This window comes from Thermobia domestica, unplaced genomic scaffold, assembly GCF_964235325.1.
Source record: "Thermobia domestica unplaced genomic scaffold, izTheDome1.hap1.1 HAP1_SCAFFOLD_550, whole genome shotgun sequence".
Taxonomy (NCBI): domain Eukaryota; kingdom Metazoa; phylum Arthropoda; class Insecta; order Zygentoma; family Lepismatidae; genus Thermobia; species Thermobia domestica.
The window spans coordinates 1-120,000 of record NW_027656260.1 but is presented as its reverse complement, the minus strand read 5'-3'; the positions used below and the strand labels follow the sequence as shown (position 1 = coordinate 120,000).

Genomic DNA, 120,000 nt, shown 5'->3' with positions numbered 1-120,000 from the left:
GTGATACTTTTTCTGAAACAGCGTCTTTTATACCGTCATTCTTATCATCTGTTGGAACATTTACATTTTGGTCAGGCGAGATTTTGGGTATGGCGATATTTTGGGGCGCGAGGTTTTGGCCCGGCGAGATTTTGGCCCGCGAGGTTTTGGCCAGGCGAGGTTTTCGCCCCGCGAGATTTTGGCCCGCGACGTTTTGGGCGGCGAGGTTTTGGCCAGGCGGGGTTTTGGCCCGGCGAGATTTTGTCCCGCGAGGTTTTGGCCAGGCGAGGTTTCGGCCTGGCGAGATTTTGGGCCGCGAGGTTTTGGGAGGCGAGGTTTTGGCCAGGCGAGGTTTTGGTCCGCGAGGTTGTCGCCGCGAGGTTCTGGCCGCGAGGTTTTGTACCCAAACCCTCGCAACCATTATGGTTTTGAAGCCCTGTTCTAATGTTTATGGCTTTGTCTACCTCCAAGTATTGTATTAGCGTTTTTCTTTTTAGAAGGGGAGGGAAGATAAAGAATACGAATTAAGACAAAATTGTGTTTCTTTATAGAATCAGAAGCAACATCGCATGTTCTTCATGTATGATGATTAAATGTATGTGTACGGGCAACATCGAATCCAAGGTATTTTGATTTGTAGAGTTTAAGTATTCTGCAAATTGGCAGATCCTGGACTAATAGGAGACTCCCCCCTCCCCCCTTAGATTAGGGTCTGAAAATGTTTCTTCCACTTTTTTCAATCTTCAGCTTTTCCTGTAACTCCCAATCACGCCCGGTAGAGTTTATAGTATCTGTTAATTACGTAAATAATAAATTATAATTCACTGTGTACATCGCTTTCTTGCATCTTACTTTAAAGCAAGAAAAAAAGATTTTCTAAACATGCTTACTTCATCTTTGAAAGTTTTTTTTTTCTTCTTTTTTTCTGCTAATACAGTACCGACCAGTTTGTAAGTGTACATTCATACATACCAATCACAGCTATCACGGAAATACCATATCTCTTCATTGTGTCAATTGATCAGGACGCTCACAGTTGGAATGCTTCGTGATTTGTTGATACGTGCATCCAATACGAGATTAAGTTGATATAACAGTAAACAAAATCTTTTTGCCATTACATATGCTTGTTGAAGTTTTTTCATACTTCGCGTGATGTTTCAGCGTCTCTTCATCAGTATGCTGTTTCAATACCCCAGACAGGTGTACGCCACAGAATCACGCATATGCATGGTGGATCTTAAAAATACATCTTTCTCTCTCCTCTCTGCCGCTATACGTATCTTTCATTACCTGTGCAAACGCCGCCATGGCGTGCCCTCTGCTTCATTTACCTGCTCTGTCAATTGTTTGTGAACAATAGAGATGGAGATTAAAGCATTCGTAAATCGACAATTGTCTGGAGACATTCTGACGTTCGTTGCGGAGTTCTTTTGTTATTATTAGTGTTATTGTTGTTGTGTTGATAACCTTTACACCTTTGTATACATATGGAGAAAAAGAAAATGGACTCTTCGTATTCAAACTAATTTCATAGAACTGTATTTGTTTACAGAATAATGAAAATTACTGTGTTCGATTAGGATTATTATAATTTACGGAGATATATCTAACGGAAGTTTCGCGGAGACATACTCGTGGCTTCTCCGCCTGTAGTTTTGCCGTTTACTTGGCCACCTACGTAACTTGGGTATATTTATGACCATCATACAAATAACTCTGTATTCCGTTGCAGTATCGTATACACATTGTCGTTACTGTACAAAACGAAGGCTTTTCGTACCTAGGATTTTAAAATCCAAAAGTACAAAGTACTAGCAATCCAGTGGATCAAATTATTATTGGGGTAGACAGTTGAAGGTTCAGAAGGCAAGACTGTGAAATCTTGAAATGTCCCAAAGACACAACGTTGAAAATTCCGAAAGTTCACGAGGACATAGAACTAAATCCCGAAAGAAAATATATTAGAGATGTCGTTTTAAGAAATCGTCTTTCTACTTTCAGTTCGCTCGCTACGAAATTTGTTGTTCCGTTAGTAGAAGGAGCAACAATCCTCCATAGTTGACGTTAATGGGAGAGATATCTAAACTCATAAGCGTATGTGTCTTATAAGTGGAAACGAGGGCGAGCATGAATGAATGCGAGCCTCATTTGATAAAAGAAATCCTGAGTCTTTATTGAGTGCGAAATCGAGATAGAATGAGCTTCATTAAGGGTAGCAGGCCCTTAGTGAGTGCGGGCTCAGTGAGGTTAATGAATACGAAATTCAAGTGAGGTGAATGTCAGGGAGGCATTGAGGATATATATATATAGCCCTTGGTGAGTGCAAGCCTAATGTGGTTATTGAGCACGAGATCGAGATACTGTGAGTGTCAGTTATGATAGCGAACCTTTATTCCGAGTGCGAACTCAAGATCGAGGTAGCGTGAGTTTCATTTAGATAACGAGCTGGAGCTCGAGTGTGAGATGGCGTCTCAGTGAAGTTCAACTGAATGCGAGTGTGAGATGGCGTCTCAGTGAAGTTCAACTGAATGCGAGTGTGAGATGGCCTGAGTCTCACAGAGATTAGTGAGCACGAGTCCCACTGAGGATAGTGACCCTGAGGCCGAATGAACCTCGCTGCAAAATGACCATCACTACTCAGTGGTGTTGTGCTCTCCTTTTTCTCCGATTGACTTTCGGTATATAATATGGAAAATCTTAAAAAAAAAAAAAAAAAAAGTACGGAATATAGAGATGAAAATTAAAATTAAAACAGCACTGTCACGTGTACACCACGCGGAGGAAGATCTTGAAAGAATGAAATGAAATCTTAAAGTTTTACGTCCCACAGTTATGCCGGCTAGGTTAAAGGAGACGGTGATGATGAGGAATGAAATGGTGGAATGAAGAAAGTAGGAGGAAACAGGGAAACCCCGAGAAAACCCACGCACACAGTGTTTGTCCACCACAAAGCTCACTTGACTGGAGCTGGGATCGAACCAAGGACCCAATGCACCAGAGGTGAACGCTCATTGGTAGAGCGCTTACCTTTGGTGCTCGGGATCCTTGGTTCGATCCCCGGCTAAGCAAGCTTATGGTACACATCGTGTCTGTTTTTTCGGGGTACTTCCGCTTCTTCCAATTTTCTCATTCCATCACTTCTTCCATCATCATTCATTGTCTCCCTTAGCCTGAAGGGCATAATCTTGAGACGTTAAACTGAAATCATTTAGAAACGAAGGGGAAGGCATACTACTAGACAATATAGTGAAGTTAAGGAGTATACAAAAACAGAATTGAAGCAGGGGTAAAAGTGCGGGGAACGTGGGTGGACGACGTTCTCTCACCTCCAAAAATTATGTACGGCGTTTCGCCAGTTCCTAAATAATACAACGGACAAAGATAGGCAGGGGGACGGCGTGACGTCATTCCTCTACCTACCGTCCCCTTACCTTTTCATATCCACTTTTACCTCTGGATTGAAGATGTGTTGAAGAATTTCGCATTGATTTATTTGTTTATTCTGAGTATGTTGTACTATCCTTTGAAATTTTCTTCTCCACACTTTCGTCTGTAACGAACAATCCGTTATTCATTTTTTTTTTTTTTGTTCATTCCTCGTTCTTATTATTTCTTTCCTTTTTGTTACCTTGAAGTTCCTCTTCGTAGTAAAATTTCGTTTTTCAAATATTAGATTCTCGTTATTACCTTCTTAAAGTTTTAAAATTGCTAGCTGCAACTTCGTCATTACCTGTTTCTTAACTGATCGCTATCGAATATCTGCTTCTGGGAAAAGTCATGAAGTATTTGACCCAATTTTTAGAATCCTTGTTGTACAACTCTTGCTGTAATCGATCTTTTGCATCTCCATTATGGCTTCTAGCGCTTTCCACGTGTGCAGTCTTTCTCTCTACTTGAGGTTCTTGAACTATATGAAACATATTAATTTAATTAATTCATGGATTGCGTACATAATTCGATCACTTCTTTTTCGTTCTTCTTTCTCTCCACTTTCGCTTTTCTGTCATAAAATTGCTCTGCTACTTATAGATATACGGTATGCGATACTACGTTATATCATCATTTTATAGCAAATATTAACAGATTATGTGTTATACATGTATTTATTCACATATTGTGTGTCGTGACTTGAAAAGCGATGATTGATCGATATGTGCGCATTTCGAAATATAAGTCTTCAAATGTATTCATCATATGGAATCCTAAATATGAATGTTTGTATGTAAAGATATATAGCTTGCAGTATGCATTATTTCTGAAGAATAATACTTTACAAATAATAATAATAATAATAATAATAATAATAATAATAATAATAATAATAATAATAATAATAATAATAATAATAATAATAATAATAATAATAATTATAATTATTATTATTATTATTATTATTATTATTATTATTATTATTATTATTATTATTATTATTATAGTTTGAATTAACAGTTTGAACAAGATGTAAAAAGTCTTTTCCTGTAAAGGAAGGGGTGAAGTGACATACTATTGCAAACACGGACAATTATTGACCTGGGGCACCATAGTTCAGTGCTAGCCCTCACCTCTAGTGTAAGGCATCCCTGGTTTGATCCCATACCACGTGAGTTTATGGTGAGTAAAGTTGTGTTTGTTGGTTTTCCTGAGGTTCTTCCGTTTTATCTCACATTCTCACTTCATCACTATCATTAATTATCCATTTCCTTTAGAACATGAAGGACATCACATAACCTTGGGATTAAAAGTAAAGATTTTATTTATTGTTATTTTTATAATTGAAAACGCTCATACTTATTTGTTAGCCGAGAATAATTCCGACTATCTTTCATCCAGAAGTACGCAAAAGTTTGTTCACAGTAACAGTTGGAAAACGAAGAAAAATGTGAAATATATTTATGACTTTGAGTTTAGTCCCTTTCAGCAGCGAGACTATGTGAGACGTAGACCTACTGCTTAACTTGTGACCCGAACTGCATGAACCCCGCAGGGAATCGAACCCAGGTCTCTCACGCTAAAGTTGCGTACGCTAGCCGCTTAACTACGAGAGAGCTCGTGGAAGATATTTTCCAAACTATTGGAAAATAGGTGATAGTTATGAACATAGTTTAGCGTGGAACAGGTTCTACTGTATCTTCATCATGAATCGATCGTTCACTTGAACTAAACCAAACTGCTAGCTTACACAAGACCAATGGCCGGCCGGCAGACTGTATGTTGAATATGTGGTCAGCACATTGGCTTATATTACCATTATTTCTGGTTTCTGGAGTTCGCTGCTTCGATGCTCTGGATCAGCATAGAAAATTCTGGCCCTAATCAGGAGTTGGAGCCAAGATCACACATATAAAAAAACATGCGCGCTCTTAATCATACGGTTACACGGGATCGATGTTCAATCACTTTCTGTTAATAGGCTGAGAACATTCCGTGCGATAATTCGCACCCAGATTCTTTTATTTTTCAGTAACACATAGCCACTTCCTTAACGGACCAGTTTGCTCAGGTACCGTTTCTCCTTAGTGCAATGTAATAATCGTCGTAAGAAAGCCTATGAACATAGTGTATTTTGCGGAAGCACATATGCGTACGTGTTGGAACGCATCATTAACTAGCTGCACTATTAAAAAGACGATGCCTTGTCTTGTTCGTTCTATTCCCAACAGTAAAAAAGAAAGTAAACGGTTGAACTTGAGAGATGCAGCATCTTTATTTATGTCCAAGTGTAGCGAGAGGTGATAGGTGGGATGGAGGAAGTGTAGTCACAGGACTTCTATTCCTTCAATACTTTTTTTTCGTTTTCTTTTCGTTTATTTCTGAACTGTATTCGTATGACGTACTTTTCAAAAGTTGTTTGTACATTGTAAACGTAGTGAGAATCGTATAGAAGCAGTGGCGTATTTAGGGGGAGGGCTTCCGGGCTTAAGCCCCCCCCCCGAAATCTTACTTACTATAGTAAAGTATATGAAATATCTTGCAGAATGTTCACATTTTCACGCAACTCCCCCCCCCGAAAGTTAGTAAAGCCCCTCCCGAAACAAAATCGTAAATACGCCACTGTATAGAAGTATCAATCTCCGAATATCAGCACGATAATTGTGCAAGGCGAATCAACAGTAACAAATCTGAGTGTTATAAATAACATAGCAAAATTCATTATATTGAGTAGCATAAATCTATATAACTTCCACATATTTTGAAAGCCCATTCTATAAAATGAATTCTAAAGTGTCGCTTTAAATTATTTTCAGTCGTATTTGAGAGACCGAAGTCAATGCGTTGTATATAAAGAATCTCTGGTGTATGCAAGTGGAGTTTTCGAGTTTTAACCCCTCTTGAACAGTATATTATGGAAAATATACATTTATCTTACTAAGATATGTAAAACACGAATATCCTGAAATATTGTGAGCTTGTGTGCTTGACCTCACAACAGAATAGTAATTGACTGATTTTTTAATTTTTTTTTTAAACTTTTACAGTTAATTCCTGTGTATCTGCAAAAATCTTCTTTTACCAATTGCGTTGTCACAGAAGGGCGACTGCTCTCTATTTCTTGTTTTAATTACCACTTTTATATGCTCTTAGGCTAAATGAGACGGGTGATTAATGATTGTGCATGATCATGAAATAATTGGTGGAATGAGAAAATGTGGAAGGAAACGGGAGAACTTTGAGAAAACTCACAGACACGATCAGGGCCGGATCCAGGATTGTCTGAGAGGGGTGCACCAATGCATCAGTAACTACCAAAATAACCAATCATACGGAAACTCTTTAAAGTGACATGTGACAATATTCTTTACCCCTGACAACACTGATGCATAGAACAAAGGGTCGCAAGTGTTATGCAGGAGGAAAAATGTTGTTTCCTCCTGACTTCCGTTTTCTTCAGTACTTGACAAATTTTATATTGTTTTTCTTGGTGAGTCCTTTTCCTTCAATTTTTTGAAAATCGACTTAAACTTTTGCTTTTGCAAAGCTCTTCTTTCTTTTAAGCCCCAAAAAGGAAGCGTGATGGCAGAAAGTTTTGAAAAGTGTTGCTATTTTCACTGCTAGCATCTAATTTTAGATAGTCTATATTTACAACGAAGGAGGGGTGCACGTGCACCTTTGCACCCCCCTCCCTAAACCCGGCCCTGGACACGACACACGATATTGTCTACCATAAACTAACTTTCTGTCCTTTACATAGACACTCCTATCTCTTGAAACTGAGTACACCACCTATGAATGAAATTGTTGGATGGAGGATACTTCCTGAACTGAGTCTAGAAGAGCCTTTTTAGACAATGGTAATTCAGAGACTTTCATGAAGTTTGAGTACATGAATTATCTTCTCTGTGTTGTGTGCTGCCATCTTGCAAAAACTTCCCTCCAGCGACCAAATTCGGAACCATTGGACACCAACTGAAACAAAAGAAAACTTCATGAATATCTTCATCAATCTACCTAGTTAAGCATCTGGTTAAAAGTTATACTCAACTTGTATAATTGCATTGTAAGAACAACAAAAATATTAAGTACCATGTTACAATTCATTTAATGTAAAAGATACTTTTACTCGTACCACAACTCTGTTTAATTAAATTTTTCTGTTAATGAATTCGTATCTATGCCACGGCCGTTAACAACATATGATTCACGTGCTTATAAAACCTACATTTCCAAATAGCATATTTAAATTGTCGAATGATTGATGTAACTTTTTTTTTTTAATTTACACCTAAAATTGACTAATTCTTGCGCTTAGTTTGCAACAGAAAAAGCCTAAGTTTCTCTTCTGATTTTAATAACCTTTGCAAGCAAGAAAAAGAAACAAAAGAACTATTCACAAATTCAGAAATTAAGTGTCAAAAAAAGAAGAAAAAAAGAAACGAAACCTAAACTGCGGAATTTGTTCATGTACGTATATGTATGAGTAAAACATTAAGTGAGAAACTGTGTTCTTGTGTTTTTGTCTTCTTCTTTTGTTAATTTCTGTATGATCATTGTAAAGTGAAGTTGTTAATTTGGAGCGGTATTTTTCAAAAAAGACTAATCAAGCAAGAAAATTTACAGGAAATTATCTTAATTGACTGCTGTTTTTTCTTTAAAAAAAGCGATTTAATTTAAGAAAAGAGGGGGAAAAAACTATTTTTCAGTTAATCATCTACTGCCGTTCCGCACAATTGACTTCACAACAGAAAGTATTTTGTTGCATATTATCAAATTATTCATTTCCCTAGTTCTTTTTAAATGTTTATTATGAAATATGGAAATAATAATAATAAAGAAAAGTCTAACTGTTTTTAAAAGCGCGTGCCAAATTGTTTTTGTTAGATTGTTTAAAATAATACTTACTCAAAAAAAAGAAAAGGAGCTTTTTCGAAACTCTGCTTAATATTATATTATGAAATACTTGAATATAATAAGTAAGCAGAAAGTTAATTATTGAATGGAATTTTTAGGACATTTAATTCTAGGGTATTACCTAATTTTTGGGACCCTGTTTTTCTTCCCCATTTAATTATCACTAAATTGTAAGATCACCCATTTTTCTAATTACAAGAAGCTTCTTTCCCTCGCCCCCTTCCCCCCCCCCCAAAAAAAAGCCTGATGTATACAGTACATTTTAACTCTTTTGGATTTTTGTTTCTCCTCTTCCCTTCCAGATGTTGCTGAATATAGGATCAGTGCATTATAAGGACTTACCCGGCTTACTTAGCTTAATGTTGGAGATAAATGTTTACATTACGTGAGCAGCTTATCTTTTGACAATTATGTTGAATTGTAAATGGGGTAATAATATTCCTTTGTCGACTAACATCTTATCGCATTGGAATACTACTACTTGTGAGATCAGCGAAGTTAAGTAGTACTGAGTCTGGTCAGTGAAAGGATGTTTTACCGTTCCTACTCATCAGGTAGCGCTCGTATTGCGGCGTGTACCTAGCGTCGTGAGGACAACTTGGAGCTGCACCAGTAGTAGTTTTAGTATTTCTTTTTCATACCTGCATACAGTGCAGTTGTTCAAAGAGTATTTTCTACGTTAAATGTTCAGCCGACAGATGAGAGAAGCAACTAGATGGTTTTTATACTGTAAAATTCATATCAAATATTTGTATTGAAACACATAACATGTACAGATTGCTATGATACAATAGTCTCGATCTAAGACAGATTTCCTGAAGTTTAAAGTGGTAAAAAATACCTGAAAACCATTTCATGAAAATATTGTGTTCTCGTTTTTTAAAATTCGTATTGTATTTTTAGATTTTTACTGAAAGCTAAAGAGGATGTTGAACTTGGTTATGAGTAAGTGGTTACCTTTTTGTCTTTAGTGGAGGATAACCGAATTCGACTTCGGTAGGAATACTATTAAAACGAAATATCTTTTCAGAAGAAGGGAGAGGGGCGTTACCCACTTGTAAGTTATCGTAAACTATTTCGGTACTTTCATGAGTTTTGATCCAACACGGAAGTTTGACTACAATAACATGACACTCTGAATGGCATAGGCCTATTTTTATTAAAATGTGACTATTAAAACACTAAATTCATCAAATTTTGACCTGCATTTAAAAAATTAACCGAATTCACCCGGTCTGGGTCAAACTCGGCATGGTGGTAGAGGTTGAGAAGGTGTACAAGCATGTGTAATGTTATGGTATGTAGGCTTTTGATTCTCGAATTGGGTTATCAAATTTTGGGTTACTTTCAGTTAACTTACAAGGAACGGACATGAACCTGTCATCCGGATATCCGAACCAAACCTAGTCCATTCGATAAACATTACAAAGATATGTTCATGCACAAAAAATTAGGTGCCATGGACAACGGAGTAAGTCCCTGGGGCTCATTAACCCTGTTAGTATAAAGAAAATCGTAGACTCGCAGTGAAGTAGCTATTGCATCAACACTTTATTAAAAAGTCATGGTTTATAGTTCATTCTATTCAGCATGAAACAAGCATTCCAGAGATTCTACGTATTGGAGCCCATAACGTACTTGAACAGAGAAGACTGGGAGAATGTTGGAAAAAATCCCTCCCATCAACTTTAGACCCCTCTGGAGTAGCCCCGGATAAAACCACACAATTCAAATGTACCTCGACAAATAATATAGGGGATAAGAAATGTGTGTACCAAGTTTTGTATTGATAGACAGTATAGGTATGAGGGGAATGCGTTTATTGGTATACAAGTTTTTCGTCCGTCTATCAACACAAATCTTGGTACACACATTTCTTATCCCCTATTGTATTTGTCGAGATACATTTGGATTGTTTGGTTTAACCAGAGCTACTTTAGAGGGGTCCAAAGTTGATGGGAGGGATTTTTGGAAGGAACTTTCCCGACATTCTCCCAATTTTGCCTGTTCAAGTCCGTTATGGGTCACAATACGTAGCACCTCTGGAAAGCTTGTTTCATGCTGAAGTGAATGAACCATGACTTTTCAATGAACACTATTGATGCAATAGCTATTTCACTGCGAGTTTACGATTTTCTTTATACTAACAGGATTAATGGGCCCCAGGGACTTTCTCCGTTGTCCATAGCACTTTTTTTTTTTTTTTTTTTTTTTTGCATGAACATATTTTGTAATGTTTATCGAATGGACTAGGTTTGATTCGAATGTCCGGATGACAGGTTCATGTCCGTTCCTTGTTAGTATGTCTATAAAACATGCACTTAGAAATTCTTAAAATGTTGAACATCATTATCTTAAAATATTGATGCTAGATGGCCGTACAAACACAAGTGAAGCTATAAAGACTGATATTCCCCCTTCCTTTGAGGTCCAAATTTATACTGAATATAACTTTATTGTACTTTACAATTATTATTTTTTTTTAATATTTATTTATAGATACTTCTGAGCATTACCGGCATGTTACTTCAAGCCCGTTACGTATAAGGGATGACATCCCTGGGGAAGCACACTATCCTGGTTAGGGAGGAAGGAAGAAAAGAATGGGAAAGAAGGAAGTGGTCTGGGACCTGTAGTAGTAATCGCGTCACTTTGCCTAACTTTTTGGCCCCTGGGTCCCTGCCTCAGGACCCATGGTCCCTGGCCGGGGTCAATGACCTAGGGGTACCTAGGACCACCCCCTCTAAATTTTGGCAGGGGTACCATGGCCCACCCCCTAAATTTTGGCAGGGGTACATAGGACCACCCCCCTTAAATTTTGGAAATTGCCAAATCTAAAAATTTGGTATAGTAGCCTAGGACCATAGTATGTACCTCTATTAGTATTGGGTGTCTATGTCGTTCCCTTTCATGAGTAAAAAATTGCCAAAAATTCAAATTTCGGAGGTTTTTGACCTAATTTATCCCCTTGGATGAGGTATTATTACCCTATATCGTTATATGGGCGTATACAGGGGTCCATTACCTTTCATAAGACATGGGTATATTAATGCACCCCTTGAAAAATTTGGGAGGGGTACCTTGGCCCACCCCTTCAATTTTGGAAATTGCCCAATTTCAACATTGGGTATTATAGTACAGGACCCTAATATGTATTATGATAAATTTGGGTGGTCCACCTCATTCTCTTTTAGGGGTACATAGGACCACCCCCCTTAAATTTTGGAAATTGCCAAATCTAAAAATTTGGTGTGGTAGCCTAGGACCATAGTATGTACGTCTATTAGTATTGGGTGTCTATCTCGTTCCCTTTCATGGGTAAAAAATTGCCAAAAATTTAAATTTCGGGGTTTTTTGACCTAATTTATCCCTTTGATGAGGTATTATTACCCTATATAGTTATATGGACGTATACAGGGGTCCATTACTTTTCATAACATATGGGTATATTAATGCACCCCTTGAAAAATTTGGGAGGGGTACCTTGGCCCACCCCTTAAATTTTGGAAATTGACCAATTTAAACATTGGGTATTATAGTACAGGACCCTAATATGTATCATGATAAATTTGGGCGGTCCACCTCGTTTCCTTCCAGGGGCACAAAATTGCCAAAATATAAACGTAAGCAATACGTTATACCACGTGTTTGATTTTTGGTCGATTTTATCCCCTTTGATGAGATGTTATTACCTTATATGGTTATATGGTCATGTATAGGGGTCCATTACCTTTCATAAGATATCGGTATATTTGTACACTCCTTTAAAAATTTGGGAGGGGTACATTGGCCCACCCCATAAATTTTGGAAATTGTCCAATTTAAACATTTGGTATTATAGTACCGGACCTTAACGTGTATTATTATGATAAATTTGGGTGTTCCACCTCGTTCCCTTTTAGGGGTACAAAATTGTCAAAATATAAACGTAAGCAATACGTTGTACCACGTGTTTGGTCTTTTGGCCCAATTTATCCTCTTGGATGAGGTTCTATTACCTTATATGGTTATATGGTTATGTATAGGGGTCTATTCCCTATCATAAGACATAGGTACATTTGTGCACTCCTTTAAAATTTTTGGGAGGGGTACTTTGGCCCACCCCTTAAATTTTGGAAATTGCTCATTTTATATATTTGGTATTATAGTACCGGACCTTAACATGTATTATTATGATAAATTTGGGTGTTCCACCTCGTTCCCTTTTAGGGGTACGAAATTGCCAAATTTTAGCACAACCACGTGTTTGGTCTTTTGGCCCAATTTATCCTCTTGGATGAGGTCCTATTACCTTATATGGTTATATGGTCATGTATAGGGGTCCATTACCTATCATAAGACATAGGTACATTTGTGCACTCTTTAAATTTTTTTTGGGAGGGGTACTTTGGCCCACCCCTTAAATTTTGGAAATTGCTCATTTTATATATTTGGTATTATAGTACTGGACCCTAACATGTATTATGATAAATTTGGGTAGTTCACCTTGTTCCCTTTCATGCGTAAAAAAAATTGCCAAATTTTACTACAACCACGTGTTTGGTATTTTGGTTCACCCCTTGGATGAGGTCCTATTACCTTATATGATTATATGGTTATGTATATTGGTCTATTCCCTATTATAAGACATGGGTATATTGATGCACCCTTTAAAAAATTTGGGAGGGGTATCTTGACTCATCCACTCAGTTTTAGAAATTGATTAATATAAGCATTTGGTATCTTCGTACAGGTCTTCAATATGTACCACTATAAATTTGGATGGTCCACATCGTTCCCTTTCATGGGTAAAGAACTACCAAAAATCAAATTTCGGATGTTATTGACCCCTATTTAATACGTTATATGGTTTATTAACTCTATATGTTTATGTTCTCTTTTAAATTTGGGAATTATCAAATAACAAAATTCGGTAAACGTTTTCTAGGACCCATTGGTATTCCTCTTATGGCCAAATATTCAAAATTTAAAGGTTATTGACCGGCTTTATTATTGAATAAGTACAGGATTTATTACTTTTTCATAAGACACAGGTGTATTTGTGTACCAATCTTAAAGTTGGGGAGGGGTACATTTCTTATTGTCATATCAATAATTGGTAATTGTTCTTTGGGTAAATCATTGTGAAATATGAGTATGATCACGTGATCAGTTATTGACCTATGATGGGATTAGGAGTCCAGGACATTGGTACATTTAAACTTTGTAGGATAATTTGAGAATGCGTCATTGGTATTGATTATTCCCCGCCAAATATAAACGTAAGCAATACGATGTACCACGTGATTGACCTTGATGAGGTAGTGTACAGGGATACATAGCTATCCTTATTGAATCTTATGACTCATAGTCTTAAGGGAATACATGCTACAACACTGGCAAAGTTATTGTTAATGCAGTTTCATTGGTTGATCACTATCTTTCGTGCAATCTGATTGGTTGATCACTGTCTTTCGTGCAATCTGATTGGTTGCTGATTTTCAAATCTTTGCTGTATTCAGTTTTAAGTTTTGTTGTTTGAAATTTTTTTGTTTCGAAATTTTTTGTTTGAAACTTTGGTTTGAAAACTCTTGTTTCAAATTTGTGTTTGAATTTTTTTGTTTCAGAATTTTGTTTGAAAATTTGTTTCAAAATTTTTTTGAAAATATTTTTGTTTGAAATTTTTGTTTCAAATTTTTTTTTGTTTAAAGATTTTTTGTTTTGAAATTTTTCGTTTCCAGATTTTTTTTGTTTAAAATTTTTTTTCAACATTTTGTTTGAAAATTTTTTTCGTTTCAAAATTTTGTTTCCAAATTTTTTCGTTTCAAAAATTTTGTTTCAAAGTTCGGTTTGACATTTTTAAAAGTTTGTGCACTCATTAGTAAAGAACCGGAACTGTTTAGAACAAAAACCTCTGGCAACATTGTGGTGCAATAGTACACGTCAGAACATGATAATGCAACGTCATCAGTTTTGCATCATATATAAGTATCGTTGGAGTTAGTATTCATAATAACGTCATCATGGCTACTTGTCTGCAGTTTCTAAACACACGTGATGTGATGAAATCATTTACCAAGATTACTGATTTACAACAGAATGTACCTCATAGAATCTTAGCTAGCCAAATGATACCTACAAAGTTTGGATTAAGAATCGTAGTGAAGCTTGAAAATGATAAGAATATAATTTTACCAGCAAGATATTTTCCCATGGAAACATCAAAACAAGAAGAAGTGCTGCGTTTCTTAAATACTGGATCTGTATCTTTATGTTACAAAGGATTCTTGGGTCGAAGTCATCAATTTGAATTTAGTACATAGCCGGATTCGTCAGCAATTGTGATAAAATCATGAATTCAAACGTCAGCACATCAGACATAGTTGTATGAATTTGGTTGGGCAGCATGACGTCAGCAACTGTGATGAAACCATGAATTCAAATGTCAGCACATTCCTTTCCAATGACGTCAGCCGTAGTTCTATAAATCAACCAATACCCTGTCATCCCACGAAATCATTTGTGCAAGTGCTTTTCAGGAGGAAAGATGTGTACTTCTAACGATAAAGAGTTCATCTTCGCAAGCTATTATCCAATAAATATATTTCAAACAAAACATGTGATGATTGGTATCAGTGCTAGAACATTTGAACCAGTGATTCGATTGGGCAAAGCAGAACAATTTGGTGTACAACTGACCTGTGAAGAATGGCAAATATTATGTTCACGAATCGACCAAATGAACGATTATTTTCATGATGAGCTAAATGTGACCATAGTCAAATCATTAGGCTCAAATCATGAAGTGGTGATGCGTACAGTCCTCGAAGAGAAGATGGTGCTGTTACGTAAAAAGAGTACATTCCATGTCCATCGCAACATGGTGTATCTAACGCAAACAGAATGGAACAAATTCATCAGCGTATTTCAGTGTGTGAAACATGCAGTGGAAGTGTGTAACAAAACAAGTATATTCCTGAAAAAGTACTATTTTGAAAAATGTGTTATGCATATTGTACAACATGTATCTAGATATTGTGATGGTTGTCAACATCGTTCGTGGGTGCATACCTGTATTGATAAACAGTTTATTTGTGATCAAATGGACATTGAGTTTCCACCAATTGATATTGCATTAGACCTTAAAAGACTTCAATTGGAATTAAAATTATATGCTAAAGACAGACTAGTGCAAGAAGTTCAAAATACATTGCATCGACAATATCCAGAACCACTATCTGGTATGGATGTATGTGGAGTGTAATAAAACGATCCATTTCAATGAATTGTGTTTTTTCATTTCAAGTACAGCCCCATGTTCTGACGTGTACTATTTCACCACAATGTTGCCAGAGGTTTTTGTTCTAAACAGTTCCGGTTCTTTACTAATGAGTGCACAAACTTTTAAAAATGTCAAACCAAACTTTGAAACAAAATTTTTGAAATAAAAAAATTTGGAAACGAAAAATTTCGAAACAAATTTTCAAAGAAAAAAATTCAAACCAAATTTTCTTCTAAGCAGTTCCGGTTCTTCACTAATGAGTGCATAAACTTAAAAATTTGAAACAAAAATTTCGAAACAAAAATGTTCAAACAAAAAATTTTAAACAGAAAAAAATTCGAACATTTTTTAAACTAAAATTTCAAACAAATATTTTTTTAGTTTTGAAACGAAAAAAAATTTCAAACAAAATTTTGAAACAAAAAATTTCAAAACAAAAAATCTTTAAACAAAAAAAAATTTGAAACAAAAATTTCAAACAAAAATTTTTTAAAACAAAACTAGAAACAAAATTTTCAAACAAAATTCTGAAACAAAAAAAATTCAAACACAAATTTGAAACAAGAGTTTTCAAACCAAAGTTTCAAACAAAAAATTTCGAAACAAAAAAATTTCAAACAACAAAACTTAAAACTGAATACAGCAAAGATTTGAAAATCAGCAACCAATCAGATTGCACGAAAGATAGTGATCAACCAATCAGATTGCACGAAAGATAGTGATCAACCAATGAAATTGCATTAACAATAACTTTGCCAGTGTTGTAGCATGTATTCCCTTAAGACTATGAGTCATAAGATTCAATAAGGATAGCTATGTATCCCTGTACACTACCTCATCAAGGTCAATCACGTGGTACATCGTATTGCTTACGTTTATATTTGGCGGGGAATAATCAATACCAATGACGCATTCTCAAATTATCCTACAAAGTTTAAATGTACCAATGTCCTGGACTCCTAATCCCATCATAGGTCAATAACTGATCACGTGATCATACTCATATTTCACAATGATTTACCCAAAGAACAATTACCAATTATTGATATGACAATAAGAAATGTACCCCTCCCCAAATTTAAGATTGGTACACAAATACACCTGTGTCTTATGAAAAAGTAATAAATCCTGTACTTATTCAATAATAAAGCCGGTCAATAACCTTTAAATTTTGAATATTTGGCCATAAGAGGAATACCAATGGGTCCTAGAAAACGTTTACCGAATTTTGTTATTTGATAATTCCCAAATTTAAAAGAGAACATAAACATATAGAGGTAATAAACCATATAACGTATTAAATAGGGGTCAATAAATCCGAAATTTGATTTTTGGTAGTTCTTTACCCATGAAAGGGAACGATGTGGACCATCCAAATTTATAGTGGTACATATTGAAGACCTGTACGAAGATACCAAATTCTTATATTAATCAATTTCTAAAACTGAGTGGATGAGTCAAGATACCCCTCCCAAATTTTTTAAAGGGTGCATCAATATACCCATGTCTTATAATAGGGAATAGACCAATATACATAACCATATAATCATATAAGGTAATAGGACCTCATCCAAGGGGTGGAACCAAAATACCAAACACGTGGTTGTAGTAAAATTTGGCAATTTTTTTTACGCATGAAAGGGAACAAGGTGAACTACCCAAATTTATCATAATACATGTTAGGGTCCAGTACTATAATACCAAATATATAAAATGAGCAATTTCCAAAATTTAAGGGGTGGGCCAAAGTACCCCTCCCAAATTTTTAAAGGAGTGCACAAATGTACCTATGTCTTATGATAGGGAATAGACCCCTATACATAACCATATAACCATATAAGGTAATAGAACCTCATCCAAGAGGATAAATTGGGCCAAAAGACCAAACACGTGGTACAACGTATTGCTTACGTTTATATTTTGACAATTTTGTACCCCTAAAAGGGAACGAGGTGGAACACCCAAATTTATCATAATAATACACGTTAAGGTCCGGTACTATAATACCAAATGTTTAAATTGGGCAATTTCCAAAATTTAAGGGGTGGGCCAAAGTACCCCTCCCAAATTTTTAAAGGAGTGTACAAATATACCGATATCTTATGAAAGGTAATGGACCCCTATACATGACCATATAACCATATAAGGTAATAACATCTCATCAAAGGGGATAAAATCGACCAAAAATCAAACACGTGGTATAACGTATTGCTTACGTTTATATTTTGGCAATTTTGTGCCCCTGGAAGGAAACGAGGTGGACCGCCCAAATTTATCATGATACATATTAGGGTCCTGTACTATAATACCCAATGTTTAAATTGGTCAATTTCCAAAATTTAAGGGGTGGGCCAAGGTACCCCTCCCAAATTTTTCAAGGGGTGCATTAATATACCCATATGTTATGAAAAGTAATGGACCCCTGTATACGTCCATATAACTATATAGGGTAATAATACCTCATCAAAGGGGATAAATTAGGTCAAAAAACCCCGAAATTTAAATTTTTGGCAATTTTTTTACCCATGAAAGGGAACGAGATAGACACCCAATACTAATAGACGTACATACTATGGTCCTAGGCTACCACACCAAATTTTTAGATTTGGCAATTTCCAAAATTTAAGGGGGGTGGTCCTATGTACCCCTAAAAGGGAATGAGGTGGACCACCCAAATTTATCATAATACATATTAGGGTCCTGTACTATAATACCCAATGTTGAAATTGGGCAATTTCCAAAATTGAAGGGGTGGGCCAAGGTACCCCTCCCAAATTTTTCAAGGGGTGCATTAATATACCCATGTCTTATGAAAGGTAATGGACCCCTGTATACGCCCATATAACGATATAGGGTAATAATACCTCATCCAAGGGGATAAATTAGGTCAAAAACCTCCGAAATTTGAATTTTTGGCAATTTTTTACTCATGAAAGGGAACGACATAGACACCCAATACTAATAGAGGTACATACTATGGTCCTAGGCTACTATACCAAATTTTTAGATTTGGCAATTTCCAAAATTTAAGGGGGGTGGTCCTATGTACCCCTGCCAAAATTTAGGGGGTGGGCCATGGTACCCCTGCCAAAATTTAGAGGGGGTGGTCCTAGGTACCCCTAGGTCATTGACCCCGGCCAGGGACCATGGGTCCTGAGGCAGGGACCCAGGGGCCAAAAAGTTAGGCAAAGTGACGCGATTACTACTCCTGTATGTTAGGTATTATCCCGACATTTGTCTGATGTGAATGAGGAAGAAAAAAACTCACTCAGAATGGCTAGCCTGAAAAAGCTATTGCACTATTCATCAAAGGCTAGGGCGTTGGCGACTACACTACACGTGGCCATCCTTTACAATTTATTATCAAAATGACACATGGGTGACTTTATCTTCTTCTCTTCCTTTAACTAAATCCAGAATCAGCGTTGTTTTGAATTCTTTCGTACCGGATATGGGTCATATTACTAGATCATAAACAAGTTCCTTATCTGAAATGCTTCATTCTTGCCACATTTTGCCTTTATTTATACCCTTCTTTTTAGTTACTAATTTGTTAAGTGTATTATGATCACATTTCTTGTATCTGACTAGCGTACTATGCAGTGCTTCTACCCTGTTCTTGGTATTGCTATGATGTAATTAACCCACGATAATTCTTTTACTTCGCAGGCGCAGCGACTAGCGCAGTATGAGCACTATCTACAGTCAATCGTTGACAATACTCGACATGACCACCCAGATGTGGAAGACCTCAACACGGCTAAAGCCAAGGCGAAGCAGGTCAGTATTTTGCTAAATGCTTTTTATAATGTGCGTGTGATGTATGATAATGTATGATAATTGTCAAGTATTGCTGTATGTTTTGGGATTTAGTTGTTCAACTTACGGGGTAAGATTAGGTTCCTCTTGAGCCATGCTTAACCTAATCCTTGGACAAATTATTTTAGGTCTTGAAGGCTAAATGGAAAGTCAGGTAAGGTTTATCTAATCCAAATTCAAGGTCAAGTGTTCATCTATCATATCATTGTGACCTACAACTTCGTTCATCTCAAAGTTATGTATTTATAAGTTCAGGAAAGGGTGATAATTTGTTCTACAGCTACGTATTCATTGGACTTCATACAAACATGTCCTCCTTGTTAATATAGTTGCTACAACCAGTGGCGGATCCAGAAATTGTTTTTGAGGGGGGCTGGAACAAAATAATTTAGAAAAACAGTAGAACTCATTTTTGCTGCTCAAATTTTTAATAGTAATATATAATACACTTGCGTATAGTTAAAAATAGGTTAGTTCATGGAGCCAAAGAAGTGTCGTTACCTGATATACTACTTATCTATTTAAAAGGTTTATTTTATTAATATTCTTACATTGTTCAATGTATCTCATTGTAATATTTTTTTCTTATTTTTTAAAAAAATCCGGGAGATACATAAAAATACATGAAATATTTTGTAACAAAGAATACATATCATAAACTTCACGATAAAACATAACTAAATCAGTTGAGAAAGCTCCAAGAGCACTGCTAGAACGAACTTTCAAAGAAATAATCTTTTCGAAATTTATATGAAACTGTATATTATATTTATTTGATTAAATCCAGTAGATAATACACTTACATAGGTGGAACCTGTGTATTAGGGGATTTATTGAATTAGCTATATTGAACTGTCATTTTTTTTAAATCACCGTATATACACTGAAAATGCAAATATAACCAGTGGCCACTGGTTACTATTTGCTACCAAAATGTTCACCATCCTCTTAGGTATTGATCAACATCGATATCATCTCTCTATGACTTACCGTTCCCGAGATATTGGCCCAAAAACTTCCGATTTCGGGAGATTTAAGGAGCCATATCTCGGGAACCGTAAGTCATAGAGAGATGATATTGTTGTTGATCAATACCTAAGAAGATACCTAAGAAGATGATGGATATTTTTGGCACCAAATAGTAACCGGTGGCCACTGGCCAAACCATTTTTTTTTTTCATGGGAGTTTCGGATATTAGGACATAGTCATTCCTAGTACAGAACGAAAGGTCACAGAATCACCGATGTACTTCGAGACAGTACAGAACTTCTTCAGTTAGCACCACGAAACAAAAGTTCTCCACTTATAGTCTGTGGGTGTCTGTTTACAACTTAGTTCGCGATTTGGCTGTTAAGGCCATCGGCACTCGTAATTGAAAAGACCAGCAGTTAGTGTCCAAAATCAAACACAACAGGAAGTCTCGATCATCCATTTCCGTAATTCAGATGAAAACTTATTTATCGCTTCAGCACAATGCTCAGCATTTTTAGTTGAATGACTTCAAATTCCTCTTGCCCTGATATTTGGGGGTGGAGTGGGAGTCAGCCCCAAAAGCTCCCTTTAAATCCGCTACTGGCTACAACGCGAGCGTATAATGCACGAGATCTCGAGTTCAGTGTTTTTCTTTTTCTAGTGATCAACTCAAAGGTTTGTACTATCCGTAATTGCTGCTGCATTTTAAAATTAGTTTTATAGTTCGATACCACGGAATATTTATTGACCAGTACTGTACATTTCTCAACAATTTAGTTGAATGATTACTACTGATAAAGGGGCAACTGGAAGGGGTTAAGTCGTCGATTTGGGACCATGCCCCCAGGCACCCTTATAGCTCCATCCCTGAGCATGAGATACATACTGATGTGTTTTTCTTTTAAAATTAGTATTTGCCCTATGTTACTTTATATTTTATTTCTCAATCTGTTCTCTTTTATTTCTTTTTTCTTTGCTTTTTTTCTCACTTTGATATTAACCAGTGGCGTCATTTCAGATTTTGCTAGGGGGTGGGGGAAGAGATTGCCCACCGACATAAGCGTTTCACGTTTTTTTAGTAGTATATTGGCATATAATTTATTAAAAAGCATGTGTTTCTCAAACTCAGGGTGACAGGCCTAGTTGTCCCCTGCCCTTCCCAAATGACGTCCCTGATATTAATACACACAGTTTCAGCACCACTGTTTAATCATTCCCTCTATCAAATGATTCTCCTTTTTATCGTTCTGTACATTTTAAAAGCAGGTAGCTCATTTAAATAAAAGCATTCATTTCCTTCAAATTGAGTAACTCGAGTGAAATTTGTACGTGTATTTAAATTACACTCTTTAAACAATGCTTAATGTGTCATTTTACACATATAATACATACCTGATTTTTTTTTTTTAAAAAAAAAGAAAATTTTAATTAACAGAAAATAACATATGTAAATTTGATGTTAGAAACTGTCTTTTGAACTTAACACGTTATTAATACCCGTAACGATTTTCTTCTCAGTTAAAAAAAAAAAAAAAAAAAAAAAAAACGATAAAAGTGTTATTGACTCGAACGTGAAGTCTCATGTGTATAAACGTACTGTATATAATAGCATGACCTTGACAGCATATCTGGAAGAAGAAGTCACGCGATTCTATTTTGTTTCGAGCAAAATTATTTATAGCTGGGTTGAGGAAAACATTGTTGCTATATAACAGCTATGGTCACTGTAAATATGCAGGTAAACTTAAAATAGAAATATTATGAGTGGCAGCGTTGCCAAATTTATGATTAGATAGTGTTTGCTACAATCACGAATATACTCTGATAACAAAGTATACAGTAATAAATAGACATTTTAAAAAAATTTTGTTTGTACTAGTAATAAATGGATTTTAACTTTTCTCCTTCTTCAATTTTTTTTTTTTTTTTTTTTTTTTTTTGTGAATTGAAATTATATTTACATCCCACGATTATCCTCTTTATGCTAAAGAGGACGGATGAATTAATGAAAGTGAATGATTATGAATGGAATGGAAATGTGGGAGGAAACTGGATAAGCCGCGTGGCCGGGGATCGGACCAGGGACTCATCAGACCAGAGATGAGGGCTGTACCACGGAACACCTTGTCCCTTGTTTCGTGAACTGATTGCACTTGTACTTCTCAAAGACAAAATTATGATTAGCGCCTTGACTTTATAATCGGTATATCTGTTGTTTGATTCCTGCCCAGGACTGGCCCTAGGCAATTTGCCGCCCCGTGCAATGACATAATTTGCCGTCCCCCTTTTTCCAGAGCTCCTGAGCTCAAGCTAGTGTTATTTGATGTGTCATACGCCCCCTTTCCATTTAAAAAAATGACTTGAATCCAAAATGGTGGATTTCAAGATGGCGGCCATGAATGACATACATTCCAAAAGTTGCGGTCCCTCATCAAACCTCTGTTCCCATCATCACTTTTTACTTTTCCCGTCGATTTTCAAACTTATGCAGGTGTCCAAGGACTTTTGACTCACCCTGTATTTTAAAAAAAAATCTGTATCAAAATGTGACATAATCAACTGAAGGAAATGACATTTCCTTTTTGTAAAAATTCACTAATTTGCACGCTGCACGAATATAATTATCACATCTAACCAATACTTTGCAAATAAAACAAACTTTTGTTAATTGTTACTTGAATATAAATGGAGTTAATTCTTTAAAAGAAATCAGGGCGATTCACCGCAATATGTCTCGAAAATATCTTTGTTATAACGGAACAACAATGAATTGCCCTCATCCCTTTATAGTTGTATCTATTTTAATCACGGATATACTTGTAGTCAATGTTGTTGAACTCAGAAATGTAGACAAATCTATCGAAATCTATGTCAAATCCGGGTTTTTTGACCCCGGATGAAAGGCGATTCCAGAGAGGAAGACTTCATAACATAAATCTTTAGTTATCTAATGGTAATATTTGTGAAACGCAAAAACATTAGTTCCGAAATCGTTCTACAAACATTGGTTGGACCGGTGCTTTAGTTATTTCCTGTTAAAAAAAATAAGTTTCAGTGTTTGTTTTTGTTAACGTCTAACGAAAGAAGAAAGACACATATGGTTCCGGCTGTTTTGTATTATTAACGCCTTTTTTCAATTAGTTTTTTTTTTTTTTTTTTTGTATTTCTTCATTTAGTGGTTAACAGGAAATTGGATTGCATAACCCTGTGCAGAATGTGTACTTTGGTGTTATTTTTACAAAATTTTTGAACAGTTTGTGGATTTTGGAACGTCTTTTTTTTTTTTTTGTTTGTTTGTTTTAATTATAGGTCGCTGAGGTTAAAATCAAAATACTGACTCAAATATACTGTAAAAACAGGGTGTTAAGTACAGTAATATTATTGCATAAACATAGAGTTGGGGAACACAAGTTCAAGAATCTTACATTTGGGAAACGAGGATAGGAAGATTGCTGGAATTGCCTAAAATTTCATTTCCGAAAATCCATTTAAACTAGTGTCAAACTCAGTGATATATCTCAAGGGACCAAATAGCCACCAGTGTATAATAGTAAGCCACAAGAAAGAAAGAAAAAAAGGATCATACTTTATAATGTATTTAACAAGAGCAAATACATGAAATCTTACTTAATATTGTCATTCTTTCAAAAGTACGCGGTGGCTCAGTGGTAGAGCGTTCACCTCTGGTGCATCCCAGATCGCGCCAAGTGAACTTTATGATGGACAAATACAGTGCGCGTGGGAGGCCCGGGTTCGATTCCCGTCGGGAGCTCATGTGGTTCGGATTCCACGTTAATCAGTAGGTTCACGTCTCATATAGCCTCGCTACTGAACGGAACGTAAAACTCAGTCAACTCAACTCAACAGTGCGTGTGGGCTTTCTCGGGGTTCTTCCGTTTCCTCCCACTTTCTTCAATCTACCATTTCATTCATTTCTCATCACCGTCTCCTTTAGTATAACTGTGGGACAAAGATTTCATTTCATTTTCTTAAAAAAAAAAAAGAAAGAAAAGAAAAGAAAGAACATAAGGAAACCCGGGTAGTAGATGGACACCTGTTGTTTCTTTCCTGACACTTGCATTTTCACTTTTACAACATTTAGGATTGAGATTTATTTATAAATGGATATAAACATTTAGAATTAGAAACAACGTGTTTAAATTTCTAGATGACACTTTATTGCTAATTCACACGTCGACTTTTGCTACTGATAAGTTTTTGACTTCCTTGAGTATTAGACAATGAATAGCAATCAATTAACTAAATTGGTTCTAGTGAGTCAGTAGGAAATGATATATAACTGACACCTGACATAAACACATACAGTATTTAGGTTAAAGATTGACAAATAGAAACAAGAACTTTGTCCAATTCATCATTATTTGATAGTTTTCCTTTTTTGTTTGTTTGTTTTGTCAAAAAAAAAAAAAAGCGTAAACTTATTGTTTTGTTGTACACGTATCATGTGCCAAATTGTTTACGGATATGTCGTCCTGTTGCGAAAAACAGAAACGTTTCCGTTCATTCATGAAAATATTATCTATGACGTAACTGATTTTTACTGATAGAATTACGTACGTTCGATATCAGTGTACTATATACCATGCGTATATGAGTGAATTCTTGTATGTGATTCATTCAGTGTTCAATGTGTTATGCGATGGGTAGATTTGGACATAGGAAAAGACGTAAATTCAAGGTACGCATGTTTTTTTGTTATTATTTCCATAGGTTATTCTTGTTTAGAATTAAATATTTCTAAAGTTTAATTAAGTTGTTCTTAGTCTAGGAAAATTTGAACTTGATAAAGAGAAATCCTGCATTAAAGCTCTTGATGCGAGGAAAATGAATTCCTTACTTAAATTAGTTCATGCAAAAGGGGTTTCTGTCACCAAAATGGCGAAATTGAATTAACTTGGGTACACCTTTATTTCTATGGATAAAGAGCTTCAGTTTCATTGGTCTAAGATTTTATAAACAGATGTCAACTTCGATTATCCTAGGCAACATGGGCTTGAGTCAATGACTGAAGCCCTTTCTGCACGGAGAATTATATTTGTTTTATATGTTAGTGGCAATAGCTATTGATTTCGTCCCATTCGGTTGGTAGACCTGCAACGTCTGGAACCTGGCAAAAGAATGTCATAACACAGTTTTGTGTGTGTGTTTTTTTTTTTTTTAAAAAAAAGAGCAAAAAATAATAACTAAATAAAATTACATGCATACAGGGCTTCATCTATAATTTTCCTGCAAGAAGGGCTTCAGTCGACAGCGAAAACCGCGTTTTTTTTTTTTTTTTTTTTTTTGGGCAATGAGCATAAACATGGTTTTTCTATACAGCATTGAAATAATGTCATTTTTATCTACATGAAAAAATAAATGGTTCATTTTGATTTTAAAATTTCAAAACTGCAATGGTTTACTTATTTTCCTCAAAACTCAGTTTGTTTGACTAAAACCCTTTTTGCATTAACTGATTCACTTGTCTGTCATAGCTGAACGTGTGATTCGAACCATATGAGCTCCCTTCGGTAAAACTTTCATTTGTAGACAGTTGCAGAGTGAGAAGTTTGATATGGTAAAGGTAGGTATGATGTGGTAAAGGTAGGTAATTAAGTCTTGTGTAATTTCTTCACCTAAACCGGTTAACTTCTTACCGACAGAGAGGAGCAATCATGTTCAAAAAAAAAAAAAAAAAAAAAAAAGTTGATGCGATGAAACTTCGCTCTGACACACCTATTCATACATTTTAAATTCGTACTTGAATATTGTTCTTTCCTTTACTGTATTTCTTCCTTCTTTTTAAGTATGTGTGCTAACTTATATACTGCATGTATCTATCTGGTTATTCTGTGCAGACCCCAAAACATGAAGATCAAAGAAGCATGACAATGGAACGGTAAATTTCTAGCGTCCTTGGCCAAGATCGTTTTCGGAGAGCGAAGCTCATCCATCATAATGTGAACAGCTGCTAAGTTAAGTTGAGTGTACCAACAAATTTATTAAGTCGAGGATTCGGCAATTTTCTCCTCCATCCGTACCCCCTCCACTCTGTGATTCTTGCTTTCCTATTAAGAGGGTCATATTTGGTTACAATGTATGTTTGTTGAGTGGTATATGATTTGATGTTAGTAGCTTTTACATATGTTTGCAAACAAGCTTCTCGAGTTGTAGACGAGGACCTTCTGTTTGTTAAGTTATTTAAGATTAGTCAACATCTGGCATTTTTGTTTGTTCGCATGATATACTCATTATATTTTGTTCCGTTGTGTACACATTACATATTACATTTACAGGATGATCCATTTACTTATTTATTTAATTTTGCAGCTGTACATGTATGAAAGTAATGCCTTTTCTTAATTGTTATTGTCTTCTTGTATGGTAACAAGGCTTTTTTTTTCTTGCTAATTGCTATTATTATTATTTCTTGCTGACTTGTACATTGCATTAGAACAGATGTGCAACATTTCCAGTTACTTGTTTGCGAATGATATTTGTGTCATGTAAGAAACGAATGTTAGTTTCGCTAAGAAAACCACACTTTGGGTTTGAATAATACGGGACACTTTTCCATCAGTTACATGTCATAATAAAAGAGTATTCAGTCCAGAGCTTCTCTGTGATAACATATACTTTCTCTTAGGCATTGTGAAGGCACATGTAACGGCATAATAATAATAATAATAATAATAATAATAATAATAATAATAATAATAATAATAATAATAATAATAATAATAATAATAATACGTTATTACTATTACTAGTACTGAACATTTCAAAATTCAGTACTGTGTCTAAAATCGCAGAAAGCGTTAGACAAAAACCATGTCGTATGACCAGTGAGTGGGAAGAAGAGGGGGCAGAAAGAGAGGGGGTATAAGTTCATGAAGGGCGGCAGAAAAACAAGGTTGGAAATCACTGTTCTAGCGGAATGTATTCGAATAGTTAAAGTATGCATGGTCCCGGACTCGCATCACGGTGAAGACAGACTTTCAGGTTGTCCCACCATCTGATGGAGGCAATTGGGAAAAAACAATCTGAATTAGCGACCCCTAGCCAGAAGTCTGTAAACAGTGGAAATGTGCTATTCACATATTGACTTTACCCAACTAAAAAAGCATCTGTCTTCCATGAACCTACATGAACTGTAACGCCAGATAGTTTTAAAAGTGATGAACGATGCAATTTCTCAAAATTTGAAAGATAATTGTGATATATCTGAAATCCAATAGTTTTTTTTTTTTTTTTGTCAATATTAAATACTGTCAAAATATCATCCAATAGAACAAACTATGATTTGCGGGAGTACTATTTATTTTTGGATTAGATGAGCGTGTCTTGGATTCGGCACGTAAGAGAAATCGCCGGTAAAAAGAAAAAAAAAACTATGGCTACATACTTATAATGTATACAAGTATTAGTACATGAATTAAGTTTCTTTTTCAAAAATAAAATTTGGAGCGATAACATTTTAATTTTTATCGATGTATCTTTCCTTAAGAGCCGCCACTGCTTTCAGTATGTACGAATGTGGACAGTTTCAGTATCACTGGTCTGCTGGTGTGCAAGTGACCTGAAATGCTACGTATTTATCTCTGAATAGAATGCAACTACTATAAAGACTTGGGACATGTATAAATAGACCTATGGATGCAAAAGAATTATGATTATATATAGCCTATATCGTGGCAGTTGCTATTGTTATTATATATATTTCACCACTGTTTTCTTTCTTACTTTCTCACGTGACATTGATACCGACAAAGAAGAATTAATTCAAGATAATTCAAGTTCGAGACCATCATCAGGTGAACTATAGGCGGTATAGATGTCATATATTTATATTTTCTGTTTTAAAATTAAGGAGAATGTGGTACTTGAGAAGGGAAGGGGGAAGAAGAGCTGACATACCAGATATGTGAATGACCTCACGTACTCAGTACACATATATACATACAAGGGGCGTACAGAGAAGAAAAGAATTTGTCTTGGGCGTGTATAATCTTTGGGTGAGCCAAGTATTGTTTTAGCATAAGGGAGGTGCCCCATTAGGCCATGGTGAACAATACTTTCTGGACAGCGGAGAGGGGCATACAAATTACTCGAGATTTTTTTTTTTTTTTTTATGTTGATGGAAGGGACAAAGTAATGCAACACATTTTTATTCATAGTATAACATTAAAAATGCTTTCGTATACTTTTGTATTAGAAGTATGCGCCAATGATTCCCCCCCCCCCCTTTAAAATACATATCCATAATCATTTCATTTCTTGTGTTGGCATTGTATCATATCCTAAGGAAAGATACAATGCAGCGTATACTTACCTAATATTTTTATAGTCCAGCATATATTCAACTAAAATTTACGAAACAGCAAGTATACACGGGAAGTACACACGGAATATTTTTGAAAACTGTTAAGTGGAAATGAGAAAAATATAAGAACATGCTACAAGTGTCAGAAGCGTGCGATCTTGCTATTCTGATTATCTTCCATAAGAAGAAAGAACACCTTTTTACATATAAAAGTGGCATTTCAAAGTCTCAGATCGACTTTATATTGGAGAAGACAAAACTAACGTGCAAAGTGTTACAGGTGAGAATCTAACGGACGAACACCGTCTCGTAATAGCCGACATCTGCGTTAAGGAAGAAGTAGGGAGAAGGTGGCAAAATGTTCATGTTAGAGCGAAGTAGTGGAAACTAGATGGGATGAGTGCTGAAAAGATTCGAGAGGAAATGACCACATCACAAGTATACTGGAAATGAAGGAAGAAGAGATGCACGTGGAAGAGGAGTGGACTAGAATATCAGCAGCGCTAAGGAAAACAGCAATGAAAGTTGTGGGCGAAAGCAAAACGAAGAGGTCACATTGATTTTTTTTTTTTTAAAAAAGTGGTGTGGAATAAAGAAGTTCAAGCATTGTGAAGGACGAAAAGGAACGACACAAGAAATGCCAGAACTCTGGGAATTAACAAAACCTGAAGGATTACAGGGAAGTGAAGAAGAACGTTAAAAGGGCAGTTAGTGTAGTAAAAGGCAAGGCTTAAGATGAGTTGTACAATTACCTGAAAACAAATGAGAGAAAATATATTATTTGCAAGCTTTCGAGGGCAAGAGAGAAGTAAAGGAAATATATTTTGAATGTGTGTTGCATCAAGGATGAAGATAACGAGATTCTGACAAGTGATTAAAAAAGCGGTAGAAGGAGTATTTCCAACAATTTCTCAATGAAGAAAATCCGAGGCAATTTTTTAGAAAATCTGCTCATAAATCTGAGACTTGTGCGGCCTGTGACTATGGTAGAGATGGAAAATGCCATGAAAAAAAATGAAAAGTGATAAAATCCCAGGACCAGGTAATTCCCTATCGAGACATGGAAAAGTTTAGATAAGGAAGAAGTGCAGTGGTTTACTCGACTTTTTAATAGGATGTTGAAAACAGGAAAAATAATATGCCCCCCAAATGGAGAAGCAGCTACGTTGTGCCGGCTTTTAAAAGCAAAAGAAATGTGCAAGAATGTGGCAACTACAGGCGAATAAAACTATTGAGTCATGCAATAGAGTTCTAGGAGAGAGTGATAGAAGCAAAATTGAGAGAAGAGACCAAAATAACAGAGAACCCATTTGGTTTCATGCCAGGAAGATGGACAACTGATGAAATATTTGCACTTAGGATGCTAATGGAAAAGAATAGAACATATCAGAAAGATCTCTATATAGTTTTCATAAAGTGTATTAGGAAATAGTGAGTGTCACGGGATCTTTTTTTAGTGGGCACTGAAGAAAAGTGTGTTCCGAACACATACATACGTATAATTCAATATATGTATGGTGAATGTTGAACAGGAGTGAAGAAGAGTGCGTGTGGAATAACAGAATAGTTCAGAGTTAAAGTGAGACTTCATCAGGGATCTAATCTTACCCATGCCTTTCTACAGTTGTGTTGGACGAGCTTAGAAAGGATATCCAAGACTTAGCACCTTGGAATATGCTATTTACAAACGACATCGTGCTGATGAGTGAGACCAAGATATCCTGCAAGAGAAATTAGGTATCTGGAGAGCAAAGAGTTTAGAATTAGTAAAACCAAGACAGAATATTTTACATTGACCATTCAGTAAAACTATAATCGAAAGTACAAACGAATATGACTAGACGAAAAAGAGGTGATAATGACAAAGAAATTTAAGTACTTGGGATCAATACTACAGAAAAATACAGTAGATGAAAATGTAAACAGAAGAATTAGCATCGGTTGGACAAAATGGAGAGAAGTGAAGAGGACTATTGTGTGACCGTAGGGTACTAATGTATCTTAAAGAAAAGTTTACAAAACAGTGGTGAGACCTGCCATATTATACAAAGTTGATTGTTAGACGACGAAGAAGAGCGAGGAACAGAAATTGCATGTTACTGAGATCAAGATGCCGCGGTTGATGTGTGGAATGATGTGGAAGGACAAAATTAAGAATGAAATGGTTGGAGGAAAAGTAAAGTTGAGACCAGTATCAGAAAATATTGCAGGAAGGTAGACTGCGATGGTTTGGACGTGTAACACAAAGGTCTTCGGAATACGTAGCTCACCGAGTGGGTGCTGTAGAAATGGATGGGAAACGAACACGAGGCCGACCAAAGAAGAAAGGAAGATTGTAGTTAGAAGGATATGGTGCAGCGCAGTGTCACAGAGGATATGCAACAAGATAGAAACAGGTGGAGGACAGGAGCAAAGTCGACCTCAGCTAATTGGGAAAAAAGGTTTTGAAGAAGAATACCTACCAAAAATCCTAGCATTATATCATCGTTGATTATAAGTGTAACTTGGGGTATTGCCCTCTCAATATTTCATACATTTTACTCAGTAGCAGGTTTAAGGTAAATCACGTCGTTAAAAACTCAAATTTTATTGCTACAAGGTAAGGGAAGAAAGCCTCATATAGCTCCAGAAAAGTGTATGTACGCAAAAATTAGTATATTAGGTATCCTTTCTTCCGATGTAATTTTCCAAGAGCCACCCACCACTGTTCTTACCGTATTTTATGGAACTTATTTTCTCCGTATGTCCGTATATGTTTAAATAAGATTTCGCAATCTACATTTCACTCTTTTACTCACAGTACAATCTTCCCAAAATTTTGAGAGTGTGTACCTTGAATGGTAATACAGTATTTCATTCATTTCCATCAGACTGCAAGCGTTAGGTATGCAAAATTAAGCTTTTGTATGAAAATACTGTTAACTTGTCTCTAGTTAGAAGTATGAAGCGTGAACATGAAATAAAAGCAAGGATAGGAATGGCGAAAGAAGCCTTTAGGAGAAAGAAAATACTATTTTGTGGGACCTTGAATAAAGAGTTGAAAAAAGACTCATAAAATGCTTCGTGTGGAGAGTATTGTGCTGTATGGGTCAGAAACATGAACATTAAGCTAAAAATTATGAAAATCGACTGGAAGCTTTCTAAATGTGGTTGTGGAGAAGAATGGAAAGAATTAGCTGGGTTCAGCAGAAAACGAATGAAAAGATGTTAGAAATGGTGGGGGAGCAAAGAACAATTTTAGATATTATTAAAAACACCAAGAGAAACTGGTTAGGACATTGGGTAAGGAGGAGGAAAGTGCTAATAGGTATGGTGGCAGGAAGAGAGGTAGAGGGCGAAGGAGACTACAATTAATGGATGATATCAAAACAGAAAAAGAAAAATTACGTGAAAACGAAGAGATTAGCTGAAGACCGTGAAGCATGGGAGCTTCTCAGTTGCAGCAAGTGACCTGCCAATAATGGCAGAATACCTATAATGATGATGATTATGTCTAATTTACTAACATTAGAGAATATACAGTTAATTATGAAAATAATAAAAAACACTCATGTAATGCAACAATAATGTTATTGTGAGTTAGTAACACTGAACATTCGTGCACTGCGACTGCAATGTTGGGTGATAGTGAGTAGTACGCGAAGCTGTGTAGTTCTATTTCGTGTGTGCAATATTGCAAGTGCAAAATGGGATAGTTCTTCGGTTTCCAGAGTCTAAATTGTATGTACGCGGTTAGTTACAAGTGTAACCAATGCTGCCAGTGTGTTAAATACATTGAAAATAACAGTGTTCAAGGTGTACAGAATTTGTGGCAAAGTATCACCAGTGAAGAGGACCTGGTTCTATCCCAAATCATGTGAATCTATTGTCTGTGAGATCTGTCATTTTCTCTAACATTCTCATTCGACCAATTCTTTCAAGAGCCTAAACTTCCATTTATCACCCGTTTCCTTTACCCTCCTGCGAATAATCGTGCGATGCTAAACCAAATATTTAATTTCATTTTATTCGCCTGCCTTCATTCGCTGATTCTTACTCACGCCCATTCTTTCTAGTAGATTATGAAAGAAATCCTGTCGTCCAAGAATATCTACTAAAATAGAAAATCCTTGATGACATAAGTGATTTTAAGGCATTAGGAGACAATTTTATGCAGTATATAGCAACTCCATTACTCGATGGTTTAAAAATTCTTTATCTGAACACTAAGGTGCATCGAAAAAAACTTTTTTTCGAAATTCGGTTACGGCTAGTGCGGATTTTTGGCCAAATGGCATCAATAAAACGTATAAAAAATTTCAACTCGATCAGACAACTCCTTCTGCTGCCGAGTAGAGCCCAAATATTAGAAAAATCAACAAAAGATTCACTTTTCAACTGATTTTCCAAAAAATATTTTTTAAATATTTCCTATATTTTTCGGTCTTTTAAATTATTGAAATAGCATTGAAAAGGAGAAATAAATACATAAAACAAATTTATTACGGTTATTTCTGTACACCATAAGCATAAAAACCTAGTTAATTATTTGTAAAAATGCACTGATTTTCTGCGTATCGTACAATTAAATTTTAATATAAAATTATTGAAGTCTCTTGAATAACGAAGAAAACACTTTAGTGATAAATTCTAAGAGCAGTAATAGTATAAATAATTTGCTCTTAATGCCGTATGCATCTGCTTATCACACTAGATCACCTGCCGCCCACCTCTTCCCGAACGCCTCTTCTCTTGTACTTGCCCAGCTGAAAGGATCGGTCTTATCAGTCGCCAGTAGTCAACCAGCTGTGTCGAACGTGATTGTCGCTGCTTGAGTTATTTATTAGTGCTGTAGGAAATTTTAACTAAACAATTTGTTTTCGTGTGAAGTGCAGTATGTAGAAGTGAGAACAGTGTTTCAGTTGTGTTAAGTACTTTTTATTAGGAAGAGAGTGACAGATACGCTGACGTTATGGCATCGACAAGTTTGTTACGGTCTGACGTTAGAAATAGTATTATTGGGACACCCAAGGAATTGGGTAGAACACAGCTACCAACCGTTGAAATGTATTGAGACAATATTTATGGGAGCGAGAAGAAAAAATGAGAATTTCGGGATCCCGGAAAGAGCCTTCAACAAAGGGTTTATCTTCTATCGTCGCCAGGAAGATTGTAGAAAATTGAGATTACGCCTCAATCTTGTGGTTCTTTGATCTAGAAGAAAAGGCGCCTCTAGCACTGGTACTTTTCTTCCTTTTTCGCAGTTGCAGGCAAGAGGATCGGAACACTTACAAAAGGCTATATCAAATGAAATATTTTTGGCAGGCTGTTGAAAATCAGCAATTCGTTTCGGAGAAGTTTGGAAACCGGACTTTGCTGAGTTTTGCAAGTCACGGACAATATTATGATACTTCAATACCATTGCAACAATCCTTCTGACACTGAAAATTGCTTCGCCGCTGATTGAGGCGTAATCTCAATTTTCTACAATCTTCCTGGCGACGATAGAAGATAAACCCTTTGTTGAAGGCTCTTTCCGGGATCCCGAAATTCTCATTTTTTCTTCTCGCTCCCATAGGTATTGTCTCAATACATTTCAACGGTTGGTAGCTGTGTTCTACCCAATTCCTTGGCTGTCCCAATAATACTATTTCTAACGTCAGACCGTAACAAACTTGTCGATGTCATAACGTCAGCGTATCTGTCACTCTCTTCCTAATAAAAAGTACTTAACACAACTGAAACACTGTTCTCACTTCTACATACTGCACTTCACACGAAAACAAATTGTTTAGTTAAAATTTCCTACAGCACTAATAAATAATTCAAGCAGCGACAATCACGTTCGACACAGCTGGTTGACTACTGGCGACTGATAAGACCGATCCTTTCAGCTGGGCAAGTACAAGAGAAGAGGCGTTCGGGAAGAGGTGGGCGGCAGGTGATCTAGTGTGATAAGCAGATGCATACGGCATTGGGAGCAAATTATTACTATTACTGCTCTTAGAATTTATCACTAAAGTGTTTTCTTCGTTATTCAAGAGACTTCAATAATTTTATATTAAAATTTAATTGTACGATACGCCAGAAAATCAGTGCATTTTTACAAATAATTAACTAGGTTTTTATGCTTATGGTGTACAGAAATAACCGTAATAAATTTGTTTTATGTATTTATTTCTCCTTTTCAATGCTATTTCAATAATTTAAAAGACCGAAAAATATAGGAAATATTTAAAAAATATTTTTTGGAAAATCAGTTGAAAAGTGAATCTTTTGTTGATTTTTCTAATATTTGGGCTCTACTCGGCAGCAGAAGGAGTTGTCTGATCGAGTTGAAATTTTTTATACGTTTTATTGATGCCATTTGGCCAAAAATCCGCACTAGCCGTAACCGGATTTCGATAAAAGGTTTTTTCGATACACCCTACTGAACACCCAATACAATGTATAACAGTAATAGCGTTGCAATAAACAATCAATGTTGCAAGCGACAGGAAAAAAAATACCTCAAGTTTAGAAATAAATTATCTGAAAACTTGTAAACTAAAATACATAAACTAAAAGACATAAACTAAAAGAACATCGAATAATATTTGGTTATTAGATTTGCTTTGTGAATAAAGTTGAATGACGATTCTCTTACATTAAACAAAGACTATTTGTACTTGTGTCCATATTACAAATTTTATGTAAGCACAGAGAATAAAAGAAAAAGAGAGACTTGAAAACAAAAGACTGCAGTACTGCGAATATTCATATGGATATGATTTGTGTGGATTGGATCGTAATGCAAGGTCTATTTAGAAAAGAATAGTTCTTGTTGACCAATAAACGTTTGTTGAAGTACACTAAAAGTTAACATAATTGTGATGTCATACTATTGTTTGAGGCTATGCAGAACGTATGAAGACTGATAAAGAAAGAAGGAAAGAAAAAAAACATAGTTTGTATGCTTCTTACTTTTGTCCCCGTGATAGATAATAAAAAAAGATTTTTTTTCCAAAGGAAACGTTTCGCGTTTACTGGTTTGCGTTCGCTAGTGAGATACGACGAAACGAAACGCCTTGGATAGTGTGATTTGTGTGAGTGTGTGTGTCGTTTGTGTTATCTCTATGAGGTAGCAATGAAGTGTAGTGTAGTTTGTTGATAAAAAAAATTCTGTTTAGTTCTCTAGTGAAGTTCTCTTTAGTGAGTTTCTTTAAAATATATAGAGTATAGTGATTTTGTAAAAATAAATTCAAATTCGGGAGTAATATGAAGCACAAAATAGTTATACAGCCCACTCCGAAGCGAAGAAATTCTCATTCTACCATTAAAAGACGAAATACAGCAACGGAAAAGATGTTGAAAGATGTGTATCCATCAGATTTGTGGGTTCCAGTTATTAATGCCGTGTGTGTAATTCAACAACCTCTCCTAGATCAAGAATCTTTAATAGACGTAAGTTATTATTATTATTATTATTATTATTATTATTATTATTTAAACTATACTGGCCATTTAATCAAGTAATTTGCGTCAAACTGTCTGTGTATATACTGCACCTAGTACGTATCACAGTTTCTCTGGTGGGCAAACTCTTGTAGATGTGTGTAAGATTATTATTTTTTTTTTACTAGTGTCCTCTCCCTTATTTCACACTATGTTATTTTATCAATCATCATTACGTTTATAGCAGACGCAGTAACTCACTGGTAGAAAAGCTACACGTGAGAAGGGTTCTTGGTTCAATTTCAAGTTATGCGAGTTGTGGTGTCTATAGGTTTTTTTTTGGGGGGGGGGGCAATGCTTCAATTTTTCCACCCGTTTCATTGTACCAATTCTTTCCTAAGCGTCGTTTTATCAAACAGGGTTTTAAAAATCAAATCTTTGAGTTTTACGTTCCACGATTATGTCGGGTAGGCTAAAGGAGACGGTGATGAGAAATGAATGAAATGGTGGAATAAAGAAAGTGGGAGGAAACGGGAGAAACCCGAGGAAACCCATGCACATGGTGTTTGTCCACCACAGTTTTCACTTGGCGCGAGCTGGGATCAACCAGGGACCACATGCATCAGAGGCGAATGCCCTACCAACTGAGCCACCGCGGCCCAAAACAGGGTTTTAAGATCAAGATTTAAGTTAACTGCTTTATCCATTTATTGGACACGTTGTACTGATAAATTTGTGAGTTTCTCGTTTCTGTTTTTATCAACACTGCGACGGCTGTGAACGAAGTGATAACGTGTTCGACTCAAGAGTCCTTGTTCGATTCTAGTTGTTGATTATCCTTATTATTATTGTTTGTTTCCTTTGTCACGCCTATTAAAGTTTATACTGGAGATCCTGCCTATAAGTAGCTAAAGATTATGAGTAACATTTTCGAATCAATACTTGAATCTGTAGCATTTACCGTTAGATTAACAAACACCACACAAACACATGCAACACTTACACGGTGTTATTTATTCTATCGTCTTCCTCCTGTTGCTCTTCTGGCGAATTTCGATTGACAATTCTGTAACTTAAAGTAGATTCTGACTTCGTAAACGGTTAAGTGAGTTACTTTCTCGAATCGCGGCCCATTGTTGTAAACACTTTCATCCATGTCTTGTAATTACTATTTTCATACCACAGATACAGACTCCTTTAACTTTTTGCCGTTGTTTCTTTCTTTTTTCTCTCTCTTCTTTTTTTAAGTTTACATACGTACATTGCTTATATACTCTATAGTACACTGTAGCCTGGAGCTACATGAGGTAATCAAAACCAAGATTAAACGTATTAAAAATAAGAGCGATTCAGCTAAAAATGTTTATTTGGAATCCCACAATATGTGTGTGAACTTGGGCAGGGATTTCTTTGAATTCGCCATTTGTTGTTGTTGCCTTTATTATAGGTATTCTCCCAACATGACAGGCCACTTGCTACAATTGAGAAGCTTTCATAGTCCACGGTTTTCCACTAACCTCTTCGTTTTTACGTATGATTTTTCTGTTTTGATATCGTCCAATAAACTGTTCCTTTTTAGCCAATGTCCCAACCAATTTCTCTTCCTTTTATTAATAATATCGAAAATTGTTCTTTTCTCCCCCACCATTTCTAATATCCTCTCATTCGTTTTCCGTTAGACCCAGCTAATTTCCTCCTTTCTTCTCCACACCTACATTTCGAAAGCTTCTAGTCGTTTTTCATCATTTTTGCGTAATGTTCATGTGTCTGCCCCATACAGTACAATACTCCACACGAAGCATTTTATGAGTCTTTCTCAACTCCTTATTCCAAGTCCCACAAGATAGACTTATCTTCCTCCTAAAGGCTTCGTTCACCATTCCTATCCTTGCTTTCATTTTATGTTCGTACTTCACATTATCACTAATAATACTATCCAGAAATCGAAAACTAGTCATATGTTCTATTTTCTTCCCTCTTACTTCTATATTATTTCGCATTAGTTACGCTTCGTTCCAGTCACCATGCTATTGCTTTTATCTTTCTAACATGCTATTGAGTTTCTTTTCAGATTTCTCAACAAGCACCATATCATCTATAAATCGTATATAGAATTACGATATAGCAAGGTAAAAAAGGATATACAACAAAATTTGACTTTTGTTGCCAATAGGGAAAAATATTAAAAAAAAAAAAAAAAAACTTGCGTAGGAGCCTGTTTTACCGTATACTAAATAACTAAAGGCACGACAATATGTTAAATAATTACTTTACGCGAGCAGAAAATAACTTTTAAAAAATCACTGAATTATCGTACATTTTTGAAGAAAGAAAATCTTGACTGTCAGTTTTTTGTACTGTCTTTGTTTGTCTTCCTTTCAGTGAAAAACATTATTTTAATAATTTTGCATTTGTTATTATTCATTGACTCTTCAAAACTGAGCAAAATGCGTTGTCCGGACAGCAGTATATTGTACAAATATGCGTAATCATTTTGCTTACTACAGAAATCAGTACGGAGCATACGTTATCGTATGCTACATAGACACTGCCCTTAGATGTTACATCATGCCGTTGGAGGATGTCTGATATCTAACAGACTTCCTTATATTACATAGATATATGCATGTTACCTTCGTCAGCTATGTGTTGTATATGTTCATTTGTATGTGAGATCCTGATCGCCTATATTGTTTCATACCTGAAGTACGTATAGATGTAATACTTATACAAAAAGTATTATACAATATGCGTTTTCAGTTATACGTTTGCTGTACGTTAAGTTAAAAAAACTACAGGAATTACAAATGTAACATGCGGTTTTACGTTAGCCACATACATTTTTTCTCGGTTTATATTATTAAATAAAGGTTTACTCAAGAATCCAAACAGAATTCAGATTCCCAATTAATAACAGTTTCCGTCCTTAATGACTTCGTTATTACACACTGGTATGAATGTAATAGTTACCATTAGAAATAATAATAACTTTCGGTATTGATAATATGTTAAAAGTAAATAAAGGGAAAATAGATCTTACGTCATTCCCTTTGCTCTGAATCAACTGTGCTTCCGCGTCACGCATTGTCATTTAAAGATGTTTACATTGAAACATAGATAATTTTTTAACATTATTTTCATGCTATATCAAATTTACAAATTCAATACATCAGGAAGTGATAATACGTGTAATCTGCAAAAGATAAAATCGACTAATAACTCGTTTAAATTTATACTTAATTAAACATATTAATAACTGGTGATACATCAGAGAAGAAGAAAAAGAAAAGTTTCATAAGACAAATCATGCTGCAAAAAGATTTATTTTCCTTTACTTCAAAAAGAGTTAAGGGTTAACTTCTTATATAGATATATAAAAATAAAGGAAATGTACTAAGATATAAAAAGAAAATGTGATTTTAAGAAAATTACTTTAAAAAAAATATATATTTATCAATTATATAAAGGAAAGGACGGTGAGCTCTCTCATATGCAATTAATTTATAACTTAAGCATATGAGAGCGCTTCGCCGTGCTTTTCTTTTTAGTAATGCATAAACAGATTTTTTTAAAAAAATAATTTTCCTAGAAACAGAACCATTACTTTACTTTTTAATATGATTTTTTAAGGATACACTTTTTTTAAAAAAAATGTTTACTTTCTGTTATCCTATAGTCCCGTTTAAGTGAATCCCAATGAATCGAATTTCTGAGTTAACCGAACTGATAAAAAAAAGTCTTTACTAAAGAAGTGCCAAAAGAAATTTAATTTTTTAACAAACTGAATTAAACTTCATTGTTTTAGTTGTAGCCTTTAGTTTTCAAGTAGCAATGCTCAGTTCTAATGTTCTAATACATATAATTCGTTTGTTCCGGTTTTCGTTTAACCGAAGCACCATCAATCCCATCAAATTCGGTTAAACGGAACTCCATCATCTCCCTTACAGCCTCGACCTTGCCCTCAGCATTTTCTTTGTTTTTCTTCATCTGTTCATGTTTTATTGAGTTATTTTCTTTTAAAATGTATCAGTAATATTATTATTGAACTTCGGCAATGATAATTAATAGTGTTCAGAAAAACGATCGTAATTGAAAACAAAAAATGAAAACGGTAATGATTTTTCAGTCCCTCAAAATATATGTATTATTTAATTCTGTATTGGAATTCATTTGAATTTAGATCTATTCCTCTAATTGAAAATTCTTCGTAAATTTGAATGGTTCACGTTGGTCCCAAGAAGATCGAGAGGCTATTCTTTCCCCCCTCAAAACAGTCTGTATACCTGGAAGGAACATTTAATATTTAAGGTGTTATGTACCTTAATAGAGACAGAGCCTTAGAACGCTCTAGACTGATCAGTTTCGATTACAAATTGGGAATGAGAGTTTCTCCATAAAGTATGTAAATTGTAGTAAATGACTCTGTACTATGAAGCATGAGTTTGGCAGGAATCGAAACTTACATCCCATATTCGAGGTACAAGTTTGCTAAGATAACCACAATGAAACATTCTGTTACATCAAATTATGTTACATCACCTCGTGTTCTCGCAAGTTTTATATATATATATATATATAAGAAAACTATTACTCTTCAGCGTTTGCAGTTACATTTGTGCTTGTTAGGAACTGAAAATTGTTAGCAAAAATTGTGTCAAAATAACATGATAAAGCCATGTTCGTATTGTAGCTTATGAGGTTGTTCTTTTATCTGGTAAATTACTTAATCTCTGGTTTTGCGATACTTTTTTTTTCCTTCTTTCTTTTCTTCATTTCGTAAATCTTTTCCGCGTTCAGCCGTTCTCAATCTGAAGAATGTCTCACGCTCCTTTTGTTTCGTTCGTAAAAGTGATCTAACAATTTGTGGTATGCTTTTACGTCTATAACAAGGGTTCACAGGACGTTGCATAACAGCCGCTGGCAAAGCGGTCACTTATACTGTGTCAGGTAATTGGATAAACAAGGTGTGAATATCTTCATTGGGCTTTTGGTTTCATGCCGTCTTTCGGTCTTTCTTCTTTTCTGTTTTCTGCGTTAGAATTTTTATACACTTCTAACTTCTCATTAGTAAATTTGTATTCTCTCTCTCTCTCTTTCAATAATGTTTATAATCTTGTTTACTGCAAGCAGGGACGGATCCAGGACCGACTTCTGGGGGAGGGGGGAGGTTGGTTGTCATACTGCTACTTTTAAGGGCTCCAGAGTTTGGAAGGTTTATATATATTGCTGACTGAATGTTTATATAATACTTGCTGACTGCAAGTGTTCAGCCGTGCCCCACCTACTTTTAAAAAATACTATCAGAAGTATTAATAAAAATTCTGCTTGTGGAGGCAGATTACATACTGCAAACGGAGAACCTTGCATTATACGCAACCAACGAGACAGGATTTTCTCGACGATGACTATACGAGTTGTCTCGTCTCGAATTTAACAATTTAGTTCTCGTCTCGTGAGCAACACTAAAAACCAGACAACTCTTCTGATTGCGAAGATACACTTTCCGAGACGAGACATCATTTTCACGACACCTTTACCAGATGAGACGGACTCGGATCTTGTGTCGTGGATAACCCTTTCCATTTACCTAAGTTCTCTGCTAATCTTTTAGTTTTAGCATAGGAATAGCTTTTAACATACGAATATAATAATTTTAACATAGGAATGAGTTAAGAAGTCAAATTGATTGAGAAACGCTGTAACGACGGATTGCTGAGTAATTTTAGAGAGCTATCTTAATTTACAAGTAAAAAAGAAAAAAAAAAGTTTTTTCCATCACTTTATTCCGATCGGAACTACAAGGATAACGATATCTCAGTGGTAGGGGGCTTACCTCTGGTGCAAGGAGTTTTGGTTCCGCCCCAGGTCATGGCAGTTTGTGGTCGATAAGATCATGTATGTGGTTTCCTCGGGGCTCTCCCGTTTCCTTCCACATTCTTATCCCACCAACTATTTCCTAATCATTCACTTCCATTAGTCGTCCCTGTACTTTAGCCGGAATGGCATAATCGTGGTACGTTAAACTAAAATTTCATTTCAAAAGTAGAAACATAAATTAATAGTGAAATACATATTAATAGTGGTTTTGTATTTTGCTTTGAAAAGTCTAAATTAAATGTCGCCTGAGAGCTACAATTAACCAAGGCCATTCCGCCACTTAACTTTTTAAATGTTTAACGAATATCAAATGAATAAATGAATACAAATTAATACGAATAATTATGTACAATTATCAATATGTAATAAATTCGTATGTATGAATACAACGAAAGTGTTCACAACCTGGACAATTTGGTATTGATATTAGCATAGAAAACCCGGTATTAGTATCATTAATGCAAATGACTGCTAATAAAGTACAGGTAATGACTTTTTGATTACTGTATACGAGTATAACTGTCACAGAACAGGAAATGAGTCGACGTCAGATTTAATTTCTGATTTCTGTAACAATATAAGTCAACAATTAGGTTGCTCCGAAAGAACAGATGTAAGATATAATTCTAAATTTCTGGTGCCGTAGACTTGTTTCTTCTACAATGACTGTGACATTAAGAAGGATTATGATTGTCGTCTTTTGCGAAAAAATACATTCTGAAATTAATGTAGGTTGTAGACATCTAATTAACGGAACTCTCAATTAATTTTTCACTCATCGTGTTTATTCGAACTCGAGTTTGAGGTTGAGCTCTGATCACAAGAGTTACGACATTTCTAAAAGAGAGCGACAGTTTGACATTCCAAACTAGTGTTTTGACAATTATGATGGCTAAGCTTATTTTATTACTTCATCTTGTATCCAAACCGTAAATTACGTATTTATGCTGGTACAAGTAAAACAATATATAAAACAAAGTGTATACAGCAAAAATGTATTATACAGCATGAAAACTGTTATACATTAAATATACATACAGTTAAATGCATCAATTGCCATCTCGTAACACAACGAATATACTATTGTGTTAACTAGATAACCTATATTAAAGTTTATAGTTCATTAATACTAGTATGTCTTAAGGCCGAATTTGTTTCCTTTGCAATGCTAAAATCTCGGCATCTTTCATATTTATCTTTATTTGTAGAATTCGTCCATTCTTTAAAATTAACTTATCTCTATACCGTGAATGAGCAATTGTTGTATTGCGCAATATTCTGAACATTTTATTCTGTTATTACACTAGCATATGGCCCCACGTGTTACTGTGGGCAAGATTAGGCGTGCTTTCTTCTGCACCTTTTATATAGAATTAATCAGAATACGAAATATCTCACGAAATTCGAACACCTTGTATGGAATATCTTAATGAAAAACTTTATCCCTTGTCCTTCCTTTTTCTAGTAATTTCAACCAACATCTCTTTTACTTTCCACCTATTTCCTTCCTTTTTAGGGCAAACATCAAAAACCGCTGAGACACGCACTTAATTATTTTAAATGAAAAGTCCAAGTATCATATTTCATGTCTCGAACTTAAAAACATCTTATTGTGATAATTGTAACCCCCGCCCTTTTTTCTTCACACCCCCCATTTCTCCCTTCTAGGTAAAATATATTTAAAAAGCACACACTGGAGCACGTGTCTAATTGAATCAGTAGTTGTGAAAAGGTCATGAATCAGAAAAGTAAAGCTATGAGAAAATTAGAAATAATTAATAATAATAATAATAATAATAATAATAATAATAATAATAATAATAATAATAATAATAATAATAATAATAATAATAATAATAATAATAATTGAAAATCCTCTTATGAAATGATCGATCTCTGTTTCAAAAAGTAGAGTTTGCTTGTCATTTGACGAAATAAACAACTTGTTGTGAGCAATTAGTGTTCCAATGTAAATAAATAAAAATGTAACTTTTCTTTCTCATGTCCTTTTCGAAAGTACTGATTCAATTAATTTAAATGAGAACATCATATACCAAATTTCATGTGTCTAACTTTTAGAGATTCATAGATAAGAACGTTTTAATTGGTAACCCTATCCCCCCTTCCTTGTCGAATTTCCGAAAATCCTTCCTTCGTGGTACTTTACGTCGCAAATCATATGTACTGTCCAAATTTAACATTTCTTGCTTAAGCGGTTTGACCTGGTCACTGATCAGCCAGTCAGTCACTCATCCAGTCACTCGTTCAGGATAAATAATTTTATCGTTAATACTGCAGTTCGGTTTATTGGTTAATTGAAGCATTTCGTAATTTTAGCAGAATAAATAATAATTTGCTGCAAATTTCAGAGTAATAGTGATATTGGCTAAATATACTGAAATAGTAAACATTTTTGTTTTGATTTTGCAGGTGTTGAAACGAGGGGAACAGGAGAGCGATTTGGAGAGGATTCAGGATCTCTTTCCAAACGATTGCCTCCGACTGCACGATAAAGATGTGCTCACCATGGTAAGTGCGAGTGCATAGCATTTAAAGAAACTTTTATTTTCAAGTACGGGACAAAAATAAACGACCAAAAACGCGATTAAAGCTAATGACGATTTTGGTCGTTTATGTTTGTCCCGTACCGGTACTTTAAATGATTTTACTTAATGCAAATGCAAAATGCATATTATTGCTGACTACTATTGTGACATTGTATTCTTATATATAAGGTAAATTGATCTTTTTTTATTTGTGATCGCATCACGGGAAAACAGTTGAACTATTTGAAATTAATTTTTGAACATAGGATTAGAGATGGCGTGGGTCAATGGAAACTTGATCCATGACCCACTCTGACCCACCACCCACCAAAACCCATTGTCATCAACTCTGACCCATGATCTACGCCCTCCTCTCCACTGACTAAAGAGTTTACACTTGTAATAAAACAAGGCTGTGAAATTATCACTAATCGAAGTTTGAATTTCTACAGTCAATCGCTCATGCACCGCCCTGTTACAATATCGGTGGATCTGACCTTTATGTTATAAAATGATAAAGTGATTGTCATGGGCCATATCGCGATGAATTTCAATTTAATTATCATATATAATTATTTCCTTGTTGAATTACAGATACTTTTCAGTAAAAAATAGGATGACATTTGAATGTCTCAGATCTAGGTAAATTAGGCCAACGTTAAGGGGGAAAAAATGTAAAATTCGACTGTTTCGAAAGCCTAGTAGTAAGTCCTATTGTTATTATTACAATTACAAATATCTCAGGTAAGTAAATAGAAACAAATGGAAAAGAATAAAAATGGAGGTCTTGAAAGTAAAACGTAGACAAATTCACCAGGGTTCAGAAGATGCTGTCTACAATGCACTGAGCAGAGTGAATCACTGGATCAGAGTTGGTCAGTGGGTTAGAGTGGGTCGCAGTGTGGGTCAAGTCCTGTTCCACTCCATTTTTGGTTATTGTCTACCTCGAACTGGGATTTTATTATGTTATTTTGATTAAAGTGTGTCTCCAGAGGGAGGATTCAAAAGTTATACCAAATTAAAGTGTCTCATGTTAGGAAGATGAAACTAGTTATATAAACTTTCTCATTAAAAAAAAAAAGGAGAAGCATGCGATTTCGAAAAAAATAAGGCGATTTCGAAAATTCTACTTTTAAGGGTCGAAGGAAGGGAACGATTTACATATTTTTCTCATTCAAATCGACGTTGGCTCTCATCATAACGCGAAAACGACTGCGAGCCGGGTTTATTTCATGTTACTTTCATTAAAATGTGTATGATCAAATTTTCTATATAAGCTTCTTTGCCTTTAGAAAATTACGGTTCTAAAAGGGGATGGATCCAATTTTTATATTATTTTTCTCAATATATAAAAGCAATCCATACGTACCATTCATTTTCCCCCCATAAACCTATTCTTTCCATGCGAAGAATTGACATATGAGTAGTTTCCCATATTAGTTTTTGCAATTGCATATGGACAACTTTAGACTAGCAAAATACTGCCTATCAAATAGTTAAGAAGAAACAAGAAATAGTACAAATTAATATTACCAAGGAGTGTCTTTGATGAGAGGAGGGGACTCCCTCAATTGGTCAGTGGGGCGCTTCGCAGTTGCTATTTTCTTAATAACAGGATAATAGTGAACAATAGGATAATTTTGGAAAGTAGATAGTTTAGTTCTTACACGTAAAATGCTACTTGATAAGTTAGTCGATAATTCGAGATGTTTTCGAGTTTTTTTTTGTTTGTTAATTTCGTATAGCACAGAAATTTTCGGTGTAATTATGACGTCATATTGAATTGAATTCGATGCTCTAGCATCATGCCAAGAATATTTTCAAGATCTTTACTCAGTCTCGTCAAAAGAATGCCGAGAAGGTAATTTACTCGACTCACTCCTTTTTTTTTTAAAAAAAACTTTCTTATTGTTTTCTGTATAAAACTGTATTATACTGGCTTTCAGGATATTTTTTGTAAAATAATAAACTAGCTGAAATCCTATTATACTGGAAGCTATATTTGAATTATCTTCTTTCGTTAATATACGTATCTTAAAGAATATAAGTGATAAAATCTCGAATCGAAATAAGTACTAACTATGTTACGAAATCCATTTCAAACAATTTACCCATTTTTCGGTAATAATGAAACAAGACATCGTAGAAAATATAGAAATTGCTCTCTTTCCTCCCTCCTTAAAAGCCATCTTTTCTAAGATTGGACCACTTAACCATTTACTTTTAATGAGTTTATATACCGAATTCAATTTTCCTAACTTGAAGGGATCATGGGAACAAATGGTCTCGCTGCTGACGTCCCCATGCTATTTTACTCACTTGAGGGCTCACGAGATCCTCAATTAAAAAAAAAAAAAAAAAATGAACCTTCCAGTTCCCCCTTAGGATACGCATTTTGATCAAAGAGAGAGTACCTACTAAGTTCGAGATAGATTATTATCTACATTCAAAAATTCATTTCAAAAACGGTTCAGCCATTTTTCTGTGATGTGATCACAAAATAAGACACTTTCATTTTTATTTATAGAGATAAATACGAGTAACTTTTTGTATGAATTTATTGAGGTTTGAAAAAACATATACAATTAGTAACAGAAGAAAGAATAGTTTTTTTTCCTTTCCTGTAACCTTGGATTAAGCAGTAAAGCAGGAAAACAACAAAAAGAAACAACAAAATTGAACTTGGACTTAGTTTTTGTCTATACAAGAAGCAAAATGATTGCATCACAAAACAAGGACACTTTTAAAAATCGTTTTGTTCCCGTTCTTCAAGTACGATATAAAAAAAAATGTTGTCCACAGTCTGATTTTTTTCTTTAATGAGAAAGAAGTGAGAAGAAATTACATAGCATATATAGTTATTATATGAACATTAATAATGCGGAACTGAAAAATCAAAAAAGCGTCAAGGTGTTTTCTATCAAAAGTAAACTACTGCGTCGAAATGTAAATCATAATGTAAGCAATATAAAAATTTAATTACATCGTTATATGTTTTTATTAAAATAAATTTACGATTATTTTTCTTGCCTAATGTCTGTTCTAATGCCCATGGGAAATTAACGCTTTTGCAATTAATTAAATCGCTTGTTTTCCCATGCATTTTTTTTTTTTTTTGAAGGAAACAAATGTATATAGATTGTTCCCGTTATATAGTGCCATTATTCAAATTCATATCTCAGGGAATTTTTCAAAATCAATTGTGTCAAAAGATTTTGCTCAAATTTCACTTCTGTTATGGGAGGGCGTGTTGGAAAATTTTAGGTTAGTCAGGCGTCTTTATCCGCACGGGCCAAATATTTACATTGCGTTTCGCCTTGTAAATTAAAAGTCAGAAATCAAGTCTAGATTCGAATAATTTTGTTTCCGTGGCCCGAGACTCGTTTAAATACTCAAATGGGATCTTTGAGTCTGAATTTTAAAAATGTAGTAATATCAGAAAATCGAATTTGGGCAACTCGTTCTTTCGTACATTCAAAGTTTGATTTATGTAACGCATTTGTAATGAATGTAAATTAAAGTGAAATATTACGTTTTCAGCAAAAGTAGTTAAAATTTCACAAACGCTATCTTAAGTATTGAAACGTTTGAACACTTCTTACTATTGTTCACTAAATGTGATTGAAAATGTACCTTTCGATAGTTTTAAAGCAAGCTACGTAGTTAGGGACTCCAAACCTTTAAGAAACAAAATAGATGGCTGAGGTTCCCTATGGTGTGCACAACAAAAATAAACGGTTAAGGTTCAACTTGGTGTACATAACAAACGTCTAGGGTCCAACATGGTATGGAAGACAAAAATAAATGGTTAAGGTCTACCATGGTATGCTGAACAAAAATAAACGGTTAAGGTCTACCATGGCATGTAGACCAAAAATAAACAGTGTATTTGCATGATGGTTTGCAGAACAAAATAAATATTGAAGGTTATAGTCGTCTACAATAGCAAACGTCTTAAGGAAAATATGACATGCTTTGCTAGGCTATGACAAACATTCAGTAATATATATGTTTAAAACAAATATATATCGTATAGTAATATATATATCGTATTTTTTTTTTGTTTGTTTTAAATTGTCTCTATTCAGAGTTGTCTCTATTCAGAGTTGTTTTAAATTTTATAAATGGCCTCATAAGCATGCAAGAAAATGTGAGAACAGGTTTAATCTACTTTGGCATCATATTTCTTTTGAGACATAAAAGGAGTTAAGACACCAATGTCATTGCCTACTTTGTAAAAAGCCTCTTCTTCTAAATTCGCTATGGGATATTGAAAAAGATATGGTCGAAAAACTGCTATACTCTTTGTTTAGAAATGATCCACATGATTTAGCAGTAAAATAGAATATATATAATTTAAAGCAAAAGTTGGTATCGGATCAAAGATGAATTTCATGGGCCGCGGTGGCTCAGTGGTAGAGCGTTCACCTCTGGTGCTAGGGGTCTCGGTTTCAAACCCTGCGCCTGCCAAGTGAACTTTGTGGTGGACAAACACCGTGTGCGTGGGTTTTCTCGGGGTTCTCCCGTTTCCTCCCACTTTCTTCATTCCACCATTTCATTCATTACTCATCATCACCGTCTCCTTTAGCCTAACCGGCATAACCGTGGGACGTAAAACTCAAGAATTTCATTTCATTTCATTTCAAAGATGAATTTCAAATTTTGTAATCCTGACTGCTTTTGTTTGTTTAGCAGTTTGCAGATAGAGCTGTAAAGCCTTTTTATATTGAAAACAAAGATGAAACATGGGAATGAATTTTGAAAGGAAATCAGCCAGAACCTACATTATAAGATCCCATACCAGCAGTCACCTGGAGGAACTGGGGAAAACTGGAAAAATCTAAGACTCGAATCTTGTACCTCTAGGTGGCAAAACGAGAACTCGAACCAATTATCTATAACAAGCGGCAGAAAAACCGGCTCTGCTAATCCTCCCTCGCCGCAGAACTAAGAAACAAATCTTATACTATTGTAGTTTCATAAGTTGAGTGATTCCTGTTATCGCCAATAACTGCTGCCTGGTCTTTATCGCTTTCCTTTTAGTAGTTTGAGCAAAGACACATTAAGAGCTGAAGAAAGTTAATCCAAAACAAATGGTGACTAACGGAGCTGATCTATGACAAATGCCGAAGTAGTTTAGGCTTACACATCATGACGGACGTTCTGTTTCGTAATCAAATGTACACAGATTAAGCGTATAATAATAATTAGATGATAGTAGCTCTCCATGTGGATATAATGACACCTTCCACAGAATAATGGGACATTCTTAGAATGACATACCATAGAGAATTAAATTCTTTTATGGGTGTGATTTCAAAAATTAGTATTTCTACTCTTGTTATCGACAGAACTTTCTTATTATTTTTTTCTGTTTTTTCTTAACTAAATACATAACTTTCTTTTTTTCTTTCTGTATAATTTCCTTTTCTTCAGGTGTTAAGAAAAGTGTTGTAATAGCGCGGAAGGTCCAAAGCGGAAAATAAGCATGTCCTACATGGAAGGAAGAGTGTAAAAGTGCTAAAAAGTCACGGCGTGTAATCAGCTTATGAAATGTCTCCATTATGCCCTACTATAATACACGTGTTGTGTTCATACAGATAGTTCTTCTGTCGGTACAACATCACGTATATGGTCGTGATTCGTGTGTGTCATAGGAGAATGATGATTAATAAAATATTGAGTGTCCTTGATATGAGATGAGAAGAACGAAGATGTTCAATCCAACAAATGCAGATTCACCCGTACGTGAAGTGCGTACAAACAACAGGGACAGAATCGGATTTATCTCTTTGTCGCTCCTAGTTTCAAAAAGGTTCGCCAGCATATTGATCTTTAAAAAAAAAAAAAAATGTTTCACATCAGCTCAGATTAGAAGGCTTTTTAGTATATAGCGGAATGCAGCATTACTAAATTTTAAATTTTCAATAACTTCTAGATTTTCCAATGTCCTGCTGGACGATGCGGATGTTTCTTTTTAACTGTTCTTAATGTTTCTGTGTTTGCGTTCCTGTTTGATTGGATTAGATGAAATGTAGAGTAAAGATGGATCGAAAAAGATAATTATAAGTAACTTGGAAAAATGCAGTTTCTTGTTTTACGCTTATGGGTGGCCTTTAACTAAAGGAGATGGAAGGTAAATTAAAGCGAATGATTATGAAAATATTGGTGTAATAAAAATGTAGGTAGAAATGGACAAATCGTGAGGAAACTTGTTGTCCACCTCAAAGTCGCATGGCCAGGGATCGAGCTAGGGACCTCTTATACCAGAGGTAAGCGCTCTACCATTGAGTCACCGCGCTCCAGAGAATAATATGAAAAAAAAAACATAAGGTAACGGAAAGAAAAAAAAGGACAAACTTCGTACCTCAATATCTTTATTTTGTATAAAAGTTGCTTACATATTGCTTCGCAGTCATGAAGTTCTGAGCAGGCCCGTATCCAGGGGGGTCTAGGGGGGGCCTGGCCGCCCTAAATTTTTACTGGCCCCCTCTAAAATTTTCACGGTAGGTTTGCAAATGAACTATAATATGGAATGAACTAATATTTTTGGATCGCCCCCCCTAACTTCCACCGGCCCCCCCTAAATTTTCGAGCTGGCTACGGGCTTGGTTCTGAGCTCAGATCTGATGGCCGACCATCGTGATAGTTTTTTTCCTCAGCTCTACTAGCTTCATGCTTTAAAAATATATTCTATGTACCACTTCCGTTCTCTTTACTAATGGTTGTAGTATAAATAGCAGACTGTATCAAAAAGCTAGTTAAATAAATACATAGTTTTTTTGATTTTACGTAGATTACGTATCATTTTCTGAAACTTCAAATAATAATAATAATAATAATAATAATAATAATAATAATAATAATAATAATAATAATAATAATAATAATAATAATAATAATTTTTCTTTTTTTTTTAATGTTCTATGCACAGTGTATAGGAACACATGATTTCTTCAATTGCTTGTTTCCATGAAGACTGGAGTTTCAAATTAAAATATAATAGTTACATGAATGACACAATTGTCTAAGGGTAGTGTGTCCTGTAAACTTTGGCCGGAGTAGAACCTGAGATTATGCACATCAAATAAACTCTGTTAAAAAGACAGTTTCCCGTGAAGATGTTAGCGGAGTTACTTCATTAACGAAATTGACAGAGAGAATCTCATTAGCTATCTAATGAAAAAAAAAAAATGTAATTCAAAAATTCGCTTTCCTTCAAGTGTTATCGCATGGAGTAGCGGACGTACTAACATTATAATGTCATAGGACCCAATATGACTTCAACAACGCCCAAATATGTTAATGAACATACTTAGCCTATTTATCACTTTTTAAGTACATGTTGTTTATAAACGATTTTTTAAATTAAGTCTTTCGTTGGGCCTTACATTAAAGAAAAAATGCTTAATAATAATAAACTCATATAAAAGATTAAGGCATAAAATTATCGTAGAAAGATTATTGTATGTTCTTATGGAAAGGTACTGTAAAGTTAATGTAATTAGTGTATTTCTGGGTTTGATTCCCAAGGGTAAGTAATTTTTAGTGTTCAGTAAGAAATAATAATAATAATAATAATAATAATAATAATAATAATAATAATAATAATAATAATAATAATAATAATAATAATAATAATATGTGCGCTGCCCGCTGCTCTAGTGTCTAGCGCGCGCAGGCCTTTTCTGTACATGGTTCCAGATTCGATTCCCAGTGGGTAAGGTTTGAAATTTTAATGTTTTACGGTGGTTCGGATTGAGAAGTGCCAATTCGGATTCAACCATGAACTATAGATCTAAGGGACACCAGCTAAACGTTTACAAACAAACAATTTTTTACTTCTATTATTATTATTATTATTATTATTATTATTATTATTATTATTATTATTATTATTAAAAAATAAATGTCTATCGTAAGAGAGGCATGCATACCAAAATGAAAGTGAAGTCTATGATCAGTCGGCAGTAGTGAGTTCAAGTCCTTCGATGGTATTGACGGATACAAATCGACGTTGGTGTAATCGAATTCAACTAAAACTTAGAAACACTTTTGACAAGGTAAAGATTCTATCAAAATTAAAAGTACTTTTTCTGTAGTATGCACAAAGGAGAAGAAAAAAAAGTTCTACAATTAATCACAAAGCTTTCAGGAGACATTGTATACTGTTGTATCTATCGTAGTACATCAAGATGACTTACATGTGTAATGTATCTTCCCTTTGTAGAAAGATATCTATATTTACTTGAAGGTTTTCAACATGGAGCATCAGTTGTGTTTAGAAATTTGTATAAATGGGTTAAAGTTGTCAGTCGGCGCCCGTAGTGGAAATTGTCTGTCTATATTTTAGTGGATATTGTCTAGACGTGGTGTCGGCCCCCCTAAGTAGACTGTGAAAGACTAAACGAGTCCCATCGAGGTTAGTTTCCGATTTCACTACCTTTCATTTTCAACTAGTGAGTGGTATCACCGTGAGTGGTATCTGTTTTCATTAAGATACTGAAATATAAAATAGTAGATAATTTCTCCTACTTGACAGAAGTAAAACTTCTGTGTACCATTTTTAAGAGAACTAGACGTCAGTTTATTACGCCTGTCAACAAAATAACAAACCTCATTCTCTTTCTTCTTTTGTTTCTGCCATGAAATCACTGTGGCCCAATGGTAGATCTCTCACCTTTTTTGCAAGAAATCCCTGGTTCAATCCCAGCCCATGTGAGTTTATAGTGGACAATATCGTATCCGTAGGTTTTCTCGATTTTCGTTTCCTCCCACATTATCACTCCACTAATTATTTCATGCAGTTTCATTAATCAACCGCCTCCTTTAGCCTAAAGGGCATTATGTGGACGTGAAACTAGACATTTAATTTCGTTTCTGCCACATAACTATAGGTCAGTTGTCAATTTCCACTTCTATGGTATCAATGTTAATTAAATCAACACTCTATTTCATAAAAAATGTAAGTAGATCTCATACACTCCTCCAAACAGTGGCGTAGCAGCTGCCCCCGCAACCCCCGCAGTGCGGAGGGGCCCGACGTATAGGGGACCCCGAAGTCTTGCGATGAATAAAGATTTAAAGAAGTAGAACTTCAATCTTACTTCTATCGGCTTTACAACTAGAGCCCCTTCTCTATACTTTGCGGGGGGCCCGCAAAAGTGTGCTACGCCACTTCCTCCAAATAAGATATATTTCCGACGTTTGTTGTGGTTCGTTGTTTCATCATCAGTTCTACATTAAATTTAATCGGTCTACAGGGCCGTTCATACATGCTGCGTCTTCCTAAACCAGATCTCTAAGAAAGTTAAACTTACTAGCCCTGTAGCTGCCCGGAGGGATATGGCTGATCAGATGTTGAACGTCCAATTGGCTGAAGCTCTCGTGGCTATACTCGTATGTTAGCGTACGGTGCGGAAGAGCCGGGTTCGATTCCCTTTGGGACCTCATGTGGTTCGGATTGTACGTTAAACTCTATGCCCACATCTCATATAGCCTTAGTACTGAAAGGGAAGCTAAACTTCAAATAAAATTGTTTATCAGCTGTCAGAGCCATAATTTCTGATTTTCTAAACTGAAGTCTGCATCATTTTAATTTTAAGTAGCTCTCCGTGAGTCGATTCTGTGGAGAAAAATATCATACACTGGAGAAAAAATATCATATTATAAGAAATTAAGATATTATAAAATATAATAGACAACAATTACCCGTTTCCTAGTGTTCCGTTAGTCAATCACTTTTTAGTACTGAATGGACCTATTACTGAAGCACTCTCTGATATCGGTCATTTTCGACAATTATATATATATATATATATATATATATATATATATATAATATAATCTCCCCCTCTGCTTCCCCCAAGTTGCGAGGCTGAATTTGGATTTAAATAGCGTCGGAAGTACACACTGTTCATTTCAGTCACCCGAATACTATGGATTCGATACTAATATCGGTCATTTTTAATCACTAATATCATTCATTCAATCGTATATATATCCCCTCCCTCTCCCATAAGTTGCACTGTTAAAGTGAAACGATAAAAAAACATCCCAGGCTCGAACCTCATCTATGTTGAAAATTTGATCAAGATCAGTCAAGTGGTTGAAGAGTTATTAACTCACAAAGATAGTCATTTTCATTTTTATTCATATAGATATCAGTTAAAAATAGATCGTTAATAGATATGTGTTCGTCGTAGGTCCTTATTGTAGTAGTCACTGAACACGAAAATGATAATACAGTATAATCTATTTTACATAGTTTTAACCTAGGCTTTTTTTATATTAGTACATGTGTATTTCCCTAGCCTAGGTTCATCACATACTTTCGTCCTGTGATGCAATTGTACATGCATGCACTTTTTGAAAAGAGATCCTCGCTCAGAATGAAACATATCAATTTCATCTACTTGTTATGAAGCATATTGCACTGAGATTCGCAGAAGCCTTCGGTAATAATGCCCTAATATATACATTTCTAACTTATCCATCAATAAAATAAACACAGCATTTCTACTTCCTATTTCTAAATTTGGAGCGTTTCCTGCCAATTTTTATTCTTCCTCATAAAAAAAAGTCCCTCGTCCTTTCTATCAATGATAGTCAATGTCTGTTTCATTTTTTTCTTTTTTACCTGAAAGAAATAATAATATGCTTTTGCGAGGGTAGGCGTGAATTGCGTGCAAGATCAAACAAATAGAAGCAACACTCCATAGTTCCTGTTGCTACTTAGCCCACGACAATTCCCACACAAAATGGCTTCCCAACTACATGCAAACAGATAAACAACGATAACACCTTTGATCCGATTATGTAAAAACGACCTTCTGAAAACCCATCTCTGCTAAAACTGTTTCTGCCTTCTTTCGAAATACTGCATATTATAAAGAATTATTTTGGGGGAAAAGTATCCAGCGTTAGGAATGCAAACTTTGGTACTTATTTGCTCTATGATAGGCCTAATTTATCCAGTGGCGTTGCAAATTTAGATTGTTTCAAACTAAGCTAAGCTTGTTTCGATTACCAATAGTGGTAGAAAGTTCACAATTGCTTATGACTCGAAATTGTACTTATTTGCCTGCTGTAGTACCGAATGACACGTTATTACTTCTTACTGCGTTTTATATGCAAGTAGTTGGTTATAATTCTTCTTTTCACATGTAACGATCAGTAAATGATGGATATTCTATAGATGTCTTACCTATTGGACAATTATTTCTCTCCTTAACAGGGTTTAGTGCAATGATGGGCAAACTTTTTTAGGAGGTAGGTAAAGAAAAAAAGCAGATAGGCAAATATTATTTATTAAAAACAACAACAGTGCCTCATTTTGAAATGCTAACAGTTTAATATCGTGATAAGGAAATACATGAATTTGTAATCACTTAGGTGAATATAAAAGTGACGAAAGGAGAAAACAATCCAAAATGATTTGTTTTCCTTGATTCTTATTTTCATTCGCCAGATTAAGGATTGAAATGATGTCGCGGGCCGAATAGAACCTTTCCGAGGGCCATAGTTTGTGTCCATCGCTGATGTAGCGGATAAAATAGAGAATAAGGCGCATATATATATATATATATATATATATATATATATATATATATATATATATATATATATATATCACGGTGTCATTTTTCAATGCTTACCATACAAATGTTAACGAAACATATTTCTTTCTTTTCTTTTTCTTTTTTTTTCAAAACAGACAATACATGGATTTTAAAATGAAATATGATTGATCGATTTCAGGGAAGGAGTTTAAAAGAAGCTCATTTTAACTTCCAATCTATTGGATTGGTCAGGCTAGCAATTCTTCTAATTAGTATGACAATATTAGGTCTTAATTTTCACATAGCTATATTTATTGATCCCGGTGGCTTAGCCGTTAAGATGTATACCTATCAACCGGATGACCTATGTTTCTGTGCGGTTGATACCAAAAGGGTTAATACCAGCATGGTGAGCACGGGACCTTTTCTTCCAGAAAAAAAAAGTGCTAGTTGCACTAAAGGTTAAGGAACTCGAGTCACTGATTTTATACAAATTACCATCAGAAATTAAAAGAAAGGGTAAAATCAGACACGGTTTTGGATAGAAATTACTTGTTCCAATTATGTAGTAAAATGTCACTTTTGCCGTCGTACAAGTATTCTTTTACATCTTTCACAAAACAATATCCAATAATTTTGTACATTTTTCCCCTTTCACATCGTTAAAATAATAATCAGTGTGTATTTTAGACTGCACTAGTTAATCTTAAAAGCTATGTTGAAATCAAAACTGACATCTTTTGCGCTGAATTGATAAGCTGAGAATTATATAACAACTTTTCCCAAAAGACGAAACTGAAGCCCAAAGCGTGGAGGAAAGTGCTCATTTGTGGTCAGACCATGATTAAAGGTGTTATCCACCGCATTGGATGGGAATTCCTGTTTAATTTGCTTCGAGGGATTTTTTATGTCGGCAGAAGAATACTCAAACGACTAGAATCTTATTTAACGTTTCATCTTGTTTAAGAAAGGTCAAATTTTGCTGTCAACAACCTCTGATACTGCTGCGGCGCCATAGTCGTCCTAGACAAAATGGCTCCGACAATATCCACAAGTTCTTGATTTGTTATTTTCAAGTGGGTAGCATTGTACCCGTAGCATGTTATTACACCAAGGCTTAATAGTTTAGAATGATATGGTTTATTCTATAAACACACAAATTAATCGGGGAAAAATATGAAGTAAATATAACATTCTGTGCATCTAAAATTAAGGCATAATATTTCGAGTCAGTTTTTGCATTTTTATACGTTTACCATATTTTCACTTTAGACAACCATTTTAAAAAAGAGAAGTATCTTGATGATAGCGTAACTAACGTAACATTCGGAATGGATTACGAGTAATGTTCTCTGTAAATAAGAAGGGGAGGGAGACAATGACGATCTTCGATTAGAATGTCTACTTGGGATATTAACAAGAAACAGTGTCATAGTGTACACCACATAAAGGAGCTTGGTTTTGGTTTTTGGTAAAACTACACCTTAACAAGCTAAATAACTACACCTTAATAAACTACACCTTAAACTACACCTTTTACCAAGCCTAGGTTTTGGTAATTGGAACACAGTGATTGGTATCAAATATAGAAGTAGGAGGGGAGACTGGTTTTCGATACATGGGTAGTATTCTTAGTGATAATATGAAGTATGAAGGTGAAATAGAAGCATAAAGCACTTCGTGTGGAGTATTGTACTGTAAGGATCAGAAACATGGACATTGCGCAAAAATGATAAAAAAACAAAAAAGACTGGAAGCTTTCGAAAGTGGGTGTAGAGAAGAATGGAGAGAATTAGTTGGGTCGAGCGGAAAACGAATGAGAGAAGAGGGTCTTAGAAATCGTAGGGGAGAAAAGAACAATTTTAGATATTATTAAGAAGAGCAAGAGAAACTGGTTTGGACATTGGTTAAGAAGGAACTGTATCACGAATGGTGTGCTAGAGAGTATGGTGTCAGGAAAGAGAGGGAGGGAGCGTAGGAGACTACAATTATTGGACGATATCAAAACAGAGAAATTGTACGCGAAGACAAAGAAGTTAGTAGAAGATCGTGGAGCAAGAAAGCTACTCAGTTGCGGTATGTGACCTGCCGATCATGACAGAATGCCTATGATGATGATGATGTTTCTTAAATACGGCATTTTTGCTCAAATTAAATAACGTGTACTTTAAGATGAATGAATATTTTAAAAAATAGAAAACATTTAGGTCTTTAGACAGTACCGTGCCATGAGGGGAACGAGCGTTGCGGCGGCCCCGGGCTCCGATGTAAGGGTCGCAAAATTCGGGAGAGAAAAAAAGAAAAAAAGGAAAAAAAATACCTGGAATATATGTATGGGACTTCGTCGTATACTCTCGCCCCGGGCGCTGATTTTCCACGGCACGTCACTTTCTTTAGATTTGTTGAGTAGAAAGTCATTTAGTTTCATTTTAGTGTTTTATTCCATGAACAAATTAGTGTTTTGTATCCTAAGCATTATACTAACCCGCTAATCTCAAGAGTACTACAGGTTGACTACCAAGCAAGGGTAATACCCATAAATCTTTCCATAAGAATACACGGGGAACCAATTTTTGATTGTTCATATCCTGAGATCAATTAAATGGATCATCTCCATCAACGAATTAGATTCTCAACATTGCATCCTCTACGTTCTGGCCAAAATTGATGGTATTCCATTAAGTAGTTCTTGATACACGGACGGACAGGGTAAATATATAAAGGAGGTTTTGATAAACCAAACACTTTGGGGTGTTTAAAGATGATTACCATTGTTGCACCCACTACATTCCACAGGATTCCACTACTATCTGGCGTTGCCCACATTAGTTCAGGTGTTCTTAGGTTCAGACTTTGCTGGAAGCACAAGGGTTTGAATAAAAAGCCGAGTAGTGGCTAAGGTCTTATTAAGATCCTGTACTTTGTAACCTCAGTCTTCTATAAAGGTTGTAAAGCGAAAACTACTAATCGAACCCTTCTCTCTCTCTCTCTCTCTCTCTCTCTCTCTCTCTCTCTCTATATATATATATATATATATATATATATATATATATATATATATATATATATATATATATATATATATATATATATATATATATATATATATATACAGTACTTGGATTGTGTAAATAATGAAATCCTCAAGTATCTATTCTGTGACATATTTAAAACATAAAAGAAACTATTTTTTTTTGTACAGTAGTATATTATTGTGACCTAATACCAACTTACTTTCATCGAGAGAAATTGTTCTAATTAAACAAGTTTCGTCAATATTTCTAGATCTAATTACTGGAATAACAATCCTAGATATTTGATCTGATGTTAAAACAATCATTCAAACTAAAAAGAAGAAGAAGAAGAAGTAAAATACGAAGTTTTTCCTGTTATCTTCCAGATGCAACCTAATTAACCTAAAAAATATTACTCCGAATAACAGAAATTGCACTGACAAAAATTGCAGTTCTCCTGCCGTGGCAGAAGCAGCATCAGGAAAGCCGCCTATAGCCAAAATATACGGAGTTTCCTAAATATGGTTGATATTTCTCTCCATGCGAAACTACACAAAAGTAGTTTTAAAGAAAAAGGGAAAGAAAAAAGAAAAAGAAAGGAGAAAACGAATTCAACGTCAATAAATCGTGAGGATGGAGGAAAGTAAAGATGATTTTTTAAAAATACTATTGCAGATTGTTTCTGACGTAAGTTGTTTAAACACATCGTATTATGACTTCAAAATAAATATTTGCTATAATTCCACAATGGCTACTTAAATTGAATAAATCAAATCAATATTGAATCAATGAAAGTCAAGTGATAAATACAGAATGTAGAATGCAAGTTGTAGCTCTAAACCGAAATAATTTTCATAACTATGTAAAATGATTCAAAGCGTGTTAGAAGGCAAAATGCAATCAGACTTTCATGTTTAGGTCAAGGTAGCTAGGTATATGCAATGCAAGACAAACATATTACAAGGTCTTAGATAAATTACTGAGAAAATTACTGTTCCTGTTTGTTTTCCTTTTTCCCTGGTGTGAAATATATACCTTCAAAGTGAATGCTATTATTATTACAGCAAAATAGATGTGAAATTATGAAGTTGCGTAGTGCTATTGTCCAAAGCAATTTTAATTTATTTTACAACAGTAAAAGTATTTCTATTATGTTATCATAAATACCACTAAATAAGAATTACAATACCTCTTAAACGTGTTTACTTTGTAGGTTATGATGCTATACCTTAGCACTTCTCTGGAAATGAATATGAGGAAAATTTAGTATGACGATTCAGCCTTGCAATTTGAAAACTCATTTCCAATGTTCTACGTTACCTATAATAACGTAAGCTTTATCCATAGCTCAATAAATTCAAAGACTTATCGCCGCAGAAACAAAAGGCCGCCATTAGATCTTAGGCTTTCTCTTAGAATTTCGTTCTCCACGTTTCCTTCATCTATACCAAGTAAATTGTGTAGCTGCATTTTAATAAAATACCATATTTGTAGAACATACACGACATCATTCGATATCCCTCGTGACAAAAAATTGATTCGCATTTACGCCTTTAGTATGGGTGCTTTATTATCCGGAGGGAGTGTATATAGTTTGGACTCTACTTTAGGTTTACGTCCCAAATGTTCATGTTGCTCAAAAGGGACGCACAATTCTAACCATTCAACCAAGTGCAAACACACACATACACAATTAAGTGCATTCTATGAAACACTTTTACTGCATGTTTTGGTTTTACACATATTAATGTGTTATATGAGTTTTAAGTATTTAGTATGTTAGTTGTCATCGTGTCGTGTGGTTTCCTTATCGCACTATAATGAAGAAATTAGAGTCAAGATGGGTAGGGTCGGATTTAGGGGGTGCACTCCTTCCCCCTTCGTTGTAAATATACACTATCTAAAATGAGAAGCTAGCAGTGAAAATATCAGCACTTTCCGAACCTTTCTGCCATCATGTTTCCGTTTGGGGCTGAAAAGAAAGAGGTTGATTTGCAAAAGCAATAGTTTAAGTCGATTTTCTGCAGGTTGAAGGAAAAGGATTCACCAAGCAAAACAATGTAACACTTGTCAAGTAAAAAAAAAAAAAAAAAAAAAAAAAAGTGTAACTTAAAATGAGTCGAAGAGAGAGTGTAACTTAAAATAAGTCGGTGATTTGTAGTTTTCAAAGTTATTAATCGACGAAAGAACATGTATAATCTATTCACTTTCGTTTGTACTTTTTTATTTATTTATTGGGATTGTGCTAGTGGACTTTAGTAAGATTGTAATGTTATTTCGTCCATCCGTCTGATACTCCGGATGATAATTCTTGAATAAAATCGATTTTTTTTTTTGCAGTAGATACCTAGAATGATCATCTCGACTGAGTTCGTTAATGGAGTCAATCTGTTAACATCTTTACAAATAACGGTGATTTTAGCGGTACCTATCCATATATTATTAAATTAAATAGCTTTAAGAATATGCAACACACTTTACACTTTTGGCATTTTGGGTTGTCTAACACTGCAGGATAAAAATAGTTCGCATCCCTTACATGTATGTTTCGTGTGATCCAGCTCGCTGCATTGGTCCTTGGTTTGAAAGCTCGCACCAAGTGAACTTTGTGGTAGACAAACATCGTGTGCGTGGATTTCCTCAGGGTCTCCCGTTTTTTTTTTTCTTTTCATTGTCTTCATTCCACCATTTCATTCATTCTCATCATCACTGTCCCCTTTAGCCTAGCCGGCATAACCATGGGGCGTAAAACTTAAAGATTTCATAAGATCTTTGCATGATCCACTAGACTGTTTTAGCAGAGTTTATTGTTATCTGCTTTAGCATAACATATCTTTTAAGTACCAAGTTCTATGATACCCTTCCGTGTGCACCTAGTAGTTTCATGTAGGATCCAGGCCACCTGAGCTTTTATCGGGAATCGAACATGGTTGCTCTTTGTTGTTGTGCACAAACACTGTGTGTGTGGGATTTCATGGTGTTCTCTCGTTTCTTCCTACTTTCTTCATTCCACCATTTCTTTCATTCTCATCATCACCGTCTCCTTTAGTCTACACAATATATCCCATGGGACGTAAAACTGAAAGATTTAATTTCGAACGCGGGTTCCGGTAATTATTCAATATTTTATAAGGATAAGTTTTAAATATCGATAGTTACTTAAGAACTTTGATCTATTTTCCTTTCTTGTAACCATTTAGTTTTTATTTACATGTTCCACAGTTATATCGTAGGCCAATAAAATTTACCATTATTGTCATCGGCCAAATCTGTCTTCAGCATTGGGGGGGGGGGAGTGAAGACTGTTCCCATAATCTTTTTTTTTTTTTTTTTTTTTTTTTTAAGCGATGTTTAAAATATTTATGAAGTTGAAAACAGTGCTGTGGAGGATCAGGGAGCAGTTGTCTTCAACATTGGGAGGCGAGCAGATTAGAGGCTCATTCTGGGGGGGAAGAGATGAGACTCACATTAAGCAGATGAATTTAATTTCTGAGATGAACGCGTTGTATATTGTATATCAGGCAATGTAAATAAAGTAGTGAAAATGAAACAATCTAAGGAACATCAATTTCATCTCATTTTCCTTTATGGCAGTCGGACACAAATCATTACCTCCCCCCCAAAAAAAACGCATTTCAAATCGTATTATTGGGAAGACATGTCCCCCTCATTCCCCCCGGGATTTGCGCCAGTGATTATTGGAATTGGGCTCGGAACTATTGTATGCGAATAAAAAGCGAGCGTAGTAACCGCATGATTGGTTACAACTTAATACAAATTGGGAACTGATATTGAGCCTGTTTCCAATAATTCTGTATGAGAGCAATATATATATCTCAGTAATTTAAATGCTAAATTCGCATTGTTAATTTAAATTTGCTGATTTGTTTGTGGCCAACACTGTTGTAAAATATAAGACAATCCCCTGCTCACTGTTTCTCTTTCTATAAAATAAATATTAATTAAATTACAAGATATAACAAACAATATTAATAAAAATTCTCTCATTTGTCGTATATTCAACTGTGAACACACATTGTTAGGTAACCTTAACATGCATATTCATTGCATGACATGGTCTGTAATTATCTGGTAATAATTTTTTTGTATGCAAATCGAGTTCGTGCCACATTTTCATAATGTTTCAGTCTGCTGTTGAGTATAATTAATTGTGAGAATTACGTTTTTCCTTATTCTACTGGGTACACAGTAGTGAGTGATTTCGTAACACTTTTCAAGTTGAAAGAAATGTAACAAGAATATGCGCGCCATTACTAAAGTGATAGTATGTGCTTCCATCTTCTGGTCGTACTGTGAATTCCATACCTCATATCTGAAGAACATGCCCCCCTCTCTCCAGAAAAAGGGATGGTAAATTGAAAATTGGACTACAAAGAGAAAAAGTGTGTGGAAGAAATTTTTGAGGAAAGTAATGCGAAAGATGGGAAAGGCAGTGTAGATTTGTACGAAACAAGTGGCAAATAAATTTCATGTGTCGATGGAAAAAGAGCGATTTTTTCTAACAAGATATCGTTCGCTCATGCAATCCTTGCCGTCCTCGGTGGTCTGGTTGTGCACGGTATCCCGATGAGAAAACCTTGAAATTAGAACAGATTACGGTGCTTCGGATTCACCTTAAAATTTAGGTCCACGTCTCGGATGAGCCTCAGTGCTGAAGATGATACACTCCAATCAAACAAACCAAATCCATCGAGTATGGGCCTGATCTAATCGAGTATTAGCAAAACATTATATTTTTAAATGTCAGAACAAATTTCATTGCCATTTTACTATACAATTTTCTAGCGTTCAGCTCCAAAAAAGGATATGAATGGCCAGACGGCTTCTGGGTGATGTGTCTCCCGTCGCCATTATTTTGATTGCCTAGGTCGCTTCATTGCTTTTTAAGTCTATTAGTCGTTCTCCAATTGACACAGATGCTGAATCAATATCAAAAATAATTTGTTCCAACAGAAAATCGAGCTTGAGTCCACACACACTGGAACTATTTGGAGTCATTTAAGTTAATATAAAAATATTTTTGTGTGCTAACCGCATTTGTTAAAAAATATCAGTGTAAAAGTACGAATTGTCTCCTTTTCCTCGTTGATTAACTTGCAGCAGTGGCATACGCAGAAGAGAGGTTCCGGGTTTAACCTCCCCTTTTCAACAAGATATTATATATATATATATATATATATATATATATATATATATATATATATATATATATATATATATATATATATATATATACATTTTACCATATGAACATATGTACACAAAAATCTTAAAAAAATATGAACTTTGGAGCTTGAACCCCCATGATGAAATTGTGTGTACGCCACTTAATTGTAATATTTTGTTGCTACAGTTTCTTTCCTGAAAATCTACCAACAAGTATTCCCATCTTCTAGATCATTTTAGTTCTTATCTGCTTCTAATATGCTTGAAATTCAACAATTCTAGGAATTCTTTATGTTAACAATGGTCACCTTACTTGCATGTTACCTGTCAACAAGGAAATGCGTACATAATGCCTACTACCGTAGATTAAGATCTCTCCGGAATTTCCTGAATGTCACAGAAGATTACGGTTCTGGCAGAAAGCTGTTAAAATAGACTAGTTTTGTGCTGTGTTTGCTCTCCCTCTTCACAAGAAGAAGAAACCATGCAATCAGATGCTAAAGCATTTTACATTATATATTGTTCCCTTTACATATAGATGGTATTGCATTGCCTCACGGAGAATCAAGAAATACATTTTTATGATCTCAGATACATATAAGTATTCAGAGCACAGAAAATATTAATATATTTGGCTCAGAAGAATATGGAAACGGAGGTCAAACTCGTTGTTACAACTACTAACTACTATAAGTTGTTCTGTTTATTCAAATTTCAGATAATACACATGCGTAGTTTATTTGGCGCAAGATTGACAAACACATTGAAAGTGAGGGAATATTGTATAAGTTGGTTAGGGCTTCACCTTACTAATATTGTCAGTCAACTGTAAGTTTTCATTTGGGGTTCATCAGATTATTTTTTTGAGAGAGGAAGGGGACAAATCAATAATTTTATCTTGTAAGATCATTATTAACATTAATTTGTAATGTGAATGGATTCGCCAGAGTTCTTTGCGAAAAAAAAAAAGCAATTTTTAAAATTTTAGTTAACAATAAACTACCGATTCGTTGGAAGAAACTGGATAATCACTTAAGTCTTTAGTTTAAAAATTTGAATCAATCTCAATGATTAGATTGTTTTGTTCATTTATTTGAACGGGCGTAGCGCAATGTTTAGTATTCTTTCATTGTACTCGAAAGGTCCCGACTTCCAATCCCGCAGACAAACATCCTCACTGAGATTCTTTTCAAGGGTTTCAGTATATAACTATTAATATGGTTTCCTTTAATAATGGTTGGTTTCTTTTAAAAACTTTTCTTTTCATGTACCATTGTAAGATATTTAGAGAGTAAACTAGCTTCACAGTATGTCCGTAGGGTCTAACTATGTAATAAATTAGTAAAACAAGTAATGATGTCACGTGTACACCACGTGAAAGAGTTTGGTGACGTGATATTTTCTCAATTAAATGAAAACCAGAAGTGATAGTAGATTTATACCATTTCCGGTTTTAGTAAAGAGATTGGATATATTTTTGAGATGCTTAATTGATAGCAGAAAACATGTTCTTGTTATCTATTGCCTGTTTTTCTCTATAACGATCAACGGTAATACTGGAAGTGGTTGATCTTTGTCACTTCCGGTTTGAATAGAAGGCTAAGAGAGTAGATGGTACCTATTTTCAGAACACTAAATTGATTTTTTTTTAAAAAAAAGACGTTTCTCACTATCTTCTTCTTCTTCTCTCTCTCTTTTTTTTCTTTTTTCGTCCATGTAGATCAATATTGAAATCGGAAGTTCTGGTGGATTTCTATCACTTTCAGTGTTAGTAGAGTTAAAGATGGACTTGAAATGTATTCCAGGGACGCTTATTGAATTGCAGGAAACGACTTCTCGCTATCTCTTAACCGTTTTTGCTCAATAGTAATCAACATTAACACTAAAAATGATTTACTTCCACCACTTTCGGTGCAAATATTACTTCCATCAACAAACTTGATGTCTAAGTTTCGACCCTTTATATCCTGGTCAAAATTGATGGTGATCCATCAAATAGTGCCCGGACGAACGGACACACGGACAGATAGGTTTAAGTTATTTTGAGTGTAATGTCCATTTTCTTTAACGTTAATGTTTCATAGTTCAGCGGCAGACTAACGATTCGCAGGTTCTCATCCTGTATGAGTAGTCACTTTTCAATTCATTGTCATAATTTAATTTCTCATTGCCTCTTTTGTGCTAATGAGTACTATCGTGGGATGTAAAACTAAAAACATTTAATAGAACTTTAAGCCTATATGAGACGAATGCCATGGTTTAATATAGAACCCGTGTCGTACCCTACCATAAACCAATCCTGAAGTCACTCCTCGCGAACTTTACGTATTCAAGTGAATTAACTACTCGCGAGCTCGTTCCTCACCAAAAATAAAGATTATTTATTATTATTATTATTATTATTATTATTATTATTATTATTATTATTATTATTATTATTATTATTATTATTATTATTATTATTATTAAGTATTCTGCCTTTTGGCAAGTCCTGGAACTAATGAGGGCTTTTTTCTTTACATCATCTTAATTTTTAGTTTGGACCTGGAAATATTTATTCCATGTTTCTCGACTTTCAGCTTCCTCTTTTAACTCCCAATAGTTTCTTCTATTTTTCAAATCATTGGTCAGTTGTGTTCTTCTTCTTTCTATTCCTTGCTTTCCTTCCATCTTTCGTTCTATGGCGGGATGAAGAAGACAATTTCTTCGCAAGATGTATCCAATCCAATTGGCCTTTCTATGAAGGATGCTGGCTAAAAGCATCCTCTTCTTTCCTTCCATTTTAAACTATCTTCGTTTGTTACTATGTGTGTCCATTTTATCTTCTCAATCTTCCTCTAACACCACATTTCAAAGCTCTCTAAATATGTCTTCTCCAGTTCCGTAATGTCCAAGTCTTTGAACTATAAAGTCCAATACTCTATATATAGCACTTGACCAATTTCTTCCTTAGCGCAATACAGCTCTTATTTATCTGCTTTAACTTAATTAATTTTAGCTTTGTTATCCAGTATTTAAAGTACAGTCTAGTAGTGGCGTACGCAAAGGAGGTGTCCGGATTTTAACACCATTCGTCAAAAGATATTGTAAAATAAATAAATAAATAAATAAATAAATAAATAAACATTTACTATATTAAGATACGTATACAAGCAATATGAAGTGGAACCACCTTCCGTCTTAATGAAGTTATGTGTACTTCACTGCAGTTTAACCCCGTGCTTACAGAAGTGCCAAAGTAAAGGATTTAGACTATCAGTTTCACAGTCTTTGGTTCCAGAGCAAAAAAGTGTGCAAGGTAGACATCCAACATGAATGGTTGTACAGCTTCAGAGGTTTTATTGGATTTCAAGTCTGAATATGATACACATATCACAATATGTAATTTGATGTTAACCTTGTGTACCTATCAATGACTTTGAGCTAAGATTTTTTCATGCATTAAATTATTTTTTCTTTTTCTTTTCGTAACAGCGCTTTACACATTCTACTCTAAAAGACCGAAATATAATAATAATAACACTGTGGAATGCAATTTTTGCGTCACCGTATTAGCTTGAAGTTATGTGCCGGTATCATTTTCCACCTTCTGGGAAAGAAATTGATAATTAGAGCTTTTGTCTGAACAGTGTTATCATATATTTTACATATGAGTGACTCATTGTGACGTGTGGCTGCTGCAACCAGAAAATGCCGTAATAATAGTCACTTAATGTAATGGCTTCCTTTTGCACTCCCAACCTTTAAGCATGATCGCATTTCAAAAGAATTTTATATAAATGTTGCTGGAAGTTTTTTTTTTTTTTTTTCATTGAAGTGGTATGAAGGAAAGTCATGACAAAATGATGTTTCTAAGAACTTGACTTCAATTAGGGCCCTTTGATGATTTTACTGCAACGTAATGTAAGGTGGTATCGGTGGTTATGCATTTCTGAAATACTATGTTTAAGTAAAAGCAATGTAAGGAGTAAGAATGAACTCCCTTTTCAATGTAATGTATTCTGATCTGACTTATTATATATTATTAGAAAAAGACGTCCGTTCTTTTCTTTGATGAAAACCACTGTTGCTAGGTTCAAAACCACATTACGTAAGTTACATTCATTGAGAACATAGATGTGTGCCTATAGAGATGCTTGGGGGAGTACAATCCTGCAGAGGTATTAATTTTATATGCTTGCAAAAGAAATTTATTCTGTTTCTTGGTCCTGTTTCAGTATTCTCTTTCTCTAAACTTCGCTTAGTTGCCTCGGCCCATCACCCTGTTCTTTTGTTCAAATATCCACCCCCCAGACTTTACCACACTGTTCAAAATGTTTAACCAGTTCCTTAAAAAAAAAAAAAAAAAAAAAAATCTTGGGAAACATTTAATTAGTTAAAGATTTTGTGAAACAGAATTTTACTGAAGTTTCCTAGGAAATGTTTAGAGCTTTCTACATTAAATTAAGAAACATTTTGTTTATAAACTTAAAAGGTTTCGGTTTTAGTAAACATTTTTGTAAGATCGTTTTCTCTTAAACATTTAATCATTTTTTTTTCTTACAAAAGTTACGTTTTTCATTACCTTTAATGAACCAGTTGTTTTCATAGTAAACATTTTAAGGTTTGTATGTTACTAAAACATTTTGCAAAATGTTTACTAGCATGAAAACTTTTAACCGTCGATTAAAAATACGTATTGTGAAGTGTGGTGAGCCATAGTAGAGCGCTTACTTGTGGTGCGAGGGGTCCCTGATTTGCGAATTTGGGGTGAACAACATCGTAAGTTTTGTTGTGTCTTCTCACATTCTCATTCCACCAACAATCCTTTCATAATCATTGACTATCATTAGTCATACGTCTTCTCTAGGCTATTACATCATAATCGTTGAACTTCACAATAAGGATTCCATTTCAGTTTTTATGGAAGATTTAAAAAAAAAAGTTCTCCAAAAGGTTTGTGTTGACTGCTGTTATATAATAAGTAAATTATTATTTAATAGTGTATAAAGTTTTTTTATTAATATAAAATAAAATAAACAATTAAAATAATATTTTTTAGTGTAAATATTTAATATTTGGAAGGTGAGAGAATAATTAAAGCATTTAAAAATAAAAATAATTTAAAGTTAAATAACTAAAAAATAAATTTTTAATAATAAGTTATAATATAACATTTAATTAACTTTAATATGTGTATTTATAATTTAATTTATTATTTGTAAAAAAAAAGTAAAAACAAAGTATTTGGTAATGTTTTAATAAACAAATTTATATTTTTTTTAAAATTAAACAAAAAATAAAAAATTGTATATTTATATAATAATAATAATATTTATTAAAAAATTATAATTTAAATATTTTAAAATTTAAAAATAATCATAACTCTAATCCCACTATACTACCCCTTCCATTATTGTAATATACTAATATACTTTACCCATTACACCATTAAAACTCAATTATATATATATATATATATATATATATATATATATATATATATATATATATATATATATATGTGTGTGTGTGTGTGTGTGTGTGTGTGTGTGTGTATGTTACTACAACACTTAGTTTGTTCAAGCTGTAAATTGGCGTTTAAATCGTTGAATGCTGAAATGTTAATCCGAAAAATTTTCGAATTCTATGCAGCATAGCACGCCCTTCATTCTGAGACGACAATTTACTGTTACTTGCAAATATACTTACTGGTAAAACGTACATACAGGATATCTAATCAAAGAACATACAATTTATGTTAGAGAAACAAGTACCTTACTATAATACTGTTAACATTGGAATTATTCATTATTCGAATTTTCGAGTAATTGATTCTTCGAATATCGTTATTCGAACCATTATTCGGATAACGAATAATTATTCGAACAGTTGTTCGAATAACGAATAATTGTTTGAATATCAAAAACAAATATTCGAATAATTTTTAACAGCACAACCTTACCTTACCATGTGTTCCAGTAATGAGTTAGATTATAATCAATATGTAATATGTCCTATTGTTGGTGTTAAGAGTTTAACACCTTTTGGCAATACCAAGACTATACAAAACATTGACCTGTAGTTTAACGTGAGATTAACCATTAGCTACATACATATATATTCCCAATGGCTATCAAACGAAAGTCTCCTGTACGAAAAGTGAGAAGTGTAATTATTTAGGCTGGAGATGTTCAAAACATAATGTAGGCCTACGTAACTTGTACGAAGATAAAAATGAAATATGGTTAAATAAACTATTACTTTTACTAAAATACCATTGACATAAATAATATTGACAACTATCTTTAAATCTGTAAATGACTTGTTAAATGTTATTTTGAAACTAAAGTTGTTTCACTGCTTTTAACGAGCAATTAGTGCTAATAGTTGCTGATAAAGTGATATATTTTTTCTTAAATGGAATACTTCTCAGAAGTCTAATACCTAAAATTGTAAGACATTGGTAAGCGTTTGTTTTCACCGCTGCAGAGATAGCAAAGAAATGCATTATCGAATAGCAAAGAAATATGTTATCAAATTATACTCAAGAGTATAAAAATTGATTCTAAATTGCCCTAATCCAAAGGAAGGATCTTGTTTCACGTATATTTTTGAGAGATAGAAAAACTCCCTCCTGTCCTCCCCAAAACATTCCTTTCGGATAAAATTGGAATTAACGAAAACGATAGTTTAAAGAAATCCTCAAAAATCACCACCAAAGAAGACAACTGAACATCTCTGGTGCAGAAATACATTTTAAAAGAAATTCTATCGTTGTTATTTAAACCTACAATTTAAGGTGGAATTCGAAGCACCGCTATCCGTTCAAATTTCAGTGCTCTTCTACCGGGAACCGAAACCGGGACCCTGTGCACCGAAAGTGCACGAGCTAGCGTAGCCATTAGACCAGGTAGGGCAGTTCTTAGTTCCTTTTAAATACAATAATAATAACATTGTTCATGATGATCACAAATATATATATATATATATATATATATATATATATATATATATATATATATATATATATATATATATATATATATATATATATATATATATATATATATATATATATATATATATATATATATATTCATTCTTGGTAAATGAAATACCATTCAATACAATTCCCTTATATACAATAGCCACGGTAGTGGAACGCTCATTTCTACTGCGGAAAATCCTTTTCAGACCACCATATAGGTCTATAGCATGTTCAGTTTTAGCATGAACCCATAAATGGCTTGGTAACGGGAAATCGCTATAACATTATCACACCCTTCCTCATCGCATGACGCATTTAATTCACATAGCATTGACGTCAAACTATGTACAATGTGTCAGTGGTAACATTCACCCACCGCAGCATGTAGGACTATCAGATTGGTCACTTGCTGCTGTGGCCACTTATTTTCGTGTTATTGCCAAAGCGCCGCTATTAACAGCTTGCATGTTATGTTAAGAGTCGGTGCTGCCAATTGGCTGGAAATTTCTCTCAGGGCGATCGGAAAACGAGAAGTCTGACATTCTAAGTTTTTCTACCACTTTTTAAATTTCAAAAACACACACTTCATTCTCAAGATAGACGGACCTTGCAAGTATCTAAATAAATATACTAGCCATCAACCCCATGAAGGAAGAAAAATAGTAGATCAAAGTCGAATGATCCAAAGTGATTGTAGGTAAACAAACAGTAGGTCTATTTGCTCTTCTTTTTCTTTTTTCTTTGGGTACGATATGGAATTGTAGTTTCTGAAACAGGAGAAAATAATCATCTGGTGTTTCATGTTTGGCACGCACACAGGCGTCATTGCTATGTTTCAATGGCCAGAAGAAATGCCTGTTTTAGTTGGCAGAAAATTTTGCATCTAACTGGAAAATGTTGTCATGGCTTCGGATGGGAAATTTTCTGTTCAAAACTGACAACATTGACTAAAGAGTAATAATTAAAACGGGCAGACTATAACTTTGTGCTGGTCAATTTCGTGTTTGCAGATTTCTTCTAGTAAAGTCCCAGCTAACTGAATATTTCCAAAACAGAATGTAGTACAGATCCAGGGGCGTAAATAAGGGTCCCGCAGACCCCGCATTGCGGGGGACCCAAGCCATCAGTGAGTCCCCAACTCGTGAAGTGGGACGTAGAGAAGGGGCCTCACTCTACGCTGTCTGCGGGGTGGCCCCCAAGCCTTTAGTTACGCCACTGTACAGATCCATTTGAAAGTTTTTTTTAACTGGCAGTCATTGCCTACTTCTTTTTCTAAATCAACCATATAAATTAACACGTCTCTATGAATACGTTGGCTAATGTTAGATTATCTTTTGTTATTTTACAGAAAATGAAAGGTCTGATGCGCAAGCGTTCGACGACAGCGGCTAGGCTACAGAGAGCTCTGTCGGCGAAGGCGCTTCGGCCACGAGCCTCGGAAGGAAGTCCTGAAGAAGAGTCACCATCGGCAATCACCGAAAATGGAGTCTCTCACACCAAGGCTAGGAAGAACCCACCACAAAAGAGACAGTTCCTCATGGAAACCGCCGTCCATTTCACAACGGTAATGTATTTGTTGATACAGTTCAATGCATTGTCTGTCCTCCAAATACAGTCCATTGTCTTGCATTAATATGCAGGATTTCAAGTTATTAGTTCCACAATTAGAATCAATTGATATTAAATAAGTGAAAAATAACTATAATTCGTAATAAGATCAAATATAGGGTAAATGCACCAGTAGTGGGTCATTTAACATGTAAAAGTATTTTACGTAAGCACATCCTAGGTTCTTAGCAAAAAGAGCCTAAAACAGAGTTCTATAGTCAGCTTTAGAAGTTCTGTCTGATATACTGTAACATTGGGTGGAAAAAGAATGAATGTTCGCATATGAGACTGTCATGCATGTGTACTGTAAAGCACATGATTTGCTTAAATAATAATAATAATAGACAGGGGTAAAAGTAAAGCAGAACTTGAAGGGGCGCCATTCCCCCACTTGCAGAAAATATCTATGGTTTCCCTGCACTTCCTAAAAATTACAATGGGCAAAGATAGGCAAGGAGGACGGGGTGACGTCATGCGTCCCCCTACCTTTTCAGATCGACTTTTATACCTGATAAAGATACAATTTAGTTAATTGTAAAGTTAAACCTCTTACTACTATTAACCGTAACTTTTCTCAATATCCAATATCGGGTATAGTGTATTGAAAATGTCACTATCAAATATGCAGAAGATAATGTTGTGCAACAAGAGGGCCCAACTATTGGATTTTTACGAGTAATGATCTTAAAAAATCATTTACGAGTGAGTTAATATTTAATCTCGCAGCCCATATCTTATATATAAAAGAGAACGCACAAATCCTTTGTTCCCTCATCACGCTAATACGGCTGAACCAATTTCTTTCATTTTTGGGGGGTTATTAGGATTTGGACCCTAGATGGTTTTTATCATATCACTTTAATTTTCAATTACCAGTGTCTTGAGATAATTGACCATTCAAGTGTCCATAACGTACAAATCCTTTGTTAGTTCATCAAGGTAAAAATAAACGTATTTATATGCAACCCGCATGACCGTGTCACTCGGCGGGTTAACATAAATGACAGGCGATATAATGTTAACATTTACTGCAATCTACTATGGTTTTTATCATATCACTTGAAAGCGAAAAAGTAAAAATTATCTAAGTAACAAAGTTTATTGCGTTCCGGGGTGACCGCAGCGAAGCGGGGCGGGTTAACATAAATGACAGGCGATATAATGTTAACATTTACTGCAATCTTCTATGGTTTTTATCATATCACTTGAAAGCGAAAAAGTAAAAATTATCTAAGTAACAAAGTTTATTGCGTTCCGGGGTGACCGCAGCGAAGCGGGGTGAACGCTGCTAGTGTTTCATATGTGTTCTCGAATCTTCGTTGTTTCTAATTACACATTATGAATAATATAATTAGAAATTGTATTTGCAATAAGTTTATAAAATAAAATCCATCCGTAAACTGCGTTTTTTTTTTAAATGTTGGTCTCATGATTATGTACAGAAGCTAAGAGAAACGGTTATGATGAGATGGATGATAGGTCTAATGGTAGAATGACGAGAGTGAGAGGAAATAGAAGAACCTACACACATGGTGTTTGTCCAACACGAAGTCCCTTTGGCGAAAGTTAGGATCGAACCAGCGACCCTACGCCTCAGAAATGAGCACTCTACCATTGAATCATCGTGGTCCCTTAAACAACATATTTACCTTATCTGAGAAAAAAGAAGCTGTTCGGTAGTTTGATAGATCCATGTATAGGTTATTTTATGTCTCTAGTCTAATCTTACGTTCCGTTACAGCGCTTTGCAAATTTGTGCTCTAATATAAACTCAACTACGTGTAACATCTTACTTAAACATTTATGATGAGCTATGTTCAGCTCGGCAGGACTGCTTTTACTTGGGTTATGGTAATCAGCGTCAATACCATAGCCGCACTAGAATATCGTTTCTCATGAGATCAGGAAATTCAAGCAGTATCGAGTTTGCTCTGAGGAAAGATTGATGACCGTTTGTACTCATCATATGGTTTGGCATTGTGGCGTTCACTGTGTCGTGAGGACAATTGGGGAGCTACTTGAAGAGCGAATTCCGGTCTAGAAAGGTAGCGTTAATGGCGAGGGAAGCCGATATGCTGACCACACATTACTGCAAAGGCATGAGTGCCAGGGGTCGGCTAGTAGGCCCTGGCTCACTAAAGGCTGTTGCACCTAGAATTTGGTTTCGGTTTAATTTGTAATCAGCAATCGGATCCGAACTCGTTATTTTTGAACTCCCTAGTAGATTTTGTTCAAGTACATAGATTCACATTTACCTTACGACTCTGGGTCTTCATTTGAATTTCTTGCGCGAACCTGGAATCAAAACCGAAACTACATGCACCAAAGTCAACCGAAGTAAGATCATGAGCGCCGATTATATCTGGCAAACCTGAAAGATATATCTCCACCAAGTTAAACAGAAATCGACACCACTGATTGGGAGCACATTATATCCGACATAAAAAAAGAAAGAAAGAGAAAGAAAGAAAGAAAGATAAATCTAATTCGCTTTTCTTTGTAGATTCTTGTTCACAAAATACAATTTGTAAGAGATTGTGATTGAAACACTACCATCTTTACACCTCTATTCTATGTATACACTTCTTGTGGAGATGCCAGTGGTTTTCTAAGAGTCAAATGAGCAATAACAAAAGAATGCGCTTTACTTATCACTTGCATGACACTTAACAGTACCGTGAAGGGCACCACTTCACTTGAAGCAAGAATCGAGACTGTTGTTTCTGATTGAAGTTTTTTCTTGATTAGCATGACCGAGCGAGCGAGCGATGGAAGAAGTAAGGAAGGCCTTGGAAACGGTCAGCAAGCAACACATTAACTTGTGCAAATTAATTATCTTATCTTGTTCTCTTTCTTGATATTAAAACTGCACTTCCAATCTAATAACATTGCTTTATTACTATTATTATTATTATTATTATTATTATTATTATTATTATTATTATTATTATTATTATTATTATTATTTAATGTTCTGCTTTGAAACATTTACTTTATTGTGTAACGCTGAAATTTTGCCAATGTACAGTTTTATAGAGAATTATTTACTAAAATAATTCAATAATTTATATGTATATTCTACCATAGAGTAAATTACCAGAAATATTTATTCTATGCTTCTACGTTCTTATACTCACTGTTAGATAAGATCATTGGATTTTAGTTTGTTAATATATATTTCTAAAAATATATTTATATTTCTAAAAATAAAGATGCCGGTACGTTGTAACTAAAAATTCTTACTTACATCTATATATAAAGTTACTTTTAAAATGCCTGACTCCTACATCTTAATTTTATAATATAATAAACGCAATGATAGGCGTAATCAATATTTCTTAGTGATTTCTTTCTTGCTTTTTTCTCTTTCTGTAAACAGGTGAAAGTAAGTTGCTATTGTATGTTTTCAAAAGGCATCAAGACTTCCACAAATGCTGAATTTCAGGAAACACACACATACACACACACATACAGTACCTACATTGTTCACGTAATGTTCTTCAGAGTACTAGTCATGCTACCAAAATGTTCTACAAACCTCTTCTAAATTAATGGATAAACTCTGTGAAATAAAAATCTAGGGATGTTTTCACTTAATCCTCGTCGTCGTCATGAATAAAAAGCACACATTAATGTGGAAACTGAGTAAAGGCTTTTCTGCAGAGAAAGTACAGAGGTGGGGTCCCAACAGAATTTTTGTACTGGCTTTCAGTTTAGTTCAGTTTAGCTCAGTTCAGTTTAGAAGAGGAAATATTCCGTTCTCATTAAAAAGGTGCCGGTACGACGTACCGTTGCGTACCATAAAAAACTAATACCTATAACTTTGCGTTCAGGAAGCATCCATTCTATGCAGATTTTTTCACAAGGCTTAGAACCAAAAATTTGAAACGCATACTTTCGTTGCAGCTATCAAATTTTGCTATGACAGACACGGAAGGAAGTCCCAGGTGGCTAACGCGCGGGATCTGGAGTTCGATCTTCAATGAGGATAGAAGTCCGAGTAGTATGAGCAATAAATCCCGTCTTATGTAGGCTCGTTTATGAAAAGCAACGTTAAGTTCTAGTCCGTTACAGCAGACTCTTCGTAATTACCCTAACTTAAGTAGAAGCTAGCTTATCAAACAACAATCCACGAACCACGCCGGCCAATATTCGATGTTTTGCAATCAATGTGTGCTATATTTGAGAGGAGACGATAGATGGATATGAATGCAAATTAGAATTTGTGGAATGGTAACGTGAAATCGTGAAACGAAACACGGGATCCCTAAGTCTTATGATCGAGTTACGGACCCTTCACACCAGACGTGAGTCTTTCGCCATTGAAGCATCATGTACTCTGCGATATCTAGAATAATTATATCCCGGTGTAAATACAAACTCAGTAGATAAGATTTGGTGTTTAATTCAAAGAAACCATAAAACATTCCTTTATTTTTTTGATAAAAAGAAAAAAAGTAACGTTTTAGCTACGCCCCTTTCTTCGATGAAGTTCACTCGTTACTCTGGTGTGTTTTTTACTATAATAGCCGATAAATTTATTTCTAACAGGAAATGACAAATGTTGTGTGTGGTGGTTGGATAGTTTTATGTTTTAAATCCTCTGTCAAGGCAAAAACCTACTCTTTGCATTGTCTTCACTAAATGAGATGCCAGCGGCTGTTTCAAGATGACACAGAGGGCGTTCTCAAACAATATTTCCCAGAATCAACAAGTTACAAACAGCGCAAATTGCGTGACTTTTGTTTTCTTCCTACAGTGTTACAAACTATCAGCATTTTACTTTCATATTAGTTTTTTTTTGTGTCTATATGCGAGGTTCAGAGTTCGAGTCACACTCACACTCTTGTGAGTTTTTTTAATAGTTTTAGTTGCCTGTATAGATAAGAGTGTAGATAGAGAAAGGGGTGTTGGAAATATATTCCTTTCCATGCTATTTCGTTTTAATGTTGGGCTTTGACTTCAAAGATAGGAAAGCAGCGGTGTTATTTGGGGAAAGCAGAGGGGGAAGAATGCGCTCCTGAGTTCGACAAATACATATATTTGAATCAATTGTACACTATACTCTTATGTAGGTGAAGAACCTTGGCCCCCCTTTACCCAAGCAAAATCGGAAATGATGCTGCTGTCAGAAAGGAGCAATAATGAACTTTTTCAAAAAAAGAAAGTGAAGCAAATCACATTTGGAAATATTCTTTGTTTTAATGGAATTCAATAAGATTCAGAAATGGATTGAGTATATGCAACCAGTGATGGTTTCAGGGGCTGGCTTGGTGGAAATTCCCCAGGGACAAATTTCTGATCGTGCTCAACATATATTTATTTTCGTAATATGAGTTTATCCCCCTGTATATTAAAATTCCCCCTTCCCCTGGGAAGGGGGCCGTCTGAAATCATCAATATATCTGAAATCATGCAAGAACCTGATATTTCGTTTTGTAGGAAATCTACAGGAACCAAAATATCAGGTCTTATTCTGTGTATAATCTACATTATTATGATATGTGGTCCAGTGCATCTCTACATAGTGGTGAACCAGAGGTGTTCAAATACCGTTGATGTATAATTTGACATAGAAACCCAAGTTATATAACTATTATTATAGGCTTGCATTAAGTATATTATTGACCGAAACTGAACAAACGTACAATTCACAGTTGAATATGGACATATGTGCCAGCCATCATGTAGGTATTCATATAATAATAATAATTCCAAAAAAACGAAAAATAGTAAATTCGACCTGAAATAAAGATATTTTGTAGTTAATTTTAAAATTTATAGACAATATAAGTGCTTTATATAGAAAAGATGTAAGTTAAGTCCAAATTCGGATTAATTTGAGCTATAGTTAAAGGGATTTGTTCTTAGAAAGACAAGGAAACACTCCTATCCTTTCTCATTGGCATGTCACTAGGGTTTTCAATTTTCCATCGGATGTCATGTAATATCCATATTTCGTGTCCGTGGATATTCCTACATGAAATGGATTTCCGTTGAATATATATCATTTAGATTTATTGGGCATGCAAGGACATCCATTAGATATACAATGTCTTCCATATTATGGACATTTCCATAAATGTATATTGTGAACGTTAACTTTTTCATAAAATACAATATTGATGAACAAAAAATATATTTTCACTGTTAATAATTTATGTTTTGGAGTGTTCACTGAATTTCCTTTTTATAACTATCGAGAGATGTTCTGTGTACATTGATTCGACATGCCGGATCGAATTCGCATCTTTTGGTCGTAATTCAATAATCTTATCTACAGTCAATTAAATAGTAATCTTTACGCATTTAATCCCTGGTGTGTTATTATCTGTAACACATTTGTAAAACTCTAAATCTTTTTTCCATACGCATGTTGTTCGTTTGAAAGAAAAGTGGCAGAATTCAAAATCATCAACTTTTCAGAAGAACGAGTTAACATTGCTGTAAGGTTAACATGAATGACTATCAAATGACACAATTCATTCCTGGAGGGAGAAAAGGGAGAGGGTAGTTTGTTTACCTTCATATGCAATGTTTTTATATAAAACTCTCCTAGCCTTTAGAACCATTGTCAACATCAATATTTTCGAGTTGTGTCGCTTTATAAAAGTCAAAAATCAGTATCAACAATATTTTCCATTCTTTCCTCTCAACTTTCTTATAATTACTTGTTTTGTTATTTCAATACGTTATTTGGATAATTGTTTCAACAAATATTCGTTATTTGAGTAATTACACGTTATTATAATAACTATGAAAAAAAAATGTTGTAAAACCCTTTAATTTAAATATTGAAATAAACGGGTTTTTAAAAATAATGGTTATTCGAATATTCAAAGAATATATGTATAGTATAATCGAATGTGGAGGTATTCGAATTTTAATAGAACTACTTTCACCTATATCAATTTTGCCTTGAAAAAAGTTATTCAAAATTTTAACTTACCAAACTTTAAAACTGTGTGCCCATTAGGGATGCGCACGAGACAAGATTTGTGGCTGTCTCGTCTCGAAAATGTGCTGTAAAAGTGATTTCGCGATTCGAAAAATTATATTTTTCTATTGGAAGAGCCGTGTCTCGACTCGAATTTTGTTAGGAAAATCCTGTCTCGACTCATCTCGTGCACATTCCTAGTGCCCATTTTGAATTTTATGATGCTCAAACATTTCTGTAATGTGTATTTTTTTCTTAATGATTTTTTTATTTGCAGGGAGTACAAAGTCAAGAACGCCATCTATTTCTGTTCACCGATCTGCTTTTGGTGGCTAAAGCTCGGTCTGGGGGAAACTTTAAGCTCAAAGAAAAAGTTCGTATCTCCGAGATGTGGCTTAGTAGATGTGTAGATGACGTCATCGAAGTGGTAAAATCTCATGAAACATCGTTTGTTATGGGATGGCCAACCACCAATGTTGTTGCCACTTTCAGGTAAGTTTATTGAGTAAACCGACATGTATTTTCTTCACCGTACCTCAGTATGTAATAAAAGTTGTCACTCAAAAGTAATCAAGCAACAGAGTTCACCATATAGGATTTTAATCTACCTTCTGTCCTTGTCAAAGTAAAGATTTCTTTCGAATCCAAGTAAGCTTGTGGTGAACAGAAACATGTCTGTGGGTTTTATCGGGGTCATCCAATATTGTTCGCCTCTATCCATCTTTCACTAACAGTTCGTAGATATTTTCGTTTTATGATACCTACACATTTACGTTTTTTTTTTTGGGGGGGGGGTAATGGTCCATTTTGTTTTTCCACCTTTGTTTGTGAATATTATCTTTTCCGTACTCATTCGAATAGTCGCAGAATAGGTGTTGTTGAAAAGTATATCAGTGACATTTAATTCATAATTTGAGAAGAACTTTTAATAGATTTATGTAAAGATTTAAAATGAAGTTATTATGTAACGCATACTATGTTTTGGGTCAATGTGTATATAATGATTTTTGAAGGATATCATCGGAAAAGGCGATTATACAAAGTCAAAATAAGTTAGTTTTGGAAAACGTTATGTCTCTCAGCCTTGTTCCGCTAAGTTATGACGATTTCCTTGGCGATACACATCTCCCAAGTAACGTTTGTTATATGGATGGAGTACTCAACCGCAAAACCGGAAGTGCTCAACTGAGCAACAAACATAACCATCAATGAATGAGTGAATGAATATAGTTAATGATATTCTTTCTATGAGTTCTCCTAATTCTCCTCTCCTTAATGCCCTTCCCACTGTTTCGGAAATTACTGACCTGTTTTAACACTTGAGTATACAAACGAGGGAGGAAATTATAACACACTCATAATCATTGTAGCGTCGCCAGAGTGAATACCACGTAGATACCTAAAAGTTCTCTTTTAGCAGTTACATGCAAGATTCCGTGTGCCATGAACTAGAATGTAATAATGTGCTGCTTGTGTATACGTCTTTTAAATTTCACGGCGTTTTAAGCATTTAGGACTGACTGTGTTAGAAAGATATTAAGTCTTGTATGTATAATAATGTTTGTAGGAAGGTTATAAGGTTCTTTTTTAATAAAAAGAAACACGAAGGAAGAAAAATTTGTGTGTATTTGTGTACAGTATTTTTTAATGTGGAAATGCCCTTGGTGATACAGTTAACATTCAAATGTGGCAGTTTCAGAATAGGGCCTCGGTTCGAATTAAGGAAAAAATTGTTACAGAGGTTAAACAGTTTAAATCTCTTCTTTCAAATCGGTAAGTAGTTGTATTGTTAGTATTTTAAGGAATGATTTTTTTATTATTATTATTCTTGCACAAAATCTTAGATTGGGCATTTGCACCCTTATACTTGACCCTTATTAATTTATCATATTTATAGCTGTAGCTGTAAAATTCTTAGTATTTTATTTATAAGCGATTTTCCAAGGTTTTATGGTTTTCTAAGGAAATCCCATGAATCTCGAGAATGATCGACAAATAGTCTTCAGATTCACACTCTCGAACTATCTGGCTGTTTCCAATATCATGACCTCTTTGTTTATGACGTCTTGAAGAATCTATTTCGTGAATATAGTTTTAAAAAAAGAAAAAGAAAAAAAGCTCTCCAGTAAATGCAAAGCCAGGGAAGCATATTATAGAAGTAAATATAGAAATTTAAAAAGGGGGCAAATTTTAATAAATGTATTGGGAAGTTCAATAAATGGAAATACTAAACAAAAATAAAAATGAAAAGAAGTATAATGGTAGAAAATAAAGATGGAAAAGATTTAGTAAGGAATAGGAAAGGTTGTAAGTGGATGATATATGAAGGAATTATATGATAGTAAGAACCAACCGTGTAATCTTGATGTTAGGGATGAAAAGTAAGAAATGAAAATGAGAAGGAATTTATGATTGTGCGGAGTGAATTCGAACGAGCACTTCGGGAGTGAGGAATGGGAGAGCAACTTACGTGGATTAATATGCTCATTGATTTGAGGGAGAAAAGAGAAGAAAGAAATGTTTCGCGTGTGCCATAAAATGTACGAAATGAGAGGACTCCTATGATTCTTTTAGAAAATAAAGCAAACATGGAAATTGTGAGGAGTACAGAACAATTTGTTTAATATTATATACGGCCAAGATTGTTTTGCGAATATTGAACTGGAGACAACGAGTATACTCCACATCAAAGGAGGAAATTAAAGAATACTTTGGATTTAGGAAGTGACATATTACAAGTTACGCTACAGATTTCGGGGTAATCGATAAAAGTATGATCGAAATAGAAGAAATCGTCATGGGTTCGACTGACTCTCCCCGTATTGGAGAGTTTTCAAAACAAAGATTCTACACTGTTATAGACTTGTTCTATGCCCGCTGTTTAGTTGCAGATTCAAAGCTTCAACTCGGCTCAAGAACAACATTTTTCGCTACAACTTTTCCGTTAGTTGTTATTATTCAAGGACTATTCATCTTGTAGTAAATGTTGTTCTCGTGTTTGTCAAAGATTTTTTTTTTTTTTTCTTCTTATTTAGACGAAGCCATTTCAAATGAAATACATTTTACGATAGAATTTTCTACTCTTTCAGCGTTAATTAGCAGTTGATGGTAGCCATTAAACTACAAGTGCTTTAATCAATTGGATTGATATTAACTGCAGTTGCCATCGACATGTTAAGTTCTTTCAGGTTGGCAAAGTTAATGTTGATTGCCTGTCAGCTGGTTGTATTGAATTGTTTACACTGGTCTGTCGCATTTTGCAGCAGTTATTTATGTGCTTCTCAGTGCTACTTCGATCGAGCCGACACTTGGCTGTAGACATTAATTCCAACTAGCTCTATAAAAAATAAAATGACCTTCGCACTTCGCTTTAGAGTTCAAGTTTCTTTTTCAAATCGAGCAGCCATTTTAAATTACCATTACGTTGTGCGCCAAACGTTGCTCAGCTGGGTACAGGGTTGCCAATTCAAATAGATTCGGAATAAAACAAGTTCAATGTTGCAAGTTCCTACGTTGCTTTCATATGTCCGTTATTTTTCCTGTTTCAAGTCGAAAAAATAAAACTATATTTGATGGTTGGAATCGGACAAGATGAGACGCCGTCAAATTGGCGTAACTTTTACAGCAGGTTTGTCGCCAACAACTGAGAAGTACATTTACGGTGAGTAGGAACTTCTTTTCACAAAAGATACTAACGTTATAATATTAGTCCGGAATTAATAAAAATCATTTTTTTTACATATCATAAAATTATAGCAAATGAAATGAGTGTACACTAAAGGGGACTCTAATGATGAGAAGTGAACGAAACGATGGTATGCAGAATATGGTAGAAAACGGAGAATACAAAGAAAACCCACGTACACGATATTTGTCCACCACAAAGCCCACTTGGCATGAGCTGGGATCGAACCAGGGACCCCACACACCAGACGTGAGCACTTTACCGCTGAGCCACCGCGGCTCCATAAAATTATCACAATTTAGAGGTAACAGCATTATTATTTACTAAATACCTTTACTATTATATTGTGGTTCTAATTTATATAATTTAAATAATTTATAGAAAATACCTGTAAATTTTGTGAGAAAGTTTGGGGCCTATTTCTCAAAACCACAAATCTAGTGTATAACTTTTCAAATGATATATTTTACGTTGTATATAACATAAAATCATGACAGATAAGAGGAATCAGCATTAGTATTCAGAAATTATTTCTACTATTGTTTTTATATTTCTATTTCAAGATATGTTATGACTTCAAGAAACATAGTACAAAAGTATATCAAAAAGTAAGGCGAATTTTCGATTTACTGAAAAACTTGCAGGTATAGATATCTGAAACTGTATCATGTTTCACACATGGACATACGAACCATTGCGATCCAAACATGAATTCTAACGTGACACCAAATCGCCCATGCCCTCTCCAAAGAAATGTTCCAGGTTCCCTCACCAGGTAACTGTAGCCTGTATAGTGCCTCTTCCACTTTTCTGAAGCCAAGTTGGTCAGGGACGATACTCCTCACTGAACCATATGAGATTTACAATGCATCTACAATGTCATTCATCCTGACACTTTTGTTTTCACGATTCATCGTATTGACGTCGCCGGCATTCCTGTCGGTAATGAACATTGCTGGCCTGACACTTCTGTCATCATCTGGCACAGTCCTCTTACCACGTGCGAATGCATTGCACCACACATACACTTGTTGCTGTGACATAACAATCTCTCCATAGACTTCCACTAATTCAAGATGAATGTCAGATGGTTTCTGTCCCTTGGTTCATAAAGAAATTAATAACACCGCGCACCTTCTCCTTGCAGTAATGTACAAGTCGATGCACCATCTTTATATTGCTCTAGGTATCAGACAGGTTGACATCCGTAGAAGACTGTAATTCCCATCATTGCCATTTCATCACCTTAGTATCTGCAACTGCAGCATACAAAAATTAATTAGGTACAGAAAAATCTCTGAGTGTTAGAGACAAATTCGCCTTATTTTTTTTTATACACTTTTGTACAAGATTAGTAGTTTTGAGAAATAAGCCTCTGATTTGGTTAAAACATCTTTTTCGTTAACCCGCTGGCATTATTATTATTATTATTATTATTATTATTATTATTATTATTATTATTATTATTATTATTATTATTATTATTATTATTATTATTATTATATTAAACATGTTACCCATATTTCTTGCAAGAAAGAAAGGAAGGAGAAAATAAAAGGGTAATGTAAACTCAAAAGTTGTTTGAAGTTCATTTTCAATACGTTGTATCGTTCTACATACCTAACAACCAAGGAAAGTTTTAAGTGGTCTTTATTTACATTTCGCGGAGCCGCAGTGACTCAGCAGTAGAGTGTTCACCTCTGGTGTATGGGGTTCTTGGTTCTATCCCAGCTCGCGCCAAGTGAACTTTGTGCTGGGCAAAACACAGTGTGTGTGAGTTTTCTCTGGGTTCTCCCGTTTCCACCCACTTTCTTCATTCCACCATTTCCTTCATTTATCATCATCACCGTATCCTTTAGCCTAACCAGCATCATCGTGGGACGTAAAACTTAAAGATTTCATTTATTTATATTTCGCTTTCCTATTTTCTGTCCTTAATGTGTCCAAATTCGAAACAAAACATGTTCATTTTAACCTATTGTTTATGTATACTTTTAAATAAAATGAGATGATTTTTTTAGTTTAACGTCCCACGATTATGCCCTTTAGGCTAAAGGAGATGGATGATCAATGAAATTGAATTATTGTGAAATTGATTTTTTGTAGTGCCCCACCGAGAATCGAACCGGCGACCATGTATGGCAGAGGAATGCGCTCTAACCACTTGACTTGCGATACTTTTAATTGAATATAATTGGAGTGTCTCAACACAATTGACTTAGTTGTTTTAAATCACTATACACACTAGTTGCTAAAGAAGTATCGACACGCAGATGTCTACACTATAGATGTCTTATATTATTTTGAGTTGAACATATTTGTGATGCAACTGGTACAGGTGCAACTGCATTAATATACAAAATGATTCCACGTGCGAAAATACTTAAACCATAAATGAGCAAAAATAATATTATTATTTTTTGTGTACTTCTTTAGAAGTAGGATATTCCGTAATTGTTATCGCCTGAGTATTCTGCGTAAAGACAGGTTCTCGCCCACTCCCCTTAACGTAGCTAGATGGGACCACTGACTCAGTTAAGCACGCGTAAGGTGGCCAGTTTCTTTCCCCCCTTGATTCTAAAAAGATATATTGCAAATTGATAAATACTAGCTCGAATAGAAGAAAAGGTTGGGAGTTAAAATGAGGGATGTCACATATTACAAGAACTGTAATATTATGGATTCAGTCGTTTGTATACGTCAATTATTGTTTCTCCGATATAGACGTTTTGACTTCCTTCCTATAGTGTGAAGAAACCAAAATCATCACAGAAGGAACATAAATGTTCATAATAAAATTATATATATATATATATATATATATATATATATATATATATATATATATATATATATATATATATATATATTTGTGAAGAATACTTTTCTTTCATCTTTTTGGTATATATCCAGGGGTGAAAATGAGGGAGAACGCAAGGGGACGCCGTCCTCCCACTTCCAGAAAATATCTATGGCTTCCCTGACTTTCTAAAATTTACAATGGGCCAAGATGGTGTCCCGACAAAACGTACCAGCGACAAAACGTACCACTTGAATTTTCGCGACAAAACGTACCACTTTTGACGACCTGTCATAAATGACAACCTATCATGGATTAACTAAAGCATTTCTGATATTTATTCCACGACAAAACGTACCACTTACATAAATTACAACCTGTCATGGACTAATTAAAACATTTCGGATATTTAATCCGCGACAAAACGTACCACTTCATGTTAAGAAACTACTTCCCCATGAACAGGTAAAACAACGGCAGTATAAGGTTGAGAAGAACAGACAGGTAATGTATCGAGTTGTCAAAGTGCAGAAACTCATTGGTAAAAGAGGGCTCATTTACAGAGGAAATGTAGCAGCCTATAAACTGAAAGACACAGCTATAGATCATGGAAGCTTTTTGGATATTATTCCTCTCTTAAGCAAATTTGATCTTCTGCTTAAAAGTAATTTAGATAAGGTCACCGAGAAGAGTCATATACGAGGAAGTAAGCAGGATTGTGGTCGCATAACTTCTACTAAACACGGTGAATTATGTTTTGAATGCTATCAGCACACTTATCAGAGAAGATATTTCGAAAGAAGTCTCTCAAGCTTCAATATTTTCTGTTCTATTAGACACTACTCAAGATATAGTAGTTTCAGGCCAGTGCTCTGTTGTTTTACGGTATGTTGTTAAAATGATTGTTAAACAAAGTATTGTTGTCATTGTAAAATGAATATCTACCACAGACCAGTGTCTTTGCGGTTTACTGCTGGAAATTCTGCAGAAGTTGAACCTTGATATTAAGAAGTGTATTTGAAATTCAACCGATGGCTCAAGTAATATGCAAGGACAATATTCGGATTTTTTCAATTCACCTATGATCAGTTACACGTGTGATTCAGTTGATTTTGAGTTTAACGGCCCTTTTAGCAGCGAGGCCATATGAGACGGGGCATACTGATTTACGGGAAATCCGAAGCACATGAGCTCCCGCCGGGAATCGAACCCAGGTCTCCCACCACAAAGGCGCATACGCTAACTGCTTAACTATTAAGAAACTCAGTTACACGTGTGGTGTTACGCTCATATACTCAATCATGTCATATGTGATCTGACAAAAAATTGCATTGATTCTGTGTCATTGTTCTGCTGAATGACTGTGCGATATTTATGCGTGAGTCTTATCAGCGAATGTACATTTGGAAGATCAAATGTTAACAAAGGCGTCTTAGAGTTATTGCGGAGACAAGATGGTAGAAAACACTATTGTTCAGAAAAAGTTTGGTCATTTTTCGAACCCAAAAAGTGCTTTGTATATAGAGTTGAACATAACAATTAGGAAAATTGCTTCTACAGAAAATATCAAACCAAAAGCTAGGTGTAAAGCGAAAGGATATATAAAAGATCTTCTCAAGTTTAAAACAATTCGGACAGCAGAAAAGTTCCTTAAGATATTTCAAGTGACTACCTCTCTGTCAAACTATCTCCAAATAGAGGGCGCTGCTAGTGTAGCCCTATCGCATGGTGCAGACTACTCTGTTCAAACTGAAAGAGTAGAGAGATGATTTTGAATCCGTTAAGAATGCAGCATTAAGCTTTGCAGAATGGGCCAATAACAAATTTGAAGACTTAGAACGTGATTTTTTTATCTATTGACCTGTCGACAATTCGCCTTCAGAGATGGACAAAGATTTTTCCTGTGAATATGAAGATGAAGCTGCTTCTATCCAATGACCAGGTACTGCATCGAAGCATTCAACAAAATATTGGACATGGTAGTTTTGAGTATTTCTTCAAGATTCAAGAAGCAATGTACTTTATGGATTATTTGGACCCTAGCCACTTGAACCAAGTAACAGAACTTCCAGACGTGCCTTTCGATAAACTTACATATTTTCTAAAAACCTTCAGTTAAGAAGTTTCCAATGATACTATAAATGTATTTTCTTGGACTTTTGAGGGACGTGGATATCCTTGAAAGTCAGTCTTCATGACGAACACAACCGAGGAAAAATGGCTGTGTTGATGGTGCAAATGATTCAGAATTAGGAGAAAATACATTTGTTTACAAGGAAAGCGAATGCAAAACGTGTTGCAAAATTGTCCAATGTGCTGCTTTTTAATTTTGAAGAATTGTAATTTGTGCAGTAATACTTATCCAGGTTTCCAACATACAATTTTTTATTGACTTTGCCCATAACTCAGGTAACATGTGAAAGAAATTTTTCAAAATTGAAATAAACTGAAATACATTAAAAATAGGCTTACGAGTACCATGTCTCAGGAACATTTGAAAACATTTTGTTGATGTCTATTGAAAAAGATTTATTTAAAAAAATATTTCGAATGCAAAAGTGATAGATACAGTAGCATCAAAAACTAGTACACTAAAAAATTTTGTAATATAGTATACGTTCTCCTTGAACTTCATATAATATTTTGAACAATTCAGAATAATATACTGTTCAAAGAATATCAAGTTTTAATTGTCAATTGTTAATACTATTGACTTCCTGTAGAAAGAAAACTGTGCAATTGATTTGTGACATTGAGATGGTGGTGGCCCTTGTGGGAGAAAGCGCCCGCGCCCCTCTAATAATGCCTATCCGTCTCTGGTCCAAAGCCTGGATAAAGTGTGATGAAAATCAGCAAATATTCAAATATTGCATATGCAAGATTCTTGTTGGTCTTGGTCTGGCGAGAATCATGCAGGCATGGTCTTGGTGTTGCGAGAATCTTGCAGGCATGGTCTTAGTCTTAGCCTTAGTCCTAGTCTTGGTCTTGCATCGGTACTTTTCTCACCACCAATCTGTTCAACTTTTAACCTTATTTTGGCCGATATATATATACTTATATACCGTCCTATCAAGTGGTACGTTTTGTCGCCTGACATTATTTGATGGCTGATTGGAAGACTCTTCGCAAGTAGCCCTGCAGGCAAGTGGTACGTTTTGTCGCTTGTCATTATTTAAAGTGTTTTAAGAAAACCCTTCACAAGCAGCCCTCAGGGTAAGTGGTAAGTTTTGTCGGTGGTACGTTTTGTCGCGTATTCGGCCAAGATAGGCAAGGGGGACGGCGTTACCTCAAGCGTCCTCCTACCTTTTCAGATTCACTTTTATATCAATTTTATGTCTTTACTCATAGGGACGGTCATTTACTCATAGGGAGAATTAATATACTCTGCTCATAGGGGAGCTTGGGGGCTTACCTCTGGTATGAGGTACCGTTGGTTCGATCCTACACTATGCGAAGTTGTGATAAATAACATCTCCATTAGTGTTTTCAGATATCTCCCAGGTTCTTCTATACTATCATTCCACCAATTCGGCCATAAATCGAAGTACTTATCATCCATCACCTTTGGCCTAAAGAAAAAATAAAACTAAATCTTTAAGTTTTACGTCCCACGATTATGCCGGCTAGGCTAAAGGAGGCAATGATGAGAAATGAATGAAAGTTTGGAATGAAGAAAGTGGGCGGAACGGGAGAACCCCAAGAAACCCCCTACACACACGATGTTTGTCCACCACAAAGCTCAGATGGTGCGGCCTGGGATCGAACTAAGGACCCCATGTACACTCATGTCCAAAATTATTGTCGCATGTCTATAAATATATTGTTGTAAGAATATAATTTGATAATGAACTCGCCCGGTATTTCTTTTTATAATGTTAGTATGTGTATAATCGGCAGAGACATGTATGTAGCATATTTCATGTCAAAGAGCAGTACATAAGAACAATAAAACGAAAATAAAACTTTCTTGTCCATTTAGCAACATTTTGTTTTACTCATTCTAATTTTCGTATTTATAATTCTTTTCCTATGAAATTTACCATAAATATACATTTACCGATTATACACATTGTATCACTATTAAAAGTACCCTGCAAAATCATTATAAAATTATATTCTAACAAGAAGACAGTTATAGATATGAGACAATCATTTTGAACATGAGTGTACCAGAGGTGAAGAGCGCTCTATCACTGAGCCACCGCGGCCCCTCTTTGGCCTAGAGAGTTTATTCTTGAGACATTAAAATATTTTATTTATTTTAATCTTCAAAATACTATTTGACTGTCATAGTGAAGCAATATAATGTCACTTGCGAAATTCTAATTTCAAACAGGCAGTGACGGTGCCAGAAGGGCGAGCGCCCCCTTAGTGTCTATTCGTGCTGTAATGCAAATGAAGTAATAGTTCCGGTATACGAAGATAGTTGCCTCTTCCTAGAAAACAATCTCTGACTCTCCGTTTGCCTGTCTCCCCAAGGAATTAAAGCTGGCATCCTCACTGCATACAGGCTATAACAGTAGAAAGTAAGCTCAAAGATTCTATTTTGACATTGCTGAGTTGGAAAGCTTTAATGGTGAGGATACGGCTACAGAGAGGAGCCGACTATCTTAGAAAAAAAAAATCCTTCCTACCTGCTGAAAGGCTGCAAATATACGTGAATACATGATTATTGCGGTCCGGCGGCCGCTCTTGTGTATTAGTGGCGCCAGTATTAAATTAATGAGACAAACCTGCTCAAATCCATATGCAGGCAACAAAATCTACTTGTGTACTACCTGCATATATTTCATTTAGCTGCAGTCTCCAGCTTTTCCATTGTCTAATTGTCTCATCTCTTATACACGATGTTCTTTTTGACATTTGCTACGTGACACACTGAAAAAAAAAAAGTAAAAGTGCCCTAGTGTGTTATGAATTCATAAATCTTGTTGGTCAAAGTGAAAATCTAACAGCTATTCGTCTGTTTCAAAGACAATTCGTCAAAACAGCACGTATACTGTATGTCGCGTCTGTGAGACTGGAGATGAACCATATAATGGAGCAAACTTTGTTTTCTGTCCACTGAGTGTTGTCATTGGCTCAGCTACTTGATGCACGATTTGAAAATGAATCTGGGTCATTTTACGATTGTCATTTGCACAGCAAGGGGTTGAAAGTGCGTGCTCATCGGGTGAGAACGGTTTTGGGAAGGGGAGGGACTTTTGTGTCGAGGAAATGCTTGAAGCTGCTAAAATAGCCAGTATGAGAAGTCCTCACACTGCCAAAGGGCATAACAACAACGTTTTGCATTGAAATCTTTCTTAAAATCTCTGTACCTCCCACTTTGGATTAAGAGTAGCTTCCAAGGTCATGGACGAATGACTAGGTGTGGATCACCTGTTGCCAGTCTATGATTTGTTTTCGTGTTACATTTTGTAAATTATCTGAGAAAGAATTAATTTGGTATAATAAATAGGAAAAAGTCTTACGCACACTTCCCAAGACTGTTATTCCTAATTTGTTACATGGAAATACAGTTGAAGAAATCTGTGAGAATTTTGTCATTAATTCATTTTTATTAGTTAATTTTCCAGTTCATTTTCGAAATGAAATCTTTCAGTTTAACGTCCTACGATTACGCCCTTTAGGCTAAGGGAGACAGATAGTTAAGACAAGTGAATGATGATGGAAAATTGGTGGAATGAGAATTTGGGAGGAAAGGGACACTGCATGGACACTGGTTGTCCACTTTAAACTTCCACGGGTAGTCTACCTTAGCTGGGGTTCGAACCAGGGACCCCATGCACCAGAAGTAAGCGCTCTACCACTGAGCCACCGGGACTTCTGGGAGGACGATGCGGGGGGGAAACCAGTGAAAAAATTGTTTTTCTCCTCTCTCCGGACTTTAGCAGCAGTGGTACTTGTGCCGGTGGAAGGGGGAAAATGATCCGTCTATGACCTAGTATGAATGAAGAAAACCAGGAAAAACTTCATTTAGGATAATTGGGTTAAAAAGCTTTTGTACTTTTCCGACTGAGTGTTTTTATGGGGATTCGATCCTGGGGCCACTAGCACCAAAGGCAAGAGCGTTAGCTATTACGCTACACAAGGCTGCATTCTTCCTTCATGTCACTTTATTGCTTAGAGTGGGGGTACTGTGGCTCAGTGATAAAGCGCTTTCTTCTGGTACGAGGAGCCAGTTGTTCGAATCCAGGTCATGTGAGTTTGTGGTGGACAGCATCGTGTTTATGGCCTTGATTCGGGATTTTCGCGTTTCCTCCGACAAATTCTCTTTCGAATCACTCTTTTTTTTTTCATAATCGTTCAGTTTTATTAATCATCCATCTCCTTTATCCTGAAAGGTATTAACGATGAACACTGAATTAAAGATTTGACTTTATTTGTTACTTCTGTGCAAATATTGCATCGATTTTTTGACTAGTTTTTTTTTTATTTTTTAAATCCTGGGTTGTATTACATATGAAACTCATGGGCAAAGCAAAATTTCATATATGTGTCCTCAGTAGGAATCGTAGCCGATATTACTTGAGCGATAGTTTTCGTGCTGTTACGCGATATAACATCTCGGTACAAGAACGCCGAGTTTTCATGATAAACGGTAAAGCCTTTAGAAGCGAAATGAGAATAGGTCCAATTAACTTTTTTTGTGGCGTGGCAACCCTGAGACGCACTTGAAGGCAAAATAAATAGGTGTTGCTCAAGCAGTGTGATGTTATGAACACGTGAACTCCGACCTGACTCTCCAAGTCTTCTGGAGCGAATAAAAAAACCGTATAGTGTTTGTTTAGACCAAGACAGGAAGCACTTTCGGCTTCAGAACACAGTGTTCGTTTGTTGTGTGTGTAATTTTTATTAGTATGTGTGTATGTGCAAGTGGGTCTACAGTTGCAATGTCTCGTGTTTTTACAGTCGCAGGTATCAGTATATGTTAGGTTGTGATGCATTTTCGTAATGGCATAGCAATTGCATATGACTACTGTTTGCGTTCGTGATTTATCTTTGTGATCAAGAAGAGTGTAAGAAAATTGCTTGTTAGTGCTTGATAATGAAGTTGCTAGGAGAAATCAGTAATTCTGTTAAACTGAATTCATGGGTTCGATCCCAAACAGAACACAGTGCTAAATCTGTTTCAACATCACCGCAGACATACGAATGGGTAGCTTCCGATTTGAAAACTTTACTTGTAGATACTCCGGGAGTGCAACTGGAAAATTGGAAACAGTCGAGATTCGATTCTAGACCATCTAGTCCTGTTACAACAAGTCCTGATTCTGTTTCTAGTCGCGATGTAGATGTTAATTGTAACTATAGCAAGTGTAAAACGTTGTCCAATAGAAACATTAGAGCGTTAACGAAGTGTAAACGCAATATTCTTAAAAGACGTTCTTCAGAAACGCTGATCTATTCTTTGACTTCTTGCAGCACGCAGGCAGCTCGAGATATCTGGTGGAACAAGCTTAATGAAGTCATTACGATAGAACGAGAAAAAGAGCCGAAATCCACGAATATTCAAGTTCTGTACTACGATGTGGCAACCAACATTGAATATGTAAGTACTGTTATGATTTTATAATAATATATTTTGAGATTAGCTATAGTTTTCTTTTATATGACACTTCTTTGGCTCATTCATGGTCAAAATTTTCATGGATGCTATTTATTGAAATTCAATGTAAAAGTTACCAAGGAAATATTTGACGATGTTTTAAAAAAGTCTAATATTGATCCAAATGTTATTGTCCAAATACCTTTATTATTGTAATTTTAATGCGTTGAATCTTCATTTTTTAAGGCGTGTAGTAGTTTCGTCGTATTTTGTGTCTATATAAGTTTATACGATTTAATTATCTTGCTTTTGTTAAGCTATTTTCTATAATGAGATATTTAAATGATAAAAATGTTATGTCTCTTTTAAATTTCGAGTGATGAATTTTCATTTAATTTCCCGAGTTAATAGACATGTGCACGGACGAGATGTCAAGGAGACAATTGTTTGCCATCCTAAAGAAATTCTACTACTGAACACGCATAAATTTTTCCGGAGTCGTTGGCGTGGTTATTGGCAGGGTTCTAGAACACTTGCTCGCATCCCCGTTGAATCGTAATCAACCTGCCGCCTTCACATGCTATCATTCACTCGGCATTCGGCATTACTTGAGCTTTGATAAAGAAAGGAACCAAACTGGCTACTAACCATTTTCACTTATACGTGCGAGTCAACATTCTAGAAACAGCTTTTTTGGAGGCGATATAGTGTGGTGAGGAACAGCATATACTGTTTAGATTGATCTTGCATGATGCTCTGTGCACCCGCCAGTTTTTTTTAGCCCTGTTCGTGGTTTGGAGCCCACGTTAATAGTAAGTCCCGTCAGTTTTATATCAGATGTATTTGGAGGGAAATCTCCCTTCCAAATTTTTTGAAGATATAGCATGCAGGTGATCAATATAGTCTCTGCCCTCGAAACCGAGAAGACTGGGGTCCGTCCTCCATAATCTCAATGCTAAATAAGGATGCAGAAGACACAGACTGAAACTTAATTGGTTAATAGGCTATATTAAAAAAAAAAAATACAAAACCAACAGCGTTTTCTTTTCCTGGGATGCCTTAGCAATAAATAGTTTTGTCTTACCCCCAAATCAGTCGGTCTGCATATGCAACTTAGCGCTCATGTGGCTTTAGTGCATATAATCGGTGTTTGTTAAAGGATTGTCAGCACACTATTTTAACGACTACATTTTTTTACTGCCTTAAGAAATCTGCATGGATAAGGTTACCATTCGCTGATAAAACAACGTGTTTCTCTTGTTCGTAAATATTGTCTTTCAATGCTGTTTCGATTCTAAATAATAGTCGTAACAATACAGAGAGCAGAACTCCTTTGTGGCTAAGCGATTAACGTACGCGCCTAGACTCGGGTTCGATTCCCGGCGGAAGTTCATGTGGTTCGGGTTCCACGTTAATCAGTAAAGTGCACGTCTCATATAGCCTCACTGCTGAACTTGACACTAAACTTTAAAAATCAACTCAACTCCAGAGAGCAGAAAAAAAAAATTATATTTTAGCAAAAGTTAGGGTTACTATATGTCAGCATTTATGCGGACATGTCCACATTTTGAGAGTAAATAATTCCGTCCGCATAGATTTTCCGAACTCTCTGATTTGTCCGCATTTTTCAAGCTCAAGTATTGCCAATTCAATTTGAGACATTTCACATGTAAAGATGTGTTTTGCTATTTGTATTCAAAGAAGGAATTGTTAAAAAAAAAAAAAAAATCAGATCTAATAAAGAATATGAATAGGCGAAAGTAACATGGTACTGTGTCTAAGTATTCTTGTTAATACGTAATTATTTTCCATACATTTGAATATATTTTTCATAATGTTTTCAAAGCAGACTTGAAAGTAAAAGATGAAACTTCTAATTCTTGTTGTGTAGAGAGTTCATATAATGTGTTTATATGTGAGCCAGACTGGAAGTGTGTCCGCATTTAGAGATACCAGAATATGGTAGGCTTACAAATGGCCATTTGTTCGATTCCCGGTGTTGACAGCTTCGTGAGAACGTGAATTGTAGATCAAAATAACTTTAGAAAAAGTTACACCTATTGGGGCTTAATGAATTGACTATGAATAGTCCAATAGACGTGCAGAGCCTTCATAATGTGGAAGCAAGTTGCTCGTAGTCTAATTTTACTATACAAGAATTGTTGGCAAAAAATGTTATTGAAGAGAATATACTCTTATGCTTTAATTTGTGCACTATAGGCTAGTGAAGACTGAACTCCCAAGAGGAATCAAACTGGAGAGCATGTGCTGCAGGACTCCGCTAGCCATTCAGAGAGGTGTTTGCAGGGGCGGATCCAGGACCGACTTCTGGGGTGGGGTTGTCATACTGCTACTTTTAAGGGCTCCAAACTTTGGGATGGGTTTATATATATATATATATATATATATATATATATATATATATATATATATATAAAATAAGAAAGTTTCCTCTTCTGGGGGTCAATGGTCCCCCCTGGATCCGCCCCTGGGTGTTTGTGTAGTGTTTCTGCTATTTCCTCCTAGCACTGTCAAAGACTCGGATCTATCGTTTCACATGGGATTGCTATAAAATGAATCTAATCCCGTAAAATTAATTTTCTGAAATTATAATGATGACATAAGCGGCTCTGGAGGGAATTGACATGATAAAAATTTGTATTTTATCGCTACATGTCAAGGGAAGAAGGGTGACACCGTAGCCTAGTGGTTGGAGCGTTGGACTCACGGGTTAGATTCCTGACCGGTCCTTCCCAATTTTCGGCGTCCACCCAGCGTCATGAAGCAAACTGGGGAGTCACGTGAATAAAAGACGTGACGGCCGCTAGGTCTAGAAAGCTCCCGATACGCCGGTTAGTGACAGGGTGACGCAGCTCGTCGTTAGGCTAGACGTAGTTCAACCGGTCGCTGACAGATGGCGTTGGCGCCGCTCAGGCCCTCAAATGGGCTGTTACGCCAAGTGGTTTGATACGTTAAAGGAAGAAAATTACATACATCTTTTAAAAAGATATAAACATGAATTAATACATTAGATAAGATTTCTTCCTTTAGCATGTAACGATAAAATTTAAACTTGTGTAACTTACCTCAAGAGCTGCCACTGGATATAAGTATATTCAACACACCAGTGCTGTTAAAATTCGAATGTTCGATTAATAGATTATTCGAATATTCGAACAGTGTTCATTATTCGAACAATTATTTAAATTCGAATAATGACAGAAATATTATTCGAATAATTTTACAAGCACTACTTGACACATACAGGGTGTTTCAAAACCACACCGACAACGTTTGGGAGGTGATTCCTGACACCAAAATAAGACAAAAAGTATAGACCAACCTGGGTGCACAAATGCTTCCTTTCCGAGTTATAGGCTGCCGAAAACATGAAAAAAATTATGAACTTTAAAGGTCCATAGCTCCAAAACTATGGGAGATACCGCAGTTGGAGCAAGACTTTCCTTAGGAACTAGTTTGTACCCTATCCACATATCCATATTTCAGAATCCTGCGGTACTTCCGCAATAATTTTTATAGAGATGGTTGGTGAGTACTTCAAATTATATGCCCGTTGCCAAAAAGTTCATTTTTTTTCGTGTTTTTGACAGCCTCAAACTCCGAAAGGAAGCATTTATGCACCCAGGTTGGTCTATACTTTTTGTCTTATCTTGATGTCGGGAATCTTCTCCCAAACGTTGTCAGTGTTGTTTCGAAACATCCTTTGTAATAATTCAGAGAGGCGAAAACTGTGGCATTTTTACAAAATTTTGAGTTCTTGGAACCAGAGCTGGGGAAAGAAATTTCAATCATTCACAATATAGATCGGAACACCGCCTTTTTTTTTTTTTTTTTTCATTTATCGCCTTTTGATTTTACAGTTAAAGTGCATTTCACGTTAAAAGCTCGGAAAAGGAGAGAGTATTAATTCTGTCTTTTCATATTCTTCCTATTGGCTTTAATATTATCAAGCTGTCTGATTAGTTCATATCTGATCCCTAAATTAATTAATATACCGTGACTCGCGTAATGCTTACATTCCGTATCATCCGAATAAAATGCAGAAAGCTCGTTTGGAGGAAAAGTTTACATATCACAAATAACGTTTATCCTTTATTTTCTTCCCTCTACTACAAGCATGCAACATTAAGAGAAAAATTAACTGTTACCTATGTTAGTGGAGAATTATGGAGTAAGATACCGTGGTTTTTGAAGTGTTGCAGATAGCCCATAGATAACAACAAACGTAACCTTTGCGTGAAGAAGGATGCTTTAAAATGAGTCTTGCTTTTTACGCTAGAACGTGTTGTATAATACGGTACATTTTCTGTGTACGTTGCTTTTGCACATCTACTGTGACTTCTAGAAAACTGTTGAGAGATTACATGGGGATAAGCACCAAAGCACGGCATTTTCAGGCACTTATATAGCAATCTGATTTCTGCATACAGGTGACGGCCAAATCAGGATTAAATCAGATTATACTAAAAAAAAAAAAAAAAAAAAATCATTCCTCGTGACTTGATGCATTGTGACATTTTAAACTTAAAATAATTATGGGCATGGTTGAACACGCCTCCTTCATAATTGAGACATTCTATCTTCGTATTGCTCAACCAATCATTCTGACAGTGCTTGTTTTTCATGCGGATCGTGTAGTTTCAAGGACGGTAATATGAAATCAGAATTTTCCTCAAATTTATACTTACGTACATACAAAATACTTACATATAAAATAATGCACACCCGTATTGTGTGTTCCCATCTTCAGAATTCCCCATAGACAGAAGTGAGCTAGAACCACCAAATTTGATACACGAATAAGAACTTAATCAGATGTAATCATCTACGAAGCCTCTTTCCCAATTTTGGGTTTGAAGGGGTCAGGAGGGATTTTTTTTGTCCACATTTTTTTTTTTTTTTTTTTACTTTTCTAAGAACAAATGTACGCAACCAACATTACATAATCAGATTACTTGGCGTAACAACCCTTTTCGAGGGTCTGAGCCGCTCCAACGCCATCCGTTAGCGACTGCTACGTCAAATCTAGCAACGTGGGCAGCGCTGGCTTTCTAAACCTAGCGGCTGTCACGGCTTTTATTCACGTAACTCCCCAGTTTGCCTCACCACGCTGGGTAGACGCCGAAAATTGGGAAGCACTTGCCGGGAATCGAACCCGGGACCACGCGGATGTTAATCCAACGCTCTAACAATTAGACCACGGTGTTCCCCAACATTACATATCAGCAAAATATAAACACCCGGGTAATGGTGCAAAATTCTTCTTCCTCTCATTAATCCAAATTCGGAATTAAGACCCGGCAACGACGAGTGATTACAGCTGGTCTTGAAATAAATGAAATGACGTGACTTTATTGACCTAATCAGCATTTTTTTTGAACCAAAAATGTAGTTTTTAAATTTTAAGAACTCCCATAGCGTGACTTTTACCAGCATTCGTTCAGCATCTTAACGATCGCTTAACTAACACTTCTATAGAATTTAAGAGATTCATTAATATAACATAAGATGTCATATGGTATTTAGCCGTATGCTAATTCTAATGAACGGAAATGGCAGTTAGTATACCTTTTGTTAGTTTGTGTAGCCATTGTAAGAGTTGGGCACAATTTTGAACACGTATTAAGTGATGAATTTCTTATCAAGAATAGCTAATGCAAAATGTAATTTTTTTCTCACTGTTTATATAATATTTTTAAGATATTGAAAGATTGGGGACGGCATTAAATATTAACATATGTAACGTAAAGATTATTACAAATATTAAATCAAATTTGACGGAATCTATTGATTGTGATGAGTTTAAGGTTTCTTAAGTTATAGGTAACTGAAGGTTGCCGTTAATTTCATTAAGCATTCACGTCAGATGCCTAATACATGTGTCACTATTTACTTTAGCTGTATGGAACTCCTAGGTTTCTGAAGTGAGTCGCATTAAAGACCGATTTTGGAAATATTTGCTCTCCGAGACAAATAATCGTACATTGGGCTTGGTTAGTTGATTTGTAGTTTTGCGTCCCTTCCAGCAGCGAGGGTATATAAGACTTGGATCAACAGCTTAAAATGGGATCCGAACCACATGAGCTCCCGCCGGAAATCGAACTCTAGTCTCTCGCGCCGGACTCGTGCGCTAACCATGTAACTACTAAGAGGCTTTTTTTTTTTTTTGCTCTAGTGGGCAGCGAATAAATGTAATTCGGATGCAACGAAATAAAAATATTCTTTCGGATAACGTATTTATTTCACTTCTTGTGTGTTCTTATGAACGTGTGGTCGTTCGATACATAACAACATATCAATTTAAATCCCTGTATCACGGAGCTACATAATTGATTTTATTCAAGTTGAAATATTGAAGATGAGTTTTACTTTAATTATCATCTTGTGAGACCATAAAGATTGTTGAAGGAAGTCTTACACTCAGGTGGATGTAGTTATTTACATTGCAAAGATTAAACCATTCATTCCAGATCGAGACAAGCCGAAGCTGTATTTTGCATATCTATCTATCAGATTCAGTAGTCCCGGTTCCATGACTGATTTGTGTATGCAAATTGCTCAAGTCATCCACTTGAAGCCTCTCTTTCTTTTCTAATGGTTCAATCCAGACCTCTCTTTTAACAACGATACGTAAATTAAATGTAAAATACCAGTGCAAGAAGTAGTAAGTAACTTTTAATTTAAAATGCAAAGCATGATGGGAGAGGATTTCGCCAACGTCGTGTCAGGTGAATGGTCCGTGATGTTTGTTGGATGTATCATCGATGAGTCGTCTTCAATTCTACCCACTCGACTGTCTTTCTCCTTTTCGTTCTTACATTTGGTTCATTCGCCATTGTTCTCTCAGGGGCGTGTGTTCGAATGAATGTCTGCAAAGGCGGAGATTGGAAAATGTTGAACGAGAAAAGCAGCCGGATGACGAAGTATCTTTGGGGTCAACTCTACACACCTGTTAGCAATAGAGAACGGCAAAACAAACGAGTTCTGGTTTCGCTGTCCACCGCTCGAAATATCTCAGGGTTAGCGCCAGAATAACAGGCAGCTTTTCGGAGTAAGAGTAGTGTCGTCGTTTGTCTTTCAGCGGGCAAGTCTTAGATAAGATTCTTGCTCCCTCGTAGCTATCTGGTTAACGTTGGCACCATCGTCTCAGGAGACCCAAGTTCGATTCCCAGAGGGAGCTTATGTTGTTTGGATCCTACATTAAATCCCAGTCCAACCAACCAACCGTCGACTCTCGATGACAGATATTCGGATGTAGAACTTCTCAAACCACACTGAATGGTATATTCAGTTGAGAGTAAACACTTTTTAATGTATATACGTGCATGAATAACGAACTTGCTGGGTCATGGGTTTAATTACCAGTAGTGGTCAGATTTCCTTGACATTATGGGACGTAAAGCTAAAATCAAGCTAGTTGGATACCACTTGAGTGTGATAATAGACTATTTCAGAAAATGATATTGCACAGAAAGAAATTCGAATTAAAATGAGATATATGTATCACGACTGTTTCCCAAAATTAACTTTTAGACACAAATTTTAGATTTTATTGAAAGATAGTACACTTTTAAACACAAAGTGAAGATAGAAGCAAATTAAGTCACTCATAATAAAATAATAAATTTATTTAATTTACTTCATAAAGAAATCAGCTCGACTTGTTAGCATAGTTGGGATATCGTTATTATTTTTGGCTTTCTAGTTACCATATTACTAACTCTTATTTGAAATTGTTGGTTTCCAATTACAATGATCCTGACCTAGAACAGACAGTTTTCTACTTTCATTGAAAGTCGAATCCGGGATTCCCATACATATAGCAGTGCATTTAACTACGTACACATGAGCTGAAGTCTTATTTTGTACTTTCTGGGGGAAAAAAAAAATTGCTGTTATCTAAAGAGATCATTTGAGAATACTGGAGAGGGAGAGAAGAATGCAGAAACCAAAATTTTCTCATGCTCTGTTAGGGTCAAGACAATAAGAGTGCGAACACCTGTGTTGGAAAACCACTCACCACTAGCAACCAATGTAATTAGTTCACATCCGAGGACCTCTCACGTTCTTCCCAAAACGCTTTTCAATCCTTTCAGTAGGTTTGAGGATTTTGCCCAAGGGAGGAGGAGACACATCCCGTCATTGCATAGCCACAAAGTATTAGTACGTTAGCTGCTGCTTCATGAATGCAGGTGTGTGACCTGTTCAACAGCTCTTCTATTTTAGGAATAATTGCTGTATAAGAAAGGGTCACTGACTTTTGTAGAATCGCACGTTCGTCGTCGTTTTTCACTAAGGACGACTATTTTGATATTCGTGTAAGTATATACGGTACCGCACTGTGTGATGGATGAGTTGTAATAGCAATAAAAAAGATCTGTTACTTCTGTATTTAAATATACAGCTATTCTTTTCCGTTCAAATGTCCTACAAACTTTTTTTTTTTTTTTAACCGAACTTCGGGAAACTAAAAGTTTCTTGACAAAAATGTATTTGAAAGGAAAAAACTATGATATTATTACATTAAATTAGATTGCGTAAATCAAGTGTTCAAAGTGCCCTTCATTTTCAATAAACAAGGAAGAACACATTACATCATTGATGATGTTGGATGGTAATGTCATATTCAGAAATATTTTAAATGATCTAGATCAGGGACATCGCTATAGTTTTCATTGCTTTGAGAATAGCCAAGCGGAGAGGAAGAAAAATTTTAAAGGAGTAGCTATTTCTTTTTCTTTTCTTTTTTTTTCTTTTTTCTTTTTTTTTTTTTTTTTGCAAATGATGAAAAAAACGACTAAAAGCTTTATCAGTGTGGGTGTGGAAACGAATGGAGATAATTAGCTGGGTCGAGTGTGGAAAACTAATGAGAGTGATTTAGGAGTGGTGGGGGGAAAAAAGAACAATTTTAGATATTATTAAGAAGAGGAAGAGAAACTGGTTGAGACATTGGCTAAGAAGGAATTGTAGCATGACGGATGTGCCAGAAGGTATGGTGTCAGGAAAGGGAGGGAGGGGACGAAGGAGACTACAATTAATGGACGATATCGAAACAAAAAGAAATCGTACTTGAAAAGATTAGCAGAAGACCGTGGAGCATGGAAGCTTCTCAGTTACGACAAGTGACCTGCCAATAATGGCAAAATACCTATGATGATGATAATGATTTTTTTTTTTTTTTTTGTATACGGAAAATAGTAGTTTATATTGCTTGACCTGCATTACAATACAATATGTCTGAGGAGGTAGGCGTAGCCATAAAGGGGCTCTCGCCCCCATTGGCTCTAACGTCTTCACTGCCCTAGATCCGTACTTTTTTTCAGAAAGAAAACCTCATTATTCCCAGCCCATACAGAGAAGTTCATTGGTAATTGTGGCCATGTAACAACTACTTTTGAAGTACGAGCATCTATTGATGACTTTCAATTCATTGTAAGTCTTACTTAATTACAAAGTAACTTCTTAGAATGTAATAGAGAACTCAATAACTTCTAATATCAAACGACTTACTGCCAACGCTGAAGTTTTCAGATATGTTTGCGTGCTAATTATAAAGCAACTATGCCGTGACGGAAATTGTAAGAATATCGTCTGTATTTGTACTGTTAAAATATTCGAACAAAATAATTGTTCAAAAAAAAAAAATAATTCGAATCAGAAGCACCTGCAGAGTTATTCGAATGATCATTTAGAAATCCTACACGGAAATGATTTCCTTTCTTAAATCAAGCTGTGTTGAGCATTGATGCAGAAAGGATTTGGTCCTTCTGAGGTATACTTGCATTCAATATGCTTGGTAATGCTTCTGATATCAAGGTTGAGAATGATAAATAACTGTACTCAAAAACAGAATAAAAATATAAAATCTTAACGTGCAAAACATAGTGTTTTATATTAAACGGAAAACAGGTTGAAGATCTTACTTATATAACGAAAATTCTTCTCTGCAATATTCACCAAATAACTCGAGAAATATATTCAGAAAATAACGCAGAACAAAGAATAAAGACTCATTTTATTATCGCTTTTGTTTATATCGATAGCTATATAGCATGTCATTGCAATGCCACATTCCTTACAGTTTAGGTCATGGTATACATAAAATGGTAATATACAAGTGCAGCGTGATGTCACACCGAAGAATAACAGTATTTATTGTAACCGGTATTACTTGTGTCGTCGTAAAATAAATATATATATAAATAGCTAGGAACTAGATTTTTTTTATATTAAAAAGAAAACTTGGAACACAATAATTCCGAACCTTTCTGATAGAAAGCAAAATATGTTTCTTAAGTTTGAAATTAGATTAATGCATTGATTGTTACAGGGTCGTGTTCGTAATAGAACGTATGTTAGAGAGGTGGGGGAGAAGGAGTATATTAGAATTTAATACTACTAAAAGTGATAACTCCTACGTAAAGACTAAGTGATGACTAAGACCGTTATACATGGAAACTTTTCAATTTGCAGTAAATAACTTGTCACTATGGGCGCAGTGGTGTATAGAGAATTTCATCAAGGGAGGGGAAGAGGGGTTCAGACTCCAGGTTCACTTAGTTTCAGGTCACGTGTTTTTTCTTTTTTTCGTGTGTATATCGTAATAATGTCAGTGTTCATTTTTCCATAATTTGCTGAAAGAGGGTTGTAACCTGGACCCCGCCTTTGTGTATGCCACTGGATGGCAACATACTTACGTTAATAAGAATGAGATGAGCATTGTTTAAAGATTTTTATATTATAGACGGATAAACTACACTAGGTATATGGCCTGCCTGCGGCTGGACTAATGCGGATTTTAGAAGCAATACCAGATGTAAGAACAATTTATTCGCTACAATAACAGAGGGAATCAGTGACGACGCCAGGTTTAAATTGTTTGGGGCGGAATGGGGGGAAACTGGACGTGCAGATAGTTTTGAAGGATAACTATGTTATTAAATCAAAAAGCAAAATTGTATATATTTCAATACAAGGTATCTGGGGTAGGGCAGGCATAACCACTGGGGGATGCTCTCCCATACCCCTTCTGGCATTGTCACTGGAGGAAACAGTCCTTCGCGACCATTCAGTTACACGTTAGAGTAAAATAAAGTATTCAGGACGAAAAATTGTCATACAAACTAACAAATGTCTTTCGTATTATTATTATTATTATTATTATTATTATTATTATTATTATTATTATTATTATTATTATTAAACTCTTCCGACTTGGATGGAAATACTTCGTCTTAGATATAAATTTAAATTTAATCTATCTTTCAAACGATAACCAGTATCATAATAGTTTCGTCATAATGTAACATGTGGACGAATGTCAGGGAACAACGAGGAGCAATCGGATTGCCTATACACGCTGTGCTGGAGAATGGTTATGGTTATCCCTGACAAACGTGGTTTGATTGATGGGGTCTTTATGTCCCTTTGTCAACAGCGAGACTGTATAGAACGAGACATACTGTTGTAAAGTGGGATCTTGCTCTCCCACCGGGAATCGAATCCGAGACCTCCTGCACCAAAGCCATGCGCTCTAGTCACTAGGCCAGGAAGGAGTATACGTAGTTTGAGATCAAAGCAGATTGTGAGCCAGATGCAATGTCCGCTTTTTCGGCGAAATTTTACATTAATCTGTAAATCACATGTCTCATACAGCCTCGATAATGAAAAGAAACGTTAAACCAACCAAGCGGGGCAATAGCGTGATTGCGATGCACACAGGGCTGGATTAACCCATCTGGAGGTCCAAGGTAGAAAAAAAAATATGTGGCCCCTGCTGTCTTCACCTAATACATTTGGTCATATTTTATTTTATGATGATGATTGTATCTTCATGATTTTTTTTTTTTATAGCAACTGAGATTTTGTGCAGAGTGGAGGCCCGGGGCTAAGGCCCCCTAATCCCTCTTCTTAATCCGGCCCTGGGTGCACATTACAAAGTGAATCTGGATGCTCACGTTTAAAACACGAATTGTGTATTGGTTCTGACTCCTTGCAGAACGAACGTTTATAATTACATGATAACGAAAGAAACAACAAAATCACGATTGATATTAAGTACTCATAGAGGCACAATTAATTTGTATAAATTAACTATATAAGTACTTAAATTAAAACATGGTTTCTTTAATTAGAATACTTTTATTAGGGTTTTTCTCTCTCTTCGTCTGTTAAGATTAAATCTTGCAACAAAGAATTCATACACCAGAGCTCTTAAAATTTTGAACATACGGTACACACAAACCTAACGAGAATACAAATTTTCATGGAATTGTCGCTGGAGGTTATAGTTTTATTGTAAAATTATTTTTTTAAAAGAAATATTTAGAACGCCTGGTTCTTATACATCCCAACACTCACATAAGTTTGGCTGGTTGCCGACAACTAGGTGTTCTGTTGACTATCCATCGAGATTCTTTTTTCCTTTCGTAAAAAAAAAGTACAACTTTTAAAAACAATGCTTTTATAAAATGCATAAAAAAGATCTTTTGTGGTGTAATTCAGTGTTATTGTCGTATAAGAAAGATTAGAAAAGTGTACTAAAAACGAGAAAATAACATTTTGATGGGACTAAGATTAAAAGAATTGGGCGATCTTCTTGAAGTTGAGGCTAAATTTTAAGGATATGAGGGATGTGGTGCGCTCGCAACCAATAATTTTAGTCTTAGTCTCCTCCCTCGCAACAAAAATATTCTGTCCTTTTTAGTGCATTTTTCTAAACCTTTGTTAATATGGCAGTAACACTGAATTACCCCCACAAAAATCTCCTTTATCTGCAGAGATAATTTTGTTGCAACATATAGTTCATACTATATACTAGAACTCTGAAATTTGAACATATAATATACGCAAACCCGACCACAATGCAATTATATCATTTTACTCTAGCATTATATTACTTGTATATTCGCTCGGAAGAACACCTATCTATAGTGGGACCACTTGAGTTTCAAATCCAGTTGGAAACTGCTGGTACATATCTCACAGCGTCGGTGCTGAAAATATATTAACTTTCCCAATTCAGTCAAACATCTCCATCATGTACAGTGAATAAAATTTCTAAATTCAATTGGGCATCGTAATTATAACCATTTTCGTTCTGTTCAGGAAAAGCTTAGTTTTCTCAAAAGTTGACAAAGAAAAAATGCAGTTAGTAAATGAAGTGGTGACTAACTCTGTATCCAATTCTGCTTCAATCCGGAGCTCCCTCGTGGTTATATGATTAGCATACGCATCTTGGAAGCGGAATATTCGAGTTAGATTTTCGGTGCGGGCTCGCATGGCTCGAATCCCACGTTAAACTCTAGGTTCCCGTCTCAATAGGCCTAACTTCACTGGAGAATGGGACACTAAACTCGAATTCAAGTAATCTACTTGAGTCCTCGTTATATTTGCTCATAGCATCCTATCTGGCATTGCCCACATTAGTTCAGGTGCTTTTAGGTTCAGACCTTGCTGGGAGCACAAGGGTTTGAATAAAAAATCGAGTAGTGGCTAAGGTCTTATTAAGATCCTGTACTTTGTAACCTCGGTGTTGCATAAAGGATGTAAAGCGAAAACAGCAAATCTCTCTCTCTCTCTCTCTCTCTCTCTCTCTCTCTATATATATATATATATATATATATATATATATATATATATATATATACAAAGGAACGAATCGTACCTCTTTATTTTCTGCTAGAGCAAAAACTAATATTGTTTCTCGAGTGGTAGCTCCGAATTCAATTAGAATTGTAGGTGACCAGTATACATTGTTCTTGACACTCGCAAGGGACTAAAATGGTCTCGTGTTAGCGTCTTGTTTTTCTACATTTGTTAAGTCACGAACGAATTTTTTTTCTCTTCTTTTTATCGGACTCCTTTTCTCTATATGCTATAAAAGAATTGTTCATTTGCCCGGTAGATTTTCATCACTTCTATATATCATCTTAGAAAAGAAAGATCGTCTTTCCTTTTGCAGCATACTGTTGATTTCATTGCCTTGTTTTATGAACGAAGTAATGCAGAAATACGTTCAACTTAACATAACTTAATGCGCTTTTGCGGTTTAATTTTACACTTGGTTCACATAACAAAAGACTGACTGCAATAAAAATTGTTTCAGTTTAATAATATTGTATGGAAAGCATTCATGGGCGCCGCCGTACATAGTCAACGGGGCAGTGACGATGAAAAGTTTAAGACAAATATGATTTCTTTTCTTTTAAGCTTTGTTTGTTTCATTATATATATTTCGAACAGGGTGGTCTAGTGTCGGAATCTTGATTTCAAAATCAGGAAGTGTGGAAATAGCTACACTTGAGTTTCTTTTTACGTCTGGATGTTAATTTGCGGGGTAGCTGCAGAGGGAGCAAAATTAAAATATGTGTACAGAAAAAGAGGACTGGTTGTACTATTATTTTTTTTTAATTGTTGTAAAAATAAATACTGATAGAATCCACAGGGAGTACTTCAGCAAGGTTCATAACTGTCTTGACTGACCATTTTGAAATTTCTTTTCCACTTCCATAGTGAAGGTTTTCGATGTTTGGGGCAGGAGCGTCATTTCATTTTTTGCTTGGGTGGGGGGCAAGACCCTTGATATAAGTAAAATTTCGCATTTTTCACTGATTTACTACTATCTTATTCATAAAAACTATACAAATCTCAAACTCAGGGGAGCAATTGCCCCTCCCTGCCCCCCTAAATGACGCCCCTGGTTTGGGGGCTTTATGCCTAACTTAAATATGAAATAGTGGTTATGCTTCTGTTCCCAATGTGGAAGCTATCTACAGGACCGTGTAAAGCAACTCACTTTTTTTTTTCTGTAGCGGGTATTAGGACGATTTCGTATTTCGAAACAGTTGTAAAGTATGGACACTTCCAAAATATGCAGTCTATATTTACCAACATACAAAGTAGCTAATGTATTGTCAGAATAATCATTAATTTGCTTGCGTTTAGGTGTGTTGGTTAGACTTACAGCCAGAAATAAATAAAAGGGATGGAAAAGCTATGAGCAACTTTAAAGGGCCGCAACATATTTTTTTGATCCTATTTTGTATAATTTATATCGCCAAGGGAAATCAGAGTGCAGCCCTTGAAATGTATTTGTACAGGCCTATTACATGGTTTAAAACATAAATGTGTTTGAGTTGAAATTATCCTCCCTTTTTGTGTATAATAATAAATAAGTTCTATAAATATGTAGTGCGAAAATAATATACTCTGAAATCTGCCTAAAGTCACATAGGAGATGCCCGTCTTAAAGTGATCGTCTTACAGAGGGTGGCCAGTTTTATTATAAAATCGACCAGTAAATTTAATTGTATTAATTTTATGTGAAATAATTGTTGCATAAAGCCATTTTATAGTTTTTACGAGAGTTATTGTATCTCTGTACATAAAACATCGAAATGAGTATTTCTCGGCCAAAATTAGGAGCGTATAAATTCAAATCAATAACAGAAAATGACTTAACAAACTCACCTCACAACTCTGATCTCATTTTTATATATGTAAAACATATAATTAATATTTACATAGCTTTTGGTAAAATATACTCAGGCTATAGGCTAATCCCTTTAGCTTAGAGTTCAGTTTAGTTTCGTAATTATACTAGAATGTCGAAATGAGTTCGTAAAAGAATTGAAATTGTTAATGTCTGTTTATTTACTCGAAATATAATAGCAATACTTTTGCGTTGTATGTGGCAACGCGGCACACAACCTAAGGCAGGGAAAGTATTGGAATCTTTTTGAATGAGAACATTAGACAGATATGTTTTGAAGTGGCGATAATAAACTATCGCATTTACGGCGCTGTCATCAAAGTAGAATCTGTTCGGTTCACGGAAATAAAAGACAGAACATGCAACGCAACTTAAATAATCTAAATGAACCACAAAGTATGAAAAAAAAAATGGAAGAAAACGACAAACGAACAAGGAACAAAGTTGATTCTGCCAGGTCAACTTTCTCTTTTTATTATGCATATCATAGCTACCTTTAAAATATATAATGCAAAATATGTTTAGACTAATTATATATTAGACTTCAGCAATGCATACCACAAGTTGGGCTTCTATCATAAATACTTTTGCAAACAGGTGTTGAAACTATGTAATAGGAGCTTAAAATTAATTCAGTTATAATTATTGAATACTTGAGATGCTTTCAATAAGTGCTATTTGTAATAAACTGTGTTGCAAAATAGTATTTTCCCTCATCTTCCTGTAAAAGTAAAAGTTTTCAACATTATGACCGCTACAATTAAAGTAACTAATATTAAGTTATCTGGAATCACCATATACTGTATGTGAACGTGGCCCGTTTATGGGAGAGCACAATGGTACTTTGATTGTATGTACAAGTGTCAACAGACGGATAGATGTGGCTAATTTTTACCCCAAGTAGTGTCTAAATTAGAAATATGGCAGTTTAACAGATTTTTATTGTATTAGTATTTGAGTCTAAACTAAACTTCCTGGCATTACAGCCCACGAAGGGCTGCAGCTGGCTACGAGACATTTTGTTAATGATCTTTGATCACTTCGTTGGTTTTCGTCGTCTAATTTCTCATTTATCTTGATCAGGATTCAATGTTGTTGTTATCCTAAGTACTTGACCCTGCTGGTAGGTCAGTTTGGAAATTGAGGAATTTCCATACACTACGATAGAGTTACCAGATTTAGAAAATAAATAAATAAAAGAAAGAAAAGGACGCTTGGTAAACTGGCTTAATTTGACAATTAACTTAGGTATAATCTTTGCTATGTCATCATTCATATTAATAGGAAAGAAGTCTCGGATAGCATTTCAAAATAACTACATTTTTATTTGTTTAACCTTTATACGCCGGGCAGGGATTTGAACAAATCGTAGACTCTCACGTTGGGAACCCTGGTGATCCCCTAATTTTTACAGAGTAATAGTTGATACCTCGCTGGAAAGCTTATGGAACACTAATTCCAATGAGGTAACACTTGTGCAATTCCCGCCCTATTCGTAGAAGAATAATAAGAAAAAAACCTTAAAAAAATTGAAAAAATAGAATTTGGGGCCCTTGCAATCCTTAGTCACTCTACGCTGCCAAATAAAGCTAATGTGTAGGCAACGCACTTGTAACAATAATATTTTTTTTAAAAAATGGTAGCCATTACTGCAGTACAAAGCGGGATAAAAATTCAGAACAAAATTCCTATTAAAACGCCCTATATATCATTTTCGAAGGGCTGTTGCAGACCTTTACGTTCCCACCCCCATCCACCCACCCAAACATACACCATAGTACCACTATCACGTAATATTCACACTATTTTTAATTATTGTCCGTAGAAAGTACAGAAACAAGAATCATGCTTCTAGATCAATTCAGTGAAAAGATGTCTTACATGGAACCGTCCAGAAAATAAATGTAATTCATTTTTAAAAACTTAGAAAAAAAAAAAACTGCTCCTCTTCTACTCCTTTTATATAAACAACAAAGTACTTTTGCAGGGTATTAGCGTGTAGTGGACCACTTCATTGCTTCACATATCAATTTTTATGACTCTACCCCCAAGGGGGGAGATGAATGTCCCTCGTAAAAACCTGATATATATATATATAAAAAAAAAACACATGAGCTTTACCCTCACCTCTCTCCACCATAGTATCCCCATATACATAAAATTCATATCGGCGGCAATTTTTATCCTTCAGGATTATACTGATACCAAATTATCTTTCTAGCTCAATTAGGGGCTGAGCTATTAAGGTTTAAAGCCTTGACGCAGCAGTTGCGTCCCTCGGTGTTTAAAGGTTAATCTTACTCCAATTTTAATGTTTACATTACCTTTTAACATTTAACAGAAATTAGGAAGAAATGCATCGATTGTTTCTTGAGGTTCATATTACTTGCCAAAAATGGGACCTTTTTCTTTTTTCTTTTTTCTTTTTTTTTTGTGCGGCATTTTTGCGTCTAATCTACACGTTTCTTGGGACTCAGAACGACTTTGTGAAAAACGGGATGTCTTTTGCCTGGTCACACTACACTACGAATCTGAATCATCATGTATCCGTTCTGTACCGTCCCTCAATAGTAGTTTTTCTCCGTCTCTCTATTTATATAAGGCCTTGTTTTATACAATAATTTGTATGAATACGTACAAAACATTTTAAAGTGATGTGGATGACTTTCTTTTCGTTTAAATCTTGAAATCAGAGCACAACTTTTTATTGTGAATGTACAAGCTCTTCATTTCTGGATAAAGTAATTTAATGTGTTATTAAAATGTAAATAGGGTGTAATCTACGTCTGGTATACTGTACCTATGTACGTATTCATTTGGCTTGCATAATTGTCTCAAGAAGTGTTCATAAGCTTCATGTGGTGAGCAACTTTTTCTTTTTTTTTTTTTTTTTTTTTAAAATATATATCTTTGGCTTGTACATTACATTTTTTATTGTTTGTTCTAACACTGGTTTTTGTTATTTCCTTAGGTCAAGACGTTTAGTGTTGGTCCATCGGAGACGGCGCGGTCGTGCATTCGTCTTGCATTAGACCATTTAGAAATGAGAGGTTTGGATCCAGTGGATTTTCAGCTGTGGGCCAAAACAGGTCGAGATGAAGCACCGTATCCTCTTATTGGCCACGAGAGGCCATTTGCCATTAAACTTAGCTGTTTGCGGGATGCACTCAGTGCCGAAGAGGGTTTCGACTTGGATCACTGTAATAATATTTATGGAACTGATCCGCTTGCTAAGTGCCAGTTTATTCTCAGGTGAAGTATCGGTAGAGTAATATAATCATATTCATTTCAGCGTTTGCTATTGGTAAGCTCTGGAAAATGTTGAATTGAATAATCTTGACTTGTGTACATTTAATATGTAGTAATTGAGAATAGCGCAAATAAATAATACTAGGCGCATAAGGAAACACATTTACAAAGCAAGGAACATTTAAAGTAACTGCGTAGAATAAGTTAATGAGATCCCAGTCCTATCACTTTATTTCACTTCATTAATATACTATCCTATATAAGTTTCTTAGGCCTGTGGCCATAAGTTTCAAATTATTATATAATCTGTTTTGTAAAGTTTATCAATTGACATTATATTTTGAGCTCAAGACCTTTTATAGTTGAGATATGAAACAAAATGGTTTCTGCATTGTATTCTTTATAAAAAAAAAAAGTTCAAGATTCATCAAGGAAAATGTAGTCTTGTTTTTTTTAAAAATGGCCACCAACGAACGTATCGTTAAAAAACCTGTATTTACAATCGTACACAGAACAATTCAGTATTTGGTCTCGAAGAAAGATCTTGGCGCTGGAGACGTGGGAGTTCATGTGGTTTGGATAATCTTTCGATCCGCAAAGATCTTAAAATCTACTTCTGTTTTAAAAACATACGTTGTCGTTTCATCGGTTGGACCACCTCAGTTTGTCAATCCAATTTCTCAAATACTCTTGGCCCTCCTTATAATTATTATGACGCCTATTTTTCCAGGAGATGGGTATTCAGGATTTTCCGAACAATTCTCTACATACGTACGTTCTATTTGAAGCTTTGCTCTGGGCATAAAGGAATATTAATGTTGTCCAGTAATTCGAATATATCACCTTTTCCACAACCTTTATTCCCTGTTCGTTGATATATATTACAGCAGATAAACGTATTTATCCTTTTGAACCCTTTCTTGCAAGGCTATGTATCAAAACACATGAGCGACAACAGCCTCTGTAAGGAAGGCGAATTTGTTACTAATTTATTATTATTTTAAACATGATTTGTATAGACTATTTTTAGAAGATTTTCTCGCAGCATGAGTGTTGTAAGTTTCACGAACTTTCAATCTCGAACCTACAATTTTCTGGTTCCGAGACGAACAGACTACCGCTGAGCCATGTGTTAATGATAATATAGCATGACGTCTGAAATATCTGACTATAAATTTAATCTTGGATGTCCCGGAACTAAATTGTTCTCAAGTTAAACTTAACGAAGGATGTGTGATTAATGAAGTTGTATAATCACTGAACTGAACAGGTATATGAATGTGTGATGTCAGAATACACGAAATATTTTTGTGTTGGATAAATAAACAAACATAAGGACGACACAAACAATTAATGATGGTGACTGTAATCAAGAATAACTACTAATAAGGTTACTGTAAGAAAGATATACATGTTACGACTTGTTTTTGTTATTATTATTATTTAAAGGTAGATATATTCGTGTAGCAGTCTTCGTGTGTTCGTTGGTAGTATAAAAGTAGAATTTCCAGTTTTAATAATGATGACTTCTATTAAAAGATTTAAAAGGATTGCCCTTGATAAGCTTGTGCAGAGAAGATTATGAAAGTTGTCCAGTTGCGAAATTTTGTTTATGTACATATTTATATTTGTATGTATCAAAAAGTTAAGCAGCTTATAAATTTCTTTCTCAGGAATGCCAACTTCGATGGAAGTCTTAACAAATATTTTAGTAAATTTAGATGTATAATTGTACATTAGAAAAAAAAAAAAAAAAGAGAGAAAGAAAATGTCTTTTATATATTTTGCAAATGCTGTCATAATGTGGACTTAATTATAAGTGCCAAGGGCAACATTTCTACATATATTGTTGTACTTTTACTTCAAATTTTCGTGAAACTTACCTAGCGTACAGAATCTACACTTTTTACCGCAAATTTGAGCTGTTTTATGTTTACTTAATAATTCATACTCTGCATTCATAAATTGAAATTTAAAAGGACTTCTTACAACACTTTCTTTCGTCTCAATGCACAATTTACTTTATTTCAATATACTACCAACATATATTATACCTTACATATGAAAATCCTAGCACCTGAAAAACTTGCCCCGTCAATATATGGCATGTGAAGTGAAATAAATTGACAATATTACTATGACAAGAAGTTGTAATTGTGAGTACTATTCTTTAATATAAGTATGGTCAATTCTAAGAAAAACATGAATCATTGTCTTTTTAACTTGATGTAGTGATATTACTGGGCACTTAAGATAAAATATTATCTTTAAAAGCACTTAATCTCTTTTTATTGGCGAGATACTGCAGGAATACAATACAAAATCCCAGAAAAAGTTAATACGGAAGTTGGTACATAAACAAAGAAGTGTATTTTTGGATTTTTTTAAAAGTTGTTTTCTCATGCAAACAAAATTCTTAACGAACTGGTTTGAAACATAAAGCATCTTGGCTCATGATATTGTAAAGTCTATGATTTAGTTTAATACGTTTTAAATGTATTTAATCGTTTCTTACTAATATTTTTATTATTTATAGTGTAATATATGTCTTGAATTTCCGGCAGCATACACAAGATGAGAAGTGACTTTTAATCCCATAACAATGATAGTAATATAAAAGAAATAGCCAGTTCGTGTAGTGACTCCGAGATACGTAGCAGTCCAGCTCATTTATTCGAAATTTTTCATAATTTTCTGCGTAGTACTGGATTAGATAGTTTCCTTCCTTACGTGTTTTTGTACATTGGCTTCTAGAACTTGAATACATGGTAAAACAGCCCACGAAGAGCAAAAGAAGGTCATATGCAGCTGCTGCCACTTCTTCTCATAACTTTAATTTTCTGTATCAATGTATTAAAGATAAATTTGGTAATCTGTAAAGAAATTATTTATGTCATGTATTTTAAGAGACATCATTGTATTGTTGTTTCTGATATACTGTACACGCTTAATACTTCATATAATTGTTGTTTTTCTGACTGTAAGAGTATTGACTTATATTACTTTTATTTCTGATAGGAATGTTCGGAAGACTCCTGAGTGTCCTAGTTCAGATCAAAAGAAAGGGAAGAAGCCTCGAAAGTCACCAATGAAAATCCGACAGGTGTTTAGGCGGAGCGTAAGCAAAGGTGAAGACGGTGTGTATAGTGGCGGGTTATTATTTGGAGTTCCTCTTACCAGATTATGTGATGGAGACAGCATTCCTAAGTCAGTTATGGTACGTACTTTCAGTATGGTAAAAATCAAACTGGAAAAAATTACATACTCCTTTAATCTTCTTGCATTTAATAATTTTCGCAGTTCTCTTTTAATAATTCTCAAATCTGCATGTAAAGGGTCTAAATAGAATAAAATCTATTCCATCTACTTTGATAGAAGAGTGAAATTAACTTTCTCCCCGCTAACCCCATCCTGTCGTTTGGAGAAGTGGTGGAACTGTTGATTCCGCTCAAAGTAAGCTCCATGGTGTCTTCTTTTTTGTATGGTTAACTACCAAGAATTACTTAAGGGCGTCATAGAATCTTCGCAACTGGCTTGGAGATTGCAAAACATAAATGTTGCTACTCCTCTTATCATAATCAACCTCTTTGCAAGGAATTTTAGAATGTATCTGAGTTTATATAAAGCATATGAGCTTGAGGTTCTCACTATTTGAGCTTTGTATACTTACATATTTGTAAAGACTTGATTACATTAAACTATATCACTAAAATAAGCAATACATGACTAACACTATTGTAGTTCTAGCTAATTCATACGTACTCAATTGGGAATCGGCAATTGTGAAGTATGTTAGAATAGCGAAGTATGTCTGCTAGAAAAATGACAGTTGACACTGATAACAGAGACATGAAAATTTTACGATTCGTATTGGAGCGCAAAAATATATAAACTGCACTGATAACAGACATGAGAATTTTACGGTTCATATTGGAACACAAACATTAACGGCAATAGAAGAAAACAATACTACTTCATCTGACCTTCCATTAGTGTGACGTTATACATGAGTTAATATATATATATATTATACTATGTGAAATGGCGACGGTGTTCATCTGTTCTACCACTCCTCCAGCAAAAAGGGTCTATATCATATTATGTCAGAAAAAATCACTTTGCGTAACTGAAATAAAAATATCAGTACAACATTCTATTACTAGCAGGAGTTGAATTAATATGTTGAAGAGAAATAATACATGAAAAACACTAGTTTATCATCAGATAATTCGTAATAATAATATTAATAATAATAATAATAATAATAATAATAATAATAATAATAATAATAATAATAATAATAATAATAATAATAATAATAAAAGTATTTATCCTTTCAGTCACTGGAGTCTAAAGGTTCCGCTCGTAGTGAAGCGGGAAATATGGAGTTTAAGCATTTCTTATATTGCAAACAGTTTTTAACGGCAGTGTGGCTTAATTTCCACTTTTGCAATGGCAGAGTGAAGGAAAGTAGGAGGGTACCTATCGACTTAGGTAGAATGGACTTTAATTTTATTACGCTTTGTTCACTATCCAAAACCCCTATTGCTCTTAAGGAAAAAACTGACTACCAAAATATTCTGAAAGCGTAGTTGCAAAATGTCCACCGCTGTTAGAGAGGGTACAATCATACAAGTTCAAGTTTTTCATATAATGAATGAAATATTGTAGTCATGTCTTGAAGATTACTTTCGAGTAAGTCTTGTTTATAGATGTCGGAGACTTAGGAAGAGTTCCGCATTGTGTCAGGAGAATAGTTGTTACACTTGCTTTTTACCCATGTGAAAAATTTAGAATGGGAATTACTTGAGAAACTAAAGTGAAATAAAGACATTTACATCTACTCAACGTAATAAAGCAATTACTGTACTACAGCGCCTTTATGAAATAAAAGATCTCTTAACCCCATCCTCAAAACTGTACCTCACGAAAAGTACTATTTCTTATTCACATTTATGATCTTCCTATTTTTAAATAATTCCTATAAAAAGGCCTCTTTGCTGATGTCACAAACATTTGGTTCAAATCTCAAACAAATCTAGCTCCGAAAGATATAACAGCTAAACTTACAGAATGGATAAAAGTGAACCAACTTAACATAAAGATAATGAAAACGACAGTAATAAATTTTTGAGAGAAAACCAAATTTTTCAATTTACATCGAATCTAGTTTGGAAACTCTTACTGATATCTTAGGGTTAAGAATGGAAGTTAACATGGGATAAACATGTTAGTGATTTGTTGAGGAAACTAACCACGAGATTATACGCACACTCAGATTCTTTCTTTGGAAACATTGAAAACCATTAATTCGGTTTGATACAGTATCGCCTATATGGAATCATTTTCTGAGGAAATATCAGTGATACGACAAAAGTGTTTTACAATGTAGAATAAGATACTCAGAATAACGAGTAATGTTGTCAGTTTTCTTTCATACATCTAGTAGACCACTGGATCGAAATCTAAGAATGTTACCATTACCGTGTGTATATCTATTCTCGAAACTTCATCAGTCATACACGTGAATAAGCGAAAGTTTCCACTGAAATCAGATCTACACCAGTACAGTACTAGAACCATTAATCATATTCATATACAAAATTTCTGATTAATAAAAACTCAAAACTCGTCCCACTACTTAAGAATAAAACTATATAATAAATAATTGTCATATTCTATAAAACAAATCTAAATTTTCAGTTTGAGAGAGATCTTAAATTATTCGTATATAATCACCTTTTCTATAGAATAGAGGAATATCTTCAATCAGATCTTTCTGTATAAGATCAAGATTAAAATCTACTTTTGTATGTGTTGTGAAAATATGTATTACAAGCGCAATTAATATATAAAAATTAACTTACTATTTTACTAATATTGTTATGTTATATCTTTGTTTGAATTTGTCTGAGTGTAGAGTATCTTTAAGGTGCTTTTCTGTAAACATTTTGTATCTTCTGATGAGATCACAAACTCAGAGATCGTAAGGCGGAGAACTAACTAACTAAATAAATAAATAAATAAATAAATAAAATAAATAAATATAATTATTTTACTTTATTTGATTACTGAGACACAGTAGATGGAATATCTCTCGTTTACAAACAGTTAACTCCTGCATTTGGTTTCGTTTTCATATAAGAAAGGAAGAAACATATTTTAGTTGTATTGAATATTAAATACTAAGAATATTCTGATGATGTGAGCATGGTGAAACTTGCATTATGACTGTATTATTTATAAGTAATCTACAATAATTACAGACCAACAGTCGTTCAATCTTTTAAAAAACACTAAAATTATCTTGTTGAAAATCTAGCACTCATGATACCTACAATTTTGACACAATACAGCTATTCCTTCCTTTTTTGTCTTTTTTTCTCTGAGATGAATTTTGCACCTCACGTGTTACAAATAAGACAGCTTAGGTTACTTTTAATTCCTCTTTAGATCCTTATGTTGTATAATTACTTTCTTTGTTTCATATTTAGCGAACTCTAATTTTATTACATCGAACTTTTATGTTTTTATTATTACTCTTTCTCACTCTCTCAATGATAAGGATTAAGTGTTAAAAAAAAAAAAAAAAAAACTTTAGTTGAATCTTATTCTTTTTAATATAGACACGTACATTTGAGTGTCATACAAATGGATAATACCTATTTTACAATTTCTTCGTAGCTCTGCTTCCACAATTCTACAGACAACACTAGTATCGTGCTGGTTTTAAATTGCTTAATTTACAAAATAAGTTACAATTATTAAATAAAATTTCTCAGTATTTTCTTTCATTATTATTTTTATTTATTTAAGCTTTCATTACTGATAATTTTATATATTTTGAACAGTCGATGCTGCAACAAGTTTTCCTGAAGGGCCCCTTCACGCAAGGTATATTTCGAAAGTCTGCCAATGCTCGTCTTGTGCGAGAGCTTCGAGAGAAGATGGATTCTACGACGGAAGATCTTCCTTTGGATCATGTTCCAGTGCTGGTGACAGCAGCGTTGCTCAAAGACTTCCTTCGCTCTCTTCCGGACCCTCTCCTGGTCGCTGCCTTTTACCCAGATTGGATGGAAGCCATCGAGTGCTCAGACGATAAAGAACGGCTCTTGAGGATAAAATCGTAAGTTTCTATTAGTTTTTACCGATAATAATTTCTAAACATATATAGCTAATGTTTACTTTAGATATTCTGTATCGAGCAAATTTCCATATACTTAGTGTTGTAATAGGTTTGGGTCAAAAGTGCTATGGAAAAACGGTAGCGTGATAATATGTAGGTTATAGTCTGTAGTTTTCCACATATCACAAGAGGACTCCTTCGTCGATTTCCTGGACCTTCTCAGCTTTACTGTCGACCTCGGCAACCATCTACTTCATCGC

At 35.0% G+C, this 120,000-nt stretch overlaps 1 protein-coding gene across 1 annotated transcript; it reads left to right on the top strand.

The window, feature by feature from the left end:
- Window positions 1-19,235: 19,235 nt before the first annotated feature.
- On the top strand, window positions 19,236-119,740 carry LOC145677028 (rho GTPase-activating protein 20-like; the record flags this gene model as incomplete). Its single annotated transcript, XM_081747735.1, is given in 8 exon segments — window positions 19,236-19,369; window positions 44,425-44,523; window positions 72,621-72,836; window positions 80,095-80,309; window positions 93,728-93,854; window positions 112,337-112,617; window positions 115,633-115,831; window positions 119,466-119,740. Coding segments are annotated over 7 exon segments (1,316 nt in total), but the record flags the coding sequence as incomplete, so codon positions are not given.
- Between the last annotated feature and the right edge of the window lie 260 nt (window positions 119,741-120,000).